Source organism: Podarcis pityusensis (assembly GCF_964106645.2).
Source record: "Podarcis pityusensis genome assembly, chromosome: 2".
NCBI lineage: Eukaryota > Metazoa > Chordata > Lepidosauria > Squamata > Lacertidae > Podarcis > Podarcis pityusensis.
The window spans coordinates 36,723,505-36,842,479 of record NC_138029.1 but is presented as its reverse complement, the minus strand read 5'-3'; the positions used below and the strand labels follow the sequence as shown (position 1 = coordinate 36,842,479).

General features: G+C 44.5%; 3 protein-coding genes and 3 long non-coding RNA genes across 10 annotated transcripts; 3 read left to right on the top strand and 3 right to left on the bottom strand.

Annotated features, from left to right (window-relative positions):
• Positions 1–1,066: 1,066 nt before the first annotated feature.
• On the top strand, positions 1,067–15,127 carry LOC308470570 (uncharacterized protein). The gene is made up of 2 exons (XM_080994017.1): positions 1,067–2,467; positions 10,352–15,127. The coding sequence occupies exons 1-2, from the start codon at positions 2,116–2,118 to the stop codon at positions 10,945–10,947; spliced, it is 948 nt and encodes a 315-aa protein (XP_080850143.1). The 5' UTR covers positions 1,067–2,115; the 3' UTR covers positions 10,948–15,127.
• A 1,288-nt stretch (positions 15,128–16,415) lies between these two features.
• LOC308470709 lies at positions 16,416–24,936 on the bottom strand. Its single transcript, XR_013982582.1, has 2 exons — positions 23,782–24,936; positions 16,416–23,742 (listed from the first exon to the last, which is right to left on the bottom strand). It is a non-coding gene; the product is annotated as an uncharacterized lncRNA (long non-coding RNA).
• Positions 24,937–27,902: 2,966 nt separating this feature from the next.
• On the top strand, positions 27,903–52,083 carry ST6GALNAC1 (ST6 N-acetylgalactosaminide alpha-2,6-sialyltransferase 1). Of its 3 annotated transcripts, none has more exons than XM_080993794.1 (10): positions 27,903–28,895; positions 38,746–39,556; positions 40,718–40,886; positions 43,870–44,041; positions 44,896–44,985; positions 45,811–45,949; positions 46,721–46,824; positions 48,551–48,640; positions 49,514–49,613; positions 50,638–52,083. In XM_080993794.1, the coding sequence occupies exons 1-10, from the start codon at positions 28,780–28,782 to the stop codon at positions 50,806–50,808; spliced, it is 1,962 nt and encodes a 653-aa protein (XP_080849920.1). In that variant the 5' UTR covers positions 27,903–28,779; the 3' UTR covers positions 50,809–52,083. The 3 variants fall into 3 exon arrangements, with proteins under 3 accessions (XP_080849920.1, XP_080849921.1, XP_080849922.1); XM_080993796.1 differs by lacking the exon at positions 27,903–28,895 and adding an exon at positions 33,710–33,999; XM_080993795.1 differs by lacking the exon at positions 44,896–44,985 and having other exon boundaries at positions 27,905–28,895.
• Positions 52,084–54,133: 2,050 nt separating this feature from the next.
• On the bottom strand, positions 54,134–61,374 carry LOC308470702. Of its 2 annotated transcripts, none has more exons than XR_013982573.1 (3): positions 61,181–61,374; positions 57,233–57,395; positions 54,134–56,704 (listed from the first exon to the last, which is right to left on the bottom strand). It is a non-coding gene; the product is annotated as an uncharacterized lncRNA (long non-coding RNA). The 2 variants fall into 2 exon arrangements; XR_013982574.1 differs by having other exon boundaries at positions 54,136–56,567.
• A 3,662-nt stretch (positions 61,375–65,036) lies between these two features.
• ST6GALNAC2 (ST6 N-acetylgalactosaminide alpha-2,6-sialyltransferase 2) lies at positions 65,037–98,881 on the top strand. Its single transcript, XM_080997062.1, has 10 exons — positions 65,037–65,564; positions 83,785–83,877; positions 84,725–84,782; positions 88,355–88,556; positions 91,961–92,126; positions 92,308–92,446; positions 92,651–92,754; positions 94,553–94,636; positions 96,408–96,507; positions 97,165–98,881. The coding sequence occupies exons 1-10, from the start codon at positions 65,461–65,463 to the stop codon at positions 97,330–97,332; spliced, it is 1,218 nt and encodes a 405-aa protein (XP_080853188.1). The 5' UTR covers positions 65,037–65,460; the 3' UTR covers positions 97,333–98,881.
• A 7,979-nt stretch (positions 98,882–106,860) lies between these two features.
• Positions 106,861–116,407, bottom strand: LOC308470755. Of its 2 annotated transcripts, XR_013982630.1 has the most exons (8): positions 116,283–116,407; positions 115,872–115,967; positions 114,692–114,835; positions 112,065–112,120; positions 109,721–109,928; positions 109,060–109,179; positions 108,491–108,548; positions 106,861–107,217 (listed from the first exon to the last, which is right to left on the bottom strand). It is a non-coding gene; the product is annotated as an uncharacterized lncRNA (long non-coding RNA). The 2 variants fall into 2 exon arrangements; XR_013982631.1 differs by lacking the exon at positions 109,060–109,179 and having other exon boundaries at positions 116,283–116,404.
• Between the last annotated feature and the right edge of the window lie 2,568 nt (positions 116,408–118,975).

Below are 118,975 nucleotides of genomic sequence, written 5' to 3'. Positions count from 1 at the left end.
GGGAGATAGTCCCAAAATCTCAGGCTAGGATTAAAATAACACTTTATTCCAGTTTTCAATTCAAATTTCACATGCTTTCCCCTGGTAGGAATAAGCCATACAGCCTTTGAACTAAATATTCCACGACACATATAAGAACTCTCAGAATATAGTTATGTATTGACCCTGTATTCTCCAGTAAGATGGAGACTTTTATTTATTTTAAATGTCCACATTGCAATTCTCCACCCTTCAGTCCAGTATGGCTGTTCAGAAGGAGCAGTATCACAAGCTATCAACAAATTAATAAATAAAAAAAATCTGATCCCCTGGATCATTAAATGAGTAATAATACCTGCTTAGAATTTAAGGCAGAGATAAAATTAACACATAACATGGAAATGAATCCATAGCTTGTTAAGCAGTGGGAGAGAAATGCATCTTGTCCAAAAGGACTTGGTGGGTGTAAGAACACATGCTGGGATATCTTCATTAAATAATAGACAATTCATGTATTATAACAGTGTGATCTTACTGAGAGTTGCTCACTGAGAGCTTCATTGATTTCATAAGACTTCCTCCTAATCAAGTGAGCATAAGATTGCCACCTGTAGTTTGGTGAAGAGCATAGGCAAAATGTTTTTCCCTCGGTATTCTATGTCATTTCGTTCCAACTCACTTTCAACAATAGAAAAGAAATCCTTTAGAAGACAAGTGTTTCAGTGGTGGCTACTTGCACCATTAGGCAGCATTGTCCCTATTCCCCACAAAACAACTTTTGCTTATAAGTTGCCAGCCTCAAGTCAACTTGAACATTTAAGACAAGTCAGGAAGGTGCTACAACTGCATCGTCCATGAATTACGGTAACTGGATTGCACTCCACAAAAGCTGAGGCTGCCGAACAGACTCTTGGCCCCAGGGTCTTGTTTAATAACTGTTACAGCTATTAACTTTCTGTATCTTGTATTTTTTAGATCCCATTATGATTTATGTGGAAATCGTTCCATTTGATTGGGCACTTTCTGATGAGTTTTATTTATTGCTGATGACTTTTGTCATGTTTGCAATTATGTAAATTATATGCTGCTAAGCAGCACAATCCTAACCATGTCTACTACTGTACTCAGATGTAAGTTCTATTGAATTCAGGGAAGTAGGGTTAGGGTTAAGCACACGTGGGCAGCCCACTGTGTTTATGGCGCAGTAACTATTTTTAAATGTGCACCTACACATATAAATCAGCCCAGGCACATTTGTTGCATATAAAAACACATGCAGATTTTAGGTATAGCTTGGCCATCTTTGTTCCTCCTTCCGCACTGCGCATGCGTGATCTGGCGTCCTGCGCTGCTCTCACCTCCGCCAGGCGGAGAGCGGAGCGAGGGCTAAACTGAACCACGAACTGAGGCCTCCAGGCGACTCTCTACACATTGCGAGTCTAGGATACAGTATCGAGCCGCGCCGCGCCAGGTGCGCACGCGCGCTTCCCTCCTCGGTCCGGAAGAAGGGTCATTGGCTACGGCGGCTGCGTGGGTCCTTTTCCCGCTCGATGTTAAATGGGAAGCTGCTCCCTGCTCGCGGTCACACGCCGCTGTCGTCGTTTGTCCGGCGCTCGCGGTGACGGAGAGAGGGGGACGACGACGACGAGCGTTTCCAGGGCAACGGCCCGTTGCCTCTTCGCTCCTCTACTGCGAGGAAGCGCCCGGGGCCTAGCGGAGTTCGCGGGAGGGGGGCGCCTCAGAAACTCCCGCGCCTCTCTCGGGAGCTGAGACCCGTGGGGGGTGGCGAGGGGGTAGAGAAGGGCGCCTGGGCTGGACCCCTCCGCTCTCGCGCTTCTTCCGGCTGCAGAGTAACCGCCGCCTCTGCCTTCCACCTCGAAGGGCCCTACATTTCGCCTCCCGCCTTAAAAGGTCGCTCACTTGTGCCGCTAGGTGCGGCTCCCGCCGCTGCCGCCACGTCAGTGCTGGACCTGAAGCACCTCAGTGCTGAGCCTGCAAAGCATCTGCCCCAAGAGACAGGCAGCGCCCTATATTTATAGGTTATTTTGGGGCCTGGGGTTTCCCTTATACCTGCAATAAAATTTGGTCCTTTGGAGCACCCCATAGCTTCCCTGCCATCTCCCCGTTGTTTCTGCCATGGAGCCAGTCAAGAGGTCCAGTGACGACAGTCTCGTCGTCTCCGGGACGCCAGAAAACAAGCTTCCCAGGGGACCCAACCCTAAGGACAGTCCCCCGAACCCGTCCCTCATGAAAGCCTTGGAGGCGGTTTTAATTGCTGGCCGGCGTGGCTTGCTTGGACCAGAAGCCATGGCGGCAGCGGGAGGCACCCCGGAATTGAATCCGGGAGGCAGCAATGGAGTCACCCCTCCGGCAGTAGACCCTCCGGGAGGCCTGAATCCTATCCCCCGCTTGGCAGGAGGGGGGAAGAAGAAGAAGGCTGTCAATGAGATGCGTACGTCTGTGATAACTGCCGTGCAACAGGTGATGGGTAAGTCAAACAAGGCGCCCTCCAATATGGTAGGGCCGCAACTCCAAGCGAGATGCTCCGAAACACAAACCTGCAGGGATTGCCATTTCCATGCCACTGTATCTTGTCCCACACCTGTTTGGAAAAAATGGCAGCAAGTGAGTGAGGATGGAAAAGCTTCCAAACCACAGCTGCCTAGTGTGGCATGACTATGGTAATTGTGCCAACTATATATCTAGCTGCGGCTTACTGAGAGCAAGGGTAGATTTTTCTTTATTTAGCAGGAAACAGAAAGTTTTGTCTCTGTGTCCCATGGCCTTGACAAGGCCAGAAAGGATAGAATTAATTGTGGAATATTAGAAAATGCAGAAAACACATGTTGTGGTATAAATTGATTGTGCACCCCACACCATAAACTTCTGAATTAATAATGCAGATTTTTAGTGACTGCGTTAAAGTGGGCAAGTGGAACAAAGTAAGGCAATGGAATACCCATTATGAAACCAGAAAGTAGTAAATAAAGAGTTGAAAAAGAATATGGGCACAAATGCAATGGTATATAAAATCCTGAAATATTTAGAAAAAGCAATTGCTGAATCAGTATAGGTACCATGCTATATGTGATAAGCTTTAACGTTATTGTGTCATACAGCAAGTCAGACAATGCATGATCAGAAGGTCCTTATACTTCCGAACAATAGATGTAAGTACTGTAGAAGAAGACGATCTTTATTGTCTTGTGCTTCTGGCCTCTCTTTGTTTAACATTTGGTTCTGCCTATAGCTGATCCAAAGATACTGTATGAACAAAGCAATCATATGTTTGCCTTACACTGAGACCAACAATATGTTGCTGCTTTGCCAGAAAAAAGGCTGCCATATCCAGTGCATACTCAGACTGGGAATGGGGAAACACACTACTTGGAAAATACACAAAAAGGGAAACAATGCCACTGTCCATCAATCTGGTGCTATGCTGAACATGCTGCGTATAATGCAGACATGAAGGGAGCCAGTAAGCCACGCTGGGGGCATTTTGGCCATGCCATTGTGCCCCTAACATGTACGAAGTGCAGACAACTGGGCAGCAGTCACATTCAAGGGGCCCTTCTGGTGCTGTCTGCTAAAGTGGTAGCAAACATACTTAGGTGATTACTGGCTCGAAGGCAAAACATTTTACCCCTCTAGCAAACCCCAAAGGAAGAAAAGCATAGAATCAAGTGGTAGCAACAAACAAGAGAATGCAATAGTGCTGTCTCCAAGCAAGCGTGAACAAACTCAGGAGGTTGCTGACTCAAATCCATACCAGTCATTGTTCCTTGATCAAGTACACTTGTGGAAATACTTGAGTGAATGTATACATGTTTCCAGGGGTAGTGGTCCAAATACTATCAAGTGAAAAATACATTGTCGCTCACATAAAATATTGCCTGGGAACAACTGGGACAGTATGCTGTCAAGGTCGCACTGATCGCTGGGAAGGATCCAGCAGTGCACCAGGAGCAGGATTCATACAGCATCAAAATCCAGGTATGCATCACCAGAGACTTCTCCAGGACTGAGGGTAAGCATGTAGCAGAGGCAGGTGCCCTCGGATATCAAGTTGCTGGACCAAAGAAAGTGGGGAGATTGCCTACCTGCCTGGGGGCATATCAGCAGCAAGAAGATAGTAGTCCTTTCACCCTGAAACCAGCTCTGCTAGGGACAGGGAGCACCCTGCAGACATGCCCACCATGTTGCTGGATAAGTCTTGCAAAAACGGCAGCCTAAAGTTTTGTACTGCTAAAAGACTTCCGGGGTGGCGCCACCAGCGATGGCGGACTCCCTCTGAACTGGAGGGACCAGCTCCGCATGAAACAGGTCTTTTCCGCTGCGGTGTAGCGGGGACCCTTCTGGAAATCACAGGCGGATGAAGCCTGTGACCGTGGAACTCAGCGGGCACCCTTAGCGCCCCCCCCAACCCACAAAGGAACCCATAAATGGGTTCAGAAGTGAAGAGGGGGAAGTGGCGCGGTGCTGTGAGTCAACTGCTTTTTTCGCGGAGCGAAGCCGCATAGCCATCACCGGAGAGCGCTGCCTTTTTCCTGGGACAATTTGGCATTTAAATCAACCAACCGTGAGTACTGGAACATTGAATATTTGGACTTCAAATAAAGAACTGGCGAAATTAAAAGGAATTTGGACTTAAAATTTACTCTAATTTGGTACTGAAACGGAAAGGATCAAACAGGAAGTCACCCTTCCGTTTCCCTGTAGCCAGAACAAAGCAAAGACAACGCAAACTAGAGCCTTAAAAAACCACTTGTAAAAAATCGACTTTCACCATTTAAAATTGCTGATTCCCCCTTTGGTAGCAGGAGAAGAAGGGGGACTCTTTCTGAGTTGTTTAAACCTGCAGAAATGAAGTTAAAGTAAAGTATTTTTCCATCGCCCTGACCCTGGAGCGGGGTGTCAGAATTGACGTTTGAAGCTCATTGACCAGAAACAAATGCTTTTGACAGATAGTTAAAGAAGAGAAACGTAGTTACTCCATTGTTTCCTTTCGTTTTTTAAAAGAACAAATATGGACAAAGTATCGTAAAAAAGAAACTTTGTTGCTATTGTTTTCAAGAGAAGGAACAACTAGAAGCTTTTCCCCCTAGAGGGGAATTGTGAAATTGTAACTAATTCCTGGGAATTCCTGGGAACTTGCAGCTGTCACTGATTACAACTGTGGGAAAGGACTTTGTGACCTTGCAGAACAATGTCTTCAGAAGCACTGTTGGGTGCTTTCTGTAAAATAAATACCCTATTGGATCAGTTAAGCCAGAAGATGGATTTCATGACTAATGCGGCCAGATCCTTTGAGCAGGTAGTGGGAAACTATATGGAGCCCACTCAGGAATCAAAACAGGAGCGTGCCATGACAGAACAACTGAGAGAAGAGGATTTTGCTGAATCTTGGGCGCCAGAGACGGAGGGAGCTGTGGCCCAGCAGGATTACAAACTTTTGGACTTGACAAATGAACTTGGAAAAAATCAGACTTGGAAAGATAAAATCTGGTTCGGTTTGGAAATGGGGGGCTGGATAGACCCCCCTCCACAGGGAGATTTGGTCTTTTCAAGTCTGGAAAGGGGCCGTCAGATGTCTGGAGTTGTGGGGGCTCTTAATTTTGAAGGGAATCTGGAATATGCTTGTAAATTTTACATTGAGCCTGGATTGGACTATGGAAAAGGGACTGTTTTGTTGAAAAAGGTCAAAAACACTACCAAGCTGGAGTTCCCACGAATAAAAGGGAAATATAAAGAAGAGCTATGGAAGGGACATGGAAGTGACTGAAGGGCCTCGGACATAAGACTGCCAGGTTAATGTGCTAGATTAATAGGATAAAAAGGACTGACAAACCCGGGACCAGGAGAAAAGGACGTTGGATGAAGACTGGATTCTTTCTTTTTATTTTTATCATTAGGACTGTTTTACAAAATTGATGAATGTTAGCAGAATGCTGAAATGAAATTATTTGGCTCTTATAAAAATGTTAAAAGAATTAGGCAAGAATGCTATGGTTAAGGAGAAGTTGATAAAAAATTAAGACTTAAGTTTTAAACTCTAAGGTGTTTTTTTTTTATAAGATAAGATGAAAATAGATTAAGGTAATGTGATGACAGAATATTATGAATTATGGAAAGGATTTGCTGTGATTATTATAAAATAGGATACAGGAAAAGGGAGGAGGAGGTGGTCAAGGAAAGAAGGTATTGAAAGTGGAGAATTTGAGAATGATGGTTTTCTTTTTTCTTTTTCTTTTTTTTTCTTTTGTATAAAATTTTGTAGAAAATCCTTTTTTCAATAAATATCATTTAAAAAAAATAATAAAGTTTTGTACTGCTGAGCAGTGCTCATAACACTGTGGGCGTGCCTTAAAGATGGGAACAGTCACTGTGACCAGCATAAGAGAGGCTCATCACTCATAAGACAGCCACCTTTCCTAGTTGGCCATTAATGAATTCAGCTGGAAATTAAAGGTTTTTCAACTACAGAAATTTCGAATGCTGCATTTGGGTGCCCAGAATTTCTGTGGCACCAAAGAATCGCATTGGCTCCAAGAAATTTCTGAAGTATATATTTTTATTTTGGATCTCCATATGTGGTTCATGTGCGTTGCTATAGCTTATCCAGCAAAAAACTAGACAGCCTGCTGCAGACATATGTTTCCAGAAATGTTCTCTGTGTGCATGCATAGGTGCTATGCACATAATTCCTTCCCTCAGCTACCCCAGGTCAAATAATCAATGATAGCACTGGGAGCAGAGAGCTAGATTTGGTCTCCCTTATTAATGCCACAATTGGTGAAGGTGTGACTGTGGCAACATTAGACTGGAAGCAGTGACTTTTAGTTATCAAATCCACTTTACTTTTAAGCCCAATATATGTCTCATCTCCTTTGCTTAAACACCTGGATCTATTTGTACATCATGCACATTTCTGAGTTCCACTTAGTTACTGGTAGGGCACTCTGCTCTGGATTGCACGGGCTAATAATCTGTGGGAAGCTGGGGGGTGGGTGACCAGCTTCATAGTAGAGTATTATACTTGTTCATCTTCTCTTCCAGCGGTATGATTTTCTTGACACAAAACAAGGTTCAGATAATTTTTTCTACCCTAGTTTTTCAAGTTATGTGTGACTTTGTTAAGATGTAGTTTTGTTTTGTGGGTTTTTAAAACCTTGTTTGTTGCCATATATTGTTTATATTTATCTTAAGTATTAATCCATCTAATAAAAAGAAACCAGCTAATTACAGTCAGATGTTCTTTTTGGAAGTGTTCTTTTTCCTCTCTGGTGCTTTTGTTCAAAACTTCTATGGAACTGAGTTACAGGTGGTAGGTATAATTCACATTCCACAGATGTCAAAGCGTAATGATTGCGACTTGTGCCCCTTATTTTTCTCTGTGTGTGGATTTTGAAGCTAATGGAGCCAAAAAGAATCTACTGCATTATATCACTGCAGTTTTGATACTTTAAAAAAACTCTCAAGCCAGGTTCTTAGCACCACCTGCCATTCAAATGGCCTTCTCCGTGCTCTTGACTATTTTCACCACTCACTGAATTTTGCTATCTTCCTACTCTTACTGCTCTGGTTGATTACCGTATTTTTCGCTCGATAACACACACCTGACCATAACACACACATAGTTTTTAGAGGAGGAAAACAAGAAAAAAAAATCTGAATGAAACAGTGGATGTATCATTTTTGTGCTTCATGTTGTGGCCACAGACATGTGATTTGACGGTGAGTTTGGGGTAGCTCAATGCAAAAATCCTGAGAATCCATGTGGATCTGTGCTTTGTAACCACGTTTTTGTACCTTTGCAGCCCCAGGCAACAGTGGGTGCGTGATTTTTTTGGTGCAGGCTGTAGCCATGGACATGCTGTGTGATCTGAAGGTGAATTTGGGGTGACCCAATGCAAAGATCCTGAGGATCCATGTGGATCCATGCTTTGTAACCACGTTTTTGCACCATTGCAGCCCTGTTTTTGCATCAGATCATTGCTATGTGATCTGATGGTGAATTTGGGGTGACCCAATGCAAAGATCCTGAGGATCCATGTGGATCCGTGCTTTGTAACCACATTTTAAGTGGGGAGGGAAGGAAAAACATAGAAGGGACAAGGAGCACCGAGAGGGGTGTGCGGAGAAGCAGCTGGCTAAGAATGCAGGAGAGGGGCTTTACCGGAGGGAGGAAAGGAAGGCAAAAGTTCCCCCACCCACCCACCCAAGCCAGCCAGCTCTCTCTCTCTCTCTCTCTCTCTCTCTCTCTCTCTCTCTCTCTCCCCCCCCCCACCTGCATGTTGCCTGTGAGTCCCTAGACACAGCAGCAGCAGCACCGGAGCACGGAGAGGAATTAGAAGGAAGGATGCTCTGCTTTTCCCTCTGCTTGCCTGGAGGGGAGGGGTTTTCTCTGCTCTTTGTTCTGTTTGAGGAAACACAGTAACGAAACAGAAGAGGGTGGGCAGTAAGACCCTGAGACAGAATGCAGGAAAGCAACAGCTTTCTCTCTCAGGAGGCTCGAACACACGAACGCACGTGTGGCTGCCTGCAATCAGTTTCCCACACTGAGAATGAAGATAAACTGGTAAAATAAGGGGGCTGGGTTAAAGCTAAAGGGAAAACTTCAAAGATCCCTCAAGAACAAGGCAGGGGTTCAGGGCTCCCAAAGCCGAGCTGCAGCCTTAGAAGGGAAAAATGGGGCTTTCGGAGGTGGTTTTTACTGCCCTGCTGCTTCCAATTTTTTAAAAGGCAAATTGCAGGAGAAGATGCAGCAGCCAGTCACTCTCTCACTCCCTCCAAGCACCCACGCTAGCGAACAAACACACAGGCAACCACACACTCACAAAGCACTCACATTAGCAAACACACAGTCGCGCTGCAGAGTGGCCAAACCTCCTAGCAAGCACTTCCCTGGCTTCTGCTGACCGCAACGAAGACGACCCTCGAAGAAAATGTGTGATGCACTCAGGCCAGTCGGCTCCAGGGACCACACATTCGCTCAATTACATGCATAGACATTTCCCCTTACTTTTTAGGAGAAAAAATCTGCGTGTTATAGAGGGAAAAATATGGTATATCCTCCTCCTTCATTCTAAATGACACTAGTCTCATCACAGAGGTAAGTAGACTAATCTTGCTGGTTCCCCTCTTACCTAATAAAACTCTTTGTATTAATCGTACGGAAAAATGCAGTAGGTCACCTGTAGTTGTCAATACCTGCAGTATTTGTTTGCTGATGGAGGAGAGGCAGGTTTGAGTGCAGGGTTTGACTCTTTAAAAAAATAAAGAGAGAGGTGCATCTTTTCTGTTTGCCTGAATTTTGGTTCATACAGATATGTTTGTGAAAACAGCAGTGGCAAGATCTGTTAAAACTGCACAGAGTTCACTGAACTGGGCAAACAGAATACTGTACAGATGCACTATCTTTTTCTCCTTTCTCTGCCATTTATATATGTAAAATGTAGTTTAACAACACAAAAGTAAGCATGTTAACTCCAAAGTCAGTTCCATATGCCCAGTCGCCATTACTCCTTACCCTGTATGCTAAGGATTGCAGCATAAGATTACCATGTTTTGGCCATGCTAAAATTCTGGGGTGGCAAGAAGATGAGGCATGCCAAATTGCCTCTACTTGCTGGTTTCTGCTGTGGCCTTTCCTCATGGGGGAAATTGCCCCAGAATACTTATTCCTGTGAAAGCAGCTTAATGGCCTTTCTTGGAAAGGAGAGAAATTGGAGAAAAAACAATTTATTGCACCTTCTTCAATTCAGGTCAAATTGAGCTGCATTTGCTACAGCTAGGTACACTATAGCCTCAGGTTGATAAGTGGGTGAGTTCAGATGTCAGGATCACTCGGCTCCTGTTGTCTTCCCTGCCTGCGTATCATCTGGGCTGCTGCTCATAGTGGAAGGAATAGTGGTGCTGAGACTGGTTCTGCAGCCAGCTCTTTTCATGACCCGTGGCAGTGATAGTCCTGTCACTTGTTCCTGAAAACCAGTGCTTACAGCTGAAGGAGGGGGATATCCTTTTTTGTGTGTTTCCTCGTGTGCTGAGCTCAGCTGCACTGTTCACCCTACCCCATCCTTGATCCTCTTAGTGGGTTTTCCTCAGTCAGTTGTCTTAACAGGTTTCTGCGAATGTTTTAATTCTGCTGCATATTAGTGGACTTCTGTCTTCTGAAAAGTGCAGCTAGCTTGGTCTCTTGATTTTGGTCTTGAGAGAATGCTGATCAAATTTTCTAGCATATTAACATTTTTATAGATTTTAAATTTCAGCCTTTAACCTTTTAATACTAGAACTTTCAGGATGGAGGAACAGTAAGCTAGTGCAGGGGTCAATTTGAAGGAGTTGAACTAATGTGGCATTTTACTTTTAGGTGCTGGAAGACAGCAACCTCCCCCAAAGGAAATCTGGATATGTGGCAATTCTGTGATCTTGGCATCAAAGAAGAGAGCTAAAAGTCTACCACATGGATTGCAGTTGGGCATCTCTGTTTCAAGGGCATATGTGTATTGGCATGGGATACAGGCAATGAAGTGGGAACAGCTCATGCCTCTTCTGCATGAAATTTATCATCTCCGTTCTTCTCCATCCCTTATAATAATTCATATTGGAGAAGATGATCTACTTCCCAATGATAACTTGTCTCTCATTATATCCATGAAAAATGACTTGGGCATTCTTAAAAGAGCATTCCCAAATGCTACTATAGTTTGGTCTTCACTGTTGCCAAGACGTGCTTGCAAGATGGACCAAAATCCTGAACAGATGGCAAAAGCTCAAAAGCATGTTAACAAGAAAATGGTAGACTTTTGTAATGAAATTGGTGTACACTTTCTGTCGCATAACTTGATTACGTCTGATAAAGCAAACCTGTTCTTGCCTGATGTCAATGATCTATCTGATGCAGGAGCTGATTTATTCTTGGCAGACCTGAAGAAAGTCCTGCGGTTCTATCAGGTTTTGGGATAGTTGGGAAGATGCTAGTAATATGTGTTGGTTTTGTCAGAAAGAATGGGTTTGTTGCTGCTTGACCATCATATAGTGTCTTACAAATTGTACACTTGGATGAATACGAGTGGATATGGGCTTCCTGTTCCTAGGTAGCTTTGAACTTCAGTTTACATATATAGATGACACAGGTTGATAGATATGTTCCTCTGACTAATCTCTGCAACGATAGGACTGTCTAATAACAGATGAAAGAAACTGTTCCCTTTTAACGTCATGCAGATTTTCAATGTATACACTCATTGTTAATGAAACTGTACGTTTTGATTTCTTTGAGGGAAACTTGTAAGATGGTATAATGAAAAATGCTGTGGACCAGGTATCTGCTTACTGCTCTGTCTTCAAGGCATTATTCAGAGAGGCACATGTATGTAACTAGTCATTATAAGGAACCCAAGCAAAAACAAGTGAAACAGTTTTTCAGATGTTAACAAATTGTATGTGCAAGTGTATTGGGTAGACGGGAAATGAGACCACACAAAGTATGCATATACATGTTTTTCAGCATTGGATATTTGCATTTGCATTGATTCTCTCTTGCAGTCAACAAATTGCTTACTTCAGCTGGTCATTGAATGGTATGTGCTATTCCAGAGTAAGCCATTTGAGGATTGTGAGTCATTTGAGGGCTGAGTTTCTGCCGCAGACTAGTTCCATTGTCTAGAAGAGGTCATTTGGAGCAATAATTGGCTGTGATTCCCAACCATCATTCCCTAGTGTGGTAGCACTTAGGAAGTATTCATTGTCTATTGCCATTTGTACCAGTTTATATCTCTCCCCCCCCCCCATCTTACTATTTGTAATTCTGATATATGTTTTCCCACTTTGACTACCTTAAGGGCATGGAATTACATCTGGAAAGACTTGCTTAATACAAGTATAGGGAAACTCCATATTACCTCTTCAGTATCCATAATTAATTATAATTACAGTCAACCCTATTGGACCATGAGAGAAAATCCAGACAACCCCAGCATCATAATACTGTTATTAGGACCTCAGAGTAGTGAACTAACCTTCTTGTTTCACTCTTTATCGGGATGAATATGGAATGCACACACAAAAAGGAAGAGGACAGGGAGAGAAGAAGAAAAGGTGTTGCTAGTAAGAGCGCAGTGGAAGTCGCATGTGCCGTATATGATTGCCTTAGCACAGTGATTCAGGAAAACGTTTGCCAAATGATTAGGTCTGTTTATGCCATGTGCAAATGATTTGAACAAAGAATCGGTGACCACGCTCACTTTGGAATTTGCAAAGCCAGCACTTGAACCTGTCTCTGATTTGGTTTTGAATCACTACTCAGGTATTTTCAAAGGGGGGATGGCCATTGATTCTTTGTCCCAATGCTCTTTGGTGCAACCTGAACCATCTGTACTGGGCATAAACTAACCTAATCAATCTGCAAGGGGCTTGTCCTTTACTGGTGATAGGGCTTCTACCATGCCCTCTACCAGCAACAGATCTCTTCTCTCCATGACACCTTGTTTTGTTTAACAACCTGTCTGACAAAGAGGATTGTGAAATTTGAAAAACTAGCCACTTACTTTGTGACATCTAGTTAAAACTCCTAATTAAGTATTGTAAAGTGGCTGCCGTTTCCATAATTAATAGAAATTGCTATTACAATTTTCTGTGCTTTTTTTGTCAGAATGATGATAAATGATTTGCCCAGGGTGGCGGCGGTTATGTTCTCTCCCCGCCCCCTCACTATTTTGTATTGAATTCACAAGCTATCATTTAGTATAGGGAGGTCAGGATAATGTTGTAAATTGTATTATGACCAAAGAACGTATTCATCAGTTTGTTGGGGTTTCGCCTAAGCTTGAGGATGAGCTTATCTATGCAGGTCAGATATAGGTGCAGAAGTAAGAAGTTCCATATGTGGTTTTTAATAAAAACTTAAGAAACCGTATTGTGCAAATAATCAAATGGAATTAGCAGCAGAGGCCAATACTCTTCCAAATAATTCTTTGGCAGTCATGGAATCATCCAAGACAGAAGGAGAAATGGCTACCTGAATTTTTATTATCTATTTTTGCAACATGAATCTCAGTGTAAATATTGCAATAGAACCATAACTTTGACTTTGTGTAGTAGTGCCTTGCAGTGCTTTTGGTACAACAAAATAGTTACTCTGATGCAACAGAGTTAGAGGTAAGTTGCTAGAAAAACTGCTCCATCTGGAATGAAGATGGAGGCAAATGTTTCCTATGGCTCGTGCTGTTCAATAGCCACATCACTGCAGGAACTTAAGTGGACATGGACATCTGTGGATAAAAGGTGAGCAGAAACAGAGAAAAATGGAGACGCCTGCAAAACCAAGGAACTGTTGTTTTTGTGAATTTTTTATATATACACTTGAGTTACACACTTAGTCTGTATTTTGTTTTGCTTTGAGTAGGATGAGGCTTTGCCTAAACTATCTACAAAATTGGATCTTTGCAAAATGTGATAGTATATGCCAGAAGCAAAGGCCACAGGAGCAAGCAAAAGGATCTCTAAACCAAGATGTCTAGAGAGAATTGCAACTTGTGAAGACATTTGAAGAATCAAAATTATACTGTGATGGAAATGCAAACATGTCTTGACTGTATATTACTTCGTAACATACGAATGTAAAAAATTGTATGCAGGCAAAGGTTGTGTCCTGTAGACCTTCTACTGTTGTGTTTCTTCATGTTATGTTAAAGCAGTTGCCTTGTTTTGGAACTAAATCTGTTCTTGTACATTATATTGAGTTGCTATCCACAGCACTGTTGCTTAATCTTGTTAAGATTCTCAGCCTGTTTCTGTCATACATCACCACAGTGTTTAAATTGCACGATAATGAAAATAACAAAGAGTCTGGTGGCACCTACCAAGGATGGGGTGTTTATGCTTGTTACAATACTTATTTTGCTTTTACGTTATTACCACTGTCCTTTTGCATTTCTCTTGGACTAACTCCTGTCAACCCCCCCCCCCCCCATGTATGTACACATCCACGCCAATTGGGGATTGCACTTCAGCAGGGGTGGGGAACCAGTGGGCTGCAACTCCCATCAGCCCCAACCAACATGCCCTGTGATCGGGCAAGATGGGAATTGCAGATCAGCAGCAGATTCCCCGCTCTTGCACTTCATGTATCTGCTTAAGTGGATTCTGGTCCATGAAAGCTGATCCTATAATGAATTTGTTAGTCCTTGTGCTGCCACAAGACTCTTTATTGGTTTTGGTGCACCAGCCTAACACAGCTGTCCCTCTGGGAATTGTAACAAAATAAATAATTCTTCATTAAAGGGCAGCTGCAAACTGATTTTGGAAACAGTTCCTTTATCAACAGGCAATGATGACATTATACTATGAGGATTCTTCTCTAGAAGGAAGGGTTTTATCTAAATCATGAACAGGGAACCTTTGCCCCCCCCCCAAGAGGTTGCTGAACTACACCTCCCTTCAGCCCTAGTAAGCATGTCCAATGGACAGGGGTAATGGGAGTTGTAGATAAATAACATCTGGAGGACGAAAGGTTCTCCGCACCTGATCTAAATCATCTTTTTGTGGACATGCTGTCGTCAACCTTGAGGCCCTATACATGTATTACTTACATATGGGGCAATATTGGGGAGTAGGGCTGTGCTTTCTGTCCTGCCCCCAATGTTAGATATACTTCCTTCAGCAACTATAGCCAGTTGTCTTTAGAGCAAGAATTCTCAAAAGGAAATCCACTGATGTCATCAAAAGGCATACCATGTGCACCAGAACAAAAAGCAAGTAGTTTGGGGGACTGTAACAATGAGAACAGTGGCACATCTTGCTTATTCTGAATCTTGCATACCCTTTCAATTGTAATATCCTGAATGTGTTTCAGGGTGGAATTCTTACTCAATGTTGATAGACATGACAAAGATGTTGGTATCAGTATTCCTGGAATAACACACAGGGAACTTTGTGTAATAAAGTGACTGAATTCTTTAGACAGATGTGAAATTAATTTTCAGGTTTAGTCATTACTTTCATTGTGGACACAGGCATTCATGTCTCAAGTTAATTCTTACCTGTTAGGAGTCTTTAATTTATGAAGATAATGTTTTGGCCAGTTATCTGACAAATGCATTTGGAAATAAAGCATCTTTCTTTACTGCACCTAGAAAAACCAAAATGCGTTTCACTATTGATGTTTATAAAAGATAATACTTTTTCTTAGTCATGTTTAGCACAAACATGTACATAGGGTTTGAGTTAAACTAAGGAAAGAGTCACTCAGTGCCACATCTTACAGCACTTCAATTTTTGACTTGATTTATTAAGTCAGGGACGCGGGTGGTGCTGTGGTCTAAACCACAGAGCCTAGAGCTTGCCAATCAGAAGGTTGGCAGTTCAAATCCTCGCGACAGGGTGAGCTCCTGTTGTTCGGTCCCAGCTCCTGCCCACCTAGCAGTTCGAAAGCATGTCAAAGTGCAAGTAGATAAATACTTCCCGCTCTGGCGGGAAGGTAAACGGCGTTTCTGTGTGCTGCTCTGGTTCGCCAGAAGCAGCTTAGTCATGCTGGCCACATGACCCGGAAGCTGTCTGCGGACAAACGTTGGCTCCCTCGGCCTATAGAGCGAGATGAGCGTGCAACCCCAGAGTCGTCTGCAACTGGGCCTAATGGTCAGGGGTACCTTTACCTTTACCTATTAAGTCAGCACAGGGGGTTCACACTTTGAATTTGTTAAATATTCCAGTTGTTAAACCTTGGAGAGAGAGGGAAAGCAAGGGGGGAAATAAGTCATTTATACAGTTAAATGAGACATAGGTTACATTCTATACATCCTATACCCATTTACCTGGGCGTAAACCCAATGGAAGTCAATGGAACTTATTTCTGTTTAGATGCATGTCAGGCTGTCTTGTAACTCTATCTGAGAAACAAAATTAACTCAAAACCAGTATTTAAATCATGGAGAACATGAGCATCACTCATGTTATCTGTAACTTATTTACATGCTGGTTTTAGGTTTATTACTATGGTAATTTCATTTCTGTAAGAGCAGAATTGTTTTTATACAGTATTACAGTATATTATGAGATACTCCCAGTGATAACTTTGTATTCCACTAGATGGTGCTATGACTAAACCAACGTTTTAAAGTTTGTGGTGGTCTCATTTTGCCAGTTGTTGATAATGTAGAAGTTCCAGTTTGTAGGACTCCCATGAAGCAGTTCAGTAATATTTTCACTATATCCCAGTTACTGCATATGTGAGTTCTACATAGTATTTGGCAGTCTTTCCTATTTAGCAAATGGTAGTGACAGCTCACCTTTTTGAGCCATCTGGATGTACTTGTTTTTCACTTGGTTCTTGGTTCTGCTGCTAGTTTGGAGCTCACTGTAAAATCACTGGATGTACTATATTGACTACTTGTCAGGAATAAGTAGTATGGAGGATTATTTTTTTTTAAAAAAGCAGAGATTAGAATAAGTAACATTGGATTATTCTTTAACAGAATCTGGAAACTCACTTTATAGATTCCATAGCAGAACCTTTTATAAATTTTGTTAATCTCAAAGTTCTCAAACATTCTGTTTTATGAACTTTTGGGATCTCCCTGGTGCCTTTAGTACTGTCTTGATTCCCAAACAAAGGTTTATTTTGAATTTATAGGTTGTCACACAGCTGACCTTCCCCTCCAGCTATTTTTAAAGGTTTTCCACTACTGTCCATGACACCATGGATGCACTTTGAGTGGCTGTGGCCTATTACAAAAAGAATGTGGATATTCTCATGCCACTGACTGGCCATTCCACAATGTTAGAGAACAATATGCCCTTGATCCAGTTCCCTGAGACAGGCTGCTTCCATCTCAGGCACCTGGCTGTGGGTTGGTTGCTTTCTTGCCCAGCAAAGGCAGTGGGAGCAAGGGAAATAAGCACCCTGCGGCCAAGTGCTACCCTCTCCATTCAGTTTCCTGAGCCTCCTGCTGCTTCCACTGCCTCTACCATATAATACTGCTGGGAAAGAAAGTCAAGTGGGATGGAACGGTCCATTGCCTAACTCTCAGGAAAGAGAAAAAATCCACAGAAGTTAACATGAAGTCCGTAATAAGGGACAAAAATAGGCCGGTCACCATAGCCTAATGTTATCCTATTGACTCTGATTCTGTCATTTGTTTTTGTAATGTTGAGCAATGCTGCCTCTTGCTGTCCCATTCCTTTGCTTTTGACTGGTTAAATCCCTGCTCACAAATGCACCATTTTATGTCTTTTCCACTGGTATTGTTGTCAACAGTCCTATCTCTCAGTAAATACTGTCCATGTCACTAAAGCTGAAGCCCTATGTACACTTACTTGGAAATAAGCCCCACTGAACTCAGTGGGACTTCCTTCTAAATAAAGATGTGTAAGACCAGACTGGAACATTGTCTTGGTCTCAACCTGGAATCCCTCAGGCTGCAAAGCCCTATATTATAACTTACCGGGTAATCTGCATCCTACCGTGATAGCTTGCTAAGTAGAGAAGTTATTAGTCTTGTTTGAAAAATGCTTCTAATAACAATTGGTCTCCACAGTCAAAGAACATGGAAGGTTTCCTTAAGCCATTTTGCTTTACTTGCCACTGTACTAGAACATCTGCTCCAAAACTCTCTCTTTCTTTTCCTGTCTTGAATCGGGGATGGTCCCTGCTCAATTATTTGGGTCCAGCCTGATGGCAAACTGACGAGCTCATTAGAAAAGCTGGAGCGAACTCTGCCTCTTTATTAGCTGTAGCACATGCCTTGGAGCTTGGATTATAACAGTAATTGCAATTGCTTGGCGTTCATAATTATAAGCTTCTGGGAACTTTAACAAAACATTAACAATACAGTTGTTGCTGCAAATGGCCGGGTGCCCTGAGCAGTTTAACAAAAAAGAAACTGGAAATGGAGCGAATAAATGAAACTCCTTGTGCATGACACATACTGCTACACAATCAGCAGCAGGGAACTGACTCACATCATCACTGAAAGTAAGAATTATATAAACTTTTGCTTTTAATGGCAGTTGTAATCACCACTTGCCGTTTTCTACCTTTTAATTCCACAACTGAAAAGTGTTGCCCCAAGAATAGTTGTGCTGACCAGGGTGATAGTCTTAATATGTGGACAGTAAAGCTATTTCTCAGTGGGCATTCACTAATATAGACAGATAAGCTCACATCGCCTATCCAGTAGTGTGAGGATAAACCTTAATCAATCAATCAAACTTTTATTTATTTCTTGAGCTCCACTTGCTTCTGGCCGCTTGCTCTGTCAAGGTAGGATGACTGTTGGTTCTTGTTCTTGTTTTCCTTTGTTGCTTCTATGTTCTCCACACATTTCTCCCTGCTGGGAAGGAAGGACTGAAAGAAAATGCACCCCATCTATCCCTACTCCCAATATTTTGCTAATTCTGTTTGTATGCATTTATAGCCCAATCCTTCACCATGTCCCAGGGTGGGATACATGCAACTCAGTACAAGTAGACATGACGAGACCATAAATTCAACCAAATTAATGAGCAGAAATAGTAACGCCACTCCAATGGGAGGAGTATTTTGATCTCATCTTCTCTCTTCAAAGCTATTCAAAAAGGTACATCTTGAACTAATGCTGAAATGTTTACAACGGTAAGGCCAGACATACCTCAATTTGGGGGGGTCACCACAGAAAAGGTCCTGTTCATGCACGACCAACCTGTGAACATCACAGGGAGACACAACTGTCAGCAGGGCCTCCCCTGCAGATCTCAACACATGGGCAGGCCTAGAAAGGAGGAGGATCCTCCAGGTATTTAGTGGCCAAGTTGTATGGGGCCCCAAATACCTGAAGCACCTGGAATTGTGCTTATACAAACACAGGCAACCAGTGCAGGTCTTAAGAACTGGTGCAACATGTGCCTAGCCTGTGGTACCCACCAGCATCTTAGCTGCTTTTGCATTCTGGAAGGGCCATCAGTTGGCAAACCAGCTGGCATCCGTAGCCACTGAAGCCACCTGGGCCTTTTGATTTTACTGTGCCATCATCTTCCCCCACCTTAATTGGGTACAGCTGTAGGCCATTTCCCTGCAACTTACAGTGTTTCTGGTCCGGGGTGAATAAAATATGGGGGGGGGGGGCTGAGGTAAGCCCTGCCCCACATAATCACAAGTTGAAGTGCATGCACACCTTTTGAATGGCAATGCCTATCAACTGGGGGAGGGCAGCCCCTCAAATATTTTATTGGGGGGACCGAAGGGACCTCAGCCCCTAGGAGTTGGCTCCTATTTTCTGGTCACTGTTTAAAAAATCAGCTAATATGGGTGCTGTGGCCTGCTTCCTTTTGCCCTTCACTGGAAGGGCTCACTTAACGTACACATTCTAGCAGTATGACGATGTGCTTCCAAAGTTCAGTGATGCATTTCAGAGTCAATGCAGTCGTGTAATGCTTCATACTCTTTAGAACAGGCTTCCTCAACCTCGGCCCTCCAGATGTTTTTTGCCTACAACCCCCATGATCCCTAGCTAGCAGGACCAGTGGTCGGGGATGATGGGAATTGTAGTCTCAAAGCATCTGGAGGGCTGAGGTTGAGGAAGCCTGCTTTAGAACTATGATGGGCACAGAAAGAGTGTGTTAGCTAATGGAACTTTCTCCCTGAACCAGGTAAGGACTTGAACATCCAGATTTTTTCAATCCTTTCACATTGGATGCAACATCAACATCTTTCTCTCACCTTGTTTATTTTGAGAAGAACCAAAAAAAAGAGGCTTCTTTCAGTTTATACTTAAAAGTATGATTAAAGGGATTTGCTTACAAGAGACACTAAGGGCGTGCGAGGCAATCTGTCTTTAAGGGGAGGCATATTGGGCATTTTCACGAAGCTTAACATTAGCGTTTCTTCACAGTCTAGGTGTAAGCTATTTGTTGATGGCATCCTTTCTCAGGAGGCAAGAAGCGTGCACCTTTGGGGTGAGGTCAAAGCATAGGAGAGTTACAGCACCTGCTGTGGCTGCAGAGACTGACATGTTTCGTTGCAGCTGAGGCAGATGAAGGCATCCAGTTGTACTGATGCAGATGTGCTATGCGTTTCTGTGCTCCTAGGGGTCATTCCTTCTCCGATCACTGCTGTGGATACACAACCTGCCTGTCTCAAGGTGCTGCGGTCATCTGCAAGGGATTCCACGTGGCACAGTTAATGCAGCCTGGCTCCACGGCACGTTTGCAGACATCTTTGTAATGCAGAGTTGGTCTGCCAACAAGCCTGGTGCCTGAAGACAGCTCCCCATAGACGATGCTGCCATCTTCCATTCTGTGGACATGACCAAGCCATTGTAAAGGTTGCTGAGACATCATTGTGAACTTGTTTGGAATGTGGCCTTGGGAGAGCACATCTCTGTTTGAGACTCTGTCCTGCCATGTGATGCCCAAAATCTTCCTGATGCAGCACATGTGGAAGGCATTGAGGCATCATTTCTGTAAGTTGCCTGTGACCAGTCGCGGAGGAAGGGGCTTTGGTACCCAGGGCGGCAGGGGCGTGGCACGTTGCACATGGGGGCGTCCCAAGGGGGAGGTGCCTGCCCATACGAGCATCGTCCCAATGGGGTGGCACCCACCCGAGCAAGCATCCCAATGGGGCGGCACCCGCCCAAGCAAGTGTCCCAAGGGGGAGGTGCCCGCCCGTGCGAGCCGTCATCCCAATTGGGTAGGCGCCCGCCCGCAGCAATGCCACCCCACAGGCTGGCACCCGGGCACACCACCCCTGCCCCCTTCCTCCGCCACTGCCCGTGACTCACTTCCGTAAAGCAGCGTGCTCAACACGCAAGCCTGGTAGACCTTCATATTGCTCTCGGTCATTAGCACCACATTCTCCTGTACTCTTGGAGAGGGGAGCCATTGCCGTAGCTGTCTTACCAATATGCTTGTCCAGCTCAGCATCGATGAGAGATTGCTGGTTATGGTGGAGCCCAGGTAGACAAAAGTCAAACTCCCAGCAGACTTGGGTAAAACGGTTGGTGGATCTCTGTTCAGCTTCCTCACAGTGCGCTATGAAGACTGCATCATCATAAAGAACCACTGCATTTTTGTCTTGATGTGGAGACTGCAAGGTTGAACAGACTCCTTGAATGGATGTACACCCAGTCTTCAGTCAAGCTGAAGGCATATGAGAGCAACACATAGAAGTTTATGCCAAATGGAATTAGGGTGGGAACACAGCCCTTTGTCACACCGTGCTTTGAATTGCTTGCTGGACTACTGGCAGCTCTTCTCTGCATTGGAGGGAATTGCAGGGATTCATGCAGGTCTTGCAGGAGTTGCTCTACCCTCTTGGATGAGCAGCGCAGGATCTCCTTGAGACCTTTTAATCTATTTGTTGCACAGGTCAGCCATTATAAGAGCACTTCCTGGAGAGAGAAATGTGTTAAAATTCCAGAGTGAAAACAAAAGGAGAGTTAGTATCAGATGTTGTCCCTCTGATGCTGTTAAATTGCTCCTGCTAGACACATGATAAAAATAATTCTGAAGGGCAAATATTCTTCTGGAATGGATTTGATCAAGCAAACATTGACAGACACTTTGGTATGTTCAGAATACAATGCCCAAGGCAAGACAACTTCCTACCACGAAGAGCATAGTATCCTATTCACTATAACACTGAAACTTCCAAGTACCGTAACCATTTCTAGGATCCTGACTTGACAATAAGGTTGCCAATATCAGTCCCACCCACAACCAGCCTCCAAGGTAAAGACTCATTTAACGTGTTAATTCACTTTAAATTATTAGTGTTCTGGAATTGGAATTGAAACTGAATTTGAAAAGGAATGAGCAGGGGGAAAGGCCAACAGAAGCAGAAACGGCAACTTTGACAAGAAGGCCATGTAATGTAATAATGTAGTAAATAATTATTTTCTAACAAGCCCCATGCCCCTTATTTAAAGATTTGCACCTCATTTAAACCAGCTCCACTGGCCATTGTGGATACAACGTATGTCAATAATGGTGGTTAGCATCCATCTATCTTGAGAGACAATGGAGTGCACCTCCAAGGGTGAAGTGACCTCCCCAGGGCACAAGCCTGGGCAGTGTGTGGATGGAGATCCTGGGCTGCCCAGATGACATGGTTCCCCTCTCAGCCTTGCTGATGTGGTCCAAAGGAAAGCAGGGCAATACATTTGGCACCAGTTTGGCTGCAGGAGTTGCTGGAAGGAGGCGTACAAGGTGCCATCCAGCCACATTAGGGGCTGGATTTGTGTAGGGTTGACTCCTTAGCCTTTTCTTCTCCTGATGATAAACTGCAAGGCAGCAGAGGTTAGGACCAGAGTTTTCCTTCTCCTAGATAGGCTACTATTTTCCCAGGCTGATGAGCCCCATCTGTCCCTCGCTTCCCTCTACAGCACATGCAGAAACCACCTTCTTGACCACTTCTTGGTTTCATCCACTCAATCTGCTTCAGCCTGTCTTCACCTGGAGGGTCCTTAAACTCACCAAGGGTTTGAGACCCATCAGCTAGCCTCACTCAGTTTAGCTGGCCAGTCGAAGCCATTCCCAGAGTGTGGCTGCTGTAGCATGTTGACAGCTTCTAGGATAAGGTTACTAGATTTTTTTCAATGAATCCAGGGACACTTTTCAACTTCAATGGATTTTGTATGGGGACTGATGTTTAGATCTGGGGACTGTCCCCGGGGGTGTCTGGTAACCTTATTCTAGGAGCCACAGGTGAGAGCTGAGTGCAGGGTGGGGACCAAGATGGACTAACTCCCCCAGAAGGAGCACAACTTATCTCTCACCAGAAGTACTACCCCTCCCCTTACACCCCTGTCAATAATACAATGAAAATAACCCCCTATCTAATACCTTAAAGTAGCGGTAGCCAATATGGTGCCCTCCAGAAGTTGCTGAGCTCCCATCACCCCCAGCCAGCATGGCCAGTCATCAGGGACTATAGGAGCTAGAGGGCAGCAACACATTGACTATCCCTGCTAAAGTCTGTATTCAGTCCCCCCCCCCCCCCCCCGCCAATTCATGTGAGTGTCTGTGGTCTCTCTTAAGCTAGGCATTGCAGCTTCCAATCAGGAAGAAAAGTGTAACTAACAGGTTCCTTCTAACCTATGTTTTGAGTAATCTTCCACACACTCACTAGAGAGTAAATCTCACTGAGTTCAGTGCTACTTCTGAATAAACATGTTTAGGATTGGACTGAATAAGAGGTTGGCAAGGAAGGCCAATGTCCTGTGCTGCTTCTTGGGAGTCTAGTGCTTCCTCCATTATCTCTATTCATAGGAACACGGCCTAAATCTTCACCCTGTCAGTATTTTTAGATTTCACAGTGTTATTTTCTTACAGCATCTAATACGATACCCTTTCGGTAGTCATGCCCTGGTTATGGAATGCCCTCGCTAGAGGTACTTGCCTGGCACCCACATTGTGGTCCTTTTTATTTCCTGAGATTTTAAATCCTCAAGATACTCTAGTGCTTTTCTATGCTATCATATATATATATATATATAATATTTTTAACAATAAGAAGAAATATCACATTTCCAAAATAGAGGCTATAAAACACCAAAGTTGGAATTTCCACAATGTTAGCATACATAATACTGTAACTGTTTAGGTGTTAAGCCAATATAACATACAAAATCATAAAAGAATGCAGCAAGCTAAACAAACTACAAATAATATATACTACATCATGAAACATAAAAAGGAAGAAACAAATCCCAACTGTGCTGCAAAAGATTAAATAATGCTTTGAGATGGATTGAAGTAATAAAAATAATTAAACTTTAATTCATACAACTAGTGGTATAATTCATACCTTTTAGTATAAGACATGACAAAAGGATTATATAAAATAAAACTTGCCCTTTTTTCCATAGGTGAGCCTCCTTCACCAAAGAAGGGGAGTTAGGAGAGTTACATCAATTATACAGTACAAAGAGCTGGGGCCAGAAGATTGCCATGTTCAGCTGTACTCATAAATCAATGCAAGTTGCAGTGAAATTTCCTTTTTAAATTTATTCTCATGCAAGTCTCAATTTATTTGTCAAGATTTCCAATAGTCCAATCTGCCATACCTCTTTTTTATGCTATTTTACATGGTTTGCTGTTGATGGTTTTATCGATTAATGTTTTATTGCTTGTTTTGTTGCTTTTATTATTTTTTTAAAAGATATTTATTAAAATTTTCAAGATATTACAAAATGAAAAAAGAAAAAAGAAAAATACAAAATAAAAATAGTTAAAAACAACTCAATCTTTCCATTACTTATTTTTCATTAGCTTGTTTCCCGGACCTCCTCGCGCCTCCCTTTTTTGTATTCCAGTTCAGTTTGTTAGTTCAGCAAATCCTTCCCCTCTTTGTTTATCCTAGTCTTTAATCTTAAAATATTGTAACATTAAATTTTTACCTATTCATAATCCATTTTTCATATTCCCTTATAGTATTACAGCTAAAAACCACTTAATTTCTATCCAACATCATTCTAACATTCATTAATTTTACAATATTTCTGTAAATAGTCTTTAAACTTTTTCCAATCTTCTTCCACCGACTCTTCTCCCTGGTCTCGGATTCTGCCAGTCATTTCCGCCAATTCCATATAGTCCATCACCTTCATCTGCCATTCTTCCAGGGTGGGTAGATCTTGTGTCTTCCAGTACTTTGCAATAAGTATTCTTGCTGCTGTTGTGGCATACATAAAGAAAGTTCTATCCTTCTTTGACACCGATTGGCCGACTATGCCCAGGAGAAAGGCCTCTGGTTTCTTCAGGAAGGTATATTTAAATACCTTTTTCAATTCATTATAGATCATCTCCCAGAAAGCCTTAATCCTTGGGCACGTCCACCAAAGGTGAAAGAATGTACCTTCAGTTTCTTTACATTTCCAACATTTATTATCGGGCAAATGATAGATTTTTGCAAGCTTGACTGGTGTCATGTACCACCTGTATATCATTTTCATAATATTCTCTCTTAAGGCATTGCATGCCATAAACTTCATACCTGTGGTCCATAACTGTTCCCAGTCAGCCATCATTATGTTATGTCCAATGTCTTGTGCCCATTTAATCATAGCAGATTTCACCGTTTCATCCTGAGTATTCCATTTCAACAGCAAGTTATACATCTTTGATAAAGTCTTAGTTTTGGGTTCTAACAGTTCTGTTTCTAATTTTGATTTTTCCACCTGGAAGCCAATTTTCTTGTCCGAATTATATGCCTCCATTATCTGATAATAATGAAGCCAATCTCGCACTTTATTTTTTAGTTTCTCAAAACTCTGCAGTTTCAATCTGTCTCCCTCTTGTTCCAGAATTTCCCAATATTTCGGCCATTTGGCCTCCATATTGAGCTTTTTCAGTGCTTTCGCTTCCATCGGTGACAACCACCTTGGGGTTTTATTTTCAAGTAAGTCCTTATATCTTATCCAGACATTAAACAATGCTTTCCTGACAATATGGTTTTTGAATGCTTTATGTGCTTTGACCTTGTCATACCATAAATGTGCATGCCATCCAAATACATTATTAAAACCTTCTAAATCCAAGATGTCTGTGTTTTCAAGAAGCAGCCATTCTTTCAACCAGCAAAAAGCTGCTGATTCATAATAAAGTTTAAGGTCTGTTTTGTTGCTTTTAAAAAATATTTATGCATTTTAAACTTTATTATTCACCTGTATATTAGCTGTTGGGTAATATACATACATTGTTAATAAATAAATGAGTGCATTAAATCTTTTAAATATAGACAAACTATCTGAAGTAAAACAAAGACAAAAATGAATAAAAACACTGGTCACAAATAAATAACAGTTGGGGGAAATCGCTGCCTTTAAAATGATAGTATTGTCAAAAATACCATTGTATTTTTTTAAATTTACCATTAGGAGTTCACCCGAAATTTTTGATAATTGGCAAAAGATATAGGTTTCATCCGGCAAAAGAAAAGACCCAGAGTAACTTTGAAGACAGAATGAAGGAGAAAGGAATAGCTTTCCCATGAATTAGAAAACACTATGAAGCAGCTATGCTGGCCCATTTTAAAATCAGATTTTACCCGAAAAGATTTTAAATACTGGACCAAATTAATGTTTTGACAAGTCTAAACAATGCACTCTGGCATTGCTCACATTTTGATAAGGCTATAAGCCATGCATATCAACCATGTTTAACACATTGTATAATAAATACAAGCAAAAAAATAGCCCGAGGTTTAATCACCTCTTACTGCATTGTTTTATAATGCAAACATGGAGGAGGAAGAATTATTAGGAAATCTTTATTTATGGAAATCATGGTTTCACAGAACTAAGAAAATAATTTAAGGAAGATAATTTATGACATACAATGAAATAATTATTGAACTGCAAGAACAACATCCTTAATCCTTTCAATGTCTGCAGTTTAGAACTACTGCTCATACTTTCAACCACAAACTATAGTTTTCTAAGAGGACTTGCTAACTTTAATATCCTGGTGTTGAAAGAATATCCAACACAGATCCTAAGTAAAATCTGTGACACCATCAAAAACCTAATGTATTTACCCATCCAAATGAGAAAGAAGGTCAGTAAATATGGATAAACTTGATGTGCCACATAATAGTGTTAGTACAGTGGTACTTCTGGATGCAAACAGGATCCGTTCCAGAGCCCCGTTCGCATCCTGAAGCGAACATAACACGCGACTGCGCGTGTTGCAATTCGCCACTTCTGCGCATGTGTGTGACGTCATTTTGAGCATCTAGAATCATAGAATCATAGAATCATAGAGTTGGAAGAGACCACAAGGGCCATCGAGTCCAACCCCCTGCCAAGCAGGAAACACTATCAGAGCACTCCTGACATATGGTTGTCAAGCCTCTGCTTAAAGACCTCCAAAGAAGGAGACTCCACCACACTCCTTGGCAGCAAATTCCACTGTCGAACAGCTCTTACTGTCAGGAAGTTCTTCCTAATGTTTAGGTGGAATCTTCTTTCTTGTAGTTTGGATCCATTGCTCCGTGTCCGCTTCTCTGGAGCAGCAGAAAACAACCTTTCTCCCTCCTCTATGTGACATCCTTTTATATATTTGAACATGGCTATCATATCACCCCTTAACCTCCTCTTCTCCAGGCTAAACATGCCCAGCTCCCTTAGCCGTTCCTCATAAGGCATCGTTTCCAGGCCTTTGACCATTTTGGTTGCCCTCCTCTGGACACGTTCCAGTTTGTCAATGTCCTTCTTGAACTGTGGTGCCCAGAACTGGACACAGTACTCCAGGTGAGGTCTGACCAGAGCAGAATACAGTGGCACTATTACTTCCCTTGATCTAGATGCTATACTCCTATTGATGCAGCCCAGAATTGCATTGGCTTTTTTAGCTGCCGCGTCACACTGTTGGCTCATGTCAAGTTTGTGGTCAACCAAGACTCCTAGATCCTTTTCACATGTACTGCTCTCTAGCCAGGTGTCCCCCATCTTGTATTTGTGCCTCTCATTTTTTTTGCCCAAGTGCAATACTTTACATTTCTCCCTGTTAAATTTCATCTTGTTTGTTTTGGCCCAGTTCTCTAATCTGTCAAGGTCGTTTTGAAGTGTGATCCTGTCCTCTGGGGTGTTAGCCACCCCTCCCAATTTGGTGTCATCTGCAAATTTGATCAGGATGCCCTTGAGTCCATCATCCAAGTCGTTGATAAAGATGTTGAATAAGACCGGGCCCAAGACAGAACCCTGTGGCACCCCACTAGTCACTCTTCTCCAGGATGAAGAGGAACCATTGATGAGCACCCTTTGGGTTCGGTCAGTCAGCCAGTTACAAATCTGTGCATGCCAGTTACAAATCTGTGCATGCGCGAGCGGCAAAACCCAGAAGTAACGCGTTCCATTACTTCCGGGTCGCCGCAGAGCGCAACCCGAAAATGCTCAACCTGAAGCATATGTAACCTGAGGTATGACTGTATAATAAAGAAAGATTCTGTGTGAGTGGACTTCTGCATTGTTAATTCCCCTTCCTCTCATCTCCACTGCAGCCTCCCCATCCCCAATCTGCTGTAGAGGGTCCCCCTGTCCATCTGGTCCCCCTCTCCCTAAATGAATGAAATTCCTTAATGAAAATGCCCATTACTTTACAAACCCTCAAGAATTGTTACATCTTAGATCTGATGCAGCCTAAACCTATGCATGTTGATTAGAGAAGGAAGTCCCACTGAGTTCAGTGGGGCTTACTGCCAAGTAACTTCAGTACAGGATTATAGCCTTACTGTAGTTCCCCTTCCTTGTGAACACAGCTACTTCTTCCTACACAGAGACCGAGAGAGAAACTAACAGGAAAAGAAGACAGAATGCCTGTGTTGTCTTCAGGTAGCTGTTTCAGAGAGGGAATTTCGGCAGGTGCAGCTTGTTTTGCAGGAATAAGATAAAGCCACACCTGCCTAAATGTCCTCTTTTTAATTTTTTAAAGGGAACAGAGCCCTGTTCCTTTCTCCATCTGCTCACATTTCATCTGTTCAGGTAATATTTACCTGCAGCAAACAAGCCTTTTTCAAGATGATAATCAAAGAGCACTGTTTACGGGGCTAAGGAAATGTGTGAAACCCACCTGTTTGACTTGTGGGTGTTTCTCTGCTTGCAAATTCTGCCCACAAGAGCACTAAGCCAGACATTAGGAAGTAACCCTTCTCTGCCCTTTTGGCAGAGGAATGAGGCTGAGCTGCCCTTGAGCAGCTGAATGGAGTGTGTGCCTTGCCTTCCCTGTTCACTGGATATCAGAGGAGCAGATCTGTAGCTTTCGTCAGTCTGCAAAGTACCTGTGGCAAAGAAGGCAGAGACTTCCTAGGATGTCTAGTGTGAAGCCATGAGATCAATCAGGAGGTGGTGTCCTAGGGGAACCAGGCTGCTTCTCATAGGCTTCTTGTTCCTTGTTCTCTCTTTTGCTGCCTACATTGGCTTTACTGAAAAATATCCATACAGGTAAGAGGAGATCCCTTTCCTTCTCAGATGAACCTTATGTGTTGCTTCCTCTGATAAGCTTAGCTGGTCTTTCCTTATACTGAAATGCATAGTGTATCATACTTACCCATGTAATCTCTCTTATGGACACGTAAAACTATTGCATAATATAAGTTAAGGTAATATTTTCTCTGTCAGTGGCTCACTTTTATCTGCAGGGTCATAGCCAGCCATCCTTGCAAAGTCTTGACTGCTACGTTTCCAGGTAGGGCTTCAAATGAATTAATTCAGAACTGTTGGCTTCATCATATCCAACAGCAACTTTGATACGCCTTTCACATAATCTCTGTCTGTATCTATAAAAGACTCACCTAGCATCACACACAGGTTGAATGAGAACAGCTATTTGTAAACTGAAATACATCAACTGACTTATAATGACTACATTCCTGAAATAATGTCCAAAAGGGGAGATTTATAATGAGTTTATGCAGACATAAGAGCTCCACATATAATGGAAAATCAACTACTAATTCATTGAGTTAAATGACAAGAAGTCCCTCCCATAAGAATTAAGGATATGCAGTGAACATGAGGTATATAAAAATTAAAAGCAAATTACTTCTGCTGTAACTAATAGTAAGTGGAAATAGCTGTGCCCCTTAATTTTTTTCAGACACTCGGGATTAATCATATGTTGCATACCAATGCTTAAAAATACAGGCTGAGAAATACAAAAAAGGACTTCCGGGGAGGCGCCTCCGGTAATGGCAGAATTCCTCTGACTGGGAGGAATCTGCTCCATGGAAATCTGGGTCTGGCCGCCACGGCGAAGGCGGAGACCCGTTAAAATCACAGGTGGGGGAAGCCTGTGAACGTTGGATTCGGCGGACACCTTTTGCGCCTCCCCCACTCGTGGGGAACCCCGGTTTTTGGGGCTCCGGAGCGACGTGGGGTGAGCGGCGCAGTGCATCGAATCGTCTGCTTCTTCCACGGAGCGAAGCCGCATAGCTGTTGCCGGAGAGCGCTGACCTTTTCCTGTGGACAATTTGACTTTAAAGTAATTACCCGTGAGTAGAGCTGAAGCGGAAGAATTGGATTTCTAAATGTTTAATTTGGTACCGTAACGGGGAGGTTCAAAACAGGAAGTCCGCCTCCCCCTTTTGTAAATAGACTGAGGCAATGAAGTTGCAAGCTAGAGTCCTGGAAAGCCTTTTGTAAAAGATTAAATTTCCCTTGGTAAAGAACATTAAACCCCCTCTTGGAGGCAGGAGAAGAGAGGGGGAAGTTGCGGATTGAGTATGCCTGTGGGAGAGAGCGAAGAGATTTAAAACACCGCCGCTCTGACCCTGGAAACGGGCTGCTAGCAGGACTGACGTCTTTTGGAATGTTCATTGACAGCGTTTAGAACGTTCATTGACAGCTAGCTAAATAAGAGAAATACATTGTTTCTACTGTTTCCGGCTGCTTTAAAAAGGAGTAAAAGTAACTGAAAATTGAAACTAATTTGAAACTAATTTTGGATTGTTTAAAAGAGGATACTATTGACTGTTATAAATAGAAACTGTTTCCCCCAGTGGAAGCCTTTGAAACTGGTTGATTTGCAAGAGTTGGACTAGGGGAATTTCCAGCTGCAAGTTAAAAACCGTGAGACTCTGGGACTGACCTTGAATCTTTCAAATGTTATGGTAAATGGAAGAGGAAAAACAGACCAGTCAACTGTTGATAAAACATTAAGGTCTGGGAGGACTTGGTAACAATCCAGGAGAGGTCTATTATTAAGCCCTCCTGTTCTTTTTGTTGCTGTCTCTGTACTAGTATATTTGAAAGTAAGAGGAATGTCGACAGAAGAGGCTTTGGTGGCGGCATTATATAAGATAAAGGACTCATTGGGTCAACTTCACAGGAAAATGGACATGATAAATGCGAAGGTGGATGTTTCAGTTGTTGAGGTTGACTTGAATGCAGGGAGTATGGACAATACCAATACAGAAACCACCCAGAAATTGATACTAGAACCTATTTTGATATGGCAAGCTGTGCAGGAAGTCAAGGAAAAAGCTGTTGCTGTTGAAGGTACAGAAACACAACTGGAGAGAAAGAGAAAGAGAGCCCCAGCCCTACAGAGGCAATTTGATGAACATAAGTTGACGCTCGCTATGACTGAATTTAAGGAAAAACAGACGAATTTGAGGATTACAGTTCACCTTTGGTGGACATGCCCAAGGATTAAGACACTCTGGGAGATGATTCATAACGAAATGAAAAAGGTATTTAAATATACCCTTTTGAAGAAACCAGAGGCCTTTCTCCTGGGCATGGTCGGTCAATTGGTGTTAAAGAAGGCTAGAATTTGTCTCATGTATGCAACAATAGCAGCAAGAATACTCATTGTGAAGTACTGGAAGACACAAGATTTTTCTATCCGGGAAGAATGGCAGATGAAGTTGATGGACTATATGGAATTGGCGGAAACGACTGGCAGAAATCCGAGACCAGGGAGAAGAGTCGGTGGAAGAAAACTGGAAAAAGTTTAAGACTATGTATAGAAATATTGTAAAAATAATGAATGTTAGAAAAATGTTGGAATGAAGTTATATGGCTTTAGTAGAAATGTTATAAGGAATTAAGTATAAATAGAAATAGAGTATTAAAGGGAAAAATAAGATTAGAATATGTTAAGATAATTATAGGATAGAAAACAGAGGAAGATGGAAAGGAATTGCTGAAACAATTAATAGAAGTGGAATACAGAAAGGGAGGCATGAGGAGGTCGTGGAAATAAGGGAATGAAAGTTAAGATATTGAAATTGTTTTGTGTTTTAAATGGTTTGCGTCTTGTTTTGTTAATCTTATGTTTTTTCTCTTTTTTTCTTTGCTTTTTCTTCTTTTTTGTTTTTTCTGTTTTATTGTGTTCAAATGGTTGGAAAATCAATAAATATTATTTTTTTAAAAAAAGAGAAATACAAAAAAGGGTACATACTGGCTGCAGTAAAGCACTTTTAGTTCTCACTTGGAAACGCCCTTTAGCTCTCCCATAGTTAACCCATTTGTGAAGGGTGGCTGAAGAGAATTTTCTGTCCTATGTGGGAGAAGCCTCCTGCTGCTATGAGCACATGAAGACAAATAATGCTTGCTGCCTGGTGGTGGTTGCAGCCCTCAATGCTGCCAAGAAGTGCATGCTACTATTATTTGAGGTGTGCATGGTTTTTGTTCCATTTCCTGGGGTTCCTTCCTCTCCGTTCCCCTTGATTGAAGGGATAGAAGGGAAGCAGCACAATGTTCTAGAACACTGCCGACACTTCTTGCATCTGTCTATAATGGAAGGACAGAACTAGGGATGTAAGAAGGCAGCAGTTTCCATTCCGATCCATATTCATCGCACTGTTTCCATTCCACTGCAGCTCAGTTTCTACCAAATACTCCCATTAGTGATTTCCCTGTCCTCTTTTTAACATAAATTAGATAGTGCTATTTTTTATTGTAATTATATATGTATGTTTTTAATCAATATTTTATATATTTATATCGTTTTAATTCTACTTGTTTTTTAATGGTTGCTTTTTCTTCTATGTTTTTAGCTGTTCTTATTTTATTGGTAAGCTGCCTTAAGTCCCTGGCAAGGGAAAAGGCACGATATAAATAAATATTGAATAGTAATGATAAATTATATATCTATTTACATAACACAGAGCTGGATTCAACTATATGACTTTTAGGAGACATCTGACGGCAGCCCTTTAGAGGGGAGTGTTCAATGTTTGAGGTTTTATTGTGCTTTGAATATCCTGTTGGGAGCTGCCAAGAGTGGCGGGGGCAACCCAGTCAGATGGGCTGCGTATAAATAATAAAATTATTCTTGTTATTGTAAGTGCTTTTTTCTTTAAAAAAAATGTTTAGGGGTACTCTCACTTTGACTCAAGAAAATCACCATTTTATAGTTCACATCGGGAAAAATAAATACAGTAAATGGACAAAAGTACAAAGATTCACAAAATGTTTAGGGGTATGTGTACCCCTGCGTCCCCCCAGAAAAAAGCACTGGTTATTATTAACTATTAAGTACCCTTTTCTGCTAGTGAAAGCCAGCTCAAGGGCTCCTGTCAGTGCAATGTGGATTTCCCCCTCTCTCCTCCCCCAACTCTGCTCTGGAAGGTTAGGAGAACCTGAAGAACACTGTGCAGGGAGAGAAAAGGGGAAATCTTTCCCCCTGGAAAGAGGAAATGCTTGCGCTGTTGAAACAATTGCCTAGGCATCATTTGCAGATCAAATTATTTAACAGTTTATTGAAAGAATGAAACTGAATTCTAAAATATGTTTTGACCTTGGTGTGGATTAAACAGCTCGATGACAAGGAGGGGGTAGCCTCTGTTTTTTGCTGCAAGCAAAATAGTATGGGCAGTCTTAGGCCCATACTGGGGCTCTCCAGCTCTCCAGATGCTTGGGAGTACAAATCCCATCATTTGTGACCATGGGTCATGCTGGCCTTGATTACTGCATTTATTTACACCCTGCCTTTTTCCCTGATGGGACTCATGGTGGCTTACAGATAAAAAGTAGAACCACTAAATACATAGGGAGAAACCCATCATTTTTTAAAAAAATGAACACTGTTAGATTAAAACTATATACATATATAAAATCTATGAAAAACCACACAAATAATCACAATAAAATCAGAACAGCACTATCCCTTTCATTAAAAGCAGCCGGTTCCCCAAAGCCTGTTGGAACAGGAAAGATCTATTCACCTGCCGGCAGATGGGCAACGAGGGCAAACATGCGCCAACCTTCACCTACCACAGATGCACAGTAACTAATTTAGAAGAAAATCCACAGCTATTGCCAATAATTGGCAGCCATCTTGTGACTTCTGACAACTCAGAATTGTGAATGCAAACATGACCAAAGGAAACAGCCTTGAAAGGGAGAAGAGCAGTAAAACTTTAAATATGAAGGGAGGAAGGTGTTTAGCCTGGTCAATGTAAATAAGTGATCAAAGTGTTTGGAGGGACCCACCTCTGTCCCACCCCCTGCAGCCCTCTTGCCTCTTAGTGCCCCCTGGGTAATCCCATTGCCTCCCAGGGGGCAGTACCAGTCACCTTGGGAACCACTGAGCTAAAGGGTAAGTACTGCAATTCTCACATGCTTTTGCTAATAAGTGGCCCCATAATGTGGGGCATGGGGTTGAAAAGCTTCCACTTACGTGGTTTCATGGGATAGTTGAGTGTGATCAAGTGACAGGTGATCAACTGATAATTAATTGACTGGCCTGGCAACCCTATTGTACTTAATTCGTGCCAGTGGTCCGTTCTTAACCTGAAACTGTTCTTAACCTGAAGCACCACTTTAGCTGAAACTGTTCTTCACCTGAAGCACCACTTTAGCTAATGGGGCCTCCTGCTGTGCCACCGAAGCACAATTTCTGTTCTTATCCTGAAGCAAAGTTCTTAACCTGAGGTAATATTTCTGGGTTAGCAGAGTCTGTAACCTGAAGCGTATGTAACCTGAAGCGTATGTAACCCGAGGTACTACTGTACTCCAAATTGTGCCACCGGGTAGAGAAAGTCATTGGGGTGAACGGTGTTCGCACTGAATGGAGCCACTGTGAGGCAGGAGCATTCTTCAACTGCTTACATAATTTTTTGGGAAGGAAGGGGGGGTGATTTAACATTAAGAACACTTTATACTCTCAACAAAATGAAATAAATAACAAAAACGCATTCTTGAGTTTCAAGAGGCATACTGTATTGCCAAGAGGGAAGGGACAACTGAAGCGGGGGATCCAGCAGTCAGTCTCAAAACTCTCTTCCTTGTAGCTGTAGGTGGGCAAGGTGACATGGTAGAGGGTGCCTGTTCTCAACATCATATTCTATCAAACAGTTCTGTTAAATCTCTGCTTCTCTTTCTCCCAACTTTCTCAAACAAAAAGCAAAAACTGCCATGGGTGGCTTTTCCCGAACTGCAACACTGAAGTCTTATGATATCATGAAGGCCTCATTCTTACAGAAATGTCATGGAGATACAGATATGTGACAAATGCCCGTGTGATTGCGGTTCAGTGGGAGTTCAGTAATTCTCAGTGACAGAAAGTTTCCCAAGAATAGCCAGCACCACAGCCCCATTAACCAAAGACCAGCGGTATTTTACTTGTGCTTTGCTGAATGACGTGGGCACATTGTGTGCCCTGGCTCTTTTTCAGAGCCCCAGCAATTGGGAGATGATTGATGCACAGAAGCATTATTTTGTTTGGGGATGGAATTTTACTTACTTATTTTTTAAACAAACCCTCCGGCAATGTGCTATGATGGATTATCTTCTGGCTAGCTGCCGCTCTGCAGATTTGTGCCAGCACAGCAAACAGTTCCAACCGCATGTAACCTGTGCGATTGCATGCAGTAAAGGCAGTGGGGACTGTCTTACAAACATTCAGGACTCCAGCAGATAAGTGCTTGCACCCTTTTTTGGGGGGGGGGGATCTCCTCACCTTGTGCTAGTACACACCTCACACTCGCCAAGAATTGCACATATGTGTGAATACAGCCACACCTGGGTAAATGAATTTATCTCGCCTCCAGCACCAGCAGAGAAACTGGTGCAAGGTGAAAGCATCTTCATTGGCTTGGATAAGAGATGCAGTTACCAGTCCATTAGATGATATTCCCAGCTGTTTCAAGACATTAGCACAGAGCTTTCCAAACTCTGTGTTGTGACACGTTAGTGTGTTGGCTGCAGTGTGTAGGTGTGTTGCACAAACACTCCCTACACTCCTCCTGGGGCTGGAAAGGGGCTAGTTTAATCTCTAGTTTGCTAGTAGAATGGAATTGCTGTGTTGTGAAATGATGCATGTCCAAAAAGTGTGTCACCAACATGGAAAGTTTGGAAAGCGCTGCATTAGCAGGACACAAAGAGCCGAGAGCAGTGATATTACTACTTTGCAGCAAGTCCTTTCCCGAAAGGATTATTCCTTTAACCCCATACTCTTTCTTAATGCATTAAACAAGTTGTGCTGCAGCCATGTTGCTTTCATACACAGAATATGGGTTGTTGTTTTCTCAGGAAGCCTGGTAAATAACAGCGTATTGTCAAGGTTGCATTCCTGCCATGGATTGTATTCGGAACTGCCTTTGAAAACACTTCAGAATCTTCCGTTAGGGCAGGATACATTTGCCAAAATGTTGATGTGTCCCAGCTTGTTCAGATCACTTCTTGTTGCATAGGTTAAAAAGATCTGTGCTGGTCGCCCGGTTGTTTTTGAGCAGAGTCCAAGTTACTTACCTAGTAACTTGGTTACCTAGTAACCTTTAAACTAGGCATAAACAACTTTTTCTTTTTCTCAAGGGCTGTATTCCCTTGGGAGTGATCTGTTAAGGGCGACACATGCTATGTGTGTGTGTTGTGGGGAAAGGTGGACTAATTTCATGGGAGCCAGACTCCGAGCTCCCACCATGCTGCCTAATAATAATAATAATAATTTATTATTTATACCCCACCCATCTGGCTGGGTTTCCCCTGCCGCTCTGGGCAGCTTCCAGCAGAATATTAAAATACAATGATTCTAGATCCTTATTTCAACATCTAGCTGCAATTGTGGATGGCATGAGAGAAAACCAGTTGATAAGAAGAAGAAAAAATAAAAATGCAATGTGATTTGAAATGGGAATGTTTAAATGGCTAGATGTGATTCCCAGAGAGGAAAAATGCTCAGTAGAGAGGGAATGGCTAGAACAATCTACACAAGCCCTAAGAAGCCAGAATTGCTGTGTCACATGGGTCATCCTATTTGGGGAAACTGTGCAGCTGTTCTGCTGTGGCGTGGGTTTTTTTTGTGTGGTTATTTTTAAGATTACGTTTCTGAGCTCTGAAAAAAGAAAGAAGATGAACACAGACAACATGGGAGGAGCTTGATTTGTTCGCAATGACATGCAGGTGGCTCATTGCTATTCCACAGTAAATGCCCAGTTTGGAAGCAGTCTACATGGAAAGAGGGGGAAATACTGTTAAAAGCCAAGGGGAGGGGGGATAAGGAAGAAACAGAACATGAAGGAAGGGAACCTGATGGCATGGAAGATTGGGACAGCTGCAAGGCATGGTGGGGGCTGCAGGTTGCTCATCTGTGCCCTACATGGATTGAGACCCAAGTATTCCTGTGTCTGCCTACTCTCATATTCATCTTGCTGTGATATAAAGTTATGCCCTTCTTCTAGAGCAAACTCCTTCAGGCTGCCAACTAGGGAGAGGGTGTTCTCCCCAAAAAGACTCCTTTGGCTGGCACCCATGTCACAGTCATCATGGCGCCAGGCAAAGGTTCATTTATTTACCCAGGCATTTTGTGGTTTATCTGTGCACTCTTGGCTTTATGTCTGCGTTTATAGTTTTATTGGAGCTGTATTTCATTTCTGAAACAAAAATGTATTTCATTGGCTTTCAACAGTAACAAAAGAAACATAACATGAAAAAACAACAACACATGAAGTACATATTATTGGGATGCTAGTTACAAAAGGAACAGTAAGGAGCAGGCATAATAGGTTCACGGATTGCTCTCCATAGAGATGTGTGTGTTGTAGCAAGTTGCAATAACTGCCGAATTACGAACTTTTAACATGTTTATCTGGAATCTTGTTTTTTATGAAGGGTGATATATAAATCTTTTAAATTTAAATCACTATCATGACCAATATAGCCACCTTGCATGTTCTCAGCCTTCCACAAAACCAAACCTATAATGCTATGTTAACAAGGCTATGCGCCCACTACTGTTTATCTTGGCTCCAGTGTGCTTCCACTGCTGGTGTTTGAAGATGAGTACACACAACATTGAGGTGGCGCTGTGGGTTAAACCACAGAGCCTAGGACTTACCGATCAGAAGGTCGGCGGTTCAAATCCGAGCAATGGGGTGAGCTCCCATTGCTCAGTCCCTGCTCCTGCCAACCTAGCAGTTCTAAAGCACGTCAAAGTGCAAGTAGATAAATAGGTACCGCTCCGGCGGGAAGGTAAACGGTGTTTCGGTGTGCTGCTCTGGTTCGCCAGAAGCGGCTTCGTCATGCTGGCTACATGACCCAGAAGCTGTACACCGGCTCCCTCGGCCAATAAAGCGAGATAAGCGCCGCAACCCCAGAGTTGGTCACGACTGGACCTAATGGTCAGGGGTCCCTTTACCTTTACCTTACACAAAATGTTAGTCACAATCCATCTGTATCCTATAGTTTCTTGAGAAACACTCCAGTTGGATGTGTTTTCCCTCAAAGCAGTTTTTGTCTGATTTGAAAATGCAAATCTGAGGTGTGTACAGTCTTTGCGCATGCACATGCACTGATGACAGCACATTCGCAGGCGAAAGTTTCTTTGAACAAAAGTTTGGCAGGGGGCGCTACATGGTGGGGAAACAAATCTGGTATTGCATATTTGGAGAAAACATCCCCACTCGCGCAGTTGCGTAGAACAATGTATAAATGTGATTTGAAATGATCTCACTGCGGTTTATGCCGCCAATGTGTACATAGCCCAAGTGTATTTATACACTTGGCTTTTTTGTCTGAATGTGTTAAAACCCAGCCTCAGGGAGGGCTTACTTGTTATTTGTTTAAATCCATAGAATCTTCCTGTCGCCTTTCTACAAATGCAAATATCGGCAGTCCGCTCCTTGGCATCACAGGTGCATTGGGGGAGAATTAATTATAATGGCTTATTAAAGGTTGTAAACAAGGGGTAGAGAGTTCAAATGTCACTGGGGTCTCCATAACACGGCTTCCATGATATTGCCAAGTGTAAGCAACTGTCTAGTACACTTCATACAAGTGGAACACAGTGTATAATTTGTATAGTTATCTATTGCAGTAACTATCTCTTTTTTAAACTACCTTTCAGCCAGTTTCCTTACTTCCGCCGTGGTGGAAGCATGCCGCAAATAGACACCCGGCCCGCTACCCCAGAAGTGATGACTGCCAAGAGGGAGACACCATGGCCTCTCAGTATAATACTTGGCCCAAGTAGCTCCCCATTGGAGCAAGATGCTGTTAAGAGATTGGCAAATGGTGGCAACATCCGAGAGAAGCTTGTGGAGGCCACCAGCCCATCAGATTCGACTGAGAAGCAAGCCAGGGAGAGAGGTGTGATAGCAGCCAATCCAAAGCAAGTTGTGGAGAAACTCAGGCCCACAGCCAATGAGAATCAAGCTAAACACAAGACTGTGACAACTGCAGCTGGTCAAAACCGTGCTGGGGGTCTGAATGCAACCCCCACTGTGTATAAGAAAAAAAGTGAGAAGCGTGTGACATCAACATCCAGTCCAAAGGAAGAGAAAAATAAGTCAGAACACAAAGGAAATGAACGATCTGAGGCTAAATATGGAGCGCCAGCATCCAATCAAAAGCTGGATGAGGAAAGAGGTGCAAAAACAGCATCCAATCAAAATGCCACACCACGACCCACTGCAAGCCACACCAAGGGGAAAGTTTCCAGAGAAATGGATGTAGCTAAAAAGAACCAGAGTTTAGTTGATTCTCATTCTGTTGTCGCAGATCACAACGTCTCTATCCCTAGGCCAGGGGCTCAACAAGTCACACATCCAGTTCCTGCACCGACCCCCAAGAAAAGGCTTAAAGCATCTGACTTCAAATCTGAGCCCCATTGGGACTTTGATGACCAGTATCTCCTGGACAATTCAACACCAGCATCAGTGAGTTGATATAGCGTGACCTGGCCCTAAATGTCCTACAGAAACCTTCGTTTCATTGTTACACATACAGAATAATGCAGAAGTATAGACCTGGCTTGGGCCATTTCAGTTCTCTATAGTCTGGGGCGTAACCAAACAAAAGAGTAGAAGCTGACTCTGCTAGGTGACATTCTCACCTGTTCTCTTCCCACTCTTCTAATCTTGGCTGTAAACTTTTTTGGCATGGGGATTCCTCCTAGGTTCCTACAGTGTTTTAAACACCTGTTCTGGTTTGAGATGAGGAATATAAATTAATGCATACATAACACCCTGCATTGGGCAGTGTTTCTTTATCTTTGCCTTGGTTCTCTCATAAGATCCCAAAGAGAGATAGATGGGGAACGGAACGGATGATCTGGCCTGTCCAGACTTCTATCAGAGCAGAGCTGAGACTGGAACTCAAGATCTCCAAGGCCAAGTTTGAAATGTTTCCACTGGGCCCTATGTAGTTTATTTTTAAAAAACAATGTGTGATAATAGCAGCCAAGGCCATGAAATTAGCACTGGCAAACCCAACAGGCAATGCATATATTTTTCACGGAGGTGAAAATTGGGGTGTGTCACTTTAGACTGCTTATGGTGGCTTGGATTATTGTTCCTACAAAATAAGGTAAATAAATCCATGGGCACAGAGAATTGGCATGAGAAGGGAGCAGAAAGTCAAGGTTCCTTCTCTGGTCTAGTTTTCTATACAAAGGAAAGGTATTTTTTTAGTACAGAGGACCACTTAACATCAGCCTGTATCTGCAATCTCTGACACAGGTTTAGCAGCCCAGTGAAACTCATTTTGACTGTGTACACACCACCCATTTACAACATATTTATTTTTCCCCTTGCCCAATAATCCTGGGAGTTGTAGTATAGCCATCACTGAGCTACAGTTCCCAAGATTCGGGGTGTGGGTGGGTGGGTGCATGCATTCAATGCATGGTGTGTACACAAAAATCATTCAGTTCATAGCAGCTCCCTTTGACTGAGACTGTCCAACAGGATTTTGCTAACGTAACTAACAGGATGTGGTTACTGTTATCAGTGTCAGCTAATATGGATCTCTAAATATAGTCTCTCAAATAAACGCCTCCCGACTTCATTCACCTTTCTTTTCTTTTTGTGTATTTTGAGAGCTGCCCTGATTCTCTGCGGGTCAAGGCTACCAAGTCTGATTGGCTGAAGGATCTCTTCCTACCCAATCTCACTCTTTTCATGGACAAGACTCACTTCAGTGACAGCGAATGGGAGCGTCTGGACCATTTTGGCCCACCCTATGGCTTCATGGAGCTGAACTACTCGTGTGAGTAACTCTTTGAAGGGGACGACAGAAAGTGCTGAGGGTCAAGGGCTCTTCTCTCTGGGACAAGTGCTCACAGGTCTTTCATTGAGAAGACCAACCCTCTTTCAAATACCCCAGATGAGAACCTGCTCCCTGTCCCCCTGTCATGTGATCTAGGAACAGTCACCATTTCGAGAATTGTGAGGATTTTTGCAGAAACCCAGGTTTAGGGCAAATCTGTTCACTCAGATTTACTGTAAGGCTTACTGTAAAGAACGCAGCAAAACAACATGGGAGGCAGGCAGCAGTTATGGGTTACCGGTCTCTGCAGCCGCAGCAGGCGCTGTGATTCTCCAGTGGTTAAACTTCACCCCTGGAGGCACACTCCATTGTCTCTCGAGACAGATGGATGCAAAGAACAACAATCGTAAAGAAGCAGGGATTATTTCGCTACGAGGTAGATAGTATCCTCAAATAGAAGCATTTCCCACCTTCAGGACGGTGGCAGCTTGTAAGTTATTTAGATGATGATGATGATGAACCAAGAGAGGACATTATTGGATTTTTCGCTTCAAGTGCCAAAATGCCTCGAGGTAGCCTTAACAGAAATCAATTGACCAGATGCGAAAGGAAGCATGGTTCCTGCGTCTTCGATGTTTGGGTAGAGGGGGGGAAGTGTAAGTACACCATGCTGGAATTCCCTCCTGTGCCGAGCTCTTAAAGATGCAGGAGACTCCCCCTGCCTCCATGTCCTCTTTGGGTCTGGCCTCCCTTAGCGGAAGGTGCCTATGCGCTCCAGGTGTGCTTGAGCATTTGGTAAATGAGTGTGGTGAGGAGCATCTTGAGTATCAGTGCAAATGCATTCTTAAAGTAGAAGGCTGTAGAACAGGGTTTCCCAAACTTGGTTCTCCAGCTGCTGTTAGACTACAACTCCCATTATCCCTAGTGAGCCAGACCAGTGGTCAGGGGTGATGGGAGTTGTAGTTTGGAAAGCACTGCTATAAAAGCAGACTCCTTCAGTGGAAGGGGCTTTTCAGCAGGGCTGGAGGACCTCTGGGCTGCAGAACTAATTAGGTCTGGTACAGGTCCCAATTTGGCCACAGGACTGCTTCCTCTCAAAGGTCATGCTGTAATGACAGCATAGAGAGAGCAAACCAACTGGGATCAGCTGCACTTCTGGATTCCCTATGGGGGACTCCAGCAGAAAGCAGAGAAGAAAGTGGAGCTTTAAGTTAGCACCCAGCTGCTGACAGACACTGACATCAAGCCAGGGGAATTCCTTTGCCAGGCAATTCCAGCTCCAAGTCAGCGCCTGTCAGCTGACAGTCATAGGGGTGTCAGGTGGTTGACAGGTAAGCGGGCACCTGCTAAAATTGCCTCCTGAGGCTGGGAGAACCCAGGATCTGGCCCAATATATTTACTTAAAAGTATTAAGAAGGTCAGGAAGTCTTTCAGGAAGCATTCCAGATAAAGACCAGGGTGAAGAAAGCTCATAGTGGGGATCTCCTTTTAGATAAAATTTATGCCAACTTTTACCCAACTGCGGTAATAAACCTTGAAAAAGTTCGGTTTGGCATACACTATTACTCAGCTATATAGAATGGAATCTGTTTTGCATTCCATTAAGCTGGATTCTGGTAGTGATGAGGCCCCCCTGCTTTGGAGGAGCTGTGTGCCCTCAGCAATATTGTGGATTCAGCAATGCTGTATGTACTTGCTGAACTTCAGGCGCATGATTTATGACTTTCCTGTTCCAGCAGGCATTTTAAGTTAGGGTTTGGTTTTAGGAGACATTTTTATTGTTTCATTTTCTGTATGGTTTTTTTTAAAAAGGTACACTGCTTAGAAATGATAATGATTAAGCAGTATATAAGAGTATTAAATTTAAAATAAAATAAAATAAAGGTAGAATCCCAGGAGGGGTGGGGTTCCCCAGTGCTTTCAAAGAATTATAGACTAGTAGACCAAACTGCGGGAGGCAGTGGAAGACAGGAGTGCCTGGCGTGCTCTGGTCCATGGGGTCACGAAGAGTCGGACACGACTAAACAACAACAAGAGTTGGAAGGGATCCTGAGGGTCAACTAGTCCAGCCCCCTGCAATGCAGGAATCTTTTTGCCCAGTGTGGGGCTCAAACCCACAACCCTGAGATTAAGAGTCTCCTTCTGTACCAGCTACGTTATCTATGGGATCTTTGACATGTCTGCTACATGTATGACTGCTTCCACCTTGGGCGAAAGTCATGGGTGTGTCTGAGGTGCATTGAACCTACGTTCTTATGCTCTTAAGCCCTTAATGAAATAATGCATTATCTGTCGAGAAAAGGGTTAACCAAATAAGGGATGCTTTGCTTGGGAAAAGCTGCAGAAGAATGTCCTTTTATAAACTTAAGAGCTTCATGAGATAAAATAAATGCACACCTCATATAAAGTATCTCTGTGTTCCTTTGTAATCCAAGTCAAACACTTATTTGTTTGAAAATGTATAGCCCACCTTTCCATGTATTTTTTTAAAAAAATAATTCTCAAGGCAGCTTCCGGTAAATGTTTTTTAAAAACCAAAAACAGAGATGCTTCAGAAGTTTGAAAGCTAGGTTTGTAAACTGAGCCTGCACAGTTTGTGCTATTACACATTGGGTATATCAAAAAGCTTGCAGGATTTTTTATTGTTTGAAAAGGAGTGTAGTGGGCATTGAAATTGGGGGGGGGGGGGGGAAGAGCAAGGAATCTAAATGTGCACTAGACACGCCCTCCCTGTGTACAGATAGCAACAATTCAGCAACTGCTCCGCTGTCTGCAGGTATGGACTTCTTACAAAGCGATGTCTACAAAAGTGAAAATGGCAGCGCTTCAGAGGCCAAGCCTAAGACAAGCTGGCAGACTTTAAAGTGCTCTGATTCTGTTCTGTTCCTGTGCCTTACTTCCATCCTACGCCCCAAGCAGTTCAGAGCTGTGCGTGTTTACTGCCTGCCCTTCATGCTGAATAAGGACGCCTTTTGTCTTTCAGTGGTAAAACAAGTCATCACCATGCTTCCCCCTAAACCGTACCACCAAATTCTCTTTGCACGCAACAGCAGCCAGACTTCCAGGTGTATCAGATGTGCGGTGGTAGGGAATGGGGGGATACTGAACAACTCCAAAATGGGCCAGGAGATTGACTCCCATGATTACGTGTTCCGGTAAGAGAAACTGCTATTTTCCTGTGTTCTTCTTCTGCCTATCTATCTATCTATTTAGATGTTTAAAGGTAAAGGTAAAGGGACCCCTGAGCATTAGGTCCAGTCGTGACCGACTCTGGGGTTGCGGTGCTCATCTCGCTCTATAGGCCAAGGGAGCCGGCGTACAGCTTCCGGGTCATGTGGCCAGCATGACTAAGCCGCTTCTGGCGAACCAGAGCAGCGCACGGAAACGCCGTTTACCTTCCCGCCGGAGCAGTACCTATTTATCTACTTGCACTTTGACGTGCTTTCGAACTGCTAAGTTGGCAGGAGCAGGGACCAAGCAACGGGAGCTCACCCTGTCACGGGGATTCGAACCGCCGACCTTCTGATCAGCAAGTCCTAGGCTCTGTGGTTTAACCCACAGCGCCACCCGCGTCCCAATTTAGAAGTTTAGTCCTTCCTAAACGTGGAAACAAAAACAGTCTAAGGTAGCTTAACAGCATTGTTAAAACAGTAACGTGTGTGCGCGTATTTATGTGTGCATGTGTATATCAGAAGTCAACGAAAGCATAATCCATGAAAGTGCCGGAAGGATAAAGCCAGAATTAAAACTGGCATCTCCTCTCACTACTGAAGGATCGAGATTATCTCCCCTCAACAGTCTGGAGACTGGCAGAAAAGTGCTGTGTAAAGCCAGTCTATGACAGACAGTCACAAGGAATGAGCTAACTGATGTCTGTGTCTGTTTTTAAACCTGCACATGCTCGCAGTTTGGGGCAGACAGGATTGGGAGCAGGGAGCTAAAAAGTTCTGTTTCTCTTGTCTGCTTGAGTAAACTTCCTCTTTTTTTGCCTGTATGGGTAATCCTGCAGAAATTGTTTACTGGTCACTATAAAAGGAAGCCTCAGAGAACAAGGAGGGGCTCAGCCTTTGGGAGAGATCCCGCTGCAGCCCCTGCGCAGGTGAATAACTTCTGTCTTTCCTCTGAAAGAACCCGTGTCTGTCATTATTGACTGGGAGAAATCCTGCAACAGTGCCACAAAGCCTTCTTGGTCATCTACTAAAAACCAATGTTATAAGCCAAAACTCTGTGGAGGGGGCGGCGGCGAGGTGAATTTCCATCAATAATTCTTTGAGCAAAAGAATGTCCTTTGAAAGTGCTTTCAATGTATAATGTAGGGATATTTGGGGCATCTAAAGGTAGGGAATCTTCTGATGGTGATGAGAGGGATGCTTCATACAGGAGAAGGCGGTCCTAGGGACAGGGCCGATTCACCAACACTGCTGTTTCTTTTCCAGGTAGTTTGAAAAATCTGAAACTGATGGTCCTAAACCAAATATTATGCACACAAAACAACCTTTTCTCTCTCTCTCTCTTCAGAGCCAACATCGTTGACAACCTTTTTTAAAATTAAAAGTTATGGGGGATTCCCACACCTTATATACTGTATAGTTTATTGCTTGTGTCTACATATAAATTCCATGCCAGGGTATTTGGAGTCTTCTCCAAATGTCAGGATGCTAACAGCTATCCATTATACACCAACCTTGTGCATATGTGCAAAGATCGTGGTTCCGATTAAGTTTCATTGTTCTGGCTTACAGAAAACTGAAATCACCAAGATATCTTTAACCTTTGGAGCTCCATTCATCTAGAAACTTGCTCAAGCCACTTATTTTGTATCAAATATTGAAAACCACCCACCCCAGCAGCACGTTGTGAAATCCAGTAATGAGAAGCTGCTACAAGGCTAACTTTACAATGTTATATGGTCATTTTTGGCCAGGGTGAGCGGGGCCGTGGTCAAAGGTTTTGAGGAAGACGTGGGAACCAGAGTGTCCTTCTACGGATTCACAGCCTACTCCTTAGTGTCTTCTGTCTCCATTCTGGGAAATCGTGGATTCAAGAAGATCCCCGTGGGAAAGGTAACACAGATTATGGCATATTAGATGTTTTCTCCCATGTGGGACAGCTAGTGGGGTTTTTAGAGAGGGGTCATTTAGATGAGAAAAATGGTGAAGGGGGAAAGGTTTATTGCCCACCCTCCAAGCTCCACATTAAAATCCAAGCACTGGTTCCTCAGTCTGTGACCACTTACTATCTATTGACATTAGGCTTGACAATAGATGAGCCTTTAACCCTAGTCCCAGCATGTGTTTCATGTTGCAGAACAACAGACCAGTCACTAAAGTGCCCAGCTCAGTTCTCCGCACAGGTAGAGCTAGCTGCTCTGGCACCCAGAGCGGCACACATGCTGTTCACCCGGGGGGGGGGAGCTAGCCACAGGGGGGGGGCGAGTGTCCCGGGGGGCGGCGCAGCAATGTCACCTCCCTCAGGGATGACCCCCGGGGCAGACCGCACACACTGCACCCCCCTTCCTCCGCCAGTGGAACTTCTTGGGAGAGCCACACAGTACCTAGTTTATGTTGACCCTGAATCATCTGGGTTGTCTCTGGATTTTTAAATCGGCACTCCAAATTTTGCAGAGCTTTCCATTTTCTGTCATTTTGCCTCTCTTGTTCCACTGAGGTTGGCCGTGCCTCATTTACATAAATTATTCAGAATGAGGTCTGGATTAGAATTTGGATTTTGTTTGGCCAGCACAGAGTGCCTACCCATTCATTAGTTGTGCTCTGGCAGCGCTTATGCTCCATCTGCTGCAACCCCTACCAGCGTATGTGTGGCTTGTTTCCTAGGAGATCAAGTACCTTCATTTCCTGGAAGGGCCAAGAGATTATGAATGGCTGAAAGCTCTTCTGCTGAACACGAGAGTCAGGAAGGGATTTTTGGATGGCTATGGGTAAGAGAAGCAGATTTCCCCCTTTTTGTTTTTCAGTCCGTTTCAGGACAATGTTCCTTAAGAGTTTGGCCATTTTAGTTTGCATTTGCAGAAGACCATGGGCAGATCCACACCATTCATTTAAAGTACATTCAAATTTCCATGTGACAGTCAACAAATAAGGTATCACTCCCTTCTATTTAATACTACAGTTGACTTCTTCAAACATGGATAGTGAAAACAATTCCAGAGTTAAAGCACTGGGTTCTCCTGCTATTTTAACAAGTACAGTGGAACCTTGGTTGTCAAACGTAATCTGTTCCAGAAGACCGTTCAACTTCCGAAACGTTCGACAACCATTGAAAAAATGGAGAAACATGCCTCGGAAGCCTTTCAATTTCCGAGGCGCATTCGAAAACGGAAGCATTCTCTTCCGGGTTGTTGGTATTTGAAAGCCGAAACGTTTGACTTCCAAAGCGTTTGACAACCGAGGTTCCACTGTAGTTGGTGACTCTTTGACCAGAACTCCTGTGTATGTGGGAATGCCCACCAAAGATTGTAGTATGTGCTCTTGCAGGTACAGCCATGTCAACATAAAGGCTTGATTGAGGACATCATATGTCACATGATCACTCCAGGAAGACCTGGCGGGCTGGAATATTGTCAGCAAAGAGTCCCATGCTACTGTGAATGAGCACAGGGCTTTTCTTTAGCAGCATTTGAACTCAGTGAGAAGAGAGCCTTTGGTCTCCTCATTCTACGTGGGGTTGCCCTTGAGACTGACCCAGAAACTCCAGCAGGTGCAGAATGCCACGGCGAGACTCCTTACAGGGTCCTTGCCGTGGGATCACATTCATCCGGTGCTATACCAGCTGCACTGGCTCCCGGTGGAGTACAGGATCAGGTTTAAGGTGCTGGTTTTAAAACCTTTAAAGCCCTATACGGCCTAGGACCCTCGTACCTACAGGACTGCCTCTCCTGGTATGTCCCACTGAGGAACTTACAGTCTTCAAATAAAAACATCTTGGAGGTCCCAGGCCACAGGGAAGTTAGGCTGGCCTCAACCAGAGCCAGGGCTTTTTCGGCTGTGGCCCCGATCTGGTGGAACGCTCTGTCACAAGAGACTAGGGCCCTGCGGGACTTGACATCTTTCCACAGGGCCTGCAAGACAGAACAGTTCCACCAGGCCTTTGGCCAAGGTGCAGTCTGCCCCCCCCCTCCTTTGGTAATCCTCATAGAACTCAAGCCCAATGGTTGCCATTAATTTGATTCTGAATTGATTTTAGAATGAATTGATTTTAGAATGTATTTCAATTAATTGAGTGTGATTTTATGTAAACTGTGTTACTTTTATTGTTGTTAGCCGCTCTGAGCCCAGCTGGGGAGGGTGGAATATAAATAAAATATTATTATTATTATTATTATTATTATTATTATTATTCAATTTCTGTGGTAAACACAACATCCTTTCCCCATCCCTTGATGACGTTTCATTTCTCCCCCTTGCCCTTTTAAAAGCCACGTCCTCCTCGCCTCCTTTCCTTTTTTTGGCAGTGCTTTTGCTTTGTTTCAAACAGCTGAAATAAAGATCATTTGAAAGTTCATTTCCCATACGGTTCTTAGGCACACCCTGAAAAATGGTGGCTGTCTACCACATCACCTAACTCACAGGAGAAGTGGCCGAACTAGTTCTTGCTTGAATGGCACATGCTTGGCCTAAAAGGTTTTTTTCTGTTTCCGTTCCCAGGCCATACCCTCGGGATAAATTTGGTAGCAATTTCACCCTGGATAACTACTTTGTCATTCATCCTGATTTTCTCAGATACATGAAAAACAGGTATGTGGTATGTAACGTTAACTTGAATGATAAGGGATGCTCTGGGCTAGCAGGGTCCAAATAAACAAGCTTGTCAGGTCCAATAAGCGGATAGGGCTCCTTGTCCTGGCATGATGGTGTCATCATTTATGAACAAGAACAGATGCCACTGCCTTCAATGGTAGTTAGAGAAGCTGTACCCACTGACAGTCGGGGCTTTTTTCAGCCAGAACTCACTGGTACCGAGTCCTGGCACCTCTCAGGTGGGTGACATTGCCATTTATTATAAGAGAACAAGGGAGGCGTTCATGGTGAGTTCCGGCACCTCTTTTTCTAGAAACAGACCACTGAATTTCTTCTGCACAGTTCTTAAAAACACGGGGCCCCTTGACCGAAGGGAAGATGGCAACTTTTACAAATGAGGAGCATCGATTGTTAGGTTGGCTTTACAGTGGTACCTCGGGTTACATACGCTTCAGGTTACAGACTCCGCTAACCCAGAAATAGTACCTCAGGTTAAGAACTTTGCTTCAGGATGAGAACAGAAATTGTGCTCCGGCGGCGCAGCGGCAGCAGGAGGCCCCATTAGCTAAAGTGGTGCTTCAGGTTAAGAACAGTTTCAGGATAAGAACGGACCTCCAGAACGAATTAAGTACTTAACCCGAGGTACCACTGTATTGCTAAATTTTAAAAAATGCCACTTGTTTTACCTGCCTAAGCGGCCATCAGAAATTGCAGGATGTGCCCCCACAATCAAATAAGGATGTAAGACAAGCCCTCTGTGCCCACAAAGCATCTCCAACTAGCTTATTTACCTTTGTATCCTGTTGATAAAACTCAACAAAAAGAAACATTTAATAATAATAATAATAATAATAATATCTCATACTTCAGGTTTCTAAGATCCAAAAGCTTAGACAAGTCCTACTGGCGGATCTATAGACCCACCACAGGTGCCTTCCTCCTTCTAACTGCACTCCACCTATGTGACCAGGTAAGAACTCAAAGGCTCCCCAAAGGTTGCTTCCAGACAATCTGTCTGTTGACTCTTCCTCCTGATTTGTTTGCACAAAGTTTACAGGGAGGTTAGATCATGCCGGTTATTTGCTGAGCATTTGTTCTGATTTGTTTGCAGGGAGCTTATACAATCTGGCATTCAACAAAGAAGTTTAGTTTGCGGAGTGGGGGAGCGAGTTTGTTGCACAAGAGCTAGAAATTAATTTCAGAACTTGACTGTGGCTGAATCCCACCCCCAAAAACCAATGACGGTCTAGAAGTGCCCAGAGGTGATAATCTGAGCTGCAAGGGCTGCAAACACACAAGGGACAGGATTCAACTAATAATTCCCATCAGCAGAAGCCCTCAACAAGGAATGCTGCTTGCGATGTGGGGCTTCCTCCCCTTTTCATCTTCCATGCCCCCTCCCAATTGGCTGGGGTGGTCTGGAGAACCTCAGGGACAATGTGTGGGGCACGGGAGCAAGGCAAGTGGGGATTGTTCTCTCTAGCAAGCTGATGGAACAATCACATTAGTGTGACATTTAATTCCTCCCCATACCTTGGGGATGTTAGGGATACGGTCAATGGACAGGGTTGTATCAGCTGAGGGTGGTGAGGCTTAACCCCTTTCTCCCTTACTTCTCCTCAGTCTAAATCTTGCCCTGCCAAAACCTTGCTGTTATTAGCTCTATTAGCGGGGGGGGGGGGGGGGCAGATGAAGTACAGAGGCTACACACACACACACACACACACACACACACACACTTTTCAGTGACGAATAACAACTTGGATGGAGATTGCTTTAGGTTGAGGAAAGGGCAAGGGAAGAAAAGGATTGAGCTAATAATTTTGCAGCCTTGCAGGAGACCCTAGTCACCATGGATCTTCCACAGCACATCTCTGTGTGGGCTGCATTATTATTATTATTATTATTATTGTTATTGTTATTGTTATTGTTATTGTTATTATACCCCTCCTTTATCCTGTAACTCCCCAATTATGGCTCTTGGCTTTCCACAGGTAAGTGCTTACGGATACATCACCGAAGACTACCAAAAGTATTCGGATCATTATTATGACCAGAAATGGCATCGCTTAGTCTTTTATAGCAACCATGACTTTGAATTGGAACGGAGGACATGGAAGAAACTTCACGACTCAGGCATCATGAAGCTGTACCAGCGATCCTGAGCGAGATGAAAAGGGAGCCCTGGCTGATGGCAAATTTTGGAAGCTGAGATGGATCTGAGCCATATTTTCTGTTATCATTTTGGTAGAGCAGGTCCTTGCCAACTAAAGACTTGGTTCTTGCAACAACAAATATCCATTCCGCTGCACATGCAGTTTTGTTGGTTGCAGGACAAAACAAAAGACAAAAAGGATATTACTTGAAAACATTTTGATGGGGTTAATTATTCCCTGAGAATCCACTGTGAGTATAATGAGCCGGGTTGGCCATTGCTACCTGTGTTGGCTGGAAGGGGTCTCACACAGCATTTCCACTATACTCTCTGGTCCGTTTTACTCCTTCCTGGTTTCAGTTCTCTACCAGTCAGTCTCTACTACAGTAGCTTAAACATTTGATTTACATCAGTGAAGAGCAAAGCTCAACAATCAGCCCTTGCTCTGTGTGTGTGTGTGTGTGTGTGTGTGTGTGTGTGTTGGCAACATGTCTTGATGCATTTGCCATCGCTTTGGTGAAGCCTATTCTCTCATTAGATGCTTTCCCATTAGATGTGTTCTGTCTCTGCCCTGGGAGACGATCCTGGGGCTTTAAGTTCCCAGTAGGGTCGCAAGGACTCATTGTTTCTCCGGCTCTGGAATCCAAGCTGTGTCACATTGCTCCAGGTTGCTAGGTGACCATCTCCATGCTGGCATTCTTCAAAGCTGAATAGGACCCTTTTCAATTCCCAAGAAGTTTTTGAAGTTTCTCTCTCCAGAGGCCCTTTCTCCCTTGCACTTCTCTGTTGTGGAAAGGGGATTATCTTCCAACTCCTTCATATCAGCAGGAGGTGATGGAAAATTCTCCCTTGACAACAAAGTCAGCTGCAAATCCAAGAAAACTCAAGGGCATAGAGACATGGACAAAGATCAACTGTCTGCATGACCGGAGCTGATTGCACCCCTGTCTTGCTTTTTCCCTACAAGACCATAGAACTGGTTTGGGATTAATCATTGTAGCCTTACTGGAGGAAAAATCCTGATCTCTTAGGATCCAGAAAACAGAAGGTTAAGATGCTGAATTTCCTTTAAGTTCAGGCTGGAGGGTGGATCCATTCTGTCTCTTTAGATAGTAGCCTATAGATATTGACACTTTTTTTATTTTATTTTTACAAAGCAGCTGATTGGTTTAACAGAGTTGTTAAAAATATAGTGCAAAGATACTATCAAATATTTTTTCCTGATTTATGAAAGGCCAGAGTAGATGTGATGCTTGTGATAAAAGAGGGAGAGAAGCAAGGAAAGTTGCATTTCTCACCTGGCAGTAAGCCTCAATGAACTCAGTGGAACTTTCTTCTGAACACACCTGCGTAGGATTGCAGTGTAAGGTAAGAATTACAAGACAAACTTTTCAGGAGCTGGCAGAGGCAGTTAATATCACAATATAAAAATAGTGCAGAGTTTTAAAAAAACAGACCTATGTTTACACTTACACCTTATTAAATGCAATACTCAGAAAAAGTCCTACTGAGCTTACTTCTTAGCACTGCCGCCTGAATGCTTTTGCTTATACAAGAACGTGATCAGAATGTATGTAAATATAAAAATACCTCGGTTAGCCAGCACAGGAATGGGTGTCTTGACCAGGAGAGGGCAGGGAAATGCTCTTTTTGCATTTGCAGAGCTTTGCAAAGGGTTTCATCTTTGAATCATTCCTCTAAAAGATCTCCTTTCCAAAGGCAGGATACTGGCTAGTTCTGACTTTTCACCTATTCCACTATGACCCTTACAATGAGCAAGTCATTAGTGAAATGCACATCATCAATATGGCAGGAAGTTTGTTTGTCAAAGAAGGTTATATATTCCACAAAACCTACCATCCAGAGAATGCATACACTGCATGCCCTCAGACACACACGTGAGGTGAACCATAGCGATAGAGGAAAGAGTTTTCCCCATTCAAGTGGGGGGACTAAACTTTCTTCCACCTCTCTGGTGCGGACGCCAGTGTATGGGCTGAAGGTGTCCCAAGAACATGTGCAAGAATGTCCATGTTCTCCCTGCATAATTGTAATGCTGCTTTGGCCCATCAGGTGGCAGCATCTCTTTAGGTTGCCATATGATTTATTGACAGCAAAGCCCAAAGTAATGCGTTCTGTGTGAGGCTGCCCTTAGGGACCAGTCTGAAAGCCGCAGCAGCTCCAAAAGGCAGGGGCTAAGGTACTGAGCCAGGCATCCTATCATGTAGCTGTTATACCACTCTTAAACCTGGCCAGGTTTAAGGTTTTAGTTTTGTACTGCAAAGCCCTGAACTAGTGACCAGCTTACTCAAAGGAGTGCCTTTGTCAGTCTGCCCAGTCACTAAGATCGTTGGATGAATCCCTCCTGGCTATGCTGTGTCCTACAAATGCTTTTTTAGAGGTGACAAGAGGAAAGGCCTTATTAGTGGTGGCACCCGCTCTGTAGAATCACCTCCCCTCTCTGAATTGCAGCAGTTGCCTACACCGTTGCAATTTTGGTATGTGCTGCAAACCCCTCTGTTGTCTGAGGTCCTTGTTGGCCACCAATACCAGCTAGTTTCTTTTTAACTTAACCTTCTGTTTGCCTAGAGACTACATTTTATTCTCAACTGTAGTTTTGTTGTACTTCTTGGTTTTGTACACTTCTGGCTGTTGTTTATGAAAAGCAATATAGAAATGTGTCCATAGATTATTAGTTTTAATGCACTCTTTTCACAAAATAGCATTGCAATATGTGATGTTGCAAAAGTGCCACAATCTGAGATATGGTGTACCATCTTTCGTACAGCTGTAAGTGCGGGAGTGTGTGTGTGATCCAATCTGACGTGCTGCAATGGAAAGCAGAATACCCAAGCGCTGTTCATATGCAAATCTTTTCTCCGGAGTGCATTAGGGAATCAGGGGGGAATCAGAACAGAAGGAGGAAGCCCTGTGCCACTCAGCCAATGCTCTGGTCTTCTGCTCCTTGACCCAGAAAGGTTAGTGATCCCTAATTTAGCACATCCAGTCTGCTTTCAATACCATTACAATAACAAAGCAAGACAAAGGGGGATGGTTTGTGCCCTCTCTCTCTCTCATTGAGTCTGTTGCTGTTTTCACCATGCCACATAATAAAAGAAGAGGAAACTAGTGTGGCCATTTGAAAGCACATATGAAAAGTCAGTGCCTGAGGTAAAAAAAAGGTAAAGGGGACCCCTGACCATTAGGTCCAGTTGTGACCAACTCTGGGGTTGCGGCGCTCATCTCGCTTTATTGGCCGAGGGAGCTGGCGTAGAGCTTCCAGGTCATGTGGCCAGCATGACTAAGCCGCTTCTGGCGAACCAGAGCAGTGAACGGAAACGCCGTTTACCTTCCCGCCAGAGTGGTACCTATTTATCTACTTGCACTTTGATGTGCTTTCGAATTGCTAGGTTGGCAGGAGCAGGGACCGAGCAACGGGAGCTCACCCCATCGTGGGGATTCGAACCACCAACCTTCTGATCAGCAGGTTCTAGGCTCTGTGGTTTAACCCACAGTGCCACCCGCATCCCTTGTTTTCACCATGCCACATAATAAAAGAAGAGGAAACTAGTGCGGCCATTTGAAAGTGCATATGAAAGTCAGTGCCTGAGGTAGATTGACTCAAATATGGCCTCTCTGAGGGGTGGAGAGATTCTTCCATCACCAAGGAGCTGTTAGGAATTGTCCCTCAGTCATTGCGCTGGAATGCACTTGAAGCTACTTGAGTTCCCCAACTGTCTTTGACTCCAGCCTTCCAGCAGCTCCTATGAAAGGAAGTGATCGCTGAAAAACTCCTGTCTCAAACCCAAAGAGATGCTGCCAGTGGCTGAGTTTGGCTCAGTTTCAGGGCAACTTTCCATGTTCCTAAATTCTGCTTTGAATTGCACCTCAGGATTGCTTCCTCCTTCCCACAAGCTCATCCCCAAGTCTGCTCTTTCCTGGTCCTCCTCCTAAATCCATGGGCATCTAAAGTTTGACATGTACCACAGTAGATATATGCACATTTGCTTTTCTTCCTAAGCATATCGTGCTCACGGTGGAAGGATTTTGTGAAGTCTCCTGAGACATATGCCATCTACTCTGCCCATATGCTGCAGATTCCCAGACTGCCATACGCTCTATGTTCTTTGGCAGAGTTGATGGATGACAGACTTTGTAGACCATCTTGAGGATCTTTATGGGGAGATGTGTACTTCTTATGCTTGGATTTTCTGCTCTGGGTGCAAAGAAAGACCCAGCCTTTGATGAAAAGCTATGCTAAGTGTTAACAGCCTCAGTAAAGCTGTGGATGTGGCAACTGGTTGACACAGGTGTGGGTGTGCACCTTCCTCTCTAATAAAAATATGCCTGAAAGCCAGGTCAATGGGCTTGGATGAGCATTGCAATTATCAGGGCTAAGTGAGCCACAGGCAACAGAGAGAGAAGTTGGTTGCCAATGACCCAGAAACACTCCAGAGGCAGGAAGACGATTGCTCAGGCAAAGCCTATACAGAAAGTCTCTTATAGGTAAAGGTAAAGGGACCCCTGACCATTAGGTCCAGTCACGGGCGACTCTGGGGTTGCGACGCTCATCTCACTTTACTGGCCAAGGGAGCCGGCGTACAGCTTCCGGGTCATGTGGCCAGCATGACTAAGCCGCTTCTGGCAAACCAGAGCAGCGCACGGAAATGCCATTTACCTTCCCGCCGGAGTGGTACCTATTTATCTACTTGCACTTTGTGCTTTTGAATTGCTAGGTTGGCAGGAGCAGGGACCGAGCAACGGGAGCTCACCCCGTCGCAGGGATTCGAACCGCCGACCTTCTGATCAGCAAGTCCTAGGCTCTGTGGTTTAACCCACAGCGCCACCCGCATCCCTTAGAGACTCTCCTATAAGGCCTCAATGGTTAATTTAGGTGGGTGGGGCAGTTCAGTGCCTGAGAAGACTCCCCTTCCCCAGAACAGGACAGAAGTTAGCACACAGCATAGTGGGGCATGGGCCTCAAAGGGCATACTGGAGCTGTTTCCAGGATTGATTTGTTTTCAGACATAAACTGAAAGAAGAAGTATCAAGCGTGGAACCATCCTGTGGGATATCCAGCCTCATATAACAAACATGCTTAACTCTAATGAATCATCACCACCATCATCATAATTTAATTATGTATACCCCGCCCATCTGGCTGGGTTTCCCCAGCCACTCTGGGCATCTTCCAGCAAAATATAAAAACATAATAAAATGCATGAAGGGGTTAAGACCATAAAGTAAGCAGTCCTGCCAGGCTTAGCTAGGTCACTCCCCATCATCTTGGAAGAAAGGGTTACCAAACTCTCTTGTTCTTCTTCTTTCACCATGTGAACCCTACCCGTAAGGAGGACAAAGCTGCATGCTCCAAGCTTAGACAGTGGGGCTTAAGCAAGCAATCTTTGTGTTCCTAGACAAATAATTTAGAAATATTTGTCATTTTGGGAGCTTAAGTTATACTGCCTATCTTTTCTTGCTGCCGTGTGGAAAAGCACATGAATCTGACTTTTGAAGAGTTTGTAAGTAAACCATTTTTAACTTACAAAATGTTTGGTCTCTTTCTATGCTAAGAGTGGGGAGCTTTGGAAGAAACTTAGAAGGGGATATTGTAAAGGTCCAGCAGTCTAGATTTCCACACTTTATTTTGCTGCATTTTTGTGATTTTAGATCTTTGTTGGAGTTCTCTCTCACCAAAGAGTACTTTCTCCAATCCTCCATCTAAGCATCCAGGGAGTTCTTATTTTATTTTACCTAGTGGTTTTCTTCCTATTACCCAAAAGACAAAAACCAACACATCACACCCAGCCACCCAAAGCTTCTGGGCCCCCCAAGGCATTGTGGGGGAGCAAGGATGGTCATCACTGCAGCTGCCTGACCTGGAACTCCTTTTTCGGAGCTGAATCCTTAAAAAGAAAAAGAAAAAAGCTGTGCCAGAGCCTGTGCCTGCCTCCCGAAAACATGTCCCCCACCCCGTTAAGCTTAGCAGGGATGAGTATAATGATTACACCCCCTGCCAGCGTATGGTGTGTGTTTTTTATTTCCTTTCAAGGGCTCAATGCTGGGCTGGGCAGCTATGGCAGTCTCTCTCGGCCATTTGTTCCTGCAGCTGCCCACTCTCAGCACCAGGTAGCTGGGGTGCCTGTTCTGGGGATGGTGGCCCACACTTGCTTGGCAAAGGTGCCAGGGTGGTGCTTTGGCAGAGGGCTCTGAGGTGCTGGACTTGGCTCCAGGATGTGCTGCAAGTTGCAGCTTATAAGGGGGCAGCTGCAAACTGAGCTGAGGGTATTGACTTATTTATATATATAAGTTGTTGCCCGCTTTTCATTAGGAAATAACCCGGAAGCAGGATACGGTACCCATAAAACACAGTATATAAAAAAGCACGTTCTAGCAGTAAACATTGAAACAAGACGACAGGAGAGAGCACTTACCCCCTTCAAATAACAAAGGACAGTGACACAGATTCCGTCAAAAGGCTGGGTGTACAAGTAGGTCGTCCGGTGAGGCTGAAAGCTTATAAGACTCCATTGTGGCCTCAATATTGGCAGGGATGTCAGGCATCCAGATAAAAACCCCATCAAGTCTGCTTCATTGCTATTTTTAACAAATATTTTATACTATTAATGCAAACCTCAGGACGTTGTTTTCAGATGAAGCTGCACATAGATCCTACTAATTTAATAAAGTATCAGCAACGTGTGCAGAAGGCTACTTGCAATCGTGCAGCAGATCCATTTCTTGCACTTAAAGCACTTCCAGTGCACACTTAAAGTACATGAGTTTCCCGCTCAAAGAAGCATGGGATCAGTAGTTTTCCCTCTCACAGAGCTACAGTTCCCAGCAGAACCCTTCAAACTACAGGGGAGGGGGAGGGGAAAGCCACATGCTTTAAATGTGTGGTGGGTGTGCTATAAACGTATACTGTGGATCTTTCTTGCTAGACTATCAAAGTCGGTCTCTTAAGGATCACCTTCAGGCACACATTGTATGAGACCTTAACTCTTTACCAGAGCAGCTTGTCATCCACAGCCAAGCGCTATTGAATTATTATTATTATTATTATTATTATTATTATTATTATTATTTTGCTTTTTCAATCCCTGGGTGCTGATTCCAAAAATATAATCTTAATCTCGCCTTCCTCCGAGACTGTAATCGACAAATTCACTCTTACGAGCCAGGGCTTCTGAATTTTACCTTTGCGTGTGCCTCATTGACATACATCATCTTAGCCTAGAAGTATAAACGAAGAGGAGACTCGTCTGATCATCCGTTGTACCCAAGGGTTAGTTACTTCCTGAGGCCATGTCCAAAGCCAAGGGCGGAGAGCTGATAGCCATGAAATGCTGGAAACCACTGCACTCCTCTTTTTTTAAAAAAAAAAAACACAAACCAGCCTCCTAGGACCAATTTCAGGATGTTTGATCAAGGCAGCACAGCAGGCGTGTGGTTAAATCCCCCCCCCCCCCGGCTTCTAGCGGAACAAATTTAATTACCTGCCTCCATCATCTCATTACTGCCTCTTGCCTTCATGTTTCCTGAATCTACATGGCGCAATGTCATCTCACTTGGACAATCTAATTTCAAGCAGAAACATGGCTGCATGGAAGGACACGGTCAGCGTGCTCCACTATATTTGCAAGTGCTGGAGGGTTCTCCTGCCAGGACTACATTGCTAGAGATGGAGAAGAAATGTGTCCTGCTCTAAAAATGTCCATAAATGTGTCTGGAGGCTTTTTACAGCTAGAGAGGGTAACTTAGGGTCCTCCAGATGTTGGTGAACTGCAGCTCTCACCATCCTTGACCATGCTGTCTAAGGCAGTGGCCAGTACAGAGTGCAGGAGAGGGAATTGCAATAACAATAATAATATCCTCCCATTCTCAGGGCCCACTGTGATGATGTAAGCTTCTCCAGAGACTTGAGATGGTAGGTGTCAAGACTTCAGGGAATCCTATCGCTCCCACAGTGGGATGTCAAGAAGCAGAAAAACAAGAAGAGTTCTTACCAAGTAGTTTATTCAGTATTCACAGAGAGAGACAAAGGGATGCGGTCTCTCTTAGATAATGGCATTGCTCCATGTAAAGTTCCACCCTCTCAGGCCCTGGATCCTCAGGATTTTTGCACTGGGTCACCCCAAATTCATCAGATCACATAGCATGTCCATAGCCACAGCCTGCACCAAAAAAACCACGTATCCACTGTTTCGTGGGGCCACAATGGCGCATAAACGTGGTTACAAAGCACAGATCCACATGGACCCTCAGGATGTTTGCACTGGGTCACGCCAAATTCACCATCAGTTTTCTCACCTCCCCCCCCAAACCCTGGGACAATGAGCCCAGCCACCTTTTATTCACAGTCGCATAAGCACTACACTACAGCATGGCCATAAAGCTGTACGTCCAACCGCTGAAATACACACCCAATATGTAGCAATGGAGATTTATGTTACTGCTTTATGAATGGACTCTGTATTTTTGGAATTACCTAAGAGCCACCAACAGGGAGCTCTAGAATCTGACAGCTAACCAGTTGGGTACTACCAAACAGTGGCCCCTATTGCTGAAAGCAGGTAACCAGCAGGAAACACTTCAGCTCAGCCTTTGCACTGTTGACTGAACACCCCCTGCTGTGCAGATAATGGAGATAATTGTATCCTTTCTTTCGTCCTGGCCAACTCTATTACACTGGTGTAAACCCTGGTGCACCAGGAACCCAGAATAGCAGCAAATAACATCCACTCATACGTCAGCGACTGATAAGACTTGTCAACCTGTTATTGCAAAGTCTTCCTAGATTATAAAGCTCCAAATTCCAGGCCAAAAGAGAGCAGGTCTGGAAAGAGCGAGCCATACAATGGGCACCACCAGTGAAAAGGCCCTGCTCCGTGTAGCTCCTGCCTTGTCATTTGATAGGGTGCCCACTTGCCCTCCTTCTTGACATGGAATGCTCTGTATTGGAGTCTCCAGGTGCAATATAAAGACCATAAGAAGGGAGAGCAGGGAGCTTGAAGTTCCCAACATCTGTTAATCAAGGCAGCAAGCAATAATAAAGAAAAGTTCCAGGGTGGCAACAGAAAGCAAACTAAAAATGCTTTTACAATTCGTCAGAGCTATCCATCAATATCAAATTATAGGGAAACTGGTGCTATTAACAATAACCCTAGCTGGTTAATTGCTTTGGCAACTTCCATGCACATGACGTCTGATGCTAATTCCCCCCCAAAGAGTTAATTGAGATTCAGGTGAGGGTCATACACTTTGTCAATCCCAGCAGGTATATAACAGGAAGACCCGGCCTGCCCAGGCCGATGTGGCCTGATTATGGTGGTTATGAGCAGTTCTCCTGCCACTGCTGGTTTTGCTGGGGAAGCATAAAAGTCTGAAGACATGGGGGCAACACCAGGATCCCAAAGCTTAAAAGGCCAGGGAAGGTGGGAGGTCATGTGTCCTTCCCGAAATTTGACCACTGGGAGCATTTCAAGCCCTATAAATCAGTGTGACAGTTTTAGTCCTCTGGTGACAAGGGGAAGAGAAGGAGGAACTAGAAAACGGGCAGGGGCATTTGGTGGGGATGAAGGTGGCATTTCCATAGATGAGGGAAAATATGGGAAATAGGGAGGGAGTGTGTGTGAGAGGGGGGGGTAATTTAAGGGTTCTGGTTACAAGGGGAAAGCTGGTCCGGAGGAGAAATTGGAAAGAGGGCAGATGGAATTAGATGTGGTTAAAGGGGGCATTTGCAGAGCTATGGAGGAGCAAGAGGAGGCATTGGGAGATAAGAAGGAGAATTTGTCAGTATACTCAAATGTCTCTCTTTTCCATTCCTCAGCTGATAAAGGATGCAGAGCCCTCAAATATTCCATAGTACCTTCACACAATGCATTTTCACTCCTGGTAGCATATATACATTCTAAATATTTGAGCTGTGGCCACATCCAAAGATTTGCAAACCCAAACTGCATGTAACGTGGAACATCTACGGAAGTGGTATTAAATATCTACGGAAGTGGTTTTAAAACTTTCTGACTTAAGCATAGAGGTCATAGAATCACAGAGTTGGAAGGGACCAAGAGAGTTATCTAATTCAACCCCCTGAAATGCAACGTGGAGCTCAAACCCACTATCCTGGGATTAAGAGTCTCATGCTTGTCTGAGGGAATCCTTTCTACATCAAAAGGAACTTGGAATATTCTAATCTAGGCCCATGCAAGCAGGTTGTGGGCCATGCCTGATGGGCCTAACTCTCTTCCTACAAACATGGTGTGGTGGGTATAATTGTTGCTGCTGTACTATGATATTAATTAATAGCAGTAATAGCCATGCTGCATCATGCACCCAGTACACGAGTGGTGAGAGACTCGAGCAGTTCCAGTACTTACCCAGGGTTTGGTTTCCTTGAAATGAAGAGACTGTGGTGTCTTTAGGTTATATAGTTTTCTGTACATATATATACAACCTGAGTTAAAGATGGAGGGGAACACAGCATTAACACTAGGTTTCCTGGGGAGCCCCAAACTTTGGATCCAGTACAGAGCAAGACAAGCCTGTGTCTCCAGCTTCCAGCATCAGCCCAAACTTACTCATGCACAGACCCCTTGGCCTATTGTTCTGCATCCTAGGATGATGTGTCAGCCAGCCAGGTAAGCTGGGGGAAGGCCACCCATTTGTCCCTATGGCAACAGGGCAACTTCTCTGGATATGTAAATGGCTAGCTCAAGCTATTACCCAAACAAAGGAACTGGTTTAGCTGGTTTCCCCTTAAATAGATACAGGGTCACAGGTCTGGGAGGGATTCAGACTGACCCCTCAAACAGGAATCGCAATGTTTTCATTTTTTTGTGGAACCTGAACTGCCATTACTCTGCTCTTGAAGATCCTTTTATGAGCTTTCAAGGAACCGCAGGTATCCAGCTTGAAAATCCCTGTCTTTCTTAAGCTATCTGCCCAGTTAAACAGCTTTCTGCAGTGCACCTCATATGCTAATAATAATAATAATAACAATAATAATTTTATTATTTGTACCCCACCCATCTGACTGAGTTGCCCCAGCCACTCTGGACAGCTTCCAACACACATAAAAACATAATAAAACATCAAATATTAAAAGCTTCCCTATACAGGGCTGCCTTCCGAAGTCTTCTAAAAGTTATATGGTTATTTATCGCCTTGACATCTGACGTGAGGGCGTTCCACAGGACAGGCGCCACTAGCAGGAAATGGACTGTTGTAGTCAGGATCATGGACAAGTCAATGCCTGGTTGAAGAACATTCTTGCCATATGCAAGAAATTGGATTAGATGTAGTGGGAGAAAGCAGCATTTGTTGAGTTTCTGTCCTTCATACAAAGTGTTCCTTCTGTATGGAAGAATGCTAACAGTGCTAAACTGGGACACTGTGCCACTGGCAGGCAGTGGCATTCATGAAGGCCCAAAAAGGGGATTTCAGTTAGGTTTGGAACCTGAACACGTCCTGTCACATACAAGCACTTTCTTTTACATCCCAGTAGCGTTGGTGGTTCATACAACACCAGTGGATGGTCTGGATTCAGATCCTGCTCTGCTGTATTCTTTTTGGTGCCTGCTAAAAACATTATGGTTTAGACAAGCCTAACCAGATGTTTAGAAAGCTGATGTGAATTTTCTTTAGTTTCAGTCTATTGTTGTAACTTTTTTATGTTTTACATTATTGTATTTTATGTATTACATTATTGTAAAAAAATGTTAGCGATAATTTTGTTGTTTTAGCCTTTTTTTGGAAAACCACTTTGAGGGGTTTTTCTACAATCAAGCGACATATAATTTTCTACAACCAAGCGACATACACAATGCCTCTTTCTCTCTCTCACACACATGCATACACACCTCCTACACAACACCATCATTTAGTTTGATGGCTAATCCAGTCCTTTGTATTTTCAGAACAAGTTTGTGTGACAACATCAATGTGGTAAGAAGCACGATTCTACATCATGTCTGCAAATCTCTCCATTTTGACATAAGTGGGAGTAAATGTGAATGAAGCTATTGGGAAGTTGAATACAGTGGTACCTCGGTTTAAAAACAGCCCCGTTTACGAACTATTCGGGTTACAAACTCCGCAAAACCGGAGGTAGTGTCCCGGTTTGCGAACTTTACCTCGGTCTAAGAACGAATTCCGAACGGTGGAAGGGCACCGGTGGCGGGAGGCCTCATTAGGGAAAGCACGCTTCAGTTTAAGAACGGTTTCGGTTTAAGAACGGACTTCCGGAACGGATTAATTTCGTAAACCGAGGTACCACTCTATGGGAGGCTATTTTTGCTCCCCTAACTCCACTGACAGGGATTTAGGAAGCTGCCAGGGTTTTCATTTGCAATTCCACACATAGGTTTTTAGGTGTGAATGTGTGTGATACAAAGCGTCATGTTGATTGTGAGCACATTAATAGGATGGCTGCACAGAGGCAGATTCAGACCTTGGCTGCACCATCATTGCACTAGCTGCAAGTCATTTCTTAATATTTATTTAGAGTTCAGCTGGTGATTATTTAGTGCATTGCTAGGACTCAAGCTTACCAGAAAGCAAATATCTTCTGAGTGCAAACCCTCCCCTTAAACCCCAGACGTGGGGATTTGTTATTATCACTGTTATTTTTATTTATTGTATTTCTTGCCATTACCAGTAACCAGGGTGGTTACTTCTTCCAGGTCATGTGGCCAGCATGACTAAGCTGCTTCTGGTGAACCAGAGCAGCACACGGAAACGCCGTTTACCTTCTCGCTGGAGCGGTACCTATTTATCTACTTGCACTTCGTGCTTTCGAACTGCTAGGTTGGCAGGAGCAGGGACCGAGCAATGGGAGCTCACTCTGTTGCGGGGATTCGAACTGCCAACCTTCTGATCGGCAAGCCCTAGGCTCTGACTTCCCCCAAAGAATCCAGGAACTTCCTAGTTTCCCCTCACAGAGCTACAATACCCAGTACCCTTAGCAAACTACAGTTCTCAGGATGAGGAATGAGATTTAAATGTGCACTGAGTGTGCTTTGAAGGTACAGTGTGGATTCAGTGGCTGTAGGTAGAGAAAGATAAAGAAAACAAGTCCCTTGCCTTTGTCTTGTTTGGTGATCTCAGGGACGAACCTTCTGTACAGTGGTACCTCGGGTTAAGTACTTAATTCGTTCCGGAGATCCAGTATTAACCTGAAACTGTTCTTAACCTGAAGCACCACTTTAGCTAATGGGGCCTCCTGCTGCCGCCGCGCTGCCGGAGCACAATTTCTGTTCTCATCCTGAAGCAAAGTTCTTAACCTGAAGCACTATTTCTGGGTTAGCGGAGTCTGTAACCTGAAGCGTCTGTAACCTCAAGCATATGTAACCTGAGGTACCACTGTATTATATTATGGAGACACGCAAATTCTCGCGCATGCAAATTCATCAGGCATTTATGGATTTGGGCCCCCTCCTCAGGTACAGCACCCCATGGAGAAGGCAAGACATACAAACTGCCCAAGACACACAAACTTTGCACATTCTCTGTGCAAAGTTGGTCTTGGGGCCTTGGAAAATGCCCAACCTGGTCACCCTCTGGAGCTGGCCTTTGCCCAGTGAAGTTGCAAGGGGTGGGGGGCAGGAGCCTGAATTCTTCAGGGCAGGGCAGAGGAGAGACAAATCTCCCTGGAAATTCAGTGAGTAGTACCTGCAATGGTTGGAGGGGATGGGACGTGGGTCTTTTCCATACATTCTTCAGCGAGGGTGGGCGGGTCTTTACTTAGCCCAGCAGCACAGCCGTTCTTCCAGGGCTCTTCTGTTTACGCAACAACACAGCAGGAGTAACTCCGGATTTAGATCAGCGCTAACAACCCCTCCCCACCCCGCCCGAAACCTCTCACATATCTGCTGCGAGGTTTTCGAAATGGGGGGGCGCACGCGCGCTTCCTGGGTGCGTAAAAGCTCCTTGTTTCATCGGAAATAAGCGTTTATGAATTCCACCACCCTCTCCCTGCTCCCTCCAAAAGAGGGGGGGGGGGGAACCAAAATAAACCACGTTCGCGGGTCAAGGCTAAAGAATGATCAGCTTCCAAGCATGCTCCTTTCCTGCCCGAGTAAATGTTTAATCTCCAGCTGAGAATTAGTAGCTGTTTTAGGAGTAGGAACTCGCGCCTCCCGTCGCCCCCTCCACCAGCGAGCGAGTCTAAACCAGTTAGAGAAGAAGTACCCTGTCTCTCCCCCCCCCCCCCATTATACACAGCCTCTCTCCCTCTGCTTAAGTTAGCTATCCTGGGAAGGTGCATTGGCAGCTATCAACAGATGGAAGGGCAGGGAGAGGGAGGAGACGCGAGAGAGAGAGAGAAGGAGGTCTTTATTACGCGCCGCACAATACCCAAAGCCCGGGGGACCTCTTCCAGCTGGGCTCAAGAGGGCAAAGTCAGGCAGGAGAGCAACTCGGGAACTTTTCAAAAGAGCTTGAAAGAGCCACTGTGGAGTTCCCCACTCCCCACTCCCCTTTTGCTTTTTGAAAGGGAGGGCGGCATCGCTTGGGAAGCGAAGGTGGCTCTGATTTCATTTGGCAGCGCCTAGGATAGCGCGCATCGGGAGGCCAGCCTTTTTTGGAGGAAGGCTTCTTCCTCCTCCTCCTCCTCCTCCTCCTCCTCCTGCTACTGCTGGCGTGCTCCAAACTTGCCTGGATGGGGTCTGCCCGGTGGAAGAGGCTCTGCCTTTTGTTTCTGATAGGGATAACGTTCTCGGTCATCTTTTACGGGCACTACTACACCACGACGGATTCACCCAGGTAAGTCAGGAGGGCGGGACGCGGTGGGGGTGGGGGAGAGAAATGTTCCCAAAAGCAGCGTCGCGGGAGAAAAACACAGCCCTGCCTAGCATGCTTAGGGAGCAGCCGGCAGCTCAGAAATGAGGGGCATCCCTTGTGTGTTGTGCGAGGGTGTTTGGGGCAAAGGCGCAATCCCCCAAAAAATCAAAACCAGGGGAACCTGGTAATCGTGTTGGAAACAGAACAGGAAAGAGCGGTGTGCGCACCGCACTTTTCAAGCACATTCCAAGCGCGTTTTCTTTGCTCCTGAAAGAAAAAAAAAGAATTATGGGAACTGTAGTTTACATCTCGCAGGGCGATAGTTCCCAATACCCTTAAATAAGATACAATTCCCATTCTTCTTTGGGTTGGGTTGGGAGATGGGGAGAGATATGTGCTTTTAGGGTATGGTGTGTATACCCAGCCTCGGAATCGAAGACTCTTGCTTAATATTCTTTTGTTTGCGTGTGGTTTATTTTGATCCGATGGGGTTGCGACCGAAACCGCAGCTGTATCTAAAAACACCGTGCAAGTTCGTTTATTTTTAAAGCGAGGGGGAGTTTTAAACCTGGAAGAACCTCAAAGCTTGCTTTCGGAGATGTGACTGCACATGTTGCTTTACAATGGAACACACGCCCTCCGAGGCGCGGACAGATATGTGTGGCAGAAACAAAGCGCACAGCGACAACGCTACCTCTCTCCTGGAGAGCGAGGAAGGGCAGGCAAGTGTTGGGAGAGAAGGAAGGGTATTGTACTCCCAGCTCCCCAAAGGCTAGGAATAAAAAGCAGGCCAGGCATGCTAATTAAGTTCAGCGGAGTGAGTAATGCATGGGAAGCAGAGAGTTGAGGCTTCCAGACGCCTGTGCGTTCAAGAGTTCCTAGCCATGAAGGCACATTCCCACACAGTGGGGCCAGGAAGACCAAGCAGGCGAAAGCAGGGTTCTTAAGAGGGTGCCACTAGGTGGCTTCAAGTTTGAAGATGGGGTGCTGTGCATGGTTGCAGCGTGTCCTGTCTTGTTTGTTGACATGCAGGGTGCCGTTATCCACACACACAAATGGACAAGAGAGCAAAGTGCAGCTCAGATTTTGCCATTCATTTAGCTGCTATGTCCCGTGATGAGTTGCAGATCCCAGGGAACATGTACTGCCCGTACCTTTGCTTAGGAGCCTTCCTACTCTGCTCCTGGCAGACTAAAGCCCCACATTTGTAAGCCGGTGAAGCTGTGTAATCTATGCTAAGAGCAGTGGTGTGAAAGTTGGAATAGACAAGTACAGAGGGCTGGAAAGATGTTACGGCAGCCTTTGTCAAGCTGGCGCCCTGCAGATGTTTTGGACTATAACTCCCCTCAGGCCCAGCCAGCTGGTGGGAGTTGTAGTTCAGAGTGACTGCCGGGCGCCAGCTTGGCGAAGCCTATGTTGGGAAGTGCCTGCAAGATGGTTCACCCACATTAAGCTCACTAAGCTTAAAGGACTTGCCCTACAGCTCATGGGCTCCTAGATACAGATGTCATCTGCTTTCATTACTGCTTAAGAGATGGATGAGGGGCTCAGAAGGGATGATTCTCTTGGAACGGGTTGGGACCCAAAACTCAGATCCCAGATAGTCGAAACCATTCGGCAAGCATCAAAAGAAAACTTGCTTTAGGCTCCACACTTCATTTCATCCTGAAGTTCAGCTTTTACTTTATACTGTCCACCCATCCATGTTTGAAAGGAGAAGGGTGAAGTTTCACACGGCACTCGCAACTACCCATAGATCTGAGTGTGAGACCCTCCCTCCTTTTTGTATTTTCACTTTTTGCATTCAATAGTTCTGAATGTAGCAGTATGTTCTATGAATTTCAGGTCTAGTTGTGTATCTTTCGGTTAAAATGACCATATGAAGCACTTTATGGACTACCTGTGGTGTGGGGAATCTTTGGCCGTCTGGATGTTGCTGAACTACAACTCCCATCATTATTGCCATACTCTCTGGGGCTGATGGGAGTTGTAGTTCAGCTACATCCAGAGGGCCAAAAGTTCCCCATACCAAATGTAGTCCATAAAGTGTTTTGTATACATCAATAATCTTTAAAGCTCTAGTGGGATTGGCCAGGACTACCGTATCTCCATATTATACTTGCAGGAGGTGAGACATAGTGAATTCCTTAACTTCACTCAGCAGGTTCATAGTTTAGCTTTGAGTTAGGGGTGGCCAGTGCATAGGGGTTGTTTTGAACAAATGTTTTCTCAGAATAAACTCATTAAGATAACTTTTTAAAAATAAAAGAATGGAAATGGTTTATTGAATATTTACAGATACAGTGGTACCTTGGGTTACAAACTTAATTGGTTTCGGAGGTCCGTTCTTAACCCAAAACTGTTCTCAACCTGAGGCGTGCTTTCGCTAATGGGGCCTCCCACTGCCACCGCGCCGCTGGTGTGTGATTTCTGTTCTCATCCTGGGGCAAAGTTCGCAACCTGAGGTACTACTTCCGGGTTAGTGGAGTTTGTAACCCAAAGTGTTTGTAACCCAAAGCGTTTGTAACCTGAGGTACCACTGTACAGTGGAACCTCGTGTTAAGGACGGGATCTGTTCCGGAGGCCCATCTGTAACACGGAACTGACGCGAGGCGATTTAGCACTTCTGCGCATGCGCGAGTGGCAAAACCTGGAAATAACCGGTTCCAGTACTTCCAGGTTGCCGCGCCACGCAACACGAAAACGCGTAACCTGAAGCGGACGCAACATGAGGTATGACTGTAAATTGTAAACAGATAAGAACATTGGCAGGATTATTGTAATAACCTGCAGCTTCATAAGAGTATATATTTAAAGAAGATGAATAAATGGCAAACCAGAGCAGCGCACGGAAATGCCGTTTACCTTCCCGCCGGAGCGGTACCTATTTATCTACTTGCACTTGACGTGCTTTCGAACTGCTAGGTGGGCAGGAGCTGGGACCGAGCAACAGGAGCTTACCCCATCGCGAGGATTCAAACTGCCAACCTTCCAATCAGCAAGCCCTAGGCTCTGTGGTTTAGACCACAGCGCCACCAGTGTCCCTTATGTCTAACTTAGGTCCCTTAAATTCATTGGGTCCACTATGAGTTAGTTTATAAGTTAGTTGAGTGTAACCCACTAAGGGTTACTCTTACTTGAGTGGGACTCAACTAAGTTGTTGTGTACATGGAATGAGATTCACTCATGCAACAGGGCTTTCCCCTTGCACTTCTAAATCTGCAGTGGCAGGTTGGGGGAATCGCCAGGGCTGGTCTAGAGCACTCCTGGGGGAAGGAGAGAGTGGAAAGGTCTTGCTGTATGAGCAGACCTTGTTCCATACACAGATACCCCACTTGGCTTTATATTGAATTCCACCCGCAGTTTGTGGTTTTAACTACAAAACAACCCTGAATCTGAATCTGTGCTTCCCTGACCCCAGTAGGTGGGTGGAAGTTACCGCTGGTAGTCGCTGGAGCCCCCAAAAGACAGCATCTTGCATGCTGGACAGGGGGCTGAGCTAGGCCAGCAAAGGACCCACTGGATCCTGAGCTGGCCCTCCGGAACTGGCGCTGCTGGGCCTCTTTGCTGAGCAAGCCTGGGACATGGCATAGTGAAAATGGGAATGTCTGTAAAAAAAGCACCCCTTTTCTTGCAGAGCAATCCAAGCCTCTGATCACCTGTGCCGGAGGCGGGATTTGGGTGGGGGTGGAGATGTCCCCTCCACGCAGCCTTAGCCACCTCTGCTGATGGAGGAGCCTTACCCCCCAATGTTCTGAGGCATACAATAGAAGGAGGGACATTCCTGAACTGAATGGGTCATGTCCAACGTACATGTTCTGCTAAGTCGCAGAACAACTTTTGCTTGCACAATTGCCAGGCGTGATAGCTCAGTTGACAGAGCACGAGACTCTTAATTTCAGGATCATGGGTTTGAGCCCCATGTTGGGTGAGAGATTCCTGCACTGCAGGGGGTTGGACTAGATGACCCTCGTGGTCCCTTCCAACTCTAGGAGTCTATGAACTGGGCTACCCCCCTCCCCACCCCCCTTCCATCTAAATATGTTCTGGGGTTTCCTCCAATCCTCCAGAGCAGATTGGGAGATGGCATGGTGTGCACAGGGGGAGGAGGGGAGGGAAAGTCCCATCCTCCAATGAGGAAAAGTCATTCTGTTCACAAACTTGTTTAGTTGAATACTGCCCATTATCTCAAGAACTTGAAAGGCATTCCATATCCAAGCTACGTATGGTTTAAGAGCTCTCTCTGCCCCCCTCTTCCTCCTCAGTTTTTCTGCTATGGCCCAACCTTCTCAGCATGACTAAGTGAAATGGACACATTTGTCTTTGTTGTAAAACAGAAAAGTTCTCAGTTATAGGATTGCCATACGTCTAGATTTTGCCGGATATATCCAGAATACTGCAGTCACCAGCAGTGTCCAGGCAGAAATCGGCACTGATGTCCTGGAAAACCCGGACGTACGGCAGCCGATGTCGGCAGTGCCTTTTTAAAATAAAAGTAGCTCAAAAACGGTTTTGGTTTTTTTTTAGCAATTTTGTCCCAAAAGCTGAACCACTTTGGGCAAAACTAAAAAAAGCTCAAACTGTCTGGATTTTCACGGTTTGAAATATGGCAACCCCAGAGTTTGTGGGCAATTCTTTACTGTTCATGTCCTTCAGGGTAGCTCCTTGGAGTTTAGGAGACATAACTGCCCAGCCTGTTCTCCAACCTCTTCCTTTCAATTGAGCAAACAACACATTTTGTCAGGTCTGTGAGGGTCGAAGTTCTGATATCTCTTATCCAACCTCCCCTCCCCACCACCCCACAACAATTCCAGTTGAAAGATGGATGACAATTGCCCCAGCATTTTTCAGAATGATAGGAGGTAATAACATGTCCTATCTTTATTGAGATGGAAAGTTCAGTTTTTCATCTCAACTCACTTATCAGAACTTTCCATTTCCCACACCATTGCCCTGCTGGTATACGTATAGTCTAGTTGCAAAATAAACATTTGGGCCTCATTCCTTCTTTTCCCCTCTCTTTCTTTTTATACATCAAAGTGACTTCCTCCTCACTGTATGTTTTCAGAGGGGCAGGATCTGGTAAATCTGCACCAGAGTTTTTCCTTACAAAGAAAGCAAATGGCAAGGAGCACTAGAGCAGTGGACTCGTAATCTGGTGAACCGGGTTCGCGTCTCCGCTCCTCCACACGGAGCTGCTGGGTGACCTTGGGCCAGTCACACTTCTCTGAAGTCTCTCAGCCCCACTCACCTCACAGAGTGTTTGTTGTGGGGGAGGAAGGAAAAGGAGAATGTTAGCCGCTTTGAGACTTCTTAGTGCAGTGATAAAGCGGGATATCAAATCCAAATTGACCCCAATTTCTAGGCCAACTAAGGGCGAGCTAAATGCTCCTAATGAAAACTAGAGCACAGGGAAACACAGCCTTCGGAGGCTGGGATTTGTATCAGATGAGCTGTGGAGGGGAAGGTCCCTTTTTCTGCTCCAGCCTCTAGCTGGTGTTCACCTGTAGAGTTAATAATAATAATAAAAAATTTTATTTATACCCCGCCCTCCCCAGCCAAGACCGGGCTCAGGGTGGCTAACACCAAATATAAAAACAACTGACTGAAATACAGCTTAAAAAACAAGACTAAAATACAACATTAAAACATTAAAATGCAGCCTCATAGAGTTACATGCACATTTGCCTGTATATGGAACCTCACAGGGGTCTCTTCTCATCCTAAAATTATATGAGTCCATGAGAAAGAAGCTGGTGGATGAGATGAGAGAGATATACTATTTTCAGCAGGGAAATGGCCAGTGGGGAAAGGATTAAGCAGCCTCCTGTAATGGTTCTAGGGGTTGCTCGTGCGTAAGCAGATGCCTATCTCCCTGGCTGGGTGCAAACACCTGGCTGGGCTGCCAAAGTGAACCTCCTCTGTCCGGACAGCCACTCACCTGTGGCTGACTCAGTCGCTGGCAGAATCCGTGAGTGGGTGTTTCTTAAACTTCTTCCAGCAAAGACGTTCTTTGACGCCTAGTCTCCGCCTACCCTCTCTGCGCGAAAGCCTTCTGCGCAGGGAGGGCGTGGGCAGCGGAGGACCCCTACTCTCCCCGCTGGTCCCAGGCAAGGAGTCATGGGACCACCTCACCACTTCCCCCACCTGCCCCCCTTCTCCACTGGTGCTACGCTGATTCTCTTCCCCAGAAGATGGGCTGCTTCTCCCGATCCCTGGACGCTCTCTGGAATCCCTCTAGCTTTTGCGCTCTCCCTCCAGTACTGATGGCAGTTCCCTGACACCTCCCCCCCCCCCAGTTATTTGTCAGAAAGAAAGATTTATTACACACATTTGTCTGTAACGTCTACTGTGCTCCTAATAGCAATAAATTGTAGGTGGAAGCTCCTTTCTCTGGATGAAGCAATGCCTTCAGAGGCACAAGGCCTTAGGGGAGAAGACCGGAGGAAATAAAGACTTCCTTTGAGGATGCTTCGTAACAGCCATCTTGCTCCCTTGTAGACCTAGCTAACATTCTACTTAACCAAAAATAACACTTGCTGTGCTTTTGGACAATGATAATTTCCCCCAGATACTGGGTCATATTTGAGGAACTGTGTAAGAGCTGCGCCAGATTTAGGGCGGTGTGGGTGTCTCCCCTGCACAAGGTGCTGAACCAAAGGGGAGCAAAATAATAATAACAATAATGATAACAATATTATTATTATTATTATTATTATTATTATTATTTATTAATAATATACCTATATTAATACGGGAACCTACTGAATAAAAATGCAACTGTACCAAAAGAAATTATTGTGAAAATAAGAAATATTAAAGTAGGGGGCAAATTTTGTCCTTGCTCAGGGCACCATGTTATCAAAGTCCATCCCTGGCGACAGCTGCCCTCATCACTCAGCCATTCCTGGGACTATGCTCCAGAAGCTAAAATCAGGTCAGATCCTTTGAATATCTGCTAAATAAGACCACTGTTTTTTGCTGTGTTTCCTGATGCTGACTGTCCGGTACCTTGGACAAACTTGGTTCACAAATTTGGTTCCCAGACTTGGGTCTCCAGCTGTTTTTGGACTACAACTCCCATCATTCCTAGCTGGCAGGACCTCTGGTCAGGGATGATGGAAATTGTATTCCAAAAGCGGCTGGAGACCCAAGTTTGGGGAACCTTGGTCTAAATAGAGCACCACAACATTTGGCAAGGAGCCTATCTGTGGCTGCCCCCCAAAAGATCTCAAAACACAGCTCAAAACCAACTGATTTAGATGCCTCTAGCTTCCACTTCTTCCTTTTATTTGCTGATTCCAGTCCTTGCAGGATTCCCTGCTCTGCATACAGATCACCCACTATCTCCACAGGCAGTGCCTAGAAATCAGGATGTAATTTCTAGGGTCCTTGCCTGATACATTTAATTAGACTACTATTCCTAACCCTCCCTAGGTCTAACACGCGGCTCCTAATCCTGTTTTCTTCTGTCAGACAAAAAAATTGACTGTTGTTGGCGCAAGTCTTTCACACAAATGACCCTGGCCGAGACCTGCCCTTATTGCTTTGTAATTCAAGGAACTATGGTAACTGTGAACTGCCACTGAGGTAACCACAACAAAACTTCAATTGCCCTACACATTAGCCACTTATTCAGAGTTTTGCAATTGAGTCAATTGCGTGCTTTTAACAAGTTTACTGATTAAAACGGAATTACATGGTGTCATAATAAAAGTAGAATGTGGAGGGTAATTGAAGCAATAGTTTTAACTCAAATAATTTATTTCTGGTAAAGCCAACGTCGAATCTGACCTCAAGGCAACGCACTTGGTCAGGGAAGATTTATATCAAATTGGATGGAGATGCCAGAAGGCTGTGAGCTTTTAGCATATGGTGATTAATATGCTTAAAGATGCATTTCAGATGGACGCTTTGCTTTGTTCATTTTATTATGTAAAATATAGCACCCTAACGACCTACCAAGTGCGGGTATGATGCATTCCTATGATGGTCATGATAGGATATGCTAAAAACTAAGGGGAAAGTGCAAGACCAAGTAAAACAGACCTGATAAGGAAGTTATAGGAGCAGGTTGGGATTATAAAATGAACAACCATGTTGAGAAAGCAAGAAAACTAAGGAATGTTTAAGTTGTTGGAGTCCAGTATGTGTGTGTAGTTACAGATTAAGGACCATGGGGTTGATTTGGTGATGTAGCTGCTCCATAAGAATTTAAGAAATTAATTAAATCAATTTAATTAATCCATAATCTGGAAGTCAAGCAATATAATAGCTTTACCTTTCTTACCCTTGTAATAATAAATGCATTTATGTAGTGGATTTGTATTGCATTTTCTAAGTGTGAAAATGCTGTTGCTGTTTTTAATTTTAAGAAAACAGATGTAGGTTAGCTATAACAATACCCACACCAGTAGACATTCTTTCCTGGCGACGGCTCGAGGGAAAATCTGATTGATGCTTTGGCTCTCGTTGGGTTTGACATCCGAAAGAAGCTTGCAGGGGAGGTGATGGGGAAGAAAGACATGTCTGAGTGAGACAGATTTGTTAGAAGTCATTTTCGCAAGGCTAAATCCAAATACATGTTTCCATAAGTTGTATAGACTTCTGCTGCAGGTCCCTTTAGATCAGGGGTGAACAGCTCTGAGAACCACATTGGCAACATACGATATCCAGGTGCCGGCATCTAATTTGTATATTTGAGCTAATTGTAATTAACAGGTTTTGCACATCATTTGCATAAAGCCGGTGCCTGCCAAGTTGTAACAGATGGACATATTGCGTTTATTTTTGTGATATCTGAAATCATTAACTCCAGATGTGAACATCTCCTCCGCTTAGTGCCGGAGACAATTCTGGGTGGCATCTCCCTTGTAGCCTTGTCACTACTTTGGGTGACCTTTCGCATTCATGAGCTAGAATAGGCAAACCATAGGTTCAGACTGGGACACTCAGGATAGCTATTTCCAGGCTCAGTGTAGCAGACCCTCCAAGTTCCCCTATTTTCCAGAGACAGTCCCAGATTTACAGACGTCATCCTGGTTTCTGATTTGATCCCGGAATGTCCCTCTTTTCCTTTGGATGTCCCTATTTTCATTGGAGAAATGTTGGCGGGTATGGAGTTATCCAACCCCTGAGCTATCTGAAGGCAGCTCTGTATGGAGAAGTTCTTTAATGTTTAATGTTTTATTATGTTTTTATATATGTTGGAAGCCGCCCAGAGTGGCTGGGGCAACCCAGTCAGATGAGCTGTGTATAAATAGAATAATAATAATAATAATAATAATAATAATAATAATAATAATAGAATAGTAAAAGTAAAGGGACCTATGACCATTAGGTCCAGTCGCGGATGACTCTGGGGTTGCAGCGCTCATCTCGCTTTACTGGCCGAGGGAGCCGGCGTACAGCTTCTGGGTCATGTGGCCAGCATGACTGGCGAAACCAGAGCAGTGAACGGAAACACCATTTACCTTCCCGCCGGAGGTAAATTTACCTATTTATCTACTTGCACTTTGATGGGCTTTCGAACTGCTAGGTTGGCAGGAGCAGGGACCGAGCAATGGGAGCTTACCCTGTCATGGGGATTCGAACCGCCCACCTTCTGATCGGCAAGCCCTAGGCTCTATCATTTAGACCACAGCGCCACCCACGTCGCTTAAATAATAGAATAGGTTGGCCACCCCTGGTCTAGGCATGTAAGAAAGATGTCCTAAAGAGCTGCCTACCATGCAGCAGTGAAAGACATGGGAGTCCTAGAAGAAAAGGTTGCGTACGTACGAAGCCACTGTTTTTAGAAATCATTGGGTAAACCACTCAGAAGATCCTACTCCTCCAGGCTTCATAAGCAAACTCGTAACTCTTATGCTGATGTTTCTGCCTCCTGCATGAGGTTCCCTTCTTAATGTTTCTCCTTTCTGGCCCCACCAGTAGCTTAGGCAGAGCCCAACATTTGCCCCGTTGCCATTGTTTGCACTGGCTGTATGAATAATCCTTTCACAAGCAGAACAGTAGCAGAACAAAAACCAGACATTCATAGAAATACATATGTTGCAAAACACATAAGTGTGCAGGTTGAGAAGGGTTGTGCATACTGGTTATTGAGGATTCAAATGTTCATCTGAACAGCTCGAGGTAGCATATAAGTTTCTCCCCTTCCTCATTTTATCCTCGCAACAGCCCTGTGAGGTAGGTTAGGCCAGGAGAAAGCTACTGGCCCAAGGTCACTTTAGTGAGCTTTAGGGCTGAGTGGAGATTTGAACCCAGATTCTGGACTTGTACCCCAGAGCAAAAACAAACAGGGCTGCTCCAGTTCACAGATAAGTTTAAACCACCCCTTTTGCTTTGAAAAAGTCTCCGGTCTATATTTCTGAGCATGTGGAGACTGATTCCTCTGATGGGGGATGTTTTAGAATCCATTCCAATAGTTGCAGTTCAAGGGGTTGACCTTCTGGCCAGGGCCAGTCTGAAGAAGCAGAAAGAGAGACAAGGAAACCTTTGTGACACCCAAATGGTGATTTTCACACAGAGGAGCGAGCAGATCGTGTTTCTTCAGTTCTGCATGTGCGTAGCCTGTGGCAGACATCCCCCTGAAGCCTGTTGTGAGAAAAGTTCTTGGTGGCCTTCCTGGAAAGACTTGTTGTGCAAAGGGCAGGAGTCCTTTCATTAAGGCCAAGCCACAGACCTGTCCATCTAGATGGACGGGGTTGTAAATCCATCAAGCCCCACTGACTTCAGTTGTGGGGGGAAATGGCTTGAATTCTTAATGCCTATGCACCCAGGTCATCAGAGGAAGTCTGTTTCACCTGCAGGAAAAGTACATTGGCTGTATGTCCAAAAGAAATGACCTTCACTGGGTTGGCACCTGGATGCCAACAGTTTATTATTTTCGGTGCCAGGTTGCAACTTTATTATTTACCCAAAACACACACACACACACACACACACACACACACACACACACACACTGGTTGGATAGTTTTATTCCTCTTCATTTTATTGCATTATTTATTTTTGTAATTCTACGTTTCTTTTTATATACAGCCCTAAAATCTATTTTTGAAGAAGGGGCAGCTGAGGGATAGCTCAATTGGCAAAACACAAGACTGTTAATCTTAGGGTTGTGGGTTCGAGTTCCGCACCAGGTGGAAGATTTCTGCATTGCAGGGGGTTGGACTAGAAGATCGTTGTGGTTCCTCGAAATTATTTTGCCATGCTCCTCAATGCCTGATGGTTGTGGGAGCTCTGGTCTACACAAACACCTACACACAGAGAGCCAATCCATTCATTTTGCCGGATGGAGAAAATCTGTGCTTCCATTCTTTGTACATGGAGGTTGGCTGTCTCTGTTGCAATGAACAAAGCAGTCTGTGCTTGGAGCTTCATTTGCACATTGCAGTGGATGTGGCAGCTCCAGATTACTGCAAGGGAGTACATGCCTGTCTTCCAGTTGTGCCCATGTTTAGTTTCGATGGGCTCTGTTAAAGAGGAAGCAGGTGTTAACTAGGCAGAGCCGCATTAAAACTCAACCCTAAAGCCAGTTCAGGTCTGGGGCGACGCCTTGCAGAAAGTTCAAGCCAGGATGGCGAGTATACTATCAGCAAGAGCTCATATTTCAGTAAATGCCTCTTCAACAACATGTGCCTTGTCTAATCCACAATAAAGCATTTTTCACAGATACACGATGGTGATATTGATTTCCCCACCCACCCAAACTTGGGCAGGCTGCTGTGAGAGTTGCTTTGAAGTCAACCTTCTGTTTCCCAATGAATGGGCCTCTTTCTTCTTCTTCCAAGATGACCCATCTAGCATGTAGGGAGGTGGAGCTGTTGACTGAGAAGGGCTTAGCCAAGTTGCCTGACCTCAGGTTTACCAGTGGCTGGGTAAGATCCAAGACAAAACAGGCATCTGGAAAAGAAGAAGTAGGAACAAAATAGCTAGGGGTTGTGTGGCTGCAACCCACATTTATTTGTGCGTTAGCCCCGTTGAATACAGTAGGATTTACTTCTGAGTAGGGGTGGGGAAGAAGTTGATATGAATGACCCAATTCACACTTCCTGTACTAATAAGATACCCTTCAGAATTCTCACTTCCCCAAATTTTGTGCTGCAGTTATCCAATGAAAAGTGTGCACAACTACGGTATATGGAAATAGTATGCAAAGCAACATAGTTGGGGAAATTGCTTGCAAAAATGATATTGGACAAAATTGCACACAAAGATCGAAAGAAATGTGTGTGAACTGTGAATCTTCATGTGGACTTTTTCAAGGGAAAATGGCAAATGGATGTGAAAATGGAATGAACTGAACTTAAGGTTGGGAAAAATGAGAATCTGAATGACAGATTTGTCTGTCCTTCTGAATAAGAAGTGGCAGTTGTTAGTGTCTATGTTTGTACAGTACTTTAATTGAGTTAGACTGGGAGACCCAATTTTATAATAATATTTATATAGAGTTTCAGGTTGTATACACACCATACATTTAAAGCACCATCCCTGCCCCTAAAAAAAAAGTACTGGGAACTGTAGTTTATCTCTCACAGTGCTTCATTTTCCAGTAACCTTTAAATCGATGGTATGTATGCAGGCTCAAAGTGCTTCCTGTTCTTTCTTGTACTTTTTACAATAACTCTGTAACTACTTGCTCCTTTAAGTACAGTAAAATAATGGTCTTCACATGCAAATATGCTGATTTGTCCAGACCTCCGGCATGATCCAGTGATACTTGAGCACATTTGACATTCAATTTGTTTCACTATAGGAGTGAAGCACATGCTTAAATCTCACCAACCTAGAGGTGAAAACAAATCCTAGTTTGGTGTAGTGGTTAAGAGCGGTAGACTCATAATCTGGTGAACCGGGTTCGCATCTTCGCTCCTCCACATGCAGCTGCTGGGTGACCTTGGGCTAGTCACACTTCTTTGAAGTCTGTCAGCCTCACTCACCTCACAGAGTGTTTGTTGTGGGGGAGGAAGGGAAAGGAGATTGTTAGCCGCTCTGAGACTCCTTTGGGTAGTGATAAAGCAGGATATTAAATCCAAACTCCTCCTCCTCCTCCTCCTCCTCCTCGTCTTCTTCTTCTTCTATGCATGTTTACTCAGCCGTAAGGCCTACTGCATTCAATGGGACTTTCTCCCAGGTAAGTGTGCAAGGATTGCTACCTTAAATATGCAAACAACAACAACAATGAAGGGTCTTGTGACACTTTAAAGATTAAAAAATTAGCATGAACTTGTGTGGACTAGTGGCCACATCATCAGATGCAGGAATGGTAATATTAATCTTCAATTGTAGGTATGTATACACATGCAAGGGGACGCAGGTGGTGCTGTGGTCTAAACCACGGAGCCTCTTGGGCTTGCCGATCAGAAGGTCGGCGGTTCGAATCCCTGCGACGGGGTGAGCTCCCGTTGCTCAGTCCCTGCTCCTGCCAACCTAGCAGTTCGAAAGCACGTCAAAGTGCAAGTAGATAAATAGGTACTGCTCCGGCGGGAAGGTAAACGGCGTTTCCGTGCGCTGCTCTGGTTTCGCCAGAAGTGGCTTAGTCATGCTGCCCACGTGACCCGGAAGCTGTCTGCGGACAAACGTCGGCTCTTCGACCAGTAAAGCGAGATGAGCACCGCAACTGGACTTAACTGTCAGGGGTCCTTTTTATACACATGCAAAGTGCATAGACATTGGAAGCAATGAGATGCAACAAGTACAGATAACTCCCAAGAGACTGTGATCTACTCCCAGTATAAAAAAGGCAGTGTTCTACCCATTGCCATTGCCTAGAGTTGTTGAGCTTATTTTGGGAGGAGTGCCCAAAGTTGTTGAGCTATTTGGGGGGGGGGAGTGCCCAAAATTGTTGAGCTTCTTTTAGAGGGGAGTGCTCAGAGCTGTCATGGCCCAATTTATTTAATCCCGCGATCGACCTGCAGTGGCCCAGCGATCAACCAGTTGGATGTGCCTGAATTACAGTTGCTCAAAACAAGCTCAAGTGCTTCTTTACAGGAAGCAGTGACAGATGCAAGCAACTTGTCAAAACTGAGTTATGCTGTTGTAGGAAATGAAGCCATTGTCTTTTTTCCGGCCAAGATTCCTTGCTCAGTAAGTAATACAGCATCTCATACTGGTGCCTCCTTTTGAAATCATTCAAGTAGAATTCCTTTGAAATTCTCATGGACACCTCTAGATCAGTAGCATGCTTGCTTTAAATAATAATAATGATAATAATAATCCTTCATCTGACCACTATCATTTGGAAGAAAATCCAGTTTCAGGGCCTCAGTGTGGAATGTACTGCATGTTTGATTGGGGTCAGTCTTGCACTGATTTCTCCTGCAAATTGTTAATCTTATGGCTGATACTTCAGCAACCCAAATGGATGTTTACTGCCAACAGCACCTTCGGGAACAAATAGCAGCCAGGGAAGGGGCATTTTCCAGCAGAAAAAAGGAACCTGATCCAGAAGCATGTTCCAGATTGGGCCCTGTGAGTGATTTTATTTCAGAATAAAGTTAGTCAGATTAATAATAGTCAGGATCTTCTTGCATGGGGCAGGGATCCTGAAGCTGTTTTCTTATCCACAATAAATTTAACTGGGCTCTTTGCTGGATCAACCCTTTGGATTTCCCAAATATACTTTGTGCTCCTTGTTTCCCCGATAGTGGAAGACGTTCACAGCCGCTTCTTTCCAAGGAGAGAAGGCTGGAGAGTTGTTCCATTCGCTTTCCAAAGAACGTGGACTGGAAAACTTGCGTCTTTTGTAATAATCCCTTTATGTAAAAATGTACTGGTTGAGCAATTATTGCAAGGCAAAGAAGTAACACACGGTCAGACTGTGTTAGGTTTGCAGCAACAATAGTCCTTAAATAGTAACAAACAGTAACGTTCAGAAATGCAAATATGGTTTCTCTAGAGATCGCTGAGACGACCATAGCAGATTTAAAATAAACAGCGGGGGCTGATGCCCATTGAGAGTGGCAGGGAGACCAACAGTGGGCATGCAACCGCTGCCCTTCAGAGACAGGCAGAGACAGGTAATTCTAGTTTTGTCCCCATCCTCAAGGGCAACACTGAGACTAAGAAGACTGTGTACACACGACACTCTTAAAGCAACGTTCTTCCCCTCAAAGAATTATGGGTAGTGTAGTTTACCCCTCACAGAATTACAATTCATAGCAACCCTTAACAAACCACAATGCCCATAATTCTTTGAGGGAAAGAATGTGCTTTGAATGTATGTACACAACCTAAGGAGGAGGAGGGTTACAAGCAATGCCATCAGGGGTATGGGGTGAGGAGCTGACTGAGGGGAGACTGAGGTTGGTGGGGTGGTCTCCACGGCAAAACAAAACAAAAGCCATTTCTGGCAGCAGCTCTCCCTGCCTCCTCATCCCATTCAACCTGCTCCTATCCTGCAGGTTGATACAAGCTGACCATCCAAGTCAGCGTCGGTTCCAGGTTTGGGGGGGGCATGCCTTCCTCACTGCTGCCTCCATCTGCTTGCCCTCTTTCTCCGGGCTGCAGCCTCACAACCACCCCAAGGGACAGCATGCTGCTCTGTCTCCTCACTCGAGTCGCCACTTGCATTGTCAAAGGGGTTAGGTAGGTGAACAGGGAAGTGGGGCCAAGGGGCTCCAGAGATTGGAAGTGGGGGCCCTGCAGAAGAGTGGTGACCCCTGGCACCAACACTGATAAGATCATAAGAGCCCCCCTGCTGGATCAGGCCCATGGCCCTTCTAGTCCGCCATCTTGTTTTCACTGTGGTCAACCAGAGGCCTATGGAAAACCACAGGCAGGACCTGAGTGCATTAGTACTCCCCCAGTCGGTGATATTGGGAAGCATGAATAGGGTTGGTATTCAGCAACTGGCGTTTGGAGGCATAGTGCCTCTGACAGTGGAGGGGGAACATAGCCATCATGGCTAGTAGCCCTCAACAGACATCCTCCATGATCCAAATGGCTGAGGTGATCTGCTGCACTGATCTGAGCCATAAATTCATACCTGTTGTTACTGGCCCAGAGCCACAAAGGAGGCTTTGGATACTTAATACCAATATTAAGCAGCTGGACATAAAAATCCACACTCCTTGGAGTTTGGTATTCTACTGAAGGCAAAGTATGGGAACTCAGATCCAGAGGAGCAGATCTGCATGCAAAATCCCTAGATCCAGCACCTGGCCAGGCATTGTGCAGGTGTTGTGTTCCTTTGCCACAGATGCAATGCCAGGCAGAGGATGAGAGTTGCCAGCTCACATCTCCCATGTGCAGATTGTGTGTGGCGAAGTCTAAGGGCTGTTCCAATCTAAGCTGACAGCGTTAATCATCTCTTTGATGGGGAGAAGGAGGGGGATCATCCTGCAAAGCCTCCGGCAGGCAGCCTGCTGTTGTGCAGGAATGTCCCTGAATCAGGGCCAGCATGTCTCATTTGTCTCTGGCCCGCTAAGCCTTGTAGGAACAGGAAGAAGTCTGGCTTGCCATTCAAGTCAACAATGTTCCTGCCTTGCCTAATAATATGAGGCAGTTGGGCAGCGCAAAGAAGTTTGATTAGATGTAGGTTTGCCACGCATCTTTCTTATAACATTTGTTTATTCATTGGTTCATTCGTTACACAGATATTCTGCCTTACTACCAGGGAGTTCAAGGCAGCATTTCTGCTTCTCTCCCCATTTTATCCTCATCCCTTCCTTTTTTATCCTCTCAGTAGCCCAGTGCGCTTCATTGCTTTAGTGGGTTTTAGAGCCATAGAGAGGCACTCTAACCACCTCACCTCTGCAAAAGGCATGGTTGAGAAACAGCCCTGCGCCAAGCAAGAGATTGCCAAATCACACCGGTTCAAGCTAAGAAAATGTGGATGGGCCGGTTTCAGTTTTACAACAAGACTCTGTCGTTGCAAGTTTCTGCATCTTGTTGGAACGTGTCCTTATGCCCTTGCTCCCCCCGCCCCGCCCCCCAAATGCCTTTTGCTCCTTCTTTGTGGATCCTTTTACCAACTCAGGCCAAGTTTGAGCAAACTGGGATCCCTACAAGCACTGGGAAGTCCAGTAGAGAAGGTTGTGTTGTTGTTTTTTTAATGTGCCTATTACATACGCTTCAGGTTACATACGCTTCAGGTTACAGACTCCGCTAACCCAAAAATAGTGCTTCAGCTTAAGAACTTTGCTTCAGGATGAGAACAGAAATCATGCTCCGGCAGCATGGCAGCAGCAGGAGGCCCCATTAGCTAAAGTGGTGCTTCAGGTTAAGAACAGACCTCTGGAATGAATTAAGTACTTAACCCAAGGTATCACTGTACTTGAACTCCACATTCTCCATGCTTGTTTCTACTTCACCTGCAATGTAAAAACAAGGAAACCAGCACTGGTGTTCTAAGATCTAAATTCATTGTATAGTTAAGATGTTGTTCAAAAACTGGGGGGAGGGGGAGGAATTGCTTCATGCTGCCATGCTTTAGGGTGGAACACGTTATTCCTCAGCATCTAAATTATGAGTTAATTCAAGAGTTTTGCTAAACACTGACAGCTACATACCTCAGAGCTAAAGTCACACAAAGTTTGCAAGATCTAAGAACTGAGCTATGTGGCAGCTCAGATTGAGGGCCTCTCCAGACTGGTGTTCTTGCAGGCACACTTTGCAGCGTGTCCTTGACACAATAATAAGTGCATTAGTGGTGGATTTATCCTGCTTGAGTTTGTTCTGCAATGCTTCCCCAGTGCTATCATAGAACTCAAAGGGACCCTGAGGGTCATCTAGCCCAACCCTCTGCTTTTCAGCAATCTCTACACATGGTTCCCCATCCAATTTGAAACCCATACTGGACCCTGCTTAGCTTTGCAAATGTGCTAGCAGTTTTATTGCTGCTCCACTAGGAGGTGGTCATTGCTGTCTGTAGGGGCTACGGTACAACAAACCTAGGACAAAAATAATCCAGAACATAATCCAGAACAAATAATCCAGAACAAAAGGTTATGGGATTTCAGCAGGAGATTATGGGATATGCATGGACTATTTCATGCAAACCATCCCAAATCATTTAGAAATGCAAACTGTATTGATAGTGGGGTTGTGTGTGACTGATCCAGTAGTGTCATGGGCACAAATAATCATGGATGTGGAATAAAATGGATGTCTCTGGAGGCGAAACCTATAGGAATGCTGGCATGAAATGAGAACTCCATACATAACTTCTCCACCTGCTTCTGTTACTGTATTCCAGACTGCTGCAGCAGGAGACACTGGGGCCAGCGCAAGCAGAAATTCCCCAAGATGTCAGGAACCACAGTCTGCCCAGAGAAAGCATCACAAAGAGGTAAGTGAGGCTGGAGTGAACCCTTCCTCACAGAAATGTTGCCAGAGAATTGGGTGGTTACTTAAAATCGATGCATTTGATTCAGTCACCCACTTCTTCTGGGTCCTTCTTGCCCCTAGAGGGATGTCAGGGCCGAGATAAGTCACAGCTAGCAGATTTGCCCTGTCAGGATTTAGGCTGGAGCTTCTGGGGGTTATAGCCCAGAGGGTTCTGAGGGCACCATGTTGGCTAATAACCCTCTTGACTCCTTGACCCCCAGTTCCCCAGTGTCCTAGGCTTGCCCACTTCCCTTCTGACAGTAGTTTGCAGCCCTAACCCCCTCTTCCCAGTTTTGTCTTTCATATTCCATGGTTTGCCCTGCACCTTTCCTTCCTTCATCTTTCTTGTCTTTGGACTCCCTGGCCCTTGATTTCCCAGCATCCAGGTTTCCTTCCCAATTCCTAACCTGCCACATGCAACCTTTTAAATCCAGCCATGCTGACAACTTCCCCTTTCCTCACAGAATTACAACTACCAAGTCTTTAGTTCCTTGAGCAACTGAACATTCTGATCGTCACCCCAGGCAAACAGTATCACAGGTTTCATCTTCATAAGTGCACTGCAATGTTGATATATGCTCTTTAATGCTTCCTGTGGGCTGGATGGCAATGGGACAGACCCAGTACAACAGGTTCATCAATCTGTAACTATCCCATGGCTATAAAAGGGTCTAGATTTCATATCTAAATCACTGGAAGTTGAGCAAACCCTTAGAAAGGGTTGTTGGATAGTGTAGGCATCTCAGTATACAGTGAACAAATGTTTGTGCGTGAAAGTCAGTCTCCTTTTCCTGCTGTTTTCATTCTAGGGGGAACCCAACCAAAAATTCATCTGAGAGAGGAATTCTTAATCATCCTAAGGAGAAGGTAACAAGTCCATCCTTCATTCTAAAGACTTCCTTGCCCTTTGTCCCCTTCCCAAAAGCAGGTCAGCACCCAGACATCATCATCATAATGTGCTTACAGCACATATAAAACATAGCAAAATATCAAACATTAAAAACTAAATAAAGACAAAACTATTTACTCTCTGCTATTCAAGGCTCACATCCTAAGAGTTAATCTTCCACAACACTTGTTTCTAATTCAGAGTTAGAGAGGTTGACCACATGTCTCTGGAACAGGCATGGCACGAATACAGGTATATCCCTCACTTTCTTGCTTGCTAGTTTACAACCAAGAGGAACAACCTCTGAAAATGAAATTCTGGACTTCTAAGCCACAGAGTGCCTTAGCGTCAGGTGTGCTTAGTGGAAAAGGGTTGCATGCTGTGAAAACTTATCAGTTGATGGTCTCACTCAATTAACACTTAGAGCAGACGCACTGAAATCCACAGGACTTGAATACCTCATACCTGGCAATCTTTGGGGATTCTAAGGAGCAACAGCAACAACAAATCAGCATAGGTTTGCAATCATTGGTTAAAATCAGTGAAGCTTTGAAAGGCTCAGTCTGCCAGCTCGATTCAAAATGGCACCCTGATGTCCCCAGACATAGATGAAAAGCTTTTCCTTGATCTTGGGAACCATCCTGCAGAATTTGGTTATGATATCTTAAGACTTAACAGAGAAATGTGTAGCATATTCATATAATGCATGTGTGTGTGTGTAATAGTTTAGAATTTATAATGATAAATTATATTAATAATTGCTTAAAGCTAAACTTAGTTGTGACTAATTTAAATCCCATTGAATTCAAGGGATCTACTCTGAGTAAGACTTAAGTTTGAATTCAACATAATAAACAAAATACTTTAGGATGCTTTGCTCACTTTCCCTCTCTCTCTCTTTCACACACACACACACAGAGAGAGAGAGAGAGAGAGAGAGAGAGAGAAAGAGAGAGAGAAGAAAGGGTTACTGCAAGGCATCAGTGACATGCCCAAAATCTCCTAGTATGCTTTAAGTAGATTTTGAACCTAGATCTTCCTGGTCAATTCAGCATTATACAGTAATTTGCAAGGAAAAGGCAGTTGCCGAGAACTGATGCAAAATCTGCAGGGATGTCTATTTCATGTATCTTAAAGGTAAAGGGACCCCTGACCATTAGGTCCAGTTGTGGCCGATTCTGGGGTTGTGACGCTCATCTCGCTTTATTGGCCGAGGGAGCCGGCGTACAGCTTCCTGGTCATGTGGCCAGCATGATTAAGCTGCTTCTGGCGAACCAGAGCAGCACACGGAAATGCCGTTTACCTTCCCGCCGGAGTGGTGCCTATTTATCTACTTGCGCTTTGACGTGCTTTCGAACTGCTAGGTTGGCAGCAGCAGGGACCGAGCAACGGGAGCTCACTCCGTCGCGGGGATTCAAACAGCCAACCTTCTGATCGGCAAGTCCTAGGCTCTGTGGTTTAACCCACAGCGCCACCCGCGTCCCTCTTCATGTATCTTATTCACCCACAAATCTACATTCTGCCTTTCAAGTCAAAGGCCATTCATGCTTTTTGAAAAAAAAATAGATTTATGAAACAAACCAGTGAAAGAACTAAATACTCACAACAGCTGTTTAAAAGCCCAACACAACACTGCTTAGTAAACACAGTCTGCAACCTTTTTTTTTTTTTTTTTTTGAAAAGGTATATTGCAAAGGTAACAAAGGTAGGGCCATGTGTACTTCCTTGGGGAGAGAGCTCCAGAGACATGGAGCCTTGAAATGTGCACAGTAAATGGAGAACAACTGTATTGTCCAGTAACTTTGTCTGAAAAGAACCCATTCCTCCATCTGTCGGATCCTTTCCTAAGGGGGATATCACTTTCCCTGGTTAATGCTTTTTTCACTCTGACCGACAGCCAGCAGTATCCTTATCCTCACGCCAACCCTTGCGATCACAGAAATTATCAGAGAATTTGGCTGCTGCTTCACTTTATTTTTATTGTAGGCCACTTTGAGGGTCATTGCGCAAGAGCGGCATCTGAAAAGGTATCCCGTCAAAATAAATAAAATCAGAATTTCTGCAGATGTTTTTGGCTATGAGTTGAATATATTTTTAAAAAAACTAAACCCAGCCACGAGCATGCTTAGGTTGACTCTGCTGCACAATATTTGGATTCTGATGCTTGCCTTGGACGTTCTCATCAGAACTCAAATACCATCCATATTTGACTTTAAAAATTGGTATTTGGCCCCCAAAATTGGAATTCAAATTTTGACATTCAAATCATCTGTCTAGCAGCAGATGTCATCCGTGCAGCCCGTGTGAATCTGCCTTTGATGTTAATGGCAGGCTTTTAATCATGGGCAGCGTATTTACATAGCCAGTGCAAATGCATCAAACAGTGGGAGCTAGGAATACGATTCTTCGCTGCTGTTTAACATCTGACTTTAAGCTCATGCGGATCCATAGAAGTAAATTTGGAATGCTTCGTTTAGTGCACTAAATTATCTGACTTGTATGACGGTATGGAATGCTATTTTACAGAGTTGCCGAGAAGTGAAAAAGCGTTGATCTCCAACCTCACATCCCAGAACATGTATTTTTTTCCTCTCGTGAGTCACAACAAAGGAGGAAGAACCACAAATCTTAGGCTTTCTCCTCTGACCCACAAAGAGAAGAGAAAAACGGTTCCCTAAACCCTGATTCTTGCCCCCACCCCACTCTGGTGTTTGCAATACTCCTCCACCATTTCTTTGTTCAATATTCAGTGCAGCTTGAAAATAGTCATACACTCCCTTCCTTCCTGTACCATCAAGTGTTATGGGATGCAGGAAAGAGCTGACCCCAAAGAAAGGGCAAAGCAAAGCAAAACTGCTACACAAGTGGGTTGTGTCTGTGTGGGCGGAACATTTGTTTAGTCCTGAGCAGCATCAACCCTTAACAGTCAACTAATTAAACAATGTACCTTCGGTACAGGCGTAATTCCCTGAACTAGTGACCTGATAGCTGCTGCCCACTGGAAGTTTTAACAGACAACAGAAATCCAGCAACCCCTTCTCAGGACACAGAAAAACTGTTAAGAGATCAGATGCACTGATTCAGCACACCTGACTTCCCACCTGTCCCACCAGGGCTGTTCCAGTCTCCTGCATGGCTTCATCCCACATTACGTTTAGCGCAGCTGCTCAGGCTAAGCAAACCCAGAGGGTGTAGCCCAAACCTCTGTACAACGTTGCTCCGACTACTGTTTCCTCCCCTTTGGGTTCAGTGGTCTGTTGTGGTTCTGTCACTGCCATTGGGCAAGAACCAAAGATGTCAACAGGCTTTTTCAAGTTCTGTTTCTTTGCTTGATTTGGCAAAATCGCCCCTGATCTCAGCATTTGAGTTTTCCAAGTGCAGGAATGTTTTCATCAATGAACATGTGTTTGTAGTGTTGTAACCGAGAACTCCTGTATATAATTTGGGGCTTTGTTAAGGTTGTTCTATGTTCTTTGCCAGTTTTCTCTGTGACCTACCTAAGTAGACATTCCAAAGAAATATTGACGGATGTTAACTTCTACCACTTTAGGATTTGCTCACGCCAAGCCTTTCTCAGTCCGGTTTGTGTCCCCACTCACTGAAGTCCAAAGTAAAGGTGGACCCAACGATGAGGAAGCAGTTTGATTTTGGCATCCCGGTGCTGATGGAGAAGCAGCACTTCACCCCGGAGACCTGGGAGAAGCTAAAAGAGCACAAAGTCCCCTACGGCTGGCGTGGCTTGTCATATACAGGTAATGGGCTGGGGACATAGCTCTAGAGGGCTACTCTGTTGTATGCTACATTGGATGCATGCACTGTGATCTAATTACCCTAGCTCTAAACCAGGCTCACAATGCTCTGCTCCAGGAGGTGTTGGTGGCATAAATAACATGAACCAATCTTGATGCGAACAAGCGACTGCCCATGGCAATTTTTTGTAATGCCCAGGGAACTTCATACCATCCAGTGCCTGCCAGATGGTAATAGAACACATGAAGCAAGAATACATCCTTTCTTGGGGCATTGTTCTTGGCACACTCCATGAATTGATGCTGGTACTCATAACCTCAGCAGTCATGTTTGGACAACATGGTAAGCAATAAAAGCTTGCTGCCAAATCGCTCCCGCTTCACTCATCCCCTGGCATGAGCAACACATCATGACCCTTGCCTTGCTGGGACCTCTAAGCCAGGTGTTTGTCTCCAAACAAACCAGTATCTGAAGCCAATGTTTTGTTCTTTTGCTTCCCCGTCATGGTTTGTTTGAGAGAAATAAACCACGAGCGTTAAGTTTGCATGGCATAGTAAGGTCGTGGCTCATGATTCCTCGCTCCACTTGCGCTAGGGGAGGAGTGATAAGGCAGGGCGTGCCGCTCACATGTGCTCCTCATTCACGATCAGCCATGGCTTGTGCCTTAACCCGGTGTGCACATCCCGTTTCTGCCTAATCATACATTTATATATTTTGATCTGTGTTTATTTCCGTGGATCACAACCAGAGATAATGCTGAGAATTTCCATGTGCTGAATGATTTGATAACATAGGTGGGCTTCTAAAAAAAACAACCACATCCCTGCCCCAAAAGAAAACAGTCCCCTCTCTTCAACCCAGCTGTCAAAGTTGGCCCTGAGAAATAAAGATCTGGTCCATTGGGGTGAAATGGTCCCCTATCCCTGATTTCTCATGTAACCCAGTAACGGACAGTGGGGCAGGTTGGCAGTGTTTCCCTGGCTTCCAGACAGCTGAATCACTGTTATTGACTTGGAGAGAGAGGGCACCTAAAGGCTCTAAAGCCCAGGATCAGTGTTGTTGCCTGTAGTTTCCACACATCTTATCTGTAGCTGCACCCAGAATCTCTTTTCCTCTTTATGCCCACATGCCACTGCTACTTCTTGGTGCTTCCCACATGGGAGTTGCCCCACAGCCAGTGGAGTACATCACATACCCAGGTTGCCTGATCCAGATTGAGGTGATGGGGAAGGGGGTGACTGATCCTTATCAGGAATGATATACCTCCCCTGATCAGATGTTGAGGAGTGATGTTGTTCACAATTTATGTGACCCAAAAGAAGCATCCTTCCTCTCTGCTCGTTCTGCATGTATTCAGTGAGCTTCCTATATAAAAAAAGGTGCCTTCTCTGAATCAGCAACAACTGAAGGACATGGGGAAATAGGTAGCAGAAGAAAAGGAAAAGCAAGTCTTTCTTCATCTATCAGCTGCTCAAACCCAAATGAATTTTCAACGTTCTACTTTCATCAATGTCCCAATGTTTGCAAGTGTCGTCATCTTGACGGCGGGCTCCACACAGGCTCTGGCATCTCTTTAAAGACTTAGATCTGAAGGGAGAGGAAGCCTTTGAAAACGCTGGTATCAACGCCTTGTGACATTTGCCCGAATAAAAGGTCCCAGTGTCTTTGTGATGATTAACTTGAACCAAAAGCATTTGGCACAACCTACTCCATTGTTGTCGCTGCTGCCGCCGCTGCTGCTCATGGCCATTGGCTTTTGGGCATTATCTCACTTCCTACCACATTGCCCACTCTTCCTTTTCTTGCCAGGCACGCTGTCTGCCTGGCCAGCTGATGTCCTGAATCTCTTAACTGAAAGTGAATGTGGGACATGCTTCAAATCAAAGAAGCAGCGTAGGGGGGAAACTGGCTGCAGAGAGTTTTTGGAAGTGTGAAAGCTTCTGCCTTGAGATGAGTTCAGCACAGAAGCCACGTTGGCAAAGGACCTTTCTTGGGGCTCCCCAGCTCCCTGCACCCCACTCTGTAACCGGTAGCATGGGGAACTGTAGTGCATTTAAGCAATTTTGGACTCTGGGTGGGGCTATTGAGAGTTGGAGTGCAACAACATCTGGAGGGTTGCAGCTGTTCAGTGGATGTCATCCAATTTAAGTCATGCTCAGAGCCGACACACCAAAATCAGTCAACTTAAGTTCATTTAGTTCAGTGGGTCCACTCTGTGTATATTATTATTATTATTGTTGTTGTTGTTGTTGTTGTTGTTATTATTATTATTATTATTATTATTATTATTATTATCCCACCCATCTGACTGGGCTTCCCCAGCCACTCTGGGCGGCTCCCAATAGAATATTAAAAACACGACAGAACATCAAACATTAAAAACTTCCCTAAACTGGGCTGCCTTCAGATGTCTTTTAAAAGTTGTTTATTTCCTTGACATCTGATGGGAGGGCATTCCACAGGGTGGGCGCCACTAGCGAGAAGGCCCTCTGCCTGGTTCCCTGTAACCTCGCTTCTCGCAGTGAGGGAACCACCAGAAGGCCCTCGGAGCTGGACCTCAGTGTCCGGGCTCTAGGGTGAGACCCAGTTTATGTCCTACTTGCGTGTTTCATGTTGGTGGGACAGATGGGAGTGAGAGGAACCCACATAAAAATGCCTTAGATGGTGGCCTTGCCTTAGATGGTGGTGTGTATTACTTCAAAATGAACACCCACTCTGCTGCATTTGAAGGCTTCTCCTGCTAAGTGGGGCGCTGTGCCTTCAGCCCACATAGTCCTGCCCTGACGGTATCACTGAGAGGAAAAAGTGGGGAGCTCCATCTGGAAGAAGGGGGAAGAGAAGGAACTAAGGCACCTCAAACAAACGCTTCATCTCTATTATCTGCAGGAGTTTGAGCTACCACAAAATGAGTTATTCAAAACAATGACTCAAAGCCATTCATCAACTTGCTGCAGTTCTCAATTGATTCATCGTGAACTGTTACTCATCAATTTTGAACAAAAGAACCCCCACCCCAAAAGCTGCTTTATGCTGGGGAAATAAGTAAGCATTGTTTTATTTGGTGGAGATAACGTTAAGACATCCTCAACATACTATGTATATCAAGCTGTTCCAAAATTCAATTCATGGATGTTTCACGGGTCTGTGGAAGTCAAACAGATCAGAAGCTCATCATGTTCAATTCCCTGATGTAGTGCACCCTAAACAAACTAGCTCGTATCATTTGTTTTGAACTAGTCAGTTTCTGAGATTCATAGTTCCTTCTGTATCCACTTTGCCCAAAGTGGTTGGCAGCAAAGAATGACACAAGCAATCATTGGGGTGGCAGAGAGGGAACACATCCATCAGCCTTTTGTGCTTGGTACCGCCCTTCTCCTGATGTGCATCTATGTGTTCTGCTTGGCAGCAATTGCGTCCACCGTGCAGCTCCTCAATGACTCTGCCAGCGGCAGGCTCTTCAGCAAGACCGGGCTCCCTGATGGCTGCAGCCGCTGTGCTGTGGTTGGGAACGGTGGGATTCTGAACGGCTCTCGTCAAGGCAAGGAGATAGATGCTCATGACTTCGTCTTCAGGTACAATGGGATCGGCATCCCTTCCTCTTAAGGAGGGACCCAAATCCAATTTGTGGATGGGTATAGGTGTAAAATGCTCCCCCAAAACCCCTGTCAGAGAGCTTGCCAAACGGAAAAAAAAACTTGAATCTGTTGTTTCTTCTGGTTAACACCTATGTATGTCTGAAAATACCCCTTACAGGCTTAATGGGGCAGTGATCAAAGGCTTCGAGGAAGATGTTGGGACGAAAATCTCCTTCTATGGTTTCACAGTAAACACCATGAAGAATTCCCTCATTGCTTATGCAGAATATGGCTTCACGCAGATACCACAGGGCAAGGTATGTACATCGATAATCTTATCTGTTCTTCAAAGGTGAGTGGGAATGGAAAACCAGGAGCCAGGAATGGAGTATCTGGAAAAGAGTCTATCTATGGCTGGCTGACACCCTGGAACCCATACAGCAACATTTTGTTGTGGGTGCCACGTGCAATTCTTAAATTTCTATTCTGTGTTTTGCATTCCTCCCCTATTTTTGCTTCAGGACATCCACTACATTTTCATCCCTTCAGATCTACGAGATTATATCATGCTGAGATCCGCCATATTGGGCACCCCGGTCCGAGACGGGTATGACAAGGGCGATGAGTAAGTAGGTGCTCCTTGTCTGCTTCTCTGTCCTTGCATTCAGTCCTCCTGGAGACATCCAGAGCAGATTCAGCTAGGAACATCAGCCGCTGTTAGTTCTTAGTGTTGACATCCCTTTGCACTCTGCTTTCTGTTTAGCCTTAATGTCTCTGTGCTTCCAGTTCCTACTGAGGCAGCTCAGAGAGCAACCTTTCAGGCCAGCAAGCTGACCCTGCAGTAAATAGGTTTTTAAGCAGCCAGACTCCATTGCTGAAAAAGATCGTGTTATCTTGTTCTTACAAAATCACACTTCTGGGGATTGTAGTGCAGTTGTAGCGCATGTCTCTACAACTGTAGATGTGCTTCCTCCAGTCCTCCAGTCCTCAGTTATGCCAGCCCTGTTTTTCAGGCATTCCACTCACGGTTGAAGGGAATTTGCAAGCAGGAAGCAAGGCTGCAGTGAATTAGGTATCTTCGCATCCAGCACAAATGTCTGAAGTGGGGAGGGAGTTGTTGTAGGTACAGGATTCTACATGATGTAGAACCTCAGTTGCTCATGGTTCCTGATTGTGTGAGGGGAGGGGGTTCTAGGTCACATGGAAGCCTGTAGACACATGATAGCTCCCTCCTTTCAGATGTTTGCACAATATGTGCAGATGACAGTGGGAGGTGCAACATAGCCTCACTTCCAGAACACCCAACCAGAGCTATTGTATCATGAGATTATATTCCATGTCATGTGGAAGTCCTAAGATTGAACTTCCATGTCAGTGGTGTGACACTGGTCTTGCAGAGTTTCTCATGAGCACTGAAGAATCTTTTAAAGTTTCATGGAAACTGTTGGGAGGAAGCTCAACTGATCTCATGCTTTCTCTTTCGATGCTTTGTAAGAGTCATGCATCTAGGGTGCAAGGACACATGGTGAGATGCTTGAGTCCAAACGAGAAGCACGAGGTCGTCCTTTGTGCAAGCATGGATGCAAGACTGTGGCTGGAGCTTACCTTTTATTTTACCTTTCTGGTTCCTTTTCTAAAATTGCCTGCAATTATTCTCTGACCTCTCTCTCCTTCTCTGTGTTTCTCACCAAAATATCCCTTGATTGCTGTAAAAGCTCTGACTGGCAATACTGCAAGCACAATCCCACCCACGTTCCCTGAACTCTCCATACATTAGTGATCTAAGAGGGGCAAGCACAGGGTAGAAGAAGAAGAAGAGTTTAGATTTGATATCCCGCTTTATCACTACCCGAAGGAGACTCAAAGCGGCTAACATTCTCCTTTCCCTTCCTCCCCCACAACAAACACTCTGTGAGGTGAGTGGGGCTGAGAGGCTTCAGAGAAGTGTGACTGGCCCAAGATCACCCAGCAGCTGCATGTGGAGGAGCGGGGAATCGAATCCGGTTCACCAGATTATGAGTCTACCGCTCTTAACCACTACACCACACTGGTAGGCTGGAAGCTTGAGGCGTGCAGGGAGATAGAAGGTTTTCAGCACCATTTCAGTAGCTCAGCCTCTGGACAGCAGGTGGGAAGAAGGAATAAGCAGAAATCCCTTCTCCTGGACCTCATCCAGCAGCAGGTGCAGATGGGTTCCATTTCCCTCTGCAAATCCCATTTGGATTTCCTGTTCCAGATTTCTGGAGAGTTATTTAATTTTTACGCCATCCATTTTTAGTATTTTTATCGTGGCGCTTGACAAATGGCACAGTTTTACTGCTTTATGTAGTGTATTGTTTTTATGCCCCAGCCACAGGATCAGTGCAGAGCTGTCTAATTGTTGTCATGCAACAAAACTATTTTTATTTGCTCTGTTTCCACAGGCCACAACAATATTTTGGATCTGAGGCACCTGCCGGAAAGTTCAAGTTGCTGCACCCTGAATTTGTGCATTACCTAACAGAGAGGTAATGTTTTGAGACTTAGAACACCACAGCGAAGCCTGTTTTTTAGCAGGACACGACCACTGTTGGTGGAGTACAACTCCCTTTATCCTTGTGCACTGGCCATGTTGGAACTGGGGTTGATGGGTGCTGGAGTCCAGCAACATCTGGCTTTCCCACCCTTAATATATTCAGTGGGTGATATCCAACTTAAGTCATGCTAAGAGTAGGTCCACTGAAATCAATAGACATAAGCACATTGATTTCAGTGGGTCCACTCTGAGTATTACTTAATTGGACACCACTCAATAGCAATATATGTACTACTTGTATCATGTCAGTGGGAGTGAGGGGAACCCACATATTATCACATGAAACACATCCGGGGTGGGAACATTTTCAGCTCAGTGGGCTAGATCCTGAGCTGTCTGCAAGCCCCACTTTCAGCAGGGATTGGCCCCATTCCAGAGATCCTGATTGGAAACTCGGGAATGTAGCCAATTCTAGCTTGGCTTGAAGTCACCATCGGTGGGTACAAAGTGGGTACAAAAAAACATGGGTACAATCCCCCCTTATCAGGGAGCAATTGAGCGTGCACTCGAAGGCTCCTGAACCATTTCCTTTGCAGTCGTTTCTTTACTGGCCCAGCAGCTGACGTCATCTGTGGGTGGGTGTAGCTTTGGAGAAATTAGGCCAAATTAGGACTCTGCCGGGTCTAACTAGGCCAGCAGGCCAGAGATTCCCCACCACTGACCATTTGTTTGTTTGTTTGTTTGTTTTCATCATTCAATATATATACCTCAAAAGATCTCAGGGCGATGTACGACATTAAAAACAAATTATCAAACATCAATGATAAAAACATAATAAAAACATAGTAAAAAGCATACTGACAGACAGCCTAAAAGTAAAATAATCATAATAATAACAGTCCTCTTCCCCTACACTTGTACCATAGCTGTCAACTTTTCCCTTTTCTTGTGAGGAATCCTATTCGGAATAAGGGAATTTTCCCTTTAAAAATGGGGAACGTTGACAGCTATGCACTTGTACATACATATGTAGTAGAATTCTGACTGCCCTTCTTTGTCAATGGTGTATGAATCTCTGGCTGGCGGAAGGGACAGAGGGAACCGTGAGTCACCTGAGTAAATTGGGTGGAAGACTGATACACAGTTTTTGGGATTTGTGCAGGAATCTTGCCTTTAATTCCATTTTGTATCATATGAGAGCCAATGTAAAGGTAAAGGGACCCCTGACCATTAGGTCCAGTCGTGGCCAACTCTGGGGTTGCGGCGTTCATCTCACTTTATTGGCCGAGGGAGCCGGCGTACAGCTTCCGGGTCATGTGGCCAGCATGACTAAGCCGCTTCTGGCGAACCAGAGCAGCGCACAGAAACGCCGTTTACCTTCCCGCCGGAGCAGTACCTATTTATCTACTTGTACTTCGTGCTTTCGAACTGCTAGGTTGGCAGGAGCAGGGACCAAGCAACGGGAGGTCACCCCGTCGCAGGGATTCGAACCACCGACCTTCTGATTGGCAAGTTCTAGGCTCTGTGGTTTAACCCACAGTGCCACCTGTGTCCCTATGAGAGCCAATACCAATGGGCAAAAATTCCCTGTATGTGGAATGCTAGCATGTCAGGGAGAAGAACAGGCTGGACGTTTGAAATCTTTCTGATTGCCAGATTCTTATATGGCCCATTGTTCGCACCTGACACAGCCAATTGGTTAAAAACTTCTTATTTTGTTAATAACCTATAAACACCCTCCAGTGCTCCTCTTCTATTTACAGGTTTTTAAGGTCAGAAATAATAAACAGTCAGTATGGACATCTCTACATGCCCAGCACTGGAGCCCTGATGCTTCTAACAGCTCTTCATACCTGTGATCAGGTAACAGTCTTTATACCGTTAACTTTTCCAGCAGCTGATAAACTCAGCATCAGGGGGTGGAGACCTAAGCCTAGTTGTGATGGTGACTTCACACTGTGTGGAAAGGGGAGAAGATGACTCTCACACACCTAGCACCAACAGGGAACATAATCAATTTCCTCCCAACAAGATGTGCTTGTTCCACCTGCAGCTAGAACTTCTCTGTCTCTGCGTGGAGAAAAGGGGCAACTTTCATGGGTCATCTGAAAGCGCAAGCACACCGTTAGGTGCCAAGTAATAATAATAATAATTTTATTATTTATACCCCGCTCATTTGACTGGTTTGCCCCAGTGACTCTTCCAGCAGAATATAAAAACATAATAAAATGCCAAACATTTAAAACTTCCTGATACAGGGCTGCCTTCGGAAGTTGTGTAGTTCTTTATTTCCTTGATATCTGATGGGAGAGTGACTACTGAGAAAACCCTATGCTTGGCCCCCTGTCACCTCACTTCTCATGGTGAGGGAACCGCCAGAAGGCCCTCGGAACTAGATTTCAAGTGGCTTGGCACTGTGCATGGCAAGGGTGGGGTGTCAGACAAAGCCTGGGAGGTTGGGCCTCAGGTCCATGCCCATCCCTAAGTTGTCCTCCTCCTCTGCTTCTTCCCCTCTCACAGGTCAGTGCCTATGGTTTCATCACCGACAACTACAGGGCATTCTCTGACCACTACTTTGAGCAGGAGAAGAAGCCGTTGGTCTTCTATGCCAACCACGATATGCTGCTGGAAGCTGAGCTGTGGAAGAGCTTGCACCGGACTGGTATCATGAAGCTGTATCAACGGTGAAGGCAGCTTGGGCGCATGGGCATGGAAAGGGAGAGGGTAGCTTCACCTGATTTCCATCCTTCAGGTGGATCCTGGGCAGCCCTTCCTCTATTTTGGGTCAGCAACAAAACTGAAAAGCGGCAGCTTCCAAATGTGCCAAAGGAAGTCCTGTATCAGCCAGCCAGCCTGTGGAGAAACCATCTCCATGGGCTACGGTAAAGAGCAAATTGCACCGTACTAATCCATGCTAGAAGGAAAGTTCCAGCAAAGTTGGGAGCTGCAACAGCACAGTCACAATCCTGCTGTGACAAAGTGGCAACAGTCCCAGCTCTGCAAGCGTCTCTCACACTTCCGGGGATGTTTCCGTCCGGCATTCTGCTGCGGCTTCTGCTCAGAGGCAAGACGCAGCTTGGTCTTCCTGGAACATTGGCCCCACCTAACAAAATGGCTGCTCTTGAAGTCTTCGCCTCTTCCTGTTAGGAGCTGCCTGGCAAAACTCGTCGTGAAATGGGGCACAAAGGCTGGAGCACGCTTGTGTTTGCCGTGGCCTCGGTGCAGCCACAAAACTTTGCTCCATAACGCGATGGGAGCCCGTGGCACTCAGAACAGCTCTCCTGTTCAGAAAAAAAGCCCTACACAAGAAGCATTCAGCTCATGCAATGTTATTGGCCCACATTAATGGACAGTACTGTGAAATAGGAACCTACAAGGGGATTTTTGAAGAGGCAGTAATTGTTGCGGGCAAGAATGATTGGATCTTCCACCTTTCACACAAGTTCGTGTTCTTTCACTGCTCAGGCTGCCAGCTACATTCTTCATGTGGGCGCTGAGCATACACACTCCACTCACCAGTGTCTTATTTTATGATAATCATTCTTTTCCTCAGTGACACAGCCCAACTCCCTTTCCTAAAGCCTGCTTCCAGATTTCCTCCTCCAGTCTGGCTGTTTATTTTAAGTTCCGGATGGATCACGCAGAAATATCTCCTCTGCTAGTTGAAGAGATGGGAAGAGCTGTCACTGGTAAACTCGTCCCACAGTCAGCACTGGACAAAAGAGCCAGGCAGCACTTTTGTGTTTACAGGAAGATCTCCATCGTGGTGAAACACTACAGCTCAACCATCCACACTCCTGAGCACCCGCTCTGACTTTTGGACCCCTTTCAAGTGGGCCAGGACTGGCTTAGTTAGTTGCCTCACAAGAATTCCCCCTGGTTTTGTGCGGAAGCAGGGATAAGCAGGGAAATTATAGCATTGATAATAGAGTCGTCCCTCCCCTGTGGGTAAGGTGCAAGGGTGCGTGTCTAACTCTCCGGTTAAAATAAATAAATAATGCTGTGCCAAGAAAAGTTTGATTCAGTGCATTTGGGACTGTTTCTGTAAGCTGGGTTTCTCTCAGGGTAAACTCAGGGACTGGCAGCAAAGACGACTGTTTAAGGCAACACTACACGCAAAATGTCTAACAGAGTAGAGACTGCTTATTAACATGTTGCATTTAAATGTAAATATGAAGGTGTGCACATACAATGAAAGAGGCAAGACAACACTCAATAAAGCCACAATCCACTGATATTTCTGTGTCCGTGCGGTGTAAAATTCCTTAAGTGGGGTGAGGAAGTCCAAGCAGGGAAGTATTGCAATGCTGTCAATCAAGGAAAATCCAGCCGCAAAGATAACAAAACAGGTCCAACGGCAACACTGCATAAATACCAACAATCTGTCTTTTATTTTACGGCTGACCTGAATCAAGTTGTTTGGGCCCTAATAAAGTGTCAAAGAAAACCTCTTTGTGGCTGCAGCTTGGCTCAGAAAATGTTGCAGGTGGTGGGAAAGTTCTGGGCGTATTCTGCTCCAGTGCTCTTGCCCTTCTTTGAAGCTTAAGGAACAATATTATATTGTTAATTTGTTTTGGCATAGGGTCACGTCTGCTAATTTATTTATTTTTTTAAATTGCATAATTCACGAATTGCTAACTTTTGCATAAATCGTACTTCTTATCAAGGAGCTTCCATTATGCTCCACCTTTGGCTTCTGAAATTCATCAAAGCCACGTTTACAGTAGCATTGGCAAGAGACACATATTCAGAAGGAAAAAGGCCTGTCTTAGAACCATTCCCCCTAGTTTTCTACAGATAGGGAGGCTTTTATACAAGTCAAGTAACTAACTAACTAACTAACTAAGGAAACTGTGCAAGAGAGCATTCAAAAAGAGCACCTCCTACCTGCACTATGAAGCTGGTGGAGTCCAGGAAGTGAAGAGCAGGACAGATGATCAAGGCAGGGAATGCTAAATTTCTAACCTGTAAATCAGGTGTCAGGAACCTTTTGGTCCGTCACATGGTGCTGAACCACAACTTCCATCAGGAGAGGGGTTGGGACTTGAAGTTCAGCAGCATGTGGAGAGCTATGGGTTAGCCACCCTTGCTGTAATGTAGGGTTTTGCAAACATGGGTCTCCAGCTGTTGTTGGACTACAACTCCCATCAATCCCCAGCTAGCAGGACCAGTTGTCAGGGATGATGGGAAATGTAATCCATAAACAGCTGGAGACCTCAATTTTGGGAAATTGTGCTGTAAAGCATGATGCCCAGCATATTTGTTAAGGATTACTGTGTTGGTATGGCATGAGATTTCACACCAGGGCAATTTTGGGCCAAATCAGATGTTACAGATATAAAGTGGGGCCAGAGGTGTTGTTCAAAGTACTGTACAGTGGTACCTCGGGTTACAATCATAGAATCATAGAGTTGGAAGAGACCACAAGGGCCATCGAGTCCAACCCCCTGCCAAGCAGGAAACACCATCAGAGCACTCCTGACATATGGTTGTCAAGCCTCTGCTTAAAGACCTCCAAAGAAGGAGACTCCACCACACTCCTTGGCAGCAAATTCCACTGTCGAACAGCTCTTACTGTCAGGAAGTTCTTCCTAATGTTTAGGTGGAATCTTCTTTCTTGTAGTTTGGATCCATTGCTCCGTGTCTGCTTCTTTGGAGCAGCAGAAAACAACCTTTCTCCCTCCTCTATGTGACATCCTTTTATATATTTGAACATGGCTATCGTATCACCCCTTAACCTCCTCTTCTCCAGGCTGAACATGCCCAGCTCCCTTAGCCGTTCCTCATAAGGCATCGTTTCCAGGCCTTTGACCATTTTGGTTGCCCTCCTCTGGACACGTTCCAGTTTGTCAGTGTCCTTCTTGAACTGTGGTGCCCAGAACTGGACACAGTACTCCAGATGAGGTCTGACCAGAGCAGAATACAGTGGCACTATTACTTCCCTTGATCTAGATGCTATACTCCTATTGATGCAGCCCAGAATTGCATTGGCTTTTTTAGCTGCCGCGTCACACTGTTGGCTCATGTCAAGTTTGTGGTCAACCAAGACTCCTAGATCCTTTTCACATGTACTGCTCTCAAGCCAGGTGTCACCCATCTTGTATTTGTTTTTCTAGCTGTTTTTCTCAAGGGTCTCCAAGACCATCAGTAACTACTGGTCGATGAGAACAGCAGAGGGGAATGCAGCCTCATTGCACTTCAAATGGTGTTCCGTAGGAACTTGTCACAGCAACGTGTAACATGAAAGCAAACTTGGGCCAATTTCACGATAAAGTGTGCTTAGTTCCTTGGGCCATTTGTTGATGCCATCAGAGAAGGCAGGTTTGAGGCCTGGAATGAAAGCGAGAGGATATGTGATAAATGGTAAAAAGCCAACAGTGCTTCTAAGGCAGGGGTCAGCCAACTTTTTCAGCAGGGGGCTGGTCTACTGTCCCTCAGACCTTGTGGGGGGCTGGACTACATTTTGAAAAAGAAGAACGAATTCCTATGCCCCACAAATAACCCAGAGATGCATTTTAAATAAAAGGACACATTCTACTCATGTAAAAACATGCTGATTCCCAGACCATCCGTGGGCCAGATTTAGAAGGCGATTGGGCCTGATCCGGCCCCCGGGCCTTAGTTTGCCTACCCATGTTCTAAGGTGTTCCATTAATTTCATAGACAGAGCCGCACACTCGCCTTTGGTAAACATGTGTTAACAGGGAATGCTCAAATCTTGTCTCATGGGAATGCCGACACCTCCAGATGAATTTTGTAAGTGAAAACTTGAATTTCCTTGCTTTTTCAATACATATCCCTTCTTGTTGATGACAAGTCACATTCAGGCAACTGGCAACACACCAGCAGCACACCTCTGAGTTTTCAGACATCTGCAACATTTGTGTAGGACGACCTGCTGTTCTCATGCTGACGTTTGCCAGCTTGGTCTGTGGCCTTGCTTAGAGCTGGCAGGCCAGTGACACCAGAGGCAGCAATTGAGGGTGCAGCCCGTGGAGAATGGGGGCACCTTGACCCTTTGACTTCGCGTTCCTCTGGCTCAATGGGGTAAGATTCCCTCTCCAGCTAATTAAGCCACAATTAGCAACCAAGAAGCAAAGAAAGCGGGCTTATTGACACCAGTTAACCTTGCAGACCTCCCACTGGTGTTTGTAAGATAATTAAGTGTAAATAGCAACCAAGAGATCAGCATCGGGTCAGTTTTGTTCTGCGGGGAAAGTTACAGTGGCTAGTGACAGACGGAGAGTTGCAGGCGCACAATGGGGGGGAAGGTGGAATGTAATCCGAAACATTTTCCCACTTTGTATAATTGCATAAATGTTGAATGATCTTTTCTCCTTTGTGTCTTCCTTTTGTCATGTGGGCGTGAGGTGGGAGGAAATAGCTGTAGGGGGAGAAACAGAGCAAGCAGTGCTGCTTGCGTAAAAAGCAGGACCAAGCTGGTGCAAAGAGGATTGGTGGGGATGGGAGGAGAGAACAAACTGTTTTAAACCGTGTGTTGTTTGAGGAATGAGTGGCAGCCTCTGCAGAAGAGGCGTCATGATGACATGCCACCTGTTCCATGAAATTCCATGAAAACACAGATAAACACCCCAGTGCTTTTGACAGAGTATCTCAACTGTGCAGCAAATACTCTCCTCAAAGGTCTTATAGAGGCCCTCATGCACTCGTGAGAGCGTAACAGCAGCTGATAAGTGACCAGAAACTTCCAGGTTCAAATCTTGCTTCTGTTATGGACAAAGCATTTGCCAAAGGGAAGTCACTCCCCTGCGATGCAACTGAGCTCACTTATACGCTTGTGGTAAGGATTCTAGAGATAGATGTATGTAAAATGCCCCAATACTTTACATATATGATGGGATGTGAAGTGCTGAGTAGAAGTAGCAGCAGTTATCAACAGGATCAGCAGCATAGGCAGCATGGTTTTCCTCCAAGAGGCTTGCTCCCATTTCTACTTCCTCTGCTTTATGGAATCATATTAGGTGCAGCACCGCAAACTAAAACCCCAGCTAATGCTGCACTCTGTGTCCCTATAGATCAGCTGGTATGTGAAGCAGGATTTCCAACATTGAGCTGATTCATTAAATTAATAAATGAAATTGGTGCCTCTGGTTAACTAAGGCAATGGTGTGTGTGTGTGTGTTGTTTTTTTTTTTAAAAAAGTAGTAAGTTACCAATGTTCCAAAAACAAAACAAATCTTCAGAACTATTGCTTTAGTAGTCTGAAAATCTGATTAACCCCACTTATCTGGGAGTAAAAAGGAAAAGGGACCCCTGACCATTAGATCCAGTCGTGACCGACTCTGGGACTCATCTCACTTTATTGGCCGAGGGACCTGGCATTTGTCCGCAGACAGCTTTCGGGTCACGTGGCCAGCATGACTAAGCCGCTTCTGGCAAACCAGAGCAGCGCACGGAAACGCCGTTTACCTTCCCGCCGGAGCGGTACCTATTTATCTACTTGCACTTTAACGTGCTTTCGAATTGCTAGGTTGGCAGGAGCAGGGACCGAGCAACGGGAGCTCACCCTGTCGTGGGGATTCGAACCGCCGACCTTCTGATCGGCAAGCCCTAGGCTCTGTGGTTTAGACCACAGCGCCATATCTGGGAGTAAGCCCTGTTAAATTCAATAGTACTTCTAAGTAGTTGGTTAGCCTTGCAATGTAACTTGTACATTCAGTTTCCTACCTTCAACCACCTAAGATTTCTTTAATAGGGCTGTACTCCTAATATGAAGTAATACTTCAAGAGTTTACATTGGAACTAGCCCAGTTAGCAAGACCCAAAAAGTCTTGCTAAGAGTTGAAGGGCCTCTTGAACAGGATGCGATGGCAAGCCCACACTTGCCATTGAAAAGGTATACATGGAGCCACAGCCAGCTTTGCAGCACCCTTTCCAGAGGCATTCACGTGCTGCTTTTAAGTATGCTTTTGCAGCATGTTTTTGTGTACACCAAATACAATATAACATGCAATGCAACTCTTAAGGTGAAAGTTGAGAGTGGGCATGTATAAACACAGATGAAATGGAAGATCGAGAAGGAAGAAATACCTGAGGGGAAATGTCAAAAGTAACCATTAAGGAAGAGGAAAAACCCCTACCTGTGCAGACTTTGTACACAGGTGACAGGAGAGGTGACTCAGGCAAGACACAAATCCAGGCTTTCAGCCAAAGCTGGAAATGCAAGTGAATACCACAGGACAGCTTTGGTCAGCTGAAGTCAACAAATATACCTGTACCAAATTTAAGTGTTACCTTACAAAATGCAGGTGGGACCCCACCCCATCATATTGCTGTCACATCAAAGCAACTCTTCAAATGGATGCTGAAGAGTGTGGTCCAATTCCACCACAATAGGAAGTCAGAACTTTTTCCATCAGAGAACTGATTTTTGGGGGACATGTTTTGTGGAGATTTTGTAATGGGCCAGCAAGTCCCAAACTGAACCTTTGGCAGTGCTAAGAGGAATCTCTGAATGTTTCCTTCATACTGTAGGAAACCTGACTGCATCCCAACGATCAGTGCAGCCCTGTACACCCTGATTCCAAAGCAAGTCCCTCTGTGTTCAACAGCGCTTACTCCCAAGCAAGTGTAAACACAGGATCACAGCGCTTGGAAGCAGTTGACTGATCATAGGCATGTTTACTTAATCTTCCGTTTCCATTTCCAAAATCGAGATCTTTTTAAATGTAGAAATTGGCCCATCATAAGAAAGCAGCTCTAGATCGGAGGAAACAAGTAGCCTTTATGGTTACGTGACTAACATTTATCTTTCATGCGAATAAGGGAAACTCTATGACTAGCACACGGCTGAAGCCCAAGTTCTTTTGCCAACTACCCTCCCTCTTTACAATCAAGGAACAGCAGCAAAGCATGATGCTGGTTATGCTTCATGGCAAAACACACCATCCCGATTTAGAGGTTTCTCTTGTTCCACGTTGAAATCCAAATAATTTCTTGACAGGTGCGTTTGACCGTTGCGTTCAGTCAAATAAAAAAGCAGGCTCTGACAGCACCAAACCAGCAAGATACACAATGCTTATGACAGGCTGGGCTGGGGCTCAGTGGCAGAGCCTGGCAGGAAGGACTTGAGATGCCTTCATCCGAGAGCCACAATACCAATGGTCTGACTCAGCAAAGGGCAGCTTCCTATGCTCCCATGTGTATTTCAGGGACACACTGCACCCTGTCTGCAAGATACCTCCCAGTTGGGAGGTTACACAAGGTGCTTCCAGCTGGATGCTTATTGAGGGACAGGTACTGCTAACACAAGCACTTCTACAGCATCCACCTAGCACTGCCAGCATCAAAATGGCAAACTCTTGCCAACAATGTATTGCAGAATTATTTGCAATATCTGAATGACCTTGTTGCAATATTAAATACCTATCTGGAAGTAGACCATGTCAGTTGTATAGGGTCCTCCTGTCGCCCATTAACAGAATCCATGCATGTTTGAGAAATAAATGGGGATGCATTCAGGCTCGCACCCTGAGCAATGACCTCTTCAAATGCACCTCTGATTTATCATAGATGACACGGGTTACACTTCTTTAGGCTACAAATGTGGTAAACTGTGCAAAACTGGCTATGTTGACTCTTGTGCATTAAACAGTTTTATTAAAGTTACTTAGGAGGAAAGAAGGCTGCAACCTCCTGTCAAACATCTGACCACTAGGACACTGGACCACACAAGCCATTTCAAATGATCCAAAGCTTGTCCTAGCCCTAGAGGGCTTTGGTGGAGCAGCTCCATTTGAATCTAGGAAGCAGACTGGCACCGCCTTTATGGAGTTTTATGAAAGACAGTAAACCATCAAAAAAATGTATGGGACAATACCGACAACTTTAAGCAGTAAATGTTCAGATATGCTTTGTACCACAACCTGGGAAACCTTTTTTTAAAAAAAATCCTGTTTTGTAGGATGCAGTTTTGCAAAGAATGCCTACTTTCCCAATCCACACTATAAGTTTAATGCAAGCACCGTGTAACTTCCAACAGTCATGGCTTCTCCCAGTGAATCCTGGGGCCTCTGGTTTGTGAAGGGTGCTCAGAATTGTTAGGAGACACCCTTTCCCCTCACAAAACAACTTTGCTATCTAATACCCTACTTCCTGCTCCCCTGCAATTAGAAATCCCTATAGCTCATGCCTTAAGAGTTTGAGACTCTTAATCCCAGAATCATGGGTTTGAGCCCCACATTGGGCAAGATTCCTGCACTGCAGTGGGTTTGACTAGAAGACCCTTGTGGTCCCTTCCAGAAAAATGGCTCTACTTTAGGCTGGCCTTCTGTCCTAGGAGGGGGGTCTAGTATGGCCTCCCCACCCTACAGTAGTGGGAAACAAGCCTTGCCTTCTGGCAAGGTGCAAGACCAAACATTTGTTCCATCTCTCATCAGTGGTTCTTGCCTGCTTCAAACTGGAAGGAACTGATCCAGAAAGAGTTGACAGCCTGAACTTCCTTCTTTGATAAAGCAACCAGATATAGCATTCTTGACAAACTGTTGGCATTGTATGAATGTTAAACCACCAGCAGCAGATGAAGACTGTAAAATGAAAGTATAAACTCTAGGAAGTGTTAACTGTTCCGCATAATCTCCTGCTATCACAAGCAGGGGGCAAATGGGTGGCTGGAGTCTGGCAAACAAATTTTGTTCACATGTAACAGGGAGTATCACTTTTCTGACTGCTCTTTGTGGCCAAATCTGCAAGTGATTTAGGGTTCAAAACAGTGGTCTTCTGTGTTCCTAGGAGAGTCTATCAATGTTCTTTTATTCATTACTGTAATTAAGTGGATAAAGTTCCCTTAAGCTCACTTGTCTGCCGTTATCCATCTTCCCCAGCATTGTGCAGCCACAGGGGAGTGTGGGGTATTTTCTTGGGAACACTTTGGCTAAGGGCCTGACCCAAACAGTGGGCATGGTGGAGAAGTGCCACAGAGCCCTCTGCAATGCACAGGTTTTGATGTGGATTCCCTCTGGCGTGGAAGCCTGAAGACCACTTGCCACGTAACAGTTCTGATGCCTACCTTGCTATCAGTGTTAAGTTATTAAGGTTGAATTCCTATGCATGCATACCTGGAAGCGAGCAGTATTGAGAATAGTAGGACTTACTTTTGAGTAAACATGCAAAGCTTGCTTTAGAGGTGAAAGAACTTTAGGGCTGAAAAACAAACACTACCTTTCCCACTAGCATCACACAACATGAGGATAACTGTTTTTTTGTTGGAGAAAAGTTTTTATTATTGTTCTTATTTTACTTCTCTTTTTCCAAGGATGTGGGAAAAGTACACGGTTATCCCTCCCCCGTTTTATCCTCACAACATCCCTGTGAGGTAGGTTAACTTGAGAGGCAGTGACTGGCCCAAGGTCACCTGCTGAGCTTCATGGACTAGTCCAAGCTTCTAACTGCTCAGCTACACTGGATACACTACTTTAGAATCCATGGCTTCCTCCTTTAAGGTTCACTACCAAGGCAGGCTGCACTTTTCCACCGCTGCTTTCTTGCTCAACGCAGGAAAACCCCTTCTGGGTGGCTCGGCACTTCCAGGCCCTTCTGCTTAAAAGCCAGCACCTGTAAAAGGTATAGAACGATGGCAGAGGAGACGAATCAAAACATGATGGCTCTGAAAGAATAACGAGAACGAGGCCAGAATAGCTGTGTTGGAACCACTTGATCTCATGGGCTCCAGCAGCTTGCATAGAGGCCCATGGGCAGCAGGGCAGAAAGGATTCACCCCATATCTCTGTGGCTGGGTTCCTTCCTTCATGGGCAGCCAACGAAGCCCTTTGGTATTATGTTCAGGGCTAACAAAAAGGCAGCCTTCTTCAACACATGGTGTACAGTGGTACCTCGGGTTACAGGCGCTTCAGGTTACAGACTCCGCTAACCCAGAAATAGCACCTCGGGTTAAGAACTGTGCTTCAGGATGAGAACAGAAATCGCGTGGCGGCAGTGGGAGGCCCCATTAGCTAAAGTGGTACCTCTGGTTAAGAACAGTTTCAGGTTAAGAACGGACCTTCAGAACGAATTAAGTTCTTAACCCGAGGTACCACTGTGCTACACTCTCTCTCAATGCCGACTGAGTTACAACAGTTTGATTTAGACACGTTCAAGGAGGCTAGGACTAGCAGCAGTTGTTTGCCAGGAAAACTAATTCATACGTGAACAGGCAGCAAAGCAGTATCTTGTAGAGGACAGATGAAGGCTACCCACATCTGGCATGAGCCTCCTGGAGCATCTCACTGGCTGCTGGTAGACTAGATGGGCCCTCAGTTCTGACCCAGCAAGGTTGCTTCTTATGTTTGTACCCCAGTCCAACCTCTGCTGCTACTGCAGGTGTTTATGTTACTGCAGCTGCACTGTTTTGCCTCTTCATTTGGGGGAAAGAGAAAACAGGCGGAGCAGCCAGCACCATCCTTATGGGCTGCTCATGCAAGGGCTGGAGATGCAACCAAGCGCTTTGCTCCTAGTAAAATCGGAGTGGTGGGCCAAAGCAAAGTATCCCTGCTGAAAACTGCTTAACACAACAGGCCGTTTAATTTCTACAAGCTACTTCAGTACAGTGTGTAACTAGCAGCACTTGGTCAAACACTACATGATTTCAAGCCGAAAAGGAAACCGGAAAGGCCCCCCAGGTAGGGGGACAGGGGACCTGCCAGAGATCAAGGACTGCTGCAAAGAAAGCTAATGGTATTTTCAGAGACCAACATAAAAGTCTAGCAGTGAAATCTGAATGGGCAACACAGCCAAGGCCAAGAGCTGCAACAAACATTAGCTATGAAATGGAGTCCTTCAACCAGTTATTTTTGGTCATGAAAACAGACATAGAGTCCAGCTTGCTTACCCATAATAAAAAAAGAACTCCTCCGTTCTTGAAATGCATTCTTCTCTTCCAGCGGCACCTGCAGCAGAATAAAGGTTCTCCATTTTTACCTTGCCCTTCAGGTTTTTTGTGCTCAATGTGAAAGAACACCAAAACCCAGAAGTTTCTCAACGTAGGCAGTAAAACCATAAAAAGATCACTAAATATTAACAGCAAAAGCAGAGCTAAATGGCCTCAAGGAATGTGTTGCTTTTTTTTTTAATAATAAAAAAACCTGTTTCATCAAACTATTTGCTTGTTATTTCCCTCGAACTAAGTTTATGTCATATAGCAGTGGTGTCCAAACTTTTTCAAAGAGGGCCAGATTTGATGAAATGAAGGGCCGTGGGGGCTGACCTTTTTTTAGGATTGAAGTTGTTGAGCTTTTTTTTTATTATTTTACCCCAAAGTTATTGAGCTTCTTTTAGGATTTAAGTTGCTGAGTTGTTGTTTTTTTTAGGATTTTACCCTAGGAAATAAACTGCCACAGGGGGCCGGATTAAACCGACTGGCAAGATGGATTAGGCCCCCGAGACGGACTTTGGACATACCTATCATATAGAAATGCTTCAGCATTCATGTTGCCCACAGGCATTCATCTGTCACTCTTTGACAGATGTTTTGTCACCCTCTCTGTGCCAACATGTGTGTGGCATGCTAGTCCTTTGATGCTGTAAAGAGCGATCCAAAACTCCCTTACTAACTTGACACCAGGACTTCTTGCGCCTTACAAAAGTCTGTCTCCACTTGTGTGGTTCATGCGGTCTATAAAGAGTAACAGTTTTAGGCTTTATATCCCTCAACCGATTACACCCTCTAGTATAAACAGCCCTGAGACTATGCCAATAATGTGACATTTAAGACACCTACACATGGCACAAGAAGAGCGATTATGTTCAGGGCAGCACTGCAAGGCGTTTGCATCAGGCATGGCATTTGCTTTAACAAAACTGTCGCTCTTCCCTCTGCAAAGATGTGCATACAGTCTTCTACTCGCCCGCCTACTGCTGGGTGAGAGTCCTAACAGAAAGCTTGGCTGTTCTGCCTTGTATCCTGGGCTGATGGGCTTTTGTTATTCCCCAGGCAAATGGTCACTGTTCCTTTTTCACATAAGCGGGTGAGGGAGGGGCAGAGAGAGAAAAGAAACAACCACAATCATATCCCAAGAGGAATTTTTTTGAGAAGCAAAAAAAGCAGGAACACACTGCTTACCAGGGCATTTGCAGTTAATGGAGAGGCAACTTGCAGGCAAAGTTCCAAGGCAAAACAAGAGATCCCTCTACTTCTATTCTATAATATTATGCTTGAAGGGCTTGTATGATTCCAAGGGAGCTTCGCCCTCTTGCAGGAAAAGACATCACTGCATGATGGAAAAACTGGTCTATGTTCTCCCCACCATTTTTTCCCCTCTTAGCTGTACCTGTAAAAGACCAGAGGGAATTAGGTGATCAACAAGGCCTCTTCTCCAATGAGAAAGCAACAACCGCTTGCTATATGCATAACTGTGGAAAGAGCGCTCTGTACTTAAGTGTCATGCCCATCCACCAATACCACCCCTACTACCCTTCCCCAGCCATAGAAGACGCAAACTCTGTTCAGGACACCCTGACAGCTTATCAGAAGGTTCACAGGGAGAGGTTCAGTGATGGTGGACCGCCTACGCAGGAAAACAATCTGCTCATCATCATTACCGGCCTGTGCAGCCATAGGGGAATGTTGGGTGTTCGAGGGTGTTTGTGCATGTGGTTTCTTCAGGGTGGCACAGAGGCCCAACAGTTAGAGCAGCACCCCATGTGAAGAGTTTATTCTCCAGAACCCCCCACAATGCTCAAGAGTTTTATGGCAGACAAGCAGATGCAGAAAAGGCCTCTGTGACCCTGAAGATACGACGCTGTAAAGCCGATCAACTTAGTTCTCAAACACAAGGCATTTCTCGTGCCGCTGAGCCAAGGCCTCTCCTTCTAGTCAACAACACAATAAAAGCGGCAGTAGAAAAACTGCATTTTCTTTTGCTCCAATGATTTTAGTGCTGCAAGGAGGCCAGGCAGTTCCTCCATCTATGTCAAAATACTGGCACAAGGAACATTCAGTTTTGTCTATCCTGTTCCCAGTCAAGCATACATTAGCTCTTTGCCTCCGATACCAGCTTCAGATATATGAATCTCTAACAGATTCAAGAAACTTTAAAACTAGACGAAAGATTGTTCTCCCTTCGACTGGCATCTTTGGAGTTCCCTGTGGATACTGTAATAGCCTCCAGAAGGGAATTGGCGTTGCGAAAGGCCCACTTTCAGAAACCCTTCCATCTCAAATCAATGCCAGAGAAAGAAACTACTGGAAAATGTAGCCCAATGGCTGAATTTTGAATCACGATGCTGCGGGAAGGATACAGCGGTCACACCTATCTCAAAAGAAATCACTCCTACTGAAGACAACTGTGAGATGGCAAAGGGGGCAAGCCTCAGTGCATCTTTATTTTCCCTCATAGCTGAGTTTTCAGACAGGGATAACTTCACATCACAGGCTTTTAGGAGGAGTGTGACAGACAAAAAAGCCAACATCAGGACTGATCCAAAAAAGCTATAAGTTCTTCAACTGTTTCCCTGCGGTGGCTAAAATATATTCAATCTTTCCTCCAAGGCTACATACGTGGCCTTTTTCTCATAGCAACCCTGTGAGGTGGGAAAGAGACCAGCCCAAGGTAACCCAGGCAGTTTCGTGGCCAAGTTGAGGACCTGAACCTTGGTCTCCCCAGATCTAGTTTGGCACCTTGCCTATTACACCGCACCAGCTCTGAAATATGCAAAGTTTAGGGTGTGATGACTTTTCACTTGGTTTCTCAGCAACCGCCTGTTGAGATCATGAAATTGCATCTTCTGCCTCCATTTAAGAGTTCAGGATTTTTCCATATTCTCCAAAGAATTAAAAAGGATCTTAAAGTGCAAACGTCTCTTTGGTGTTGGCTGATGGATGGATTTTGCCCCCTTGAAGAGGATTTGATTGTTGTGTTTCAAAGAGATACTTTCCAGATGCTCTGGGAGTTTTCTCCTTGCCTGGTAGAATGGAGGATCCTCAATTTATGTGGCTGCCTGACACAACCAATTATACACCAGGCCAACACCCTCAAGTCCACCTCCCCCATTCTTTGCTTGGGTCACATTATTATCTGAATATGGAACAGTGTTTAAAATATGGAGGCTGCTGGCTTAATGTTGAGGCATTAAATCAGGGTAACCTTTAAGCCCTTGCCATTTCTATCAAACAAGCAAGTTCTGCCCAGGATTTTCAGTCATGTGATGTTGTGGACAGAATGGTGGACTTCGACTAGCAAGACCCAAGTATTATTTCCAACCACTTGCATTGCTTAAAATATCACAAATAAGCATTTACACTTAATTTAGAGGCCAAAACCTAAACCCCATCCAGTCATAACTTCTCAGGCTTCACTGAAATAAGGGAGTCTGGTTCTTGGCAACTCACATTCCACTGACATGAAGGGATTAGCAAATTTGTCAGAAGCCAAACAAATGAATAAGCATTACCCTGAGCTCCTTACCCTGAGCAGCTGTTTCCAAACTGTACTTCTGAGTCCAGAGGCAAATGGTCTGCATCCTGTGGAGCCAAACATATCAATTTTATTTCTTCATTTTGCTTTTAAAACTTGCACACTGCTTTCAGACAATTTTCTTGAATAACAACTGAATCACAATCCCCATGACAATTTATTATTCAAAAGAAACAAGAGTCCAGTTTGGAGGGAAAGGGCTTCATCTTCATCTTGTTACTAGATAAAAAATACGATCTTGTCTTTGAGAGTTCATCTGTTTTGTGCAAAATGAGGACAATGCGGAATTAAATCAAGACCCAAATTTAATTCTAGTGAATTCAGCAGCCTCATTTCAGTCCTGGGATGAACAAGACATTTAGAAAACCAGACATTACAGTTCATGGCACAAAGGTATTCTGCTCAACATATGGTTGGGGTGGTGTTGTACACACAATTTCAGATAACTGGGATTTCTGGCTTACTAAGGTTCACATAACAGGATTCTAATGGACATTTTAAGAACTTCAAATACCACCAAATTATCATATATTTCTTATTGCAATCTACTCACCCAGCAAGCCCACTTCCAGTTCTACAGCAAACATATTACAAGGGAATGCAGTGACGCAAACAAGCCATGGCAAGTCTTGGGCTTGCACACTTCTCCCTCCCTCTTCCTTTTGCTGCTGAAAGGAGATCAGATGCATCTACTTTTAAACTAACCACAGTTCCCATTACGTTCAAAGTTGGGAAGGTGTGCTTCCTTTAAAAGAGATGGTGCAGATAACCACACAGCCACAAAAGAATGGGGATGCGAGGGGAAGTGTGCAAACCCACAGCTCATCTTCACATGGGATAGCAGCAAGTCGTAGATTACTGCTGTGTCTGAATCAGGCCTAAAGCTTGTCTTCCAAAACATATTTGAGCATTTAAAAAACAGTAGTACTTTGACAGTTAATCCACCATCTGCTTTCCCCAACTGGATTCATCACTGACACGTCTGTCCAGCTCCGGATGAAAGTAGACGTGACTTTAAGCACATTTTTGAATCATGCGCTTGCAACTGTCAACATCTTTGTTTACAAAAACAACTGCAGGGCCATGGGTGGTTAATGCTTTCCTCCAATGTCATTTTCCAAGTGAAAATTCCCCCACCAACTCCCCCCCCCAAAAAAACCACCCTATACATAAAGCTATTATGTCACAATTTTAAAAATATTTAAAGTTGGGAAAGCAGTGCAAGGTGGAAAAAGTTAAATCTCTTTCCCAATCCTCATCTGGATTCCTCTGCAGCCCCTGGCTGCTTTGTCAACAAAAATTAGTAGGTTGTTGCAAAAAAAAACCCCCAAAACCCTGATTTTTTTTTTTAAAAAGTGCTCTAAATCACGTTTAGTTTGACCCTCACTCTTCCCCATGAATGACCCTAGATGATAATCTGCTAGCTGCAGCATGCCAAACTGTTGCCATTGTGTTCAACTGCACGTGAAGAGCAGCATCAAATTTCCACTAGATTAGTGAATTCATCTTTACTTGCTTCAGAGCATTCAAACAATGTGGTCCAGAAGACAAAGCACACCTTCTTTTACAGGGGGAAAAAAATCCCTTACATTTTTGTGTGTGTGCATACTTAACACTCTGCAAGAAACATGCAGCCCACCAAAGTATTTTACATGTCCTAGGGGTGCTTGTTGGAATCCCAACTTTGCACAACCAATGTCATGGAGATGAAGGACAACTATTTCAACATGAAGCTGTCTTATATTGAATCAGATCATCAGTACATCTAGCCCAGCATTGTTTACTCCCGACTGGTGTCGGGCAGATTTTAGGGACGTGGTGAATTTCTGAATGAACACTATTGGCCACAGGAACATACTGAATTTCTGAATGACTACCGGAATGCATCAAGTCAAGAGGGATGTGTTGCCTATGTAGTGATTTTCAGGGGCCAAAATGACCAAGCAGAAAACTACTGCTCTTCCAAATGGCCACAGCAAGGCGTTGGACAAAGGTTGTATGCTGCCCAATCACCTCCAGTCATTTCTACCCTCACCTGCAATCAAGAGAGTTGCAAAATGGTGATAGGTGTGTCAAAGTCTCCCACTCACCCCTACAAACACTTGACAATGTACTTGGTATTTTATGCAACCAAGGGTAGGAGGAGAGATTTAACAAGATACATCCTATGCCAGTGACCATTTGGATGCTCAATTTTTTGACATTTAAAGATGCTTCCCCACCCACCCCAAAATAATAGTAGTCAGTGTGTAAACAACTAATCACATTTGATTAATTCATTCCAATTGTCATTCAGAAATTCACTATAACCCTATAGGAATCTGTGCATTCTAGTAGCCTTCCTCAATTTGGCACATTGAAAAACTTTATTATTATTTCATTATTTATTAAACAAGGTCCTTTTAAGTGGCTTGAACTTGGGACCTTCTGTGTGCAAAAGTACTAATTTGTATTCCACAATAGCAACTGTGTACACACTCTTCTGAGCAAGTCACACGCAGGAGTAGACAGAACTCAGACAAAGTCTCATATTGGATCAGTCAGGCTCATGGGATTTTATACCTGCAACCATAAAGAAATGAATCAAGCAACCAACAAGACTGCAGGCACATGCTTACCATTGTGCATATGAATCAGATAACCACACCATGGCTAACACAGGCTTCATTTCTTTTCAAGGGAAGCGGTCTCAGGTGTTTACATCTCAACACAAAGAAACTTTGCGTCTTCTTGACCGGTTTGATTGAAAAGTCACATGCAGCCTGAGAACAGGAGAAATGCAAGGTTAGGGACAGCTGTACAATTCAGCTATTCTGAGGCTTTCAGATTTCCCTAGAGTTGAGCTTCAGAATCCATAACTCCACAATGAGAAAGATTTCCTTTTCAGACAGGGATAACTTTATATCATCACAAGCTCAGCTTCTAGACAACTCTGGCAAAATGCACATGGTAAAAGCAACTTCATTTCTCTTCCTAGTGGCGACATCTAGTGGACAGCGCACAAAACCTACTTGGTGTGGGCATTTCCCCCCTTAACTTCAAGGGGTGGTAGGTATCCAGTGCTAGCCAGATACAGAGTACAGCAGACCCACAGAAAATAAAACACATGACTAATTTGGCTCCGTTAATTTCAGTGTGCCTACTCTGTATCAGACCAGATTGTCTCCCCTTCTATACTCTATGCAGGCGAGGGACTCCTGCAGATCCCATTGTATCAGGAGATCTGCTGGCATGGGCATTTAGTGTGGTGGCACCTTCTCTTTGAAATTCCCTTCACTTGAATATTAGACAGGTGCCCTTTCTGTGGTTTTTTCAGCACCTACTGGCTGCATCTGTTTTGAACAAGTTTCATCACTTGCTGCTTTCTCCCCTGAGCTCCTTTAGAAGGGAGGGCAGAATATTCATCTTGCAAATAAATCTTACAATAATTTGTTGGGGACCACATACTGGCTATCAAAAACAAGCAAGCTGGAACCAAGAGTTGGCCATCCCCTTCTCTCTCTGCATCCTCTTTTCTACTTTCCTTGCCAACCACATGAAATTGGGGCCAGGATGGGCAGGAATGTAGACAAGGGGCTCCACACCCTTCACACAAAATACATGAGGGCAGGGAGTGAAGAGGAACTTATAGGATCTGTAACTTATTGGTACTGTACTTAAAATAATGCTCGACAAACCTTACCTATACAAAAAGACCTTATGTATATTTCACGCAGGAATGCAAACAAATCCATGGTTAGTTTTTGCAATTCCCTGCTCTTTCCCCTTAACTTTCTGCAACCAGTGCAATATACACACCCCTTTAAATCAACCAACTTGCTCCAATTGGGGCCAGAGGCTCGTAAAGCACAGGCCGGAGTGGCTCCATACTCGCCCTCCTCTCGTGTTCTTCTCCTGCAAAAAAATAAAGGATGCGATTCAAAACGTTTAAGGCTGTGCAACTCATCAATACACTCGTCTTTCTCAACCTACAGGGGGGAGGCTCGCTTTACTGGCCTGCTACGGACCAACAACCGGTGTAGAGTCGGGGTGGGGGGAAGGCAGTTAAAATCACAAAAAAGCTAAGACAGAAAGGAGCCAACCAATAAATAAATGTTTCTGGCTGTGCACAAGCGCCCCCGGGACACATATCACAAGCTCACTTCTGCTTAGAAGCGGCAGCCGTAGAGGATTACAAGGGATCCTACGGAAAGAGTCCGCGCTACTCACCATCACTGCACCTCTGAAGCCGGTAGCAAGGAAAGAGAAAGCAGAAGCGCCTGCGCAAACTTTGACCGATGTTTCCCGCGGGCGGGGAAGAGCTCCTCTCGCGAGACCGAAAGCTCTTTCGGGAAATGTAGTTTTTTAGAACTTAAATCCTCCGCTTCAGTACAGATGCAAATACAGTACTCTCGAATGCTTTTCACTGAGCTGTAGTTTAATTAATGCAGCCTGCAGAAAAACAGCCTCACCGTCGTTTCAGAACTTGCCTCCTCCTTTGGGCAGACCCTAAATGCACTAAAAACGAAAGAGCAAGACCTGTTATAAGAAGATCATTGAGGCTTACTTCTGAGTAAGAGCGTTTATGATCCTGCCTAAGCAAATACCGCGGTGCAACTGACAGGAACAGCATGTGTGATTCATCAGAGTCGAGTTTGCTTTTCCCTTTAGCAAAAACTAAATATTCATAATTGTACAATTACTGTTTTGTACAATTATTATTTTGTATAATTGTTACTTTGTATAGGCACAGACGTCCTTACTACACAAATCAACGAATCATGCTTATTCAGAGTGAGTCCCAGTGACTGCAATGTGGACTTAAATGCAATCTTTGAATATTTACTCAAAAGTAAACGCTTCTGAATATGGAGGGGGCACATTCTCCAGTGAATGGGCACTAGGTTCTGCAGTTTGGGCAGGGTAGCCTTTGTTTCATTTTCAAGTTGATGGAAAGGAACGTTCACGAATAAAAAGAGTCTCACTTGATCAGACTAAAGACCCTTCAAGTCGAGCATCCTTCTAGTTCTCAAAGAGGCTAGCCAGATGCCGGTGGGAAACTCACAAGCACAAGGGCATTCTCCGCTCCTGTCGTTTCCAGAAACTGGTATTCAGAGACCAGCACCCTAACCATTAATTCACACTGCCTAGTTGTATCATTTTGCATTTCTTAAGCTCAGGGATGGAATATGTGTGGCCTGCCAACTCCCAGCAGCCCTAGCCCATGGGGCCAGTGACCAGGGATGATGAGACCTGGAGCCCAATAGCATATGGGTAGTCACAGGTATTCCACTCGCCTTGCTTGCTTTAGCTCCTGCACTGTGAACTCATTACATAACACAGAATTTAATGGCTGGAGCACACTGCATTTGCCATGAGGGTGTTGGTTAAAGCAGACACTTGGGCAGGACTGGGTGTTCCTCATCCCAGCAATAGCATGTATTACTTATCCTATGGCTTGATATTACAGTGGTACCTCGGGTTAAGTACTTAATTTGTTCCGGAGGTCCGTTCTTAACCTGAAACTGTTCTTAACCTGAAGCACCACTTTAGCTAATGAGGCCTCCTGCTGCCGCCTCGCCGCCGGAGCACGATTTCTGTTCTCATCCTGAAGCAAAGTTCTTAACCTGAAGCACTATATCTGGGTTAGCGGAGTCTGTAACCTGAAGCATATGTAACCCGAGGTACCACTGTATATGCATCAATAAATGAGCCAATGCATGTTATTAATGGACTTCACTTCCACATAGCAGAGGAAGAGTACAGCTTTCTTCCCTCCACATCACCAGTTACAATGTCTGGGGTAAGAAGAACCTAGTGTGGAGTTCCAAGTCCGGAAATAATCTAGGCCTGTTGGATTATTCCAACAAGACTACTGGATGCCTACAAAACCACCACTGAAGCACTATTTCTGGGTTAGCGGAGTCTGTAACCTGAAGCGTATGTAACCTGAAGCGTATGTAACCTGAAGCGTATGTAACCTGAAGCATATGTAACCTGAGGTACCACTGTATTATTATTGCTGTACATCTCCATACCTCTAACTTTCCTGCAGGGTGGAATTAGGATGTAGAGCTTCATAATGATTGGAGATCCAAGTGAAATAATATATTCCACCCAGGACAGGAATCTCTTGCCATAGGTAGGCTGTTCCCCACTCTCCCAGCAGCATCCCCATGGGGATAGTGAGGTGTGCCTTGGCCCCATCTAAAGGTACCGTAGGTAGGGATATGGTAAGTGGCAGAGTGGCAGAGATGGTAGTGGAAGGTGAAGCTATTTGAGGCATCCAGTTAAGAAGACCACTGGCAGCATTAAATGATGAACCAGCAAGCAAATCAGGCCCCACAGGATATACAGTGCATCCATTTGGAAATGTACTTTTTCCTGATTCTGGAATATTTTGTCCAAATTCTGCTGCTTGAAGCTTGAGTACACTTTGCCACTAGGGGGTGCTCCAGCCACACACAAACTTTTAGCAGCAGCCCTTGGCTAACATTTCAAGGGGAAATGAAATGAACAGTCTTACTACATCCCTGCTGAAGGACATCACAAGCAAATAAAATCTAGATTGAGCTTTTTTTTATTAATAATTTAAAAAGTCACCTGTAAGCAGGACTCTTTAGCAACTCATCCATATCTGACCAAACAAGAAGGTATAAACTTGGCTATTCTACATTACTATATATATATGGAAATGGATTTTGCATAGCATACCCTCAAAATATAGCAATACTGAAGGAAAATTGGTACACAGTTACATTTTATTGGTACTTTTATGCATTATGCCTTGTGAAAAGGAATCTTTCTCAGCCCCACCTGGAGATGCCAGGGATTGAACCTGCGACCTTCTGCATCTCAGGCATGTGGTCTGCCGCTGATCTACAAACCTTCAACTTGGTGGTTGAGGGATTTTTTCCTACAAG

What these genes read in the sequence shown, in the direction of transcription:
- ST6GALNAC2 (XM_080997062.1), top strand. Translation starts at nt 65,461, where the DNA reads ATGGGGTCTGCCCGGTGGAAGAGGCTCTGCCTTTTGTTTCTGATAGGG. An exon ending in AGAGAAAGCATCACAAAGAG is followed by an intron (nt 83,878 to 84,724) that starts GTAAGTGAGGCT and finishes TTTTCATTCTAG; the next exon opens with GGGGAACCCAACCAAAAATT. An exon ending in CTCTTCATACCTGTGATCAG is followed by an intron (nt 96,508 to 97,164) that starts GTAACAGTCTTT and finishes CCCCTCTCACAG; the next exon opens with GTCAGTGCCTATGGTTTCAT.
- ST6GALNAC1 (XM_080993794.1), top strand. Translation starts at nt 28,780, where the DNA reads ATGAGATCAATCAGGAGGTGGTGTCCTAGGGGAACCAGGCTGCTTCTC. An exon ending in ACTGAAAAATATCCATACAG is followed by an intron (nt 28,896 to 38,745) that starts GTAAGAGGAGAT and finishes ACTACCTTTCAG; the next exon opens with CCAGTTTCCTTACTTCCGCC. An exon ending in CTCAGATACATGAAAAACAG is followed by an intron (nt 48,641 to 49,513) that starts GTATGTGGTATG and finishes CTCATACTTCAG; the next exon opens with GTTTCTAAGATCCAAAAGCT.
- LOC308470570 (XM_080994017.1), top strand. Translation starts at nt 2,116, where the DNA reads ATGGAGCCAGTCAAGAGGTCCAGTGACGACAGTCTCGTCGTCTCCGGG. An exon ending in TGCCGTGCAACAGGTGATGG is followed by an intron (nt 2,468 to 10,351) that starts GTAAGTCAAACA and finishes TTTTACTTTTAG; the next exon opens with GTGCTGGAAGACAGCAACCT.